The sequence below is a fragment of the Meriones unguiculatus genome, chromosome 10, assembly GCF_030254825.1.
Source record: "Meriones unguiculatus strain TT.TT164.6M chromosome 10, Bangor_MerUng_6.1, whole genome shotgun sequence".
NCBI classification, from domain to species: Eukaryota; Metazoa; Chordata; class Mammalia; order Rodentia; family Muridae; genus Meriones; species Meriones unguiculatus.
Genome location: NC_083358.1, coordinates 98,409,453 through 98,553,631, shown reverse-complemented (window position 1 = coordinate 98,553,631; position 144,179 = coordinate 98,409,453). Strand labels below are relative to the sequence as shown.

General features: G+C 40.5%; 1 protein-coding gene and 1 long non-coding RNA gene across 3 annotated transcripts; both read left to right on the top strand.

Moving 5' to 3' along the window:
* Positions 1 to 48,166: 48,166 nt before the first annotated feature.
* LOC132657065 (uncharacterized) lies at positions 48,167 to 103,279 on the top strand. 2 transcript variants are annotated; one of them, XR_009594909.1, is made up of 4 exons: positions 48,167 to 48,225; positions 96,399 to 96,459; positions 97,370 to 97,449; positions 102,383 to 103,279. It is a non-coding gene; the product is annotated as an uncharacterized LOC132657065 (long non-coding RNA). The 2 variants fall into 2 exon arrangements; XR_009594908.1 differs by lacking the exon at positions 102,383 to 103,279 and adding an exon at positions 98,045 to 98,980.
* Positions 103,280 to 133,956: 30,677 nt separating this feature from the next.
* On the top strand, positions 133,957 to 134,874 carry LOC110565511 (succinate dehydrogenase [ubiquinone] iron-sulfur subunit, mitochondrial). Its single transcript, XM_021663199.2, has one exon. The coding sequence runs from the start codon at positions 133,957 to 133,959 to the stop codon at positions 134,803 to 134,805; it is 849 nt and encodes a 282-aa protein (XP_021518874.1). The 3' UTR covers positions 134,806 to 134,874.
* Positions 134,875 to 144,179: the final 9,305 nt, after the last annotated feature.

The window sequence follows — 144,179 nt, the reverse complement described above, 5'->3', positions numbered from 1 at the left end:
TCCTTGTAGAGTTGTTTTGGGTTCCACAGCCCCTTGACTCACCAATTCGGAGTTTCAGTTCCTCTGAATACAGTGTGCACTGGTCGCCACCATCTTGGATCCCCCCTAAAATAGACTTTCAACCAAAATTAATCAAAAGAGATGGAGAGGGACACTTCATTCTCATCAAAAGAAAAATCCACCAGGAGAGCATCACAATCCTGAACATCTATGCACCAAACACAAGGGCTCCTGCGTTTGTCAAAGAAACATTATTAAAGCTTAAATCACACATTGATCCCAACACCTTAATAGTGGGAGACTTTAACACCCCATTCTTGCCAACTGAAAATCACTGAGACAGAAGATAAACAGAGAAATAATGACAATTATACAGGTCTTAAATCAAGTGAACCTAATAGATGTCTACAGAAACTTTCACCCAAACACAAAAGAGTATACCTTCTTCCCAGAACCTCATGGAAAGTTCTCCAAAATTGACCATAGTTGGGCACAAAGCAAGCTTCAACAGATAGAAGAAGATTTAAATAGCCCCTTGTATACTATCAGAGCACCATGGTATAAAGCTAGACCTCAACAATAAAAGAAATAACAAAAAAGCCTACAACCACATGGAAATTGAAGAACTTGCTACTCAATGACACCTGGCTCAGGGAGGAAAGAAAGAAAGAAATTAAAGACTTCCTAGAACTTAATGAAAATGAAGGTACAACTAATCCTAACTTATGGGACACAATGAAAGCTGTGCTAAGAAAGTTCACAGCACTAAGTGCCTTCATATAGAAATTCAAGGCATCTCATACAAACAACTTAATGGCACATCTGAAAGCACTAGAAAAAAAAAAGCAGACACAGCCAAGAGGAGTATACTGCTGGAAATAATCAAACACAGGGCTGAAATCAATACATTAGAAACAAAGAAAACAAAGAATCAACAAAACCAAGAGAAGGATCTTTGAGAAAAGCAACAAAATAGACAAACCCTTAGCCAAATTAACTAAAAAGCAGAGGGACACTGTCCAAATCAACAAAATCAGAAATAAAAAGACACTGAGGAAATCCCAGGAATCATTAGGTCCTATTTCAAAAGCCTATATGCAACAAAATTTGAAAATGTAAATGAAATGTACAATTTTCATAATAGATTCTATTAATCAACACTGAATCAAGATCAGGTAAATGTAGATGCTGAGACTTATGGGCAACCTTTGGGCAGAGTGCAGGGACTCTTAGGAAAAAAGTGGGAAAAATAACATCTGGAGAGGACAGGAACTCCACAAGGAGAGCAACAGAACCAAAAAATCTGAGCACAGGGGTCTTTCCTGAGACTGCTATTCCAATGAAGGACTATTCATGGAGATAACCTAAGACCCCTGCACAGATGTAGCCCATGGCAATTCAGTATCCAAGTGGGTTCCATTGTAATAGGAACAGGGACTGTCTCTGACATGAACTGATTGGCCTGCTCTTTAATTACCTCCCCCTGAGGGGGAAGCAGCATTACCAGGCCACAGAAGAAGACAATGCAGCCACTCCTGATGAGACCTAATTGACTAGGATCAGAAGGAAGGAAAAGAAGTCCTCCCCTATCAGTGGACTTGGGGAGGGGCATGCATGCAGAGGGTGGAGGAAGGGAGGGATTGGGATGGGAGGAGGGAGAAAACCACAGGGGGGATACAAAGTGAATAAAGTGTAATTAATAAAGAAAAAAATCAGGTAAATAAATTAAATAGTCCTATAATGCCATTAAAAATCTCCCATCCAAAAAAAGCCCACAGCCAGATGGTTTCAGCACAGAATTCTACCAGACCTTCAGAGAAGAGCTAACACCAATACTCTTCAAACTTTTCCACAAATAGAAACAGAAGGAACATTACTGGCCTTCTTCTATGAGGCCACAGTCACATTGATACCTAAACCTCACAAAGACCCTACAAAGAAAGAGAACTTCAATCTTGCTTACGAACGTTGATGCAAAAATACTCAATAAAATACTTACAAGCTGAATCCAAGAACACATTAACGATATTATCCACCACGACCAAGTAAGCGTCATCCCAGGCATGCAGGGGTGGTCCAACATTTGGAAATCCATCAATGTAGTCCACCATATAAACATACTGAAGAAAAGCCACATGATTATCTCGTTAGGTGCTGCAAAAGCATTTGACAAAATTCAACCTGTACATGTTTAAAGTTGTGGAGAGATCAGGGATATAAGGCACATACATAAACAGAGTAAAAACAATATATAGCAAGCCTATAGCCAACATCAAGCTAAACAGAGAGAAACTTAAATCCCACTGAAATCAGAGACAAGGGGAGGCTGCCCACTCTTCTCCTTATCTCATCAACATAGTACTTGAAGTCCTAGCTAGAGCAATAAGACAACTAAAGGAGATAAAAGGGATACAAATTGGAAAGAAAGAAGTCAAAGTATCACTATTAGCAGATGAGATGATAAAGTACATGAGTGACACCAAAAATTCAACCAGCCTTCAGCTGATAAACACCTTCAGCAAAATGGCTGGATACAAAATTAACTAAAAAAATAAAATCAGTATCCCTTCTGTATATGAAAGACAAAAGGGTAAGAATGAAATTAGCGAAACTACACCCTTCACAATAGCATAGTGTGACTCTAACCAAGCAAATAAAAGACCTGTTTCTTCAAGTCTCTGAAGAAAGAAATTGAAGAAGATATCAGAAGATGGAAAGCTCTCCCACATTCATGGATTGGTAGGATTAACATAGTGAAAATGGCCATCCTTCCAAAAGCAATCTACAGATTCAACGCAATTCCCATCAAAATGCCAACACAATTCTTTACAGAACTTGAAAGAACAATTCTCAATTTCATATGGGGTAAAAAAAAAAACAGAAATATTAAAACAATCTTGTGCAACAACACATTCTTTGGAGGTATCTCCATTTCTGATATCAAGCTATACTACAGAGTAGTAGTACTAAGAATTGCATGGTATTGACATAGAAACACAATGATGGATCAATGGAGCTGAATAGAAGACCCAGAAATAGACCCACACACAGACAGATTCAAAGAAGCCAAAACTATACAAAGGAAAAAAAAAAGACAGCAACTGCAAAAAATGTTGTTGGTATAACTAGATGTCTACATGTAGAAAATGCAAATAGATCCATATTTATCACCCTGCACAAAACTAAAATCCAAGTGGATTAAAAACCTCAACATAAAACCAGACACACTAAATCTGTTAGAAGAAAAAGTGGGGATAACCCCTGAATTCATTGGTACAGGAGACAACTTCCTGAACAGAACACAAACAGGCTCTAAGAACAATAATAAATGGGACCTCATGAAACTGAAAAGCTTCTATAAAGCAAAGGACACCGTCAGAACAAAACAACAGCCTACAGATTGGGAAAGGATTTTCACCAACCCTATATCTGATCGAGGGCTAATATCCAGAACATATAAAGGACTCGAGAAATTAAAAAGCAACAAAATAATCCAATTAAAAAATGGGGGTACATAGATAAACAGAATTCTCAATAGAGGAATATCAAATGGCAGAGAAAAATTTAAAGAAATGCTCAACGTCTTTAGTCATCAGAGAAATACAAATCAAAACGACCCTAAGATTTCACCTTACACCCATCAGAATGGCTACAATAAAAAACTCAAGTGACAATACATGCTGGAGAGAATGTGGAGAAAGAGGAAACTTACTCCATTGCTGGTGGGAATGTAAACTTGTACAACCACTTTGAAAATCAATCTGGCTCTTTCTCAGACAATTAGGAATAGTGCTTCCTCAAGATCCAGCTATACCACTCCTAGGTATATATCCAAAAGATGCTCAAGTACACAACAAGGATATTTGTTCAATGATATTCATAACAGCTTTATTCCTAATAGCCAGAATCTGGAAACAACAATCAATTGAGGAATGGATACAGAAATATTGGTACATTTACACACTAGAATACTACTCAGCAATTAAAAACAAGGAAATCATGAAAGTTTCAGACAAGTGGTGGAAACTGAGTGAGGTATCTCAGAAGCAGAAAGATAAACATGGTATATACTTCACTTATAAGTAGATACTAGACCTATAATATAGGACAAACATATTAAAATCTATACACCCAAGGAAGCTGGGCAAGAAGGAGGACCATGGGTAAGATGCTCAATCCTCACTCAGAAAGGCAAAATGGATGGACATCGGAAGATGGAAAAAGCAGGAAACAGGACAGGAGTCTACCACAGAGGTACTCTGAAAAGCTCTACCCAACAGGGTATCAAAGCAGATAATGAGACTCATAGCCAAACATTGGGCAAAGTGCATGGAATCTTATGAAAGAAAGGGGGGATAGAAAGACCTGGAGGGGACAGGAACTCCATAAGGAGAGCAACAGGACTAAAAAATCTGGGTCCAGGGTTTTTTTCTGAGACTGATACAACAACCAAGGACCATTGATGGAGATAACCTAAAACTCCTGAACGGATATAGCCCATTGCAGCTCAGTCTCCAAGTGGGTTCTATAGTAAGAAGAACAGGGACTGTCTCTGACATGAAGTCAATGGCTTTGCTTTTTGATCACCTCTCTCTTAGGGGGAAGCAGCCTTACCAGGCCACAAAGGAAGACAATGCAGACAATCCTGATGAGACCTGATAGGCTAAGGTCAGTGGGAAGGAAAGGAGGACCGCCCCTATCAATGAACTTGGAGAGGGGAATGGGAGGAAATGAGGAAGGGAGGATGGGATTGGGAGGAAATGAGGGAGGAGGCTACAACTGGCATACAAAGTGATTAAACTGTAATTAGTAAACTTGTACAACCAATATAGAAATCAATCTGGCACTTTCTCAGACAACTAGGAATAGCGCTTCCTCAAGATCCAGCTATACCACTCCTAGACATATATCCAAAAGAGGCTCAAGTACACAATAAGGACATTTGCTCAACCATGTTTGTAGCAGCTTTATTTGTAAGAGCCAGAAGCTGGAAACAGCCCAAATGCCCCTCAACTCAAGAATGGATGCAGAAATTGTGGTACATCTACACAATGGAGTATTACTCAGCAATGAAAAATAAAGAAATCATGAAAGTTGCAGGTAAACAGTGGGACCTGGAAACGATCATCCTGAGTGAGATATCCCAGAAGCAGAAAGACACACACAGTATATACTCACTCATATAGACATATAACATAGGATAAACCTACTAAAATATGTACATCTAAAGAAACTAATCAAGAGAGAGGACCCTGACTAAAATGCTCAATCCCCATCCTGAACGGCAAAGAGGAAGGACATCAGAAGAAGAAGAAAACAGGAAAAAAGCTAGAAACCCGCCACAGAGGGCCTCTGAAAGGCTCTGCCCTGCAGACTATCAAAGCAGATGCTGAGACTTATGGCCAACTGTTGGGCAGTGTGCATGGAATCTTATGTAAGAAGTGGGAAATAGTAAGAGCTGGAGAGGACAGGAACCACACAAGGAGAGCAACAGAATCAGAAATTTGAACACAGGGGTCTTCCCAGAGACTCATACTTCAACTAAGTACCATGAATGGAGCTGACCTAGAGCCCCTGCACAGATGTAGCCTATGGCAGTTTAGTATCCAAGTGGGTTCCATATAAATGGGAAGAGGGACTGCCTCTGACATAATCTAATTGGCCTGCTCTTTGATCACCTCCCCCTGAGGGGGGAAGCAGCCTTACCAGGCCACAGAAGATGACAGTGCAGCCACTCCTGATGAGATCTGATAGACTAAGATCAGAAGGAAGGAGAGGAGGACCTCCACTATCAGTGAACATGGGGAGGAGCATGCGTGAAGACGGGGGTGGGATGGAGAGGAGAAGAGGGAGGGGCTTATGGGGAATACAAAGTGAATAAAGTGTAATTAATAAAAGAAGAAATATAGGAAGAACATTAGTAGTAAAGGACACAACATTATAAAAAAAAAAAACTAATTCATTCATATTAATGATCAGCCAGAGGGTTAATTAGCTTTAAGCCACCTACATCAGTGATGTTTGTTACTAGATGATAGAAATTTAATAAAAAGTATATTAGCCTAAAAAATTAATTAAAAAATCTCAATGGATGATGCATGCTGGAGAGGATGTAGAGATAGGGGAAACTCCCCGCCCCCCCGCCCCTCTGTTGCTGGTGGGAATGTAACCTGGTACAACCACTTTGGAAATCAATCTGGCTTTTTCTCAGAAAATTAAGAATAGTGCTCAAGATCCAAGCACACAACTCCTAGGCATATACCCAAAAGATGCCCCATCATTCAATAAGAACATTTGATCAACCATGTTCATAGCAACTTTATTTGTAATAGCCAGAATCTGGAAACAACCCAGATGTCCCTCAGTGGAGGAATGAATACAGAAAGTGTGGTACCTTTACACAATGGAATACTACTCAGCAATTAAAAACAAGGAAATCATGAAATTTGCAGGCAAATGGTGGGAACTAGAAAAGATCATCCTGAGTGAGGTAACCCAGAAGCAGAAAGACACAAATGATATATATTCAGTTATAAGTGGATATTAGCCATATAATATAGGATAAACATACTATAATAAATAGTCCTAAAGAAGCTAAACAACAAGGAGGACCCTAGGTAAGATGCTTAATCCTCATTCAGAAGGGCAAACAGGATAGACATCAGAAGTAGGAGAAGACAAAGAACAGGACAGGAGCCTTCCACAGAGGACGTCTGAAAAACTGTACCCCACTCCTAAGATGTTGAAGGAGATAGTGAGACTCATAGCCAAACTTTGGGTAGAGTGTCAGAATCCTTATGGAAGAAGAGGGAGATAGAAAGACCTGGATGGGGCTGGAGCTGCACATAGAGAACAATAAAGCCAAAATACCTGGGACCAGAGAGGCCTGCCGAGACCAATACTCCAACCAAGGACTATGCATGGAGAGGACCTAGACCCCCTGTTCAAAGGAAGCCCATTGGCTACTCAGTTTCCAAGTGAGTTCTCTAGTAAGGGGTACAGGGACTATCTGACAGCTGCTGGCTCTTTGATCACTTTCCCTTTTCATAGTTTTTTACTTATTTGGAGTTAAGTTTTCTGCAAGGGTGATAAGTATGGATATATTTTCTTTCTTATACATTTAGCCACTTAGTTTCACCAGCACCATTTGTTGGAGATGCTGTCTTTTCCCAGTGTGTAAAACCATAAATTCCATAAAACCTTCAAAATTTGTCCTGATTACAAGTGTAGGGATTAAGATGAAGCAGAAATTTAGGGAATGGCAAACCAATAACTGCCCAACTGGGGACCCATTCCATGGGAAAGAGTCAACCCCTGATGCTATTAATGAAAGTCTGCTATGCTTGCAGACAGGACTCTAGCATAACTCTCTTCAGAGAGGTACCATCCAGCAGCTGGTGGAGACAGGTGCACAGCCAAACAATAGGATGAGCTCGAGGGGTCTTGTAGAAGAATGAGAGGAAGGATAGAGGGAGCAGGGGGGGATCAAGGATACCACAAGAAGACCTACAATATAAACTAACTTGTATCCATGAGGGCTCACAGAGACTGAAGCAACATGAGTATGCATGGGATGAACCTAGACCCCCTACACATATGTAGCAGATGTTCAGCCTGGTCAACATGTGGGTCCTCCAACAATGGGAGTAGGGGCTGTCTCTGACTCTGTTACCTGCCTTTTGGATTGCTTTCCCCTAGCTGGGCTGCCTTGTCAGGCCTCAACGGGAGAAGATACATTTAGTCCCATTGAGACTTGAGATGACAGGGTACGTTGGTACACTTTGGGGGCCTCCCCTTCTCTGAGAAGAAAGCAAGGAGGAGAATGGGAGAGGGGCATGAGGGTGGGATTGAGAGGAGAGGAGGGAGGGGGCTAAGATCAGGCTGTGGTACATTTACACAATGGAATACTACTCAAATAATAAAAATCATGAAATTTGCAGGCAAATGAATGGAACTAGAAAATATTACCTAGTGAGGTAATCTAGACCCAAAAAGATACACACAGCATGATGTGCTCACTTATCAGTGGATATTAGCCATATAATACAGGATAACCAGGCTACAATCCACAGATTCAAAGATCCCAAGTAACAAGGATGGTCCAAAGGTGGATGCTTGAACCTCACTCAGAAAAAATAAAATAAAGTGAACAGCTGAAGTAAATGGGAGCAGGGAACTGGGTGGAAGAGGGATAGAGAGGGGAACAGGGGTGGGAATCAGAGTTGAGGATGGGGGAAGGCTAGAAGAGAAAATGCATTTTTTTTTTCTTTAGACCAGTGTTATTTGGTTTTTCCCTAGATCCCTGGGTTATCTAGTCTCAGATTCTTGGTCACCCACGTGGTGTCAAGTAGTCATTCCATATCACAGAGTGGGCCTTTTGTCAACTCTGTTGTCTGTTGATTACTTCCATAAGCTTTGGACCACCACTGCCACGGCGTATCTGCAGGAAGTTCACATTGTAGATAAAGGGTTTGTTCCTGGCTTGGTTTATGGTAGCCTACAGAATATCTTCCTGTGCCACTGATGCCAGAAGGCTCTATATAGGCACCAGCTCAACATCTCCTTGTAAGTAAGCATTGCCTTCAGCAATAGGAACTTGCTGTCAATTTGTGGAGAGCTACCTATAGTCTTGTGTTGCTTGAAAGTTCCTGTGGGGGCCCTTCCGCCAACTACTCAGTTAGATGTAACCCAGTCCCGGTACTGGAAGCTTTATGTTTTTTTCTTCTCTCCTTTTACCCTACTTGTCCTTTGCCCATATACTATAACTTCTTGTTTAGTGTTTATGGGATTCCTGAGTGTGCAAATGAGTATGTCTCTGTTTCTTGTGACTGGGCTGTTTTCCTTCTGTTTGTTTTGTCCAATTGTTTTGTTGTTTTTGTTTTATCTTATGGTATGATATGATATGATATGATACGATATGATATGATGATGCATGGTTTTTCAGTAAAAGCCTATTTGTTTTCTAATGAAAGATAGAAAGGGGGTAGATTCAGATGTGATGAGTAGTGGAGAGGACCTTGGAGGAATAGAGGGGGGAGGAAACATAATCAGGATATATTGTGTGAGAAAAAAGATCTATTTTCAGTATAAGGGAAAATGCCTGTTGAAATATATAAGTATAAGTAAGTAAATTTTGGAACTGAATATGATAAACTATTATTCACGTATTTTTGAAATAGGTTTAAAGTCATGATAAAATATACACATCCTAGTATAGGAGAGATATGTGCAAAAATGACATTTCATGTTTTAGAATGGTGTCAAATGTTTGAAAATAGAGAGAAAACTAGAAGATGAATATGGTCATTAGTCATTCCTGTTTGGAGGTGATGAGTAACTCCTTTAGTCATAACCAGAAGATAAGACTTCTCTTGAAGAATAGCTCCATAACGTATTTTCAGTATTTATAGGATAGACACCAAAGTGGAAAGATTTGCTCTATTATATCCAAAAGAATGTCAGGCATGGGCTCCTTGTGTGGTGTGGGTCTAAAATTGAACCAGTTATTGGTTGACCACTCACACGAGTTCTGCATCACCTTTACCCCACCAAATTTCACAACCATGAAAAGTTGTAGGTCTAAGGTTTTGTGACTGGGTTGCTGTCCCAATCCCTCCGATGGAAAGAACACAGCACTTGCCAGTATCTGCTCCTGTAGCAAGAAGCTTTGATGCTGAATGTGAGATTCATTTATGCTGCCACAGGTAATGAAAGCAATTTTTTATTAAATTTTTATTTTTTATATTAATTTCAGCTTATTCACTTTGTATTCTAGCTGTAACCTCCTCTCTCCTTCCCTCCCAATCCCGTCCTCCTTCCCCCATCTCCTGCTATTCCTATCTCCAGTCCACTGATAGGAAAGGTTCTCCTTCCCTTCCATCTGACCCTCGCTTATCAGGTCTCATCATGACTAGCTACATGGTCCTCCTCTGTGGCCTGACAAGGCTGCTACCCCCTCAGAAAAGGGGTGGTCAAAGAGCCCGCCACTGAGTTCATGTCAGAGACAGTCCCTGCTTCCATTACTAGAGATCCCACTTGGATATTGAGATGTCATGGGCTACATCTCTGCAGGGGTTCTAGGTTATATCCATGAATGGTCCTTGGTTGGAGTATCAGTCTCAGAAAAGACCCCTTAGCCCAGATTTTTTCATTCTGTTGTTCTGTTTATGGAGCTCCTCTCCTCTCCAGGTCTTACTATCTCCCCCTACTTTCATAAGATTCCCTGCACTCTGCCCAAAGTTTGTTCATGAGCCTCAGTATCTGCTTTGATAAACTGCTGGGTAGAGTCTTTAGAGACACTCTGTGGTAGGCTCCTGTCCTGTTTCCTGTTTTCTCCTTCTTCAACTGCCCATCCCATTTGTCTTTCTGAGTGAGGATTCATCATCTTACCCAGAGTCCTCATCTTGCCCAGCTTCCTTAGGTGTACAGATTTTAGTATGTTTATCTATATTATAGGTCTAGTATCTACTTATAAGTAAGAATATACCATATGTGTCTTTCTGCTTCTGGGATACCTCACTCAGGATGATCTTTTCTAGTTCCCACCAATGGCTGGCAAATTTCATGATTTCCTTGTTTTTAATTGCTGAGCAGTATTCCATTGTGTAAATGTACCACAAATTCTGTATCCATTCCTCCATGAGGGACATCTAGGTTGTTTCCAGGTTCTGGTTAGTAGGAATAAAGCTGCTGCAAACATGCTTGAACAAATGTCCTAGTTGTGTTTTTGGGGATCTTTTGGATATATGCCTACGAGTGGTATATCTGGATCTTGAGGAAGTGCTATTCCTAATTGTCTGAGAAAGCACCAGATTGATTTCCAAAGTGGTTCAGAGATTTACATTCCCACCAGCAAAGGAGAAGCGTTCACCTTTCTGACATCCTCTCCAGCACTTGAGTTTTTGATCTTAGCAATTCTGATGCCTGTTTTGTCACTTATGTTATTGATCTTGTCCATTCTGATGGGTGTAAGGTGAAATCCCAAGGATGTTTCAATTTGCATTTCCCTGAGGACTAAGGACATTGAGCATTTCTTTAAGTGTTTTTCTGCCATTCTATATTCCTCTACAGAGAATTCTCTGTTTAGTGCCATACCTCATTTTTTAATTGGATTACTTGATTTGTTGCTTTTTAATTCTTGAGTTCTTTATATATTCTGGCTATTTGCCCTCTGTCAGATACAGGGTTGGGGAAGATCCTTTCCAAGTCTGTAGATTGTCGTTTTGTTCTAACAACACTGTCCTTTGCATCACAGAAGATTTTCAGTTTCGTGAGATTCCATTTATTGGTTGTTGATCTTAGAGCCTTGGCTGTTGGTATTCTGTTCAGAAAGTTGTCTCCTGTGAGTTCTAGTCTCTTCGCCATTTTTTCTTCTAAACAATTTAGCATGTCTGGTTTTATGTTGAAGTCTTTGAAGACTTCAGTTTTGTGCAGGGTGATAAATATGGACCTATTTGCATTTTTTTTAATTTTTATTTAACTTTTATTAATTACACTTTATTCATTTTGTATCCCCCATAAGCCCCTCCCTCATCCCCTCCCAGTCCCACCCTCCCCCCTTTCTGCATGCATTCCCCTCCCCAAGTCCACTGATAGGGGAGGTCCTCCTCTCCTTCTTTCTGATCTTAGTCTATCAGTTCTCATCAGAAGTGGCTGCATTGTCAGGGTTCTAGGTTATCTCCATGAATAGTCCTTGGTTGGAGTATGAGTCTCTGGGAAGTTCCCTGTGTTCAAATTTTCTGGTTCTGTTGCTCTCCTTGTGGAGTTCCTGTCCTCTCCAGCTCTTACTATTTCCCACTTCTTACATAAAATTCCATTCACTCTGCCCGTCAGTTGGCCATCATGCATTTTTCTACATGTAGACATCCAGTTAGTCCAGCACTATTTATGGAAGATGCTGTCTTTTTTTCTGTTGAATGGTTTTGGCTTTTTTTGTCAAAAATCAAGTATTCCTAGGTGTGTGGATTTATTTCTGGGTCTTCTATTCAGTTCCATTGATCCACCATTCTGTTTCTATGCCAATACCATGCAGTTTTTATTACTATTGCTCTGTAGTACAGCTTGAGATCAGGGATGGAGATACCTCCAGACAATCTGTTGTACAGGATCGTTTTGGCAATCCTGGGTTTTTTTCTTTTCCATATGAAGTTGAGAATTGTTCTTTCAAGGTCTGTAAAGAATTGTGTTTGCATTTTGATGGGAATTGCATTGAATCTGTAGATTGCTTTTGGCAGGATGACCATTTTCACTCTGTTAATCCTACCAATCCATGAGCATGGGGAGATCTTCCCATATTCTGATATCTTCAATTTCTTTCTCATAGACTTGAAGTTTTTTCAAACAGGTCTTTCACTCACTTGGTTAGAGTCACACCAAGGTACTTTATGTTATCAGTGGCTATTGTGAAGGGTGTTGTTTCCATGATTTCTTTTTCGGCCCTTTTGTCTTTGGTATAGAGGAGGGCTTCTGGTTTTTTGTTTGTTTGTTTGTTTGTTTGTTGTTTGTTTTTTGAGTTGATTTTGTATCCAGCCACTTTGCTGAAGGTGTTTATCAGCTGTAGGAGTGGAGGTCTCTGGTTGAATTTTTGGGGTCACTCATGTATACTATCATGTATACTACCATCTATGAATAGTGATATTTTAACTTCTTCCTTTCTATTTGTATCCTCTTGATCTCCATTAGTTGTCTTATTGCTCTAGCTAGAACTTCAAGTACTATGTTGAAGAGATATGGAGACAGTGAGCAGCCTTTGCCTTGTCCCTGATTTCAGGGGGATTGATTTAATTGTCTCTCCATTAAGTTTGATGTTGGCTATAAGCTTGCTGTATGTTGCCTTTACAATGTTTAGGTATGTGCCTTGTATCCCGTGATCTCTCCAAGACTTTAAACATGGATGGGTGATGGATTTTGTCAAATGCTTTTTTGGCATCTAAGGAGATGATCATGTGGTTTTTCTACTTCAGTTTGTTTATATGGTGGATTACATCGATGGATTTCCATATATTGAACCACCCTTGCATGCCTGAGATAAAGCCTACTTAGTCATGGTAGAGGATATCTTTTATGTGTTCTTGGATTCGGTTTGTAAGTATTTTATTGAGTATTTTTGCATCAATATTCATAAGAGAGATAGCTCTGAAGTTCTTTTTGTTGGGTCTTTGTGAGGTTTAGGTACCAAGGTGACTGTGGCTTCATAGAATGAGTTTGATAATATTGCTTCTGTTTCTATTTTGTGGAATAATTGGAAGAGAATTGGAGTTAGCAGTTCTTTGAAGGTCTGCTAGAATTCTGCACTGAAACCATCTGGCTCTGGGATTTTTTTGGAAGGGAGACTTTTGATGACTGCTTCTATTTCCATGGGGATATAGGACAATTCAATCTTTCTACCTGATCTTGATTTACAAGAAAATTGTCCATTTCAATTAGATTTTTAAATTTTGTGGCATTTAGGCTTTTGTAGTAAGACCTAGTAATTGTTTGGATTTCCTCAGTCTCTGTTGTTATGGCTCCCTTTTCATTTCTGATTTTGCTGATTTGGACAGTTTCTCTCTGCCTTTTAGTTAGTTTGGCAGTTGGGCTAAGGGCTTGTCTATCTTGTTTTTCTCAAAGAACCAGCTCTTGGTCTTGGTTTTGAATTTTTTTTATTTGTTTCTAATATTGATTTCTGACCTGAGCTTGAATATTTCCAGCCATCTACTCCTCTTGGGTGTGTCTGCTTCTTTTCCCCGCCCCCCCCCCCCAGCGCTGAGATCATATCTTTGATATGTTGAAGATATGTTCTTATCTTGGAAGAACAGACATTTGTTCAAGTCTATCTTAGTCAATATTCTATTGCCACAAAGAGACAGCACGACCATGGCAACTCTTATAAAAGAAAGTATTTAATTGAGGGCCTTCTTGCAGTTTCAGAGGTTCATTTCATTACTATCATGACAAGAAGCATGCAGGCAGACATGGTGCTGGAGAAGTACTGAGAGGGACATCCTGATCTGCTGTCCAAGAGAAATTCAGATTGAAGCGGGATTTTTGAAACCTCAAAGCCCACTTCTTGTGACAGACTGCCTGTGTCTGTTAATCCTTTCAAACAGTGCAACTCTCTGGCTATGGAGTATTCAAATCTATGTGTCTGTGGATGCCACTCTCATTCAATCCACCACATTTCACTTCCTGGCCTCTTTAGGCTTGTAACCATATCAAAAATGCATTTATTCCAACTTAAAAAATCACCATAGCCTATCACATCTCAACAGTTTAAAAGTTCAAAGTCTCTTTTGAGATTTAGGCAATCTCTTAATTGTAACTTCTATAAAATCAAAATGAAAAAAAATTATATTTCCAACATACAATAACACAGAAGATACATTACCATTCCAAAAGGGAGAAAAGTAAGCACAGTGAGGAAATACTGAACCAAAGCAAGACCAATAACCAGTAGGGCAAACTCCAAATTCTTCATCTCCGTGTCTGGTGTCAAACTGCTCTTCAGATCTCCAGTTTTCTTTCAGCTTTGTTGACTGGAACACAGTTCTCTCAGTTGGGCTGGTTCTACACCCTCTTATCACCTCTCCTTGGCAAGTATCACACGAATCTGGCATCTCCAACATCTTAGAGTCTCTAACAAAAACATGGCTTCATTTTCACAGCATCACACAATGGTCTCTCTGGACTTCCATGTAGGGACACCCCTGATACATGCCTGACCTCAGCAGTTTTCCTTAGCCAACCCCTTTCTTGTATTCTTGACTACAGTCAGAACCACATGGCAGAAGCTACAAAGTTCTACTACTTGCTAGGGCTGGAACTTGTCCCCATGTTCAATTAAATTTGTATCAGCTTTCTGTTGATGGTTTTCTTCACTGATTAAGCTTTTCTTTCTTTCTTTCTTTCTTTATCTATTTATTTATTTATTTATTTATCTATTATTTATTTATTTATTTATTCACTCTACATCCCTATCTCAGCCCCCTCCTTTCTTTCCTCCTAGTCCTACCCTCACAGCCTTTTCCTCCTTTTCACCCTCCCCTTCTCAAAAAAAGAAGAGCCCCCCCCACACACACACACACACACACACCAACCTACCCCAGCACATCAAGTGGCATCAGGATTAAGTGCATCCTCTTTCACTGAGGCCTGACAAGGCAACCCACCTAGCAGAAAGTGATCCAGAAACAGGCAACCAAGTCCCTATCAGAGACAGGCCCTGTTCCACTTGCTAGGAGACCGCACTTGAAGACAAAGCTGCCCATCAGTTACATATGTATCCATGGCCTAGGTACAGCCCGTGTATGCTCTTTTGTTGGTGATTCAGTCTCTGTGAAACCCCATGGTCCTCTATTAGTTGAATCTGTTGGTCTTCTTGTAAAGTTCTTGTCCTCTGCAGGTCTCTTTATCCTTCCCCCAACTCTTCCACAAGACTCCCCGAGTTATGCTTAATGTTTGGCTGAGGGTCTCTGCATCTGTTTTGATCTACTGCTGTGTGGAGCTTCTCAGAGGACAGTTATGCAAGCATAGCAAAGTACTGTTAATAGTGTGAGAGGTGGGTCTCAAGTTGGGCCAGTCATTGTTTCTTTCTTTCCTCAATCTCTACTGGATCTTTATCCCTGCACATTTTTTAGGCAGGGTAAATTTGGGGTTGAAAGTTTTGTGGGGTGTCAGTATCCCCCTCCCTTCACTGGAAGTCCTGCCTGGCAATAGGAGGTAGCCTCTTCAGTCTCCATATTCCCTGCTGTTAGGACTCTCAGCTAGAGTCACTTCCATATTTTCCCCAGAGCCTATCCTGTTGTAGATTTCCAGCTTGACCCTGAGATCCCCCCTCATCAGTTCCCTTCTCTCTCCCAGCCCTCTTACCTCCCATACCCACTCTTCGCTACCTGATCATCACTCTCCTTCCCCTGCCCACCTCATTTCCCATCCAGTTCTTTCTATTCGTCCACTTCTTGTGCCTATTTTATTTGCCCTTCTGAGAGAGATTCAAGTATCCTCCCTCAGGTCCTTAGCTTAGCTTCCTTGGGTCTGTAGAATGTAAAATGGTTATCTTATCCCATATGGCTAATATCCATTTATAACTGAGGACATACCATGTATGTCTCTCTGGGTCTGGGTTACTTCATTCAGGATGATCTTTTCTAGTTCTATCTATTTGCCTGCGAATTTCATAATTTCCTTGTTTTTAATAGCCGAGTAATATTCTATTGTATAAATGTACCACTCTTTATCCATTCTTCAGTTGAGGGACATCTAGATTGTTTCCAGGTTTTGGCTATTACGAATAAAGCTGTTATGAACAGCATTATTGAGCTGGTATCTTTATTGGTATGCTGGAGTATCTTTTCGGTATATGCCCAGGAGTGGTATAGCTTGATCTTGAGGTAGAACTATTCCCAGTTTTCTGAGAAACCTCTAAATTGGTTTCCAAAGAGGTTGTACAAATTTGCACTCCCACTAGAAATGGAAGAGTATTCCCCTTGCTCCATAAGCTTTTCTTTAATTCTTTAATTTCTTTTTACAATTTGCAAGATAGACTGAGCGAAGTCTTGCCTTGAGATCACCAGTTCCTTTATTTTATTTAGCATAAGGCTTTTCTTTAAACTTTTTTATCTTTTTCAGCACGGGACTCCATTACACTTCCTGCTGCTCCATTTCTCCTCCAAACTGTACATTTTGTATTTTTCCTTGTTGAGCTTGCTTCTTTTCATTTATAGAGATACATAAATGTGACCACTAACAACAACACAACAAAGTCAATAATACCAAGTTATTGGTTATCTCCATGCATGGTCCTTGGTTGGAACAGCAGTCTCAGAAAAGACTCCTGGGCCCAGATTTTTTGATTCTGTTGGTCTTCTTGTAGAGCTCCTGTCCCCTCCAGGTCTTTCTGTCTCCTCCTTCTTTCATAAGATTCCCTACACTCTGCCCAAAGTTTGGCTATGAGTCTCAGCATCTGCTTTGATACCCTGCTGAGTAGAGTCTTTCCGAGGCCCTCTGTGGTAAACTACTCTCCTATTCCCTGTTCTCTTCCTCTTCCAATGTTTATCCTGTTTGCCTTTCTGAATGAGGATTGAGCATCTTACCAGAACCCCTGACAGATGTAGCCCATGGCAGCTCAGTCTGCAAGCGAGTACCTAGTAAGGGGAACAGGGGCTGTCTCTGACATGAACTCAGTGGCTAGCTCTTTGATCACCTTCCCCTGAGGAGGGGAAGGCAGCCTTACAAGACCACAGAGGAAGACAATGCAGACAGTCCTGATGAGACCTGATAGGCTCATCAAATGGAAGGGGAAAAGGACCTCTCTTATCAGTGAACTTGGGGAGGGGCATGGGAGGAGAAGAGAAAAGGAGAATGGGATTGGGAGGGGTTAGGAGGGAGTGGCAGCTAGGATACAAAGTTAATAAATTGTAATATGTTTTAAAAATTTAAAAAAACTTAATAATAGTTTATCTTGAAATCTCTTCTGCCAATACAATTAATCCAAAACTCTTAAATTTAGCTTCAGGCAGAGTTTTAGAACAAGGATGTAAAGCACTCACATTCTTTGACAAAATATCAAAAGAATGATCTCTGCATCATTTACTAATACCCTTCTCCTCTGAAACCTTTTGAGCTGAGTCCTCATAGCCCACATTGTTCTAGGCACCACGGTATTCTGCATTCCTACTAGTCTGGTCCATTAAGCTCAGCTTAAACCATTCAACTGATTTTCTAACCCAAAGTTTACATTCCACCAACAGGCAGCATGGTCAGGCTTGTCACAACAATACCCAACTTTGGGCCTCAACTTCTGTCTTAGTCAGTGTTCCATAGTGGTGAAAAGACATCATTACCAAGGCAACTCTATTTTAAAAAATAAAGCATTTAACTGAGGGCTTCATTAAAGTTTCAGAGGTTTGGTCCATATCATCATGGCAGAAAGCATGGTGACACACAGGGACAAATAGTGCTGAAAAAAGTAGCTGGGAGCTATATCCTGATCTTATGGCCGAAAGGCTCTGGGCTTAGAATGAGCTTTTTGAAACCTCAAAGCCCACCCCCAATAACAAACTTCCTTCAACAGGCCACACCTCCTAATCTTTCAAATAGTGCCATTCACTCTGCCCTCTGCAGTACTCACAGTTTGTCTTCCAGGATCCAGCTGACTCCACTCCACTGAGGCTGCTGTTCTTGGTGGTCATTCCACAATACTGGCATCTGCAAAATGCTGGGATCTCCTACTGCAACTGGGCTGCACTTTCACTAATAGCCCCTCATTGGCTCTCTTCATGGTGCCAAGCCTCAACTTCTCTGCATGACTCCTTCAGTCCTGGGGCTTCAATTGACCCTGAGGCTGCACCTTCATTAATGGCCTCTCCTGGCCTCTCAGAGTTCCACACCTCAGGTTCTCTCCATGACCTGTTCATGCTTTCAGACCAGTACCAACTTGATGACTCTTACACATTACCAAGTCCAGCTGCCAGCACAAGGTACAATCTTGGCTACCTCTAGAAGATAGCTTTTCTGTGGTCTCAGGAAACACTTCTCAGAAGATTTCACATCAGTGGTGCTGTTCTCTTTGTTTGTTTGTTTTGCCAGTTGTTATTTTTAGATATATTTTTATTATGAAGTTACTTACCTTACATCCTAATTGCATCTACTCCTTCCTCCTCTCCTCCCAGTCCCTCTTTCTTACCTCCTCTTCTCCTGCCTCCTTTCTCCTCAGAAATGGGGAAGCCACTCATGGATATCAACCAGCTTTGCTGTATCAAGTTGCAATAATACTAGGAGCATCTTCTCCTATTGAGGCTAGATGAGGCAGCTCAGTTAGGTGAAAGTATCACAAAGGCAAGCAACCAACTCAGAGACAGTTCCTGCTCCTTCTTTTAGGAGTCCCACATGAAGACCCAACTTCACAACGTTACATATGTGCAGAGGGCGTAGGTCTGTCCCATGTATGCTTTCTGGTTGGCTGTTCAGTCTCTATGAGCCTTTATTGGTTCAGGTTAGTTGATTCTGTGGGTTTCTTGTGGTATCTTTGACTCTTCTTGTTCCTTCAATTTTTCCTCCCCCTCTTCCACAGGATTCCCCAGGCTCCACCTAATGTTTGGCTGTGGGTCTCTGTATCTGTTTCCATCAGTTGCTTGGTGAAGCCTTTCTGATTACAATTATGCTATGTTCCTGTCTGCAAATATAGCAGAATATCATTAATAGTGTCAGAGGTGGGCTTCCTTTCATGGCATGGGTCTCAAGCTGGGCCAGGCACTGCTTAACCATTCTTTCTATTTCAGCTCCAACTTTTACCCCTGTACGTCTTGTAGGCAGGACAAATTGTGGATGAAGGTTTTGTGGCTGGGTTGGTGTGCCAATCTGTCTATTGGAAGTCTTGCCTGGTTATAGGAGATGGTCATTTCAGGCTCCATATCCCTTATTGCTACGAGTCTTAGATAGTGCTGCCCTCATAGATTCCTGGGAGTTTCCATAGTTCTAGGTTTCTAGCTTGTTCAAGAGATGCCCCATTCCAGTTGTCTCTCCTAGTATTCTATTTCTCTGTCACCCCCTTAGCTGATCCCTCCTGTTTCCATTCCCATTCCTGCCCTACTCAGTCCCTTCTGTCCTTCCACCCTCAATGTCTAATTTATTTCCCCTTCTCAGTGAGATTCAAAGATTCCCCCACCTTGTTACTTAGCTTCTTTGGGTCTGTGAACTGTAGAATAGTTATCCTGTACTTTATAAATAATATCCACTTGTAAGTGATTTCATACCATGTTTGTCCTCTTTCTGAGTCTGGGTTACCTCACTTAGGATATTTTCTAGTTCCATCCATTTGCTGTAAATTTTATTATGTCATTGTTTTTAATAGCTGAGTAATACTTCATTGTGTAAATGTACCACATTTTCTTTATCCATTCTTCATTTAAGGGACATGGAGGTTGTTTCTAGTTTTTGCCTATTACAAATACTATCTTCCCAATAATAAAATTCACAACTAATGAGAAGGTTCTGTGTTCAAGGCATGTGCAACACCCACTCCTAATGAAAACTAAAAGAAGGAATTGTTATACACACGTTCATAGATGAGAAATGGAAGCTAAGAAGTTGTGAACTGAACCAGGCACACTATTCAAAAGAAACTATGCTACCATTTTAGCCCAGATCAGTCTGATTTTGACCCAATTCTTAAGCTGCTTTCACGGGATTTAAATGAGGGCTCCCCTATTCTAAGGAATACAGGTGAAGGGGTGTGGGAGGGAGGATGGGACTGGAAGGAGAGGAAGGAGCCTATGACTGAGATATGAATTTAATTAACTAATAAAAAATGAAAAGAAAAAAAAAATGCTGCTGTGAATGTAGTTGAGCAAATGTCCTTGTGGTGTGGTGGAGCATCTTTTGGGTAAATGCCCAGGAGTAGTATAACTGGGTTTTAAGGTAGAACTATTCCCAATTTTCTGAGAAACCACAAAATTGATTTCCAAAGTGGTTTACAAGCTTGCACTCCCACCATCAATGGAACAGTGTTCCCATTGCCCCACATCCTTGCCAGCATGTGCTGTCACTTTGGTTTGATGGAATCTCAGACTCATTTTGATTTGCATTTCCCTGATGATTAAGGATGTTGAACATTTCTTTAAATGCTTCCTAGCCATTAGAGATTCCTCTGTTGAGAATTCTCTGTTTAGATCTGGACCCCATTTTTATTGGGTCATTTGGTTTATTGATGTCTAATTTCTCAAGTTCTTTATATACCTTGGATATCAGCCCTCTGTCAGATGTGGAGGTGGTGAAGATTTTTTTCCTATTCTATAGGACTTCATTTTCCAGCTCACAACCCCACAGCACCCTTACCACTCAACAGCTCTTCCAGTCCAGAGTTCCAAAGTTCTACATTTAGTCCCCAATAGTATGGTTACTGCAATACCCCACTTCTGGTACCAGCTTGTTTTTCTTAGGGTTTCTGTTGTTGTGATGAAACACTGTGGCCAAAAAACAAGTTGTGGAGAAAAGGGTTTATTCAGTTTACACTTACACTTCTCTGTTCATCACTGAAGGACAGGAACTCAAACGGAGCAGAAAGCTGGAAGCAGGAGCTGATGCAGAGGCCATGAAGGATACTACTTACTGGATCGCTTTATATGGCTTGCTCAGCCTGCTTTCTTATAGAACCCATGACAACCATCCCAGAATTGCTGCCATCCAATGTCGGCAGGGCTGACCCCCATTGTTTACTTATTGAGAACATACATTACAGCTGAATCTCATGGAGGCATTTTCTCAACAAAGGCTCCTTCCTCTCTGATTCTAGATTATGTCAAAATCAGGCAGTACAATATCCAACTAAAGCTGAGATAATTGATATTGGAGCCTTTTTAAGGGAAATTACATAGTGGCCACCTTTCTTTCTATGGTACAGGGTAGACTACCTCCTTGATAAATTGGGGTCTAGCCTCACAGTATGGGAATGCTCCCTAACTACAGACTATATTACAATCTCTGAAAGTATCATATATGGGTCAAGATCCTATGTAGGTTTTGATGGCTACTAATAGCCTTTGTTGCAGGTAGTAAAGCATGCAACTAAGACGGAACTGTCTGCCCATAATGAACTTAACCTGTTAAAGGAAACAATTTTAATAACAAAGACACATGTGGATGTTATCTATCCTCCACATCAGCCTTTGATTTGGAAAGTAAAGTGGGTAAAAGGAGGTATGGAGGTACTGGGTTGGTGTTTATTATGACTGGTGGAATTCAAGGACAAACGAGCATGAGTGATATCCAAAGCCCTATCTGGAATGAACAATAAAGAGATGAAACACATGGGAAGAATCAGATAATGAGGAAGATGAAAAAAAAAATGGTAGAAGTGATAAAAGATGTCCATCAGGTCTAGCCTTTGAGAAGGAAAAAAGAAAAATCAATGATTTAGCATATTAGCATGTAAACAATGGCCTTCTACAGGAAACTATGATAACATGGACTTGTCTTATATGACTGCTTAAATTGGGAGCTAACAGTTAAGCAAGGAATGAAAGCCTGTTATAGCCTGGTTCATGAGGCTTTGGGACATGGGCTAATGGAATCAGCTGGAGTGCCACAAAGCAGAGAAAATAAATAATCCTTGAGGTAAAGGTTCCATACACTGATGTGCTATTTGATTATAGTCATCCATCAGTCCCATAAATATCAGAACAATAGAGGGAGGACAGATATAAGTAAAGGATTTTATAATGAGAGAGGCAGTATTTGATGTCCACTTCCCTGGCATGGATAGGACTGTGTTCACGGGATCTAAGAAAGAAATTTAAATATCTACCTTGGAACTAGTATGGAGTTTTACTGACTTTGCTGAGCTCTGTGTTGGGACATGGGCCTTACAGAGCCTGAGAGTCCCTTGAAGATCTGACTTTAACTAGCATGTAATGGGTTCATATTGTGTTAAAGTAATCAAGAGAAGTAAAAGATGAGCAAAGCAGACAAGGGGTTTCCATTCAGACCACTTGAAGGTAAAGGTGGCAATATTTGTGTTGGGTCAGGATTCCTAAGGCAAAAATGAACAGCAAGCGAAGCGAATTGCTATTGAGCTTTAAGAAGGCTTTGGAGCCTAAACAACAATTGAAAGCAGATATAAGTGACAAAATAGGGCATAAGCTTGTCCTAAGAGGAGCCAGTCACCCACCCCGAGTCCACCCCTGGAGTGTGCAGCATGTCTATACTCTGTGTGGTGGTTAAGAATGGCACCCATAGACTCATATGTTTGAATGCATAATCATTAGGGAGTGGCACAACTTAAGAAGTATTAGGAGGTGTGGTTTTATTGGAATAAGTGTAGCTTTGTTGGAGGAACTGTGTCACTGGGTGTGGGCTTTGAAGTTTCAACAGCCCAAGCCAAGCCCAGTGTCACTTTTTCTTCCTGCTGCCTACAGATCCAGATGTAGAACTTTCAGCTACTTCTCTTAACCATGATGATCATGGAATAAATAAACTTCTGAAACTGTAAGCAAGCCCCAATTAAATACTTTCTTTTCTAAGAGTTTCCTTGGACATAGTTTTTCTTCACAGAAATAGAACACTCACTAAGACCCTCTGGGTGAATCTGTTTGCCTATCTCTGTCCCATTTCTCCAGCAGGTAGAAACATAAGAGCCAGACAAGGTCCTGCTAACAAGCAAATTCTGCTGTGGCATAGTGGCCCAAATCTCAGCCATATAAAGTAGGATTGCATAATCAGATATCTATGGCATCCCCTCCAAGGCCAGGAAAAATTACGGAAGAGGGAGAGCAAAGAATGCAAGAGCTAGAGAAAGGTGTGAAATGTTGTATAACCATTTGATCCAAATTGAGATATTTCCTCTTGGAAGGAAAGCAGAAAATCCAACGAATCTAAACTAAACAAGACTCAGGATGTTTCCAAAGCTTACGGGATTTGTGAGGTCCCTTCTCCAAGTTATAAAAACAGCAAACAGTTACTAAGAAAAAGACACTCTCCCATCAGCCAAGTTGCCTGCAGGTTATGCTGGAGCCCCAAGGAAAGCTATAGCTTTTGTGACTCATCACCTATGCTGTGGTAGGCTTTCTAGTGATGCAGTTGTGCTTGATTCCCTCATGCTCCTATAAGTCATTATTATAAAATAGTAATGGCTCATTATTTTAGACTTGTGTGGAATATGTACATTGGTCTGTCACTGCTGCCCTATATTGAAGGAATAAATGTTTGTTTATATCTCCAGACTAAGTCATACAAAGTACAAGTGCTCTAGTAATGATGTTACATAATGCTGTTCTAAAGAGGCCAGACAATTTAGGCTATATTTTATAATATTGTGAAAATAAAAGGTCCACCTGAAAGGTCTCTCTCCTAAGGTAGGTTGGATAGTTATAATTCACAAAGATAAAATAATCTAGAAATATAAAATCAAAGAATAAATCTATAATGGACTATACATCTTTTCACCCATCTTTCATTGAGAAGTTTATGCTAAATAAGCTCAGAGGATTAGAACAATACAAAGGGCCAGTGTAGGCTTGGATTTTTCACCAAACCTACTTTATTTAGGATTCTTAAGCACCTTTACCTCCCTTCTAACCCCCTGCCTCCTCAACCTTAGTTAGGAGATTAGTAGGTGAAAGGGCTGTAGACCTCTTTGTGTACTTCCTGCTGATTAGGATTGAAGGGTCTTTAGGGGGTTACTGAACTCACTCGTCAGGATAACTGCAGTCCAGTCCAAAGGTCAACACCAAGCAGCAACAAAAAGTCAGCAAAAGCCACAAGACTCAATTGGATTTCCCCAAGAAGGTCTCTGGAACATTTCTCTCTGCAAAGTCAAGTGTCGAAGCACCAAGATCAGTGCAGCGATGTTGAGCCAAAAAGTGATGTCTCAATGTATGTAGGCCTCTATATATCTCCTTTCTTCAGAATCCACCCATGGATGTTCTCAGCTGGCCAAAGTCACACCCCTCACATGAGAGAGCAAAACATCAAGCACCCTATCACAAGCCAACCTCCAGCAAAACATCACGTGCCCAGCTTGCAGGAAAACATCACATGACAAAACTGATTCTTCAAGGACACCAGACACTTCAGACCAAATGTATTTATGCCACCTTTAATCTAAGGTGTCACTCCTGAATTTATTTCTTGACTTCCCATTATGCCAGAAAAAATAAGCACAGAACTTTAAGGGTATTTAAGGAGTTTCTCTAACTCACCAGTTATTAAACTCTTGAAAATTTATGAGTGATCATTATTGTAAAACACAGCTCTCTTCCAAACACTCTATGAGCTGAACTGAGTGTTTCATATTTTATTTCCTACCTACTATTCAGGACACCTTGTGGATATAAAGATTTCTGAGATTTCTGATACATACCTGTCTTTCTTGTCTGCTCTGATGGAAAGGGTGTCCCTATCTCTCAGTGGCTCTGTCTCTTCAGGTTACAGAGTAATTTTTTGCAAAGTAATGCAGGCTTGGGAATACATGGGCAAGATGTATTCAATGGCAGATACTGACTGTTATCAGTGGCCTAATAGCAGAGAATTGATAGAGCAGTGATTAGCAGCATGGACCTGGAGACTGAGGAGGGGATACCAAGTCTATCACATTATTATTCATAAGACTCAATCAGTGACTTGATCTACTAAACCTCAGATGCTTTATATGAAAGATGAAAACAATTGTGGCTACCTTGCAGAGCCTACTGCATACGTTAAATGACTTGATGTATATAAAACACGTAACAGAGTCCCTGTTAGGTACTAAGTGCTTAAAATTGAGGCATTGCCAAAATAGAAACTCAAAGATGTAGCAACTGGCTAAATACATGAGGAAAAAAAAAGAGATAAGTCAGAAATTGAGCAAGATGATGGTGAGCAGATGGAGTGAGTCGGAAAACTGTGCAGAGCATCTTTACCCTGACATCACCAACCTTGTAACAGGCCAGTAAGAAGTCATCTTTCTCTCAAATGGCTGTGAATATCAAATACTTAAACAACAACAACAAAAAATGGCCACATTACATTCTATTCTCCTAGAAGTTATTGGCTGCAGTGACTGATACATTCCTGGGAAACTGGGTATCTCAGTTTCTTCACCTCCTCTGAGGCCAGCATTACTCTTCAGAGTGAGTACCAGGAATCATGGGACCTACAACCATGTGTCAGAGTTTTATGCTCCTGGGATGCTTATTTGAAATACAAATAACAACCGTCAAGCCTGAGAAGAAAAAGTTCTGATCTAAAACAGTTTCATCGTTCATGCTCCCCAGGGGCCCATATTCTTGTAACTTAAAGAAGCTGTCCACAGAGAGTTAGAATCTTTTGAAACTCACTGGTGAGCAGGGGAGGAAGTGAATCCTTGATCTTTGGGCCATTTCTCATTAAAACCAGATAAGTCTAAGCAAATCTATATTCCCCTGATATCTAACACTCTAAGCTTTTAATGATGTCCCTTAGGCTTTCAGGCCAATTTAAACAAAAAGAAAATTATGAAATTTTTAAGCAGTGGTTCATGGAACTGATGATTAATTATATAATCACACACACACCCTTACCAGCATAGCCAGCATAGTCCAAAATTATCCACTGTTAAGAGCTCTTATCTCAATTCCTTTTCCTTGTTCATACCAGGCTGTCCTATGCTGGAAAATAGAGATAAAAAAAAAAAAAAAAAAAACCAACACCTCTATTTTTGTGCTTCCTTCACCAGCCTTCACACTCTAATTTACAAGCAAGCATGGGGTAAGAAGGCTACAGAAGATGCCCAAGCCATACCTCTAATGAGAAGAAAGGCTTCTTCCATGCAAGAGTTCTTCACCAGCACAGCATGTCTAAGTTTTGAGATGCCTTCTCCATGATGTTTTCCCCCTTCAATGACTCTATGATTGCTACAGCATCTCCAATAACAAATAAACACAAATACAGAAATGAAGAGCCAGGGTTTCTCCACAGCCTGCATTAAGGAGCAAAATCTGCTGGAATTCCACCAGAAGACAACTCCTTGTGTCTTAGGCAAGACTAGACCTGCCTATCTCATCTATATAGTTTTGGCACTTGACTCGTCACACTGATGAACTGCATCGATGAATCACATTGGCTTATTCAATGCCAAAACATCAGAACATGCCACTTTTGAGGGTTTTTTCAACAATCATATTTTGTTGTTGAGAACTTAATATATGATCTATTAATGTATTAAGCATATGCTTTGATCAAATTCACCCCTCATACCCTCTCCTCCAAATTTTTACCTTCTGCCACTAATTTTCCCAATCAACTTCATGTGTTCTTTTTTTTTTAACTTACTGAGTCCACTTAATGTCTATAAGCATCAGTATAGGACCATTTACTGGAGCATGGATAGGGCTCTCAGTGACAGCATCTCTGAAGAAAACTAACTCTCTCAACAACCATTGTTGTTGAGAAAAGCAAAGAGCAAATAGCTCTTCACCTACTGCTGGGATTTTGTGAACCCTTCTCCAAACCTACTTTGGAGTTTTTGTCAGACAGCCACTATCTTCTTGATATACAATTCTACCACAAACCTTATGTTTCTATAGTTTAAGTATTTTTCATCTTTAAAAAAATTACCACTAACGCTTTAGGTCCTTCAAGTTTTTTCACCTCTTACTGCCATTGTACATATGGTTTGATAATTATATTCAGCAATTTTCTGTTTGACCTCCCCTTATCCTGAAAACCTAATGTTTTCCTCTAATTTTTAATTTCTTAATTTTCCAGCTGAAAGATTATGTGTCACTCTTCAGAATCCTGAACTCTATTTTTTTCACATAGCTCACCTATAACATCAGATTACTATGCATTAATTTATTAAACTTTTGGATCTCTAACTTTATCTTAATATTTTTCCTTAAGTGGGCTTATTGTTTAACATTCCACCTTATTTTCACTAGTCAGCAGCTCTTTTCTCTCTCTTAACTTTTTAAAACCCGTGAGTTTTGGATAAGTGGAAGCAGCTGCGTTTCTTCGCTGCCAAGTACTCCATAGCTTGGGTATTCAAATCATCCCCTGGCCCAGAAATTTCTGAATTGATAGGCATTTGGGTTGTCTGGGGTATTATAAATAAAACTTCTATAAATATTTGCACTTAGGTGTGGACTTATATTTTCACTTCTCATGAGCAGATTACAAATGGGGTTTTGAGTTATATGACTAAATACATGACTCACATAGTTAAAGAAAATTTTAAACATATTTTAGGCAAAAAAAAAAAATCTGTGGAAATTTTCAGTTATGGTCCTGGAAAATCTTCTCTCAGGTCTAAGATTTCTTAGTTTCAGTCTTCATTTATAATATGGTGATAGTATTCTCCTTTATTACCTTAATCATATAATTTATAGCGTGGGTAAATAAACTGCTATTGAGGTAAGATACGTAAGAAATAGTTCATCCTTTCTGAAGTGATTAGCCTAACCCACTTAAAAAAAAAAAAAGTTACATACAAATAATATAACTTCGACTCTCTATCTCCATCTGGTGGTGTAATGGAAAATTTTGGAAACAGTCTTCTAAATATTACGTAATCCATTTAAAGGTGGAATTTCACACACTACACTCCACAGTTACTTATTAATGGTTTGAACAAGTTCAGAATGTTATATGTAAGTTTCTTTCTTCTTTTATTAATGTCTTTCAATATTGAGGCATTCTGTATGTGTAAAAGGTACTTCATGCTATACTAGGTCATGATCAGCAAGGAGAAAATGGCTCCTCCTGGGGCTTTCTGGAAAAGGAATGACATTTTCTGCATGAATTCCCAGAAAGTATAGATATAGGGCCATATATATAAGCTCAAAACATTATAATATTATGTTTGATACATTCTTTGCTTTTGTAACCTTATGTTATTCTAGCTAAATGTCTTCAAGACCCAGGACTAACAGACAGCTGATGAGAATATATTCAAATAAGGAGATGGTTTTAAAATACCATAGGATTAAGAGGAAAGGATAGAATGTAACATGGATGTCACTCTACAACATATTCCAGGGCAATAGACTATGAGGTTTTGGCCACTCAGTAAGTGGTGGTGTGCTCCAAGATCCATTCAATTGTTTATTTACTAAGGATTTATTGAATATCTCTATGTAGATCTGAAGTTTAGTGGCTGGTTGGGTGAGTTAATTTATGTTATGGCTGGTAGTAACACCCATTAGTCTAGCTTTGTGCACATGATTCATTTGGAAAGATGTAAAAGAAATGACTTCAGACTTCCCTGGGTGATATCACTGCACTAAGCAGGCAATCCTTGTCAACAGTTTCTGTCCTCTCTTCTCTGTCTCCCTATTCCTCTCCCTCCACCCCCTCCTGGGTCCTGTACTAACAAACCTGCAGATCAAACTGCTCACTGGTTTAGTGCCATGTGGAGGATGTTAAGCTCTGTTTGATGATGATTTTAAGGAAAGACATGAGTTTGAGGTCTGTAATGACCTATGGAGGAGAAGGAGGAGGAGGAGAACAAGAACAACAAGAAAAAGAACAAGAAGAACAAGAACAAGAGGAGGAGGAGAAAGAAGAAGAAAAGAAGAGGAAGAAGAAGACTGAAGACCAATTTGTGCTGCCCATGTACTCACTGGAGCATGGTCAAACTCCCAGTGGCCAGCCTCTTAAAGAAACTGAGTCCTTTCCTCCACCAAAAGCCATCATTTGTGGAGAGCTACGCTTCATCATTCTTATCATGATTTTATTTATTTATTTATTTATTTATTTATTTATTATTATTACACTTTATTCACTTTGTATCCCCCCATAAGCCCCTCCCTCCTCCCCTCCCAATCCCATCCTCCCTCCCCATTCTTCATGCATACCTCTCCCCAAGTCCACTGATAGGGGAGGTCCTCCTCTCCTTCCATCTGATCTTAGTCTATCAGATCACATCTGGAGTGGCTGTATTATCATCTTCTGTGGCCTGGTAAGACTGCTCTCCCCTCAGGGGGAGGTCCTTATCATGATTTTTAAGAGGTCTCTTCAAGGTCTCTCTTTCTAGGCTGTTTCTTTGAGGGGTGGGCAGTGGTTGTTCACAAAAGCCTTCTTTTTTCTCTTTTTCAACTGTGAGTCTTCAGTTATCGATACCACTGCAAAAGTATCTTCCTTGCCAGTGTCAGCATATGCCACAGACCACCATAATCTCCAGTGGCAGCACAGACCACAGACATCAACAAAGCTGTAGAATGAGCCATGGACTCCATCATAGCCCTTGGAAGCAGCATAAGCTAAGGACATCAACATGGCCTCCATGGAAACTTCGGTCACTAGCAGCACTATAGTGCCAGCCTATGAACATCAACATGGTCTCAGGTGGCAGCACAGGCCACGCACATCAACAGATGCCAGATACTTTACATTCTCTTGTCTGTGCCTCTTTGTTTTTCATAATTTCACATCTGCTTACTGCATCCTGTGTCTCTTTAGATTTTTTCACTAATTCTCTTTTCATTTGTATTAGTCTGTTAACCCACCTACTAGATTTTAAAGATTGGTCTACCATGTTTTCTTTTCTTAATTCTTTTAGTAGTATTTTATTTTTTCCTTGAAAATTTCATATATGTATGCAGTATGTCTTGATCATTTCTGTCCCCTTAATACTCCCCAGGACCAGCAATACATTTTCCTCCCATCTTCACACTAATTTTTTTTTTATCTGACCATTCAGTATGGGATAACCAGTTAATGTGTTCCTCCCTGAGTGGAGAAGATTGGAAAGCCTGGTTTCTTACCTGGTGTTTAAAGAACAATTATTAACAAGTGAAAACATTCTCTTTTTTACTTTTCTACATTGTAAGTATGTTTAGACTTACTTATGTAAGACATGTTTACTTTATAAATTTTGTTATGTTAAAAGTTAGACTATGCTCATACAAGTCTAGTAAGCCAGAGTTAGTACACAGAAGTATAGGACTTCCTAAATTTTATTGGACAAACCAAGACTAAAGAAAATCACTTTGTTCAGCTCCTGACACCTACAATTATAATTCCACAATTTTAGGCTCATGAACAACCTCTATTAAATGGCAGAGAAATAGTGACACAATATTTTGGTTACTGCCTATTAGGGATACTCTTTCAACACCATGGATAAATTATATCACTTACAAATACAGCTTAAATTTTACAAACAAAAATCCCTCACCCAGGCTCTAAATCTCCTACATAGCCTATTGCTTTAATTCTAAGAAGAATATCAAAATTCATTCATGGACAAAACAGATGACTGGAGATACCAAGGCAATGATGAGATTAGGTAGGTGCAAATAGACTTCCATCAGAGAATCATCCTCACTATGCGTCTAGTTGCATAAAATTCTCAGATAAAAAAGGTATCAAGGCCAATGGTTTGTCTATTGTAGAGTATAGCTTACGAATGGGTCGGGAAATATGTCTAATGTATTTCTTCAATGTTTTTTTTTATTTGTGGTAATATATAGCTATTGTGTTTTGTTGCAGTATTTTTTTTCAAACAAATTTTATTCCAGTTCATTCTCCTCTTTGTCCTTCCTCCTCTAACTCCTCCCTCCCTTTTATCTTCCAGCTTCCATGCCACATGTGTCATGTGTCCTCACTTCCCTCCCTTACCCAAGCTTTCTCATCACTTCTTGTTCTCCTGTGCTGGCATCTTGGTCTAGTTTCACGCCTATACCCACTCTCACAGCCCCTCATTTACTTACATATAATAGTTTCAATTTTACTACTTTTATTTTCTGTTGCTGTGATTAAACACCCTGACAAAAGCAGCTAAGGAAGAAAAGAATTTATTCATCTTACATTTCCAGGTCACTATTTATTATTGAGAAAACTCAGGGAAGGAACTCAAGCAGGAACTGAAAACAGAAACGAAGGAAGAATACAGCTTGCTGGCTTGCTCTCTGGCTAATGCTCAGATAGCTTTCTCTAACAGGTCAGGCCCATCCAGCCTATGAATAGTTCCACCCACAGTAGTCAGGACTCACTACAGCAATTATCAATCAAGAAATCTCTTCCTTTTTTCTATTTATTTACTTATTTCAATTTATTCACTTTGTATCCTGGCTGTAGCCCCCTTCCTCATCTCCTCCCAGTCCCACCTACCCTTCTTCTTCTCACTTTATGCATCAGGCAGGGCTGGCTGCCTCATGATCCTCTGTGCCCTGGTAAGTCTACACCTCCCAGAGGGAGGTGATCAAAGAGCCAGCCATTGAGTTCATGTCAGAGATAGCCCCTGCAGCACTTACTAGGGAACCCACTTGGAAACTGAACAGTCTCTGGGCTTCCTTTGAACATAGGGTCTAGGTCTTCTACATGCATGGTCCTTGTTTGGAGTATCAGTCCCTGCCGGACCCCCCTGGGACCCAGGTTTTTTGGTGCTGTTGTTCTCCTTGTGGAGTTCTTGTCCCCTCCAGGTCTTTCTATCTCCCTCATCTTCCATAAGGTTTCCTGCACTCTGCCCAAAGTTTGGCTATGAGTCTCACTATCTCCTTCAATACCCTGATGGGTAGTCTTTCAGAGGCCCCCTGTGGAAGGCTCCTGTCCTGTTCCTTGTCTTCTCCTACTTTTGATGTCTATCTTGTTTGTCCTTCTGAATGAGGATTAAGCATCTTCTCTAGGGTCCTCCTTGTTGTTTAGCTTCTTTAGGACTATAGATAATAGTATGTTTATCCTATATTATATGTCTAATATCTACTTGTAAGTGAGTATATACCATGTGTGCATTTCCACTTCTGAGTTAACTCACTCAGGATGAATCTTTTCTACTTCCCACCATTTGCCTGCAAATTTCATGATTTCCTTGTTTTTAATTGCTGAGTAGTATTCCATTGTGTAAAAATACCACAATTTCTGTATCCATTCCTCAGTTGAGGGACATCTAGGTTGTTTCCACATTCTGGCTACTATGAATAACACTGCTATGAACAAAGTTGAGAAAATGTCTTTTGCATTTTCAAAAGACATTGCATATGGGCTTTTGAAGTAGGACCTAATGAGTCTTTGGATTTCCTCAATGTCTGTTGTTATATCCTCCTTCATTTCTGATTTTGTTGACTTGAACAGTGTCTCTCTGCCTTTTAGTTAGTTTGGCTAAGGGTTTGTCTATCTTGTTGATTTTCTCAAAGAACCATCTCTCTTCCTTGTTTTAAGGGAGCCAGTGGGAACAATCTTTTCCTATTTTAAGAGAGCTTAGTTCCAGTTTGGAACTCAGAAATCAGTGCTGAGATGAACTCACTTCTACACATCGAGCACCAGAGGGCAGAGCTGCATCACAGAAAAATCAAACCAGCAACATTGAGGGAAATGTCTACAGAGGCTGAATTCAGTTAAGTTTCCCTACCTGGGGTTGGGGGGATCCACAGGTTCATGTTTATATTCTCAGACATTGCTTCTACTGAAAGCCCTCACCCCAGAGCGTGACCCAAAATGTCTGAATGTGTTCAGGAATTTCTATCCCTATTGTTTAGACATTTCTGTTGCTTGGTGAGAAAAGGGAACGTGAGACAGGAGAGTGTACAAAAGGGTACAGAGAGACAGTGCTGGACTATCATCTGAACATCATCCCAGGCAAGGGAAGCATGTTAGTTCCTCTGGATATTGTGTCCATGGGCAATGAAGGAAGGGAAAATAAAACAAATTAACGTGAAAGGATTCGACTCTTCCTCTCTTGCTGCCAGATGATCCATTCTAGATACTCTGGAAAGCTCCAGTCCAAGGTGATCTTGATAGTAGCTTTGGGCCCCATACTTGAACTACTGCCCTACCCCATTGTACTCAAAACTCCTTCTGTTCCATACCACACCATACAGCAAACACAGGCATCTTCCAGAAGGTGACAACATACCTAGGCTGTGTCTGCACATTGTGTGCCAGACAGCTGGTCAAGATTCCCCATTGTCTTGAAACATGAGAAAAGAATCTATCAGCTGCACTTCTTTGGGAAACAGTATGTGTTACTGTGTCAGTCCATAAATGTAAACTGCCACACTTTAGCACTAAAGCTTCTATGACTGAGACAAGCTCATTTTAATGGTAAAGGACACTGTGTCACCTGGGCAGGTCCAGGAAAATCTTGGCAAGCAGATGACAGCTTTTCACTCAAAGGATTTCACAGAGATTTGGTCCCACAGTGAGAGTGGCCCAGAATGGATATTCTCAAACAGTTCTCCACCCAACATATTAATTATTCATAATGCCCTTAAATATTCTTCTATGATGAAATGTTAAGTGATATATTAAATATTCATCACGATGCACCTCGTGAAAAAGCCAAGGATAGAGAGGAGCAGAATAAATGTGGTTTCTGATTATATCTCTTTAATTCGAGATACTGCACACCCCCCAGAGGCTAGGACTCTATCCTATTCTAAAAGAAAGCCAGGAAAGCCAATTTGCAGCAGCCCTTCACATCCTGCCAAACTGTCTTCATAATCTTGGCAAAAAGTCTTTTCCTTTTTTTTTTAAATTGAGGTATAACTTATATGAATATATATATATATATATATATATATATATATATATATGCGCACCCACATAACCAACACCTACATCATGCAATAGAATACTTCTAGCAGCCCAGAAGTTTTCCTTATGCTTCTTCCAAGTCAATATCCATCCCACACACATAAGAAGTCATTATTATGACAAGAAGTTGTTTTTAAACCTAACTTACGTTCTTCCTGCTGTCATTGCTTTGACTTCTCATCATTTTAAATTTGAAGCAGGGCCAAGTAGACATCACTGACCATTGATTTCAAGTTGGCTAGAGTTTGGAGACAGAAAACAGGAGGCTCCAGGGGCTGTTCAGGAAATGATGGTTGGGCCTGAATGTAGAACATCTTAGAGGAAAGGTGGGATAAGAGATCTGAAGATCTGTGGGGTGTTTTGTAAGTGGAGGTTACAGGACTGGAGAGGTGAAAGTGAAGGAAAAGTGAAGTCCGGTACTGCTTCTAGGTTTTGACTAAGGCATCTTGGAGGATGCAACCAATCGCATAGGTGTCAGACAAGCAGTAGGAAGGCAGGGTGAGGTCAGGCGCTCAGATGGGACTGGCTCCCTCAGACGCATGGGAGGTATCCAAGTCATTTTAGACAAAAAGCACTGGCATGATCTTAAAGCAAAGGGCAGCCTGGGCTCACCCAGAGTAGACAGAGTAGGAGACAAGACCCAATACAGCCATGTGATTATTCCTGGAGATGTTCACTCTTGCTATCAATATGTTCTAGCAACTGGGAAGAGGAAAATTAATACTGTGTAATATGTGATTCAGCCTTGAGAGTTAAGAAATTTACTTTCAGTTTGGAAGAGTTGTTTTCAAAGGTTCAGGATTCTCACATGATGATAAAGGGGGCATCTGATTCTCCCTTATGTATCTATGTACCTGTGGTCCCCACCCTGATATCAGTAGTGTGCATGTATGTGTGTGTGTGTGTGTCTGTGTGTGTTTAACAACAATAATTTTAAAAGAGGTCAAGAAGGGAATGTGGAGAACACAGGAGAGGGAAAAGGAGAGGTGAAAATAATGTAAATGCAGAACTCATGCATAAAATTCTTAAATTTTTAAGATAAAAACTTAATAGTTATAAGTGGTTATTATATTGGGCAGAGCAATTCAAGGCCTTTAACCTCACTGATGGCAGGTGGCGTTGTCACACTGAATTGATCACGGAACTGTAGCTCCTGACACAGTGATATGGGTTGGGCATGCAGGAAATGTTTGCTGGAGACCTCTGCAGAATAAAAGAATCACCAAGTAAGTTGAGCTATGAATAAATAAGTTAATTCATCTTCAGGAAATGTTTTAAATGGAGCTAGCTGCGTTCGGGGAGGAAGGGGGCTTTTGGCAACAGTTAAGTGAGAACAGAAGCAAGTACAATTTGCATCACACTTGCCTTTCCACTTCCTCCAGCCTCAGAAAAGCAGCTTCCTCTTTGCAAGTATTTGTTTACCTAAGCCTCCCAGTGAGGAAGACTCTCCGTGCTGGAAGTAAAATGCCAGGAAAACAGAAACGATTTTCAGGAGGCTCCAGGGACAGAAAGATTTCCTTTACGCACGTTTCACAACAACTCCTGCTCCCAGATTTCTTGACTAAATTCAGTGGCTGTGCCACAAATGCCCATCTTAGCTTGTATCACTCCTTCTCATTTTAATTCTAAGAAGCACCCCCTATCTAGAACAAGGTTTGGTCCTAGGTTCACATCTTCTAAACACAGATTGTGAAAAGTGTCTGAGACATTTCCGGAGAGAGTGTATAACACAAAAGGCAAGCCTCTCTCCCACCCTGGAAATCCTAAATGAAGCACTTGTCCCGGTAACATGAACATGCTGGGCTTACCATCCCACCCCCACCCCCCATGTTCATATTTAGCTGCATGTTACTGTAATCATTTCACTTCTGTTTTCAATTATGGGCTGGATGTTATCATACAAAACACACATAGCAAAAACCTTTAGCTTTTGCTTAATAATATTAAACAAATATTAAAGGAATCACATAAAGATGACTTTGCTACTAATAAGACTATAACCCCATGGTACAGCTATCACCATCTCAAAAAATGTTCAGCCTCTGACCTGGTAACCACTCATCTAGTTTCTTTATCATAGATTTGATAACTGTGTACTTTAGGTGACTCTTGTAAGTAAAATTATAAAATATCTGCCCTTTTGTGACTGAGAGGCATGAGTTTGGTTAAGGAAGTTCTTTTGAGATCCAGTCTAGGGAAGGGCTCAGAGTACACTGTCAGCAAGTGCATACGTTGGTGAGGGCTGGAGGAGACCAAGAGGGACACCATAGCATCCACCTCAGGCTCCCAACAGGAAACTTACTATAATAAGGGGAAGGCATCTAAGTCGCACAATCTACCTAATGGTCATTAGTCCTATGGAGGAGGGTATTAAAATTACAGGGGGAGAAAACATAAGTCCCCTGTCTTTCTAACAAGTACATAGTTTGAGAAGAAGTTCTCACCATTCCAGTATATCTCTGCCACCTCAAAGCAGCAAATCACTGGTAGAAACCAATATAAGGGTATATACAATTTTTATAAGGACCTTTTAAGATGTTATGTCTTTTTCGTTGTTGTTGTTCTTTTTTATTATTAATTACACTTTATTCACTTTGTATCCCCCCATAAGCCCCTCCCTCCTCCCCTCCCAATCCCACTCTCCCTCCCCCTTCTTCACACATTCCCCTCCCCAAGTCCACTGATAAGGGAGGTCCTCCTCTCCTTCCTTCTGATCTTAGTCTATCAGATCACATCAGGAGTGGCTGCACTGTCATCTTCTGTGGCCTGGTAAGGCTGCTCCCCCCTCAGGGGGAGGTAATCAAAGAGCAGGCCAATCAGATTACGTCAGAGGCAGTCCCTCTTCCCATTACTATGGAACCCACTTGGACACTGAACTGCCATGGGCTACATCTGTGCAGGGGTTCTAGGTTATCTCCATGAATGGTCCTTGGTTGGAGTATGAGTCTCTGGGATATTCCCTGTGTTCAAATTTCTGGTGCTCTCCTTGTGTGGTTCCCATCCTCTCCAGCTCTTACTATTTCCCACTTCTTACATCAGATTCCATGCACTCTGCCCAACAGTTGGCCATAAGTCTCAGAGTCTGCTTTGATAGTCTGCAGGGCAGAGTCTTTCAGAGGCCCTCTGTGGCAGGTTCCTAGGTTGTTTCCTGTTTTCTTCTTCTTCTGATGTCCAACCTCTTTGCCTTTCAGCATGGGGATTGAGCATTTTAGTCAGGGTTCTCTCTCTTGATTAGTTTCTTTAGATGTACAGTTTTTAGTAGGTTTATCCTATGTTATATGTATATATGAGTGAGTATATACCGTGTGTGTCTTTCTGCTTCTGGGACAGCTCACTCAGGATGATCCTTTCCAGGTCCCACCATTTACCTGCAAATTTCATGATTTCCTTATTTTTCATTGCAGAGTAATACTCCATTGTGTAGATGTACCACAATTTCTGCATCCATTCTTCAGTTGAGGGGTATCTGGGCTGTTTCCAGCTTCTGGCTATTACAAATAAAGCTGTTACAAACATGGTTGAGCAAATGTCCTTATTGTGCCTCTTTTGGATATATGCCTAGGAGTGGTATGGCTGTATCTTGAGGAAGCGCTATTCCTAGCGCTTGTTGTCTGAGAAAGCACCCAATGGATTTCCAGAGTGGTTGTACAAGTTTACATTCCCACCAGCAATGGAGGAGGGTTCCCCTTTCTCCATAACCTCTCCAGCATGTGTTGTCACTTGATTTTTCATCTTGGCCATTCTGATGGGTGTAAGGTAAAATCTCAGAGTTGTTTTGATTTGCATCTCCCTAATGGCTAAAGAGGTTGAGCATTTCTTTAAGTGTTTCTCTGCCATTCGATATTCCTCTACAGAGAATTCTCTGTTTAGCTCTGTTCCCCATCTTTTAATTGGATTACTTGGTTTGCTGCTTTTCAGCTTCTTTAGTTCTTTATATATACTAGATATGAGTCCTCTGTCAGATAAAGGGTTGTTGAAGATTCTTTCCCAATCTGTAGGCAGTCGCTTTGTTTTGATGACGGTGTCCTTTGATTTACAGAAGCTTTTCAGTTTCATGAGGTCCCATTTATTGGTTGTTGCTCTTATGGCCTGTGCTGTTGGTGTTCTATTCAGGAAGTTGTCTCTTGTGCCAATGAGTTCTAGGGTATTCCCCACTTATTTTTCTAACCCAATTTAATGTGTCTGGTTTTATGTTGAGGTCTTTGATCCACTTGGACCTTAGTTTTGTGCAGGGTCATCAGTATGGATCTATTTGCATTTTTCTACATGTAGACATCCAGTTAGACCAGCACCATTTGTTGAAGATGCTATCTTTTCTCCATTGTATGGTTTTGGCATCTTTGTCAAAGATCAGGTATCCATAAGTGTGTGGGTTTATTTCTGGGTCCTCTGTTCAGTTCCATTGATCCACCATTCTGTTTCTATGCCAGTACCATGCAGTTTTTATAACTGTTGCTCTATAGTACAGCTTAAGATCAGGGATGGAGATATCTCCAGAAAATCTTTTATTGTAGAGGATTGTTTTAGCAATTCTGGGTTTCTTGTTATTCCATATGAAGTTGAGAATTTTTCTTTCCAGGTCTGTAAAAAATTGTGTTGGTAATTTGATGGGAATTGCATTTTTAATGGAGATCCCACAAAAACTAATCAAATGTGCTCTGTTTCCACAATTCCCATGCAGCAATAGTTTTGTGGGGGTTTAAGACTATATTGTTTTATACACCTCTTCAAAAAGTAATTCAAAATTATGAGTAAAAAATTAACATATTTCCTCCATGGCCATCGAAGAAGCTCTTTCAGTTTCAAGAAGGGACACTTCCTGCAAGGAGGAACTTGAGCCTGAAGTTCCCCTCATTAGCTATTAAATCACCTTCTTCCTTTAAGGAGTATGAATGAATTCTTTCTTGGACAAGATCACAAAAAGTCTTATTTCCAGACAAGTAGACATACCTGTACATTTTGGAGGAATACCATTTCCAGAAACAGGAATGTGTTCTGGCATATCAGGACTATAAGTTCTTACTGTGACCAAAGAATAAACGGTACCCCTATAAAATTACTATCAGTGGTACTAACAAGTAATGATTATTTAACCAAATTTATAGCCCTATTTCTAAGTATATGAATTTACACAGAATTCTCATATATACACACTCACTGTTATAACTCAGTCTTATTACCATTTTAAAGAAAAGGGATTTGGGTACAGAGAGTTTAACACTGCTAGAGTCTCACAGGCAAAAAGAAACACAATCAGGATGCAAAGCTAGACCATGATTATAGTGGGTTTTGTCCAGTGACAGCCATCCCTAAATCACACACACACACACACACACACACACCATACCATATGTTATAAGAAGACTAGGAGAAGCATGCGTCCTCACTCAAAAGCGTGTCCATTTATAATTCTACAGAAGGACTCTATAGATCAAATTTCCTGAGGGTTTTAAGTCCTCTGCTGAAGGATTATGGAAGTGAGGAATTGGCTGGTTTGATTTTTGAGACAATCTCTCTATGAAGCCCATGCTGACTTCAAACTACTAATTCTCCTGCTTTTGCCTTCCAAAAGCCTGGGTTACATTCATGTTCCATCATGCTAAAGAGTTTTAAATGGCTGTGTAGGGCAAGAATAAAAAGAATAAGAAAAAGAAGAAGAAGAAGAAGAAGAAGAAGAAGAAGAAGAAGAAAACTGAAGCCATTAAAAGAGTATGCTAAAAGGCAAAGCAGTTCTTGCAGTACTTGTTCTAAATTTTTCATAAAGTGTGCTTTAAGAGGCCAGTTTTATTTCTCCTAAATTAACATGCCTTTTGCTTTAGAATTTTCTTTTATCGTGGGTTTAGCATTTATTTCTGTGACTGTCAGGAAACAAAAAAGTAAAACTTGATAAGAATTATGGTTGATGAGTCACTCTTATCTCAGTCAACTTCTGCTGTGCAATACAGAGAACAGAATTCCCTGTTTCTGGCCTTGAGTCATTTCTCAGACAAGATGTAGATGCTCTGTCTGCTCAGACATGTGTCCTCTTTCTGATGTTAATCCTTATTTATTCTCCAGGCTCAAAACCTTCTCTGTGATATAAACACCAAAATGACTGCCAGTGATTCTAAAGAGTCCTTCTTTCAAGATTTTAGAGAAGAGATAGATTCCCATGGACAGTTGTTTTATAGATATGTTTACTGATCTAAATGGGAAGATAACTACTGCCAAACTCACTTTGCTCTGAACACAATGTCTGAAATGTTAGAATGTGGGGTAAATCCCAGATCATTACTCATGTTATCTCATTTCAATATACTGTATATTGTGAGCAGCCATTATTTACTTTTGTCTGAGCAGAAAGTATGTATTTCTCCATACTTACCTTTGTGTGGCTTTTCCAGAGCCTGCGTGTGCTCATGTTTGTTAAGGGGAGGGTTGGGGAACTGGCAATGGATGAATGTTTTAGGCTTTGCTAGTTATATTTGAGCCACTCCATCAACGAATCTTTGCAATCTTAGATGCCTCAAAGGAGACATTTGTCCTCCTCTCTCCTCTGAAAAGATTGCCATTACCTTAAAATCATTTTATGCATATTATGGTCTAGCAAATATAAGGCTTACTCTCCTGGTGCCTTGCTTCACTGAGAAAGTCATGTATAACAGAAATCAGAAAAGGCCACCCAGGAATTTTTGAAATTCATTATTATAGACTTCTCATTGACTGAAAAAAATCTCAAAGCCACAGTAGAAAACTGAAGTGTGTCATTTATATTATACATGGACAGAATCTAGTTACGAGAAAATATGTGTGAGCTTGACATTGACCCCAGAATGCAGACATTTCTGCAGAACACACCTTTCGCTAAGAACTGGAGAAGTTTGGATATGATTTTGATGGACACAACTGAACCATCAAAGAGAAAGATATAAAGAGGGATGTGTTTAGAATATTTGAGATTATAAACAAATACCTTGATTACATTAGTGTGATACCTACACATTCCCTCTAAAAGTAAAACAATACAAAATCATATTTTATTAGTTTTAGATGTCAAAATGATGCTAAACATCACAGAAATGCAAATCAAACACACAATGGGATTCCACATCACAGTCAGTATGAAGGCCATTATAAAAAGCAAAACAGAAAATCACAAGTAATGATGCAATGAACAGCCAGCCAGGGAGGAAGACCAAAAGTAAGTGAAGAATGTGCTTAAAAGCCAAGAAAATGACCCATCAACTATGGTAGATGCTTCTAAAAGCAAAAGTGAACATTAACCATTGGATCTGAAGACAATTGATTACAAGTGAAATTGGGGAAAAAACTTTTTGGATAAACTTCCTGGGGCAGAGTATGTCCAGCATCTCACAAGACTAGTAATCACAGTTCATATGACTCTGCTAACATCAGGTCCAGGATTCGACCTCCAGGATTACAGGGATAGCAAGCAATGTGAGGAATGAATATGAGCCTTCACTGCTCAGAACATTGTCCAAACTGTCCTTACATCCTTGATGTCTTCTGTGGGCAAAACTTCTGGGATACTCTACTGTGAAGAGTATCGTAAATCATAAACCTGCTGTAGTTCATTTGTCTGAAATGCCATGTTGTGGCAGTAAAATCTAGGTCAATTTATATACAGAGAAAGTCTCACCATTTGTTTTAGCCACCAAGGCCTCCATTTAGATTGCTAGGCCAGGCTAATAATGAAGGGCAGAATTCATTTGGGGAGGACTCACTTCTAGCATCTTGATCACCAATGACCAATGCTTGATTGATTCACTGACGTTCATCTCCATTCGTTATTCACTCATTCACTCATTCACAGTTCATCATTCATAACACTTACTGAGTACAGGCATGCAAGTTAGGCCTATGTAGATCCATAAGCCATGATTCAAAGTCACAGAGCTGGGGGGCCTGAAAACAAGTGAAAGTTGTGCAGTGGGAAAGAAGAATGCCAGGAAGGAGTTAGGAAAAATGGAATCAAGGAGGGACCAGGAATAAATGGGGGAGAAGGAAACAGCTACAGGTGTGCTCACAGCTTGCCTCAAGCTGAAAGAAAGAGCTTGAGTTCTCCAAATGGGAAGAGAGAGAAGGTAGCTGAAACAGAGCCCACAAAGGCAAGGAACTACAAGGGTTTGGAGAGTCAGAACAGAACAATAAGAGGTTTTCACGAGCCAAGCCTGCCCAGGTAATGATAGTGATTGTTAGGGGAAGTCACAGTATTGGCTAACATTTACTTACTTGGTTGAGTTAACGACACTTGCTAGACACCTGCCTGCCGTGTGCCAGGCTCTTTGTTTATAAAGGACATTGTCTTGTGTTGTTTAAGTGCAACTATCTTATTCTATGCTTACCAAGGCCCTGAGACAGCTCCTATGAATAGACTCTGCATTTCTGCAGTGTGTGCCAGACCCGCTGAGTGGGAATTGCAAAGGAGGAGACTGGGCAGTGATTTTGAATGATTTCGTGGCCTCTGTCTGCATAGACACAGCAGATCACAGAGGACAATCCAAGATACTGGAGGACTCCTAAATGAAGGTTTTTTCCATGCACTGTGAGTCCCTCCCTACTCACGCCACCATCCACCCTAACCCTTTTGAATCTGGAGTCATAGAGAGTATTTTTCTCTCATTGGATACTACTGAGCAAACCTCGGGGAGTGGAAAGCAAGGGATGTTGGGGTAATCTTTTTGTGCACCGTATAAAGGTGTCTCTGTATATTCAACTGTTAATTCTGTACCAGAAGATAGCTGAGTACTGTTCAGACTTTGCTATTCTTATTCTTATGGTCAGCACCAGTGTGATAGTTTGTCAGCAATCTTCTTCCCTTACCTTTTGATTGGCTTAATAAAGATCTGATGGCCAATATCTAGACAGGAGAGAAAAGGTTGGACCTCTAGTTTAAGAGAGGGTCTTTGGGAGAAGAATGAGACATGGGGTGGGGTGGGGGATTCTCCAGCTTGACATGGAGAGGGACTGGGAAGAAAGGAAAAGAGAGAAAATGCGTTAGAGAGGATGTGAAGAAATTGGAGCATTTTCTCTGTTGATGGAGGTGTAAAATGGTGTAGATGCTATGGAAAACAGAACAGCATATCCTCAAAAAAAATTAAAAATAGAATTACCATATGATCCATCTATTTTTGAGCATATACTCAGAATAACCAGAAATCAGAGACTCAAGCAGACACTTGTATTTGGATGTTCATAGCAGTATTATTCATAGTACCCAGAAGGTGGGTGGAGTCCACGTGTCTTCATCCCAGAGCATTGGAAATTCACAAGTGTCAATAGCCAGAAGGTAGGAGTGACCCACCATCCTATTGAGGCTGAGTGCCCCTTTACTTTTTTCTCTGGTAATTTGTTATAGATGTGGTCAATGACACTGAGTCCTTGACCAGCCAACTGGTGGCCTTATTGACCCTCCGAAATGCTTCTTCTGTAGTGGGGAACTGTGGCTACTCTGTAGTTCTTCCTTTGACCCATCTTTCAGCTGATTCAGGGTGGCCTCCTTCCTATGTATGCATGGGAAGGCTACTCACATTCCTAAAAGGATATTCATCTTGCCCTCAGGCTTATGTCCAACTGATGCAGAAAATTCTTCTCAGGGACAATGTCAACTAAGCAGAATAATGAAGAAAGAGCAGAAATTTGCCAAGACAACCGAGGCATTTCAGGAGAAGAAGAAATTGGCATAAGACATGAAATTTTGAAAGTGCTCAGAGACTTTGAAAAGAGCAAGTATTTTATTAATTTTCTTTCCTAAGACAGAATCTCTCTATGTAGCCAGGCTAGCTGTCTTGACTGTCTGTCTCTCTCTCTCTCCACCTCTCTCTGTCTCTCTGTTTCTCTCTCTGTCTCTCTGTCTCTCTGTCTCTCTGTCTCTCTGTCTCTCTCTCTCTCTCTCTCTCTCTCTCTCAAATCAGGCTGGCTTTGAATTCACAGAAATCTGCCTGCCTCTGCCCTGACTTCTGGGATTAAAGGTGTGGGCCACAACTGCCCAACTAGAGCAATTATTTTAACTGTGATTAAAACACAGAGGATCAGTTTGGTGGGCTCAGATCAAGCCTGCTGATATGTTTGGAGTACAGAATCCCTAAGTGCCTCGCTGGTTTCTTCCTTTGTAGTTCTCACATCCCTATCTTGGTGCCAAAGTGGAAGACTGGAGCAAAGAAAGAAATGAGAGCCAAAGACTCAATTTGGCTCTTACTGAAATTAGAGTATCCTGTTCATTTGGACACAAAATAAATTTCAGAGGCTGTCATGGACCAAACAAGACAAGATGATACATAGTTACATACATGCACATATATATGTATTTATATGTACATATATGTATGTGTGTATGTATTTATAAATGGATTTCTAAGTGGAGTGCTGAGAACAGTACATGGAGTACAGTTCAATCACGTATCACGTAACATTTAAGTCAATGATGGGTTGCATTTCTGCCAGTGCCCATATTATACTTAAACTGAAGTATTCCTTCCTCTAGTGATGTCATACTCATAGTGACGTCACACCGTAAGGTGATGCATCAGTCACCTGTTTGAGGTATTGCTGGTATGTCTAATTAGCATTACCGTGCTACCGATGATCTCATATAATTATTTACAGTATCCTTGTCAATTATAATAGATGACTGCTATTGGTTTCTATTTCTTCTACTGTATTTTTTTAGTCTTAGAGTATACTCCTTCTATTTGTGAAAAGAAAAGTGCACCAGCAAACAACATGCTGTATTATCCCACCAGCCTCATTCATCACACCTTGAGCATCATTTTCTCTTCTGTTTGACTTGATTGTGTCTTGTTTGTTCACTATAGACTCTAAGTGAACAGTATCTGCTGTTAATGTTGTCTGTAACAGACCTTGGCCTAGAAAACTAAAATTTAAAATGATTAGGGACCACAAAGCACAAAGTCAGTGATGGTTATTTCTTGCCAGGCATGCCCCATTTAGCTATGATCTTGAAGAAGAATTGCTAAGTGTCAGAAGCTGTGAAGTTGCTGAAGGCAAGGACACAAAAACAGCTCCAAGGGGACCCCATATCAGACGTGGAGTAACTTCTGATGACCTGAGTTGAAGGTGACATGCTGAGCTACATCAGCACGGAGATGAGCAAGGGCAATGGCAGAGTTTGTTTTCAATACTGGAAGAAAGGATGAGCCTGACTTCAATCCTACATGCTCTGCAATCAGGTGCCTTAAGTGATTCTGGACTCATTATTCTATGAGTTGGTGTTAAAACAGCTAAGAATTTTGGGAAACTCTAGATAAGCTGCTTATGAGAGGGAATGACTTTCAGGAGGAAATCTGTAACATGGTGAGACCTCCCAGTTGTGGGATTGATGCCTGAAAGGCTAGGTGTGCAACAGGCTACATGTGGAGGTTTGTGTAAATACTCTGTGATGTTCACCTACACACAAAATCACACAGGGTGCACTTCTCAGAACCTCATTCTTGCTACACAAAACCCAGTGGGAGCAGCTATTGAGCTGCTTTCTGGTTATTGTCAACTAGTCAACTCCATGAAACCAAATGGCAGCAAAGGACGCAGCATTCCCCTAGGACTGAGAGATGCCATGCAGAAATAACTAGGGGTTTTCATCACAGCCCCATGATCGAACAGAGACTGATCTCCATGGAAGGCCTTCTTCATGAAGTTCAGGTGAAACATGGACGGTGGTAAAACTAGCCCACAGTCCCTCCAGATTACTTCTCCTTCGAGACATTTGTTTCTTCTTGGGTTGAGACTCAAGATGTAGTTTCTGTTTGCTGAGATATCTTCCTGGATTAGGTGAAGAACTTTGCTTTCGGGTCTCCATTGTCTGTCTACACCAGGAGAAGAGCCTGACCATGCAGCTTGAGTCTGGCAGCTGGGAGGAGGCTGTTCTGTCTACTGTAGTCTCCTGGGGTTCCTCCTCTGTAGAGAATTTGCCTGTGATATTAAAAAAAAGACCCTAAAATCCAAGATCTATCTTTATGTCAAGAAAGTTTTCACCTGACCCCCTTTGAAATTTAAAAGAAAAGATTTCTTTCTCGGTACCATGGAAATAACTGATAGAATTTTGGAAACAAAATTAATTTTCAATGGCATAACCTTTTCTTTGGACGAATCTCAGATTAATTGCATGAGAATATTTCCAATATAGAATATTGAAAATGGCATCTTACTCCAGCAAATTTGTCACTAAATTTCACAAAAACAGCAGCAAAAGCGGGTTGTGAAGTTGGTGTCCTCAACCATCATCTTTAGATGAGGAAGCAGCTGTCAGAAACCAAACCCAAATCCTGTACCATTCCCCATTTACCAGCAAGTGGTGCTATTGTCTATCGTATGCCCTGAAACTTTTGTTTTTACTTCTATGGCACTTATTTCCTTTTTAGAGGATTTTGTTATCGTCCTTGTTGTGATTTTTGTTTTGTATCTTTTCTTTTTTATTTAGCAAAGTATTCTCTGTTTTCTCCTTTTTACCTGCCTGTCTCTTATAAGTTGCCAAATCTTAATGATTCTGTCTCAAATGTGTATCTCAAATCTTTCTTCTCCCTTCTTAATTTTAGATTTCTAAAACAAATATCAAACACATACATTTAAGAGGCTTGTAAAACATGATAAAATGTTTTTACAAATCTGTAGAGCAAACCCCTTTTCACAGCCCTGACATTTCCCCTAGGAATCAGAAATACTATGTAAGCCTGCAAATGAAAACCAACTTCAACTTGAAGATGAATGAAGCATAGTTTCTCCTTGAAACGCAAGGCTGAATCTAGGTTAATCCATCAAAGTTTAAAAATATCTTTAGCCAGGGTACATTTAATGCACTCCAGAAGACAAACTTCAGGCTGGAGAGATGGCTCGGTGATCAAGAGCACTGGCTGCTCTTCCAGAAGACCTGAGTTCAATTCCTGGCACCCACATGGCAGCTCACAACTGTCCGTAACTCCAGTTCCAGCAGATCTGACACCCTCATACATACACATGCAGGCAATTCACCAATGCACATAAAATAACATAAGAATAAATAAATCGTTTTTTTTTTTTAAAGATGAACTTCAGAACATCTGGATTAGCCTACAGTTGAATGAAATCATCTAACACAATCTATTTCATAACACAGTACTAAATAACTCGTGTATATGCACAGATGGGTATTTTGTAAGCCTGATGGCGTGTGAATACAGAAAACAAAATAGTCAAAAATATTGCTGTCATAGTACATGGTTGAGTACCCATCAACTGTGATGGGGAAAAGACAGGGAGTTTCAACTCATGGCTGCTGCCCAGCATCTCAAAAAATTGTACTATCAGTGGGCCAAGAAAAGATCAAGTTTAAAGTACAGCTTTTATTTAATAAACTAAGTCAAGATAGCAGCCTGGGATTGGAATTGTGCCCCTCCAAATCTTGCACTGTACAACACCCAACAGTCATCATAGATAGTAATATAGTCAGGGTGAAACCATTTTCAGTGCTTTTATTTATGTCAGCTAGCATTTGTCTTCATAATCTACACAATAAGCTTGTACAGCTTGATCAAGATTTTCCAATAAACTTTTGTGCTGATGTCCCAGTGTAAGACTACTTGATTTCCTCACATTCCCCACACTTTTCTTCTTTATCCTCTCTGTATAGTTACACTGTAATTTTTTTTCACACCAACAGTCAACATTTTTATTGTCAGGATCCATTGCAGAGTCCAGCAGAAGCATGCCGTCACTCTGATTGCTTCCTTCTGCAGCCTTAGGTCTCTAGCATCCTTACCACTGGCCTCTTTGTTTTTCCAATTCTTTTAATACTGTTTATCCATAATGGCTGGATAATTCTCACTTCCTCCAACAGCTTCAAATGAAGTTTCTGATCCTGCCATGAGTTTTCTTGAAGATGTACCTCCTCCATTTTTGAGATTCTTGCTCTGCAGATCAATTCTTTTCTGAATCAGTTACATAGCCACTGTCCTAATGGCCCCCTTCACACACACACGCACACTTAAACTAAGCCTGAGAATTCCTTTTTTCTCTCTTGATTTCATCCTGTCCTTTGTGGTTTTCGTGTCTTCTTTTGTCTTGTTCAGTAGAACACGTCTTAAGGTTTTTTTGAGACACTATACATTGGACTTTGCTGAAATTACTGTTTCTTTAAAATTTATCTGGGGCACCCATCAGTGGTTTGGCCAATCATATATAACCAAAAAAGGAAGTAATGTTTCTTTGTAATACTGAAAATCGTTCTCTGCTAATGTCTGATTTCCACAGGAGGTGTGGACTACTAATAGTGTAAGTAGCCTTTCTTTTGCCTTTGGAACATGTTTTTATTTTCTTTATCCCTGGTGCATTGAAATTTCATGAAGGCGTGTCTTGATGCAGCCATTTAATGTTACATTTTGAGGGAATGCTTTTGGGATTTTAATCTAAATATCCATGGTTTGGGTTTTTCTAAAAGGCCATCAGGAACGGGGAGATGGCTAAACAGGTAAAGCAGTCTGTAGTGTAAGCATAAAGACCAGATCCCCAGAACCCGTATAAGAAGTTGGGTGGACATGCTGCCCGCCCCCGCCCCCCCCCCCCCCCCCCCGTGTAACTCTAGGAGAGATGGGATTCTGAAACTAAGCTAGACAGGTAGCCCAGTCAGGGAGTCCTGAGCTTAACTGAGAAGTCTTTCCTCAAATGAATAAGGTGGAGAGCAATCGCAGAAGACAACTGACATCAATGTTGAGACCCCACACCCACGTGTACACATGCGCACTAATGTACCAACAAATACACATATATGCACTAATGTGTAACTTATTCACATACATATGTGAAAGCTTTATCCAATATTTCTTTGATAATTCTGTTTTATCTTCTTCCTATGCTTCCTCTTCCGGACTTTATATTAACTGGTATTGAAATCTTCCAGCATAAGCATCTTTTTTTCATTATTCATATCTTTGAATTCTGTTCTCAGTGAAATTTTTTGTGCTTCTTTAAATTTGTCAATTTTAGTTATACTAGGATTTATATATATGAGTATATTTTAATTTGGCATGTTCCTTTTTAAACATTTTTGTGTCTGGAGATGTTAATGTTTTCTATCAAGGAAGTGTCTGCTGGTTCTTTTGGAGTCTTTTATCTCAACTTTTTACATTTTACATTATTTATTATTGTGTGTGTATGCATGTGTGTGGCACATTCATACAGAAGTCTGGAGTTGCTTCTCTTCTTCCATGATGTATTCTGGGGATCAAACTCATGATGTCCTGGACTTTCCTGGCAAGAACTTTTACCTACTGAGCCATTTTGCTGGCCCTTATTCTTTTATGTTGTAAGCTTTTCTAGAATATTTAGCTTCCTTGCTTTTAACCTATTTTTTTTTTTTATGAATGAGACACTGAAAGACTGAGATGAGGCCCCCAGTGATTGGGTGGGGCTTAATGACTTTCTACAGTCTGACTTACTCAAATCCAACTTAAGATTAACAACCTCACTGAATTTTGTGTGACTGAGCATGTGTATTTTTTTCCTCTACAGAAAGGTTGCTGAACCTCCCAGAAATGCTCTAACCTCTTGTGTTAGGTTTAAGAGCACAAGCAAATGTCCTAGAGACACAGAAAGGGTATCCAATGCCTCCTAACTCTTTTCTTATAATCCATCCTTCACTTCTAGCCAGGTGTAACCCTTCCCCAAGTCAAGAACCCTCAGTGACCACCCACACTAGCAGAACTGGATCCTTTCCACTTTGGTTCAAACTATCTTTTCCTATCTTATTTACCTCTCTATTCATAAATTATTTTGCAATAAGAACCTACAGAAAAGTTATCATATGTCAGGATCATATTAAGTTTTCATGAATACAAGGGTGAAAAAGCATCTGCACATTAGAAACCTCAGTCTTCCATTAAATCTTGTGGAATGAATGGATGACTGATACCTGAATGACAGCTACTCCCTCTACCTGGCATTAGCTTCCCATACCCAGGCCTGTCTGCTAAATTTCTACTCATTTATAGTCAATCTCTCGCCTCAAATCTTCTTTACATCCATGATGAAATTAGTCATCTCCATCTCCCCCATTCCCTTAGTCACCCTCTTTATGCTGGTATCTAAATACTGAATCTAGAGCACTTTGACTCTGCCTAAAGGTAGGTCTCCTTCACCTGACAGAGAACTCCTTAGTGGCATAGGCATAAAGCAAGAACCCAATAAAAATGTGCTTAAAGTAAGTTTTCCTGTTACAGAATTCAAGCAAGAAATGTTCATTTGGTTATGTAAGTGAGACTGAATTGCTTTATTCTTTCTCTTGACATTCAAACATTTATTAACCTACTTCGGGCAAGGCCCTGTGCCATATGCTGCAGTGACAAAGATGAGAAAGGCACAGACATGTCCTGAAATGGCTCACAGTCTAACAAGCAAGGTAGAGCAGTGCGAACAATACAAAAGCAGGTGTTTGGCCATTAGCTATACTGGGGCCAGGGTGGCAAAAAATTTAGAATCCTGTCTGGACAAAGAAAGTAAGGTGCTATGCCTTGACAGAAAGAGGTGCTGCTATCCAGCTAAGATGTGAAGGCTGAAGGAAAGAAAAGGCTCTCCTCCACCCCCCGCAAAAAAAAAAAAAAGAATCAAAAGGAAAACTTAATGGATGTTAGTTTTATTTTTGCCTTTATTGGAGGAGAAAGCTCAGAAAAATATTCAAATACTTATTTTTCCAATATTCAAATATTTATTGCAGATCTATGGTACTAGGCTAAGTAGATAGTTTTAATGTGGATTGCCTAAAAAGGTAGATAAAGGAACAGAACATTTCAAATTGGAAAAGGATTTTATGTAAAATTGCAATAATGCAGTCCAGATACATTTTAATGGCCTCTAAATTCAAAGAAAAGGCTTAGAGAAGAAGGCATATAGATAACGTATCCATTAGTCAGTTTCTCTGGAGCACCCACTGTCCCAGGAAACATTTGGCAGGAATTGCACTGCAATCAGTTCCTGGTTAGATTTTCTGATGAGAGTCGGAAATGCTATTATTCTGAATTGTTGATTAAAGGAAGATTCACATGCTTTACATACCAGATGTGCAGGAGGTGAGGCCAGCTGCCTATACTGAATGACGAGGGGCCTGATTTATATTCTCTCTCAGAAGCAGGGCTGTGTGCTTCTCTAAGTGGCTATGCAAGGAGTGTGTTGGGGAGGAGAGGATGTTGTGTGTGCATGTGTGTATCACACATGCTTTTAATACTTACTACACGCCGGGCACCAATCAAGACACTGCATAGCATCTGCTTTGGGTTTTGTATTATGTAGATGCCTAGAGAGACATGTATTTTTTTTTTTATGCTATAGCACCTATTTTGACTTAATTATTTTATCAGGGATGATGCCGGCCAGTTCTCACTGGAAAAGCGATAGTCACCTTGGAAAGATAAAGACTTTCTGTTTAGGGAAGAGTTATCTGAGTAGCCTCTATGTTTATGTCAAATGAAAGACAAGCCAGTGTTTTACTCCTGAGGAATGTTATGTAACAGCACCTGCCTTGTGCGTGGCCATGTGTTTTCTTCTAATTTCTTTGAGTTTCTGGAGCTCAGAAGCAGAAAGAAATGAAGCAATTTTGAATCTTGCCAAAAAAGCTCCGGGAAGCAAAGAAGTGAGAACCAACTCCTTGAGGTTCGGCTTTATTAGGACTTCTTTGAAAATATGTTCCTTCAACTTAAAGGGCCACTCCACAAAACAAGCTTATAGGTCCTAGATGGTGGCAATCATATAGAAGGTGCCTGATTAATATTTGCCAAATGACTTTTAGTCCTTAATTCCTCAGTCTACGCCTCTGCTTCCCAATTTGCTTATTAAAGTGTAATTATTCCTTTTTTAATTAATTCTCCCTTCACTAATCTTTATAAAATAACTATGGAAAAGCTTGAACAGATGTCAGTCTCTTCATCTGTTTGCACTGAATTGAAAATTTCTCAAACAATGTCCTCAAATAGAAAACAATATGTCTTTTCATAATAACCAAATAATGTAAAAATCCAGTCTTCTGTTATTTATGCCAAGTAGTTTAATAATCCAAACAAAAGGAATAGATGTTAGGATGATATTTTTAGAACTTCAATATTGGGATCATATCTACCATCTGTAGGTCCTATTTCTGATTTTAGTATTAGGTATATTTACAGTAATCTATGATGAATTTGTCGTTTTAGGATGGCATGATATTTCTAACAGTATGTAAACTAAAGTTTTTAGTTGTGGACTTGGCTGAATTTGAGCCAGAGTATTTTGTAATAAATGTACCATCATTGATTTGAGAGGGTTTGGTCATTTCTATAAACCCAAGAAAAATTTAGACAGAATTGATTTTAGATTGTCAGTAAAGTGATCACCCATGATTTGAATGGAAATCAGTGTTGTTTGCGTTCAATTCATTATCAGCTATGTGCCAGGCATCATGATACCCGCAAGAAATATAAAGATGTGGCACATGATCCCTGCCCCTAAGAAGGCAATATCTTACCAGGAGACTAAGAGAATGACTACAATGCAGAGTCAGATCTAAGGGGCTGATCTTCATAGAATGGATGTAATGCTAGGCACTATAATAGATGACAGTAAAGGGTATTAATTTCCTATGTATAGATAGTTGCTTTTCAGAAGTATAAGGTAATTCATTCTATATTATTCTTTTTCTGTGTATGTATTTATTTTATTTATTTTTTCCTTATTTATTTATTTTTATTATAGTTTATTCACTTTGTATCCCAGCTGTAGCCCCCTCCCTCAACCCTTCCCAGTCCCACCCTCCCTCCCTCTTTGTCTCCCATGCCCCTCCCCAAATCCACTGATAGGTAACATTCTCCTCCCCTTCCATCTGACCCTAGCCTATCAGGTCTCATCAGGACTGGCTGCATTGTCTTCCTCTGTAGTTTAGTAAGGCTGTCTCCAACCACCCATCAGGAGAAGGTGATCAAAGAGCCAACCACTGAGTTCATGTCAGAGACAGCCCCTGTTCCCCTTACTAGGGTACCCATTTGGACACTGAGATGCCCTTGGCTACATCTGTGCAGGGGTTCTAGGTTATCTCCATCAATAGACCTTGGTTGGAGTATAAGTCTCAGAAAAGGCCCCTGTGCCCAGATTTTTTTTTATTCTGTTGCTCTCCTTGTGGAGCTCCATTCCCCTCAGATCTTTCTATTCCCCCTTCTTTCATAAGATGCCCTGCACTCTGCCCAAAGTTTGGCTATGAGTCTCAGTATCCCCTTAGATGCTCTGCTGGGAGGTCTTTAAGAAGCCCTCTGTGGTAGGCTCCTGGCCTATTCCCTGTTTTCTCCATCTTCAAATGTCTATCCCATTTGCCTTTCTGAATGAGGATTAAGCATCTTACCCAGGGTCCTCCTTGCTTAGCTTCTTTAGATGTTGAATTTGGTGAAAAGTTCTGTAGACATCTGTTAGGTCCCTTTGATTTAGGGCCTCTGTAAGTGTCATTATTTCCCTATTTAGTTTCTGTCTAGATGATCTGTTCCTTGGTGAGAGTGGAGTGTTGAAGTCTCTCACTATTAAGGTGTTTGGATCAATGTGTTATTTAAGCTTTAATAATGTTTTGTTTGCAAATGCAGGTGCTCTTGTATTTGGGGCATAAGATGTTCAGGATTGTGATGTCTTCGTAGTGGATTTTTCCTTTGATGAGAATGAAGTGTCCCTCCTCATCTTTTTTGATTAATTTTGGTTGAAAGTCTATTTTATTATATATTAGGAAGCCTACTCCAGCTTGTTTTCTGGGTCCGTTTGCTTGAAAAGCCTTTTTCCAGCCCTTTACTCTGAGGTAGTATTTATCTTTGTTGCAGAGATGTGTTTCTTGGATGCAGCAGAATGTTGGATCCTATTTCCACAACCATTCTGTTAGTTTGTTTCTTTTTTTTTATTTTTTTTTATCAGTTACATTTTATTAACTCTGTATCCCAGCCGTGTCCCGATCCCTCATTCCCTCCCAGTCCCTCCCTCCCTCCCTCCCTCATCTCCACCGTGCCCCTTTCCAAGTCCACTGATGGGGGGGACCTCCTCCCCATTCATCTGATCCTGTTTTATCAGGTATCTTCAGGACTGGCTGCAAAGCCCTCCTCTGTGGCCTAACAGGACTGCTCCTCCCTTCGGGGGTGGGGAGACCAAAGAGCCAGTCATTGAGTTCCTGTTAGAAATAGTCCCTGTTCCCCTCACTTTGGGAAACCAATTGGTTACTGAGCTACCACAGGCTACATCTGAGTGGAGGTTCTAGGTTATATCCATACATGGTCCTTGGTTGAATGTCAGTCTCAGAAAAGACCCTGTGCCCAGATATATTTGGTCCTTGTGGAAGTTTGTTTCTTTTTTATTGGAGAGTTGAGTCCTTTGATGTTGATAAATAATAGTGACCAATGAATGTTAGTTCCTTTTATTGTGGACATGGTGGTGATACTGTGTTTCTGTGCTTGTTTTCTTTTAATTTTTTGTTGTGAAGTTATCTAGGTCTTGTGTTTTCTTGGGTATAGCTGATTTCGTCAGATTGGAGTTTTCCTTCTAGTATCTGCTGTACAGTTGGGTTGAAGTGTAAATATTGCTTAAGTTTAGTTTTATCATGGAATATTTTGTTTTCTCCATCTATGTTGATTGAAAGCCTTGCTGGGTAGAGCAGTCTGGGTTGGCATCTGTGGTCACTTAGAGTCTACATGATATCTGCCCAGGCCCTTCTGGCTTTCACAGTTTCTGTTGAGAAGTCTGGTATGATTCCAATAGGTCTACCTTTATATGTTACTTGGCCTTTTCCCTTGCTGCTTTTAATATTTTTCTTTGTTCTGTAGATTTAGTGTTTTGGCTATTATGTGATGTGAGGTGTTTCTTTTCTGGTCTACTTGGTGTTTTGTAGAACTATTATATGCTTACAGACATCTTTTTCTTTAATTGAGAACATCTATTATTTTGTTGAAAATATTTTCTAGACCTTGGAGACTGGAATCTTCTTTTTCATCTACTCCTACTATTCTTAGGTTTTTTCTTTTCATGGTGTCCTTGATTTCTTGGATGTTTTGTGTCAGGACCTTTTCTGATTTTATGTCTTTTTTCAGAGATGTACTGATTTTTTTTCAATTGTGTCTTCAGTGCCCAAGATTCTCTCCTCCATATCTTGAATTCTGTCTGTGATGCTTACCTCTGTGGTTTCTGATCTCTTTTTCTCTGTGTGTATTTCCTTTATTGATTATAATTCTGTTTTCATGTCTTGTACCATTTCCTTCATCTGTTTGTATTTGGATTCCTGTCTCTCCATGATGAGATATGTTTGTTTCCCCTCTCTATGCCTCTCTATGTGCCTCTATTTGTTTGGGTGTATTTGCCTGTATTGCTTTGAGAGCTTTGTTCATTTCCTCTTTATGTGCCTCTACTAACTGGATAAGCATAGGTTTGAGACCATTTTTCTGTGTGTCCAATTAATTAAAATATCCGTTGATTTTGGGGTTTGCTGGTGAAGCCATAATGTCCTGATTTTTGCTGGATGTGTTCTTATGCCGGACTCTAGCCATCTGATGATCCATAAACATCACTGTTTGTTCCTGGAGTCTGTACTTCAGACTGGGTCCAACTGTTACTGGAGTCTGGAGAATTCTTCAGGAAGTTGAGAGAGGTCCACTGGTTTGAGAGTGGATGTTGGTGTTTCAGCTCTAACTATGGGTAGAAGGTCATAGGCACATGTGCACAAGCATGGGAGCGTGTGTGGAAATGTGCCTTGAAGGACCAGATGCTAGATGGTCTAGATGCCTGGAAGGGTGGAGCATAAGTACAGGTGGGAGTGCTGGTACAGTTCAAGGGCACAGTGCACATGCACTGGTGGCCTGAAGGCCTCAGTGGCCCACAGGCCTGCCGTGCTGTCCTCCAGGCATTCAGATCTGTTTGGATTGCACCATCTTGGCTCCAGGAATTGTTTACCTGGACTCCACTGGGAAATCCACAGAACAGGGACTTCAATGTTGAGAACACTGTCCCAGGGATCCCTGGGTTGCCCACAGTGGGGGTGGAAATGTGAGGTCCCAATGTCTGGCTGCTAGCATAGAGACACCTGGATCTGGGGCTCTGCACGCATTCACTTGAAAGCACACTCACTTGATTGCAGGCCTGTGTGGAAGGCACAGGGGTCTCCCAGTTTCTCTACTCTCAGATTTGGGCCACAGGGGCAAATGAAAGTGTAGGAGATTTGTCAGTGGAGTCCAGTGTTTGGATTCCGAGCAGGGAGGTCCATACTTGGGGCCACCTTTGCCGTTTCAGTCACCAGACTGGGAGGCTCGTACCATCGCAGCCTCTGCTGTCTCAGTCACTGGCGGGGATGCTCTTGCCTGGGGCAAAGAGAGCAGGGAGTCATACGTTCACCACGCCGGCAGACCGCGGGTTCTCCGGGTCCACAGGTGGCCTGGATCCAAACTGTCCCAGCTCACCAGTTGTCCACTCTCACCCAGAAAGTCTCAGTGTCCCTGTTCTGGTTTCAGCCACCCCTCCACTCACCAGTTTCGAGTTTCAGATTCTCTGCCCCCCAGATAATGGGTGCCCTGGTCGCTGCCATCTTGAAGCCCCTCTATATTATTCTTAATCCACTTGATGTCTCTGTTAATATTATGTATGTGGTTATATTTAGAACAATAATATTTGGCTTGAAAACAAGCTTCAGAAAGAAGTGGTGAACCTCAGTCTTATCTAAAGCACCTTTCTGAAGGACTTAGATAAACAGTGAGGGGGGAGGGGACAATTAATGTCCAATAATTTTTTACTTCTTGGTTAAGATATAAGTAAAATTTCTTCTCTATTTGTTTCACAGACTATTGAAAATATTCTAAATTTATTTATAATAAATTATCTTAGCTATATTTTCCTATTTGGGGTCTTTGTAAGAGTTACTGATGAAAAAAAAACAACTCTCTGACCAAATACAGTAGACATTATGCTATTCTGTCAGGCAACTCTTCTACACTATTATGGTAAGCAAGAGATGTCTAAAAAGCATGAAGTACAGGTAGTGTTTTCATTTTGCTGATATTATGACTTTTTAAGTATGTTCCAGGAACACTGTGCTAATCTTTTTGCCTGTATTGTACCAATTATGCTCAGAACAATTTATGAAAAAGCTATATAGCCACTAAAATAGAAGGTTTTTGTGGAGAGATTCTTCTCTCCCCTGACTTTTTCCCTCCTCCATAGTGCAGAACAGAACCTGGTGTTACACCACTGCTCATAACATTTGTGGACCAAATCAAAGGATGCTCAAAATGTCCAGATGTCAAAATCACACAACTAACAAGGGATATCTTGGGACTCCAAATTAGACATGCCTGGTTTCAGTGCCTCCATTTCTAACCCCTGAGCTCTATTGTCTGCCCAATCTTGAAGTTTCATTTCAGCCAGCTGTGAACGTACAAAAGATCAAAAGGTCCAGTATTCCTAGAGGCACAGAGTGAAAACTGCCCCAGCTATTCTTTTTAAGAGGCTAGAATATGAGTTGAGGATCAGTCCTGCTGCAAAAGAGACCAGAGGTTAATTAGTCTATAGATTCCATCAAACTTGGAGACTTTGAAGATACACTGAAAAAGCTAAAGATATCTGCACTTAAATGGTATTGAGATTTAGTAAGCGCTAAGAACTTTTGTGCTGTTTTAAGAGCTGTGAACATAACTGTTATTTATACAGAATATACTAATGCTTATAACTCTAAAGTCCTAAAAGAAAATGATAGCAAAGCTTTAGTACTGTTTTAAATAAGAAGACCAATGTCAAGACCCAACTGCTTGACTCATTTCAGATACAATAATTTCAATAACATAATGAGCTTCTTTCTTATCTTCTTATTTTAATTCAGTAAAGATACTGAAAAATACTTTTTCAGTTCTAAGATGAGTGCTTTACACATCTTTTTTTATTAATTACAGTTTATTCACTTTGTATCCCCCGATAAGCCCCTCCCTCCTCCCCTCCCAGTCCCACCATCCCTCCCCTTTCTTCATGCATGCCCCTCCCCAAGTCCACTGATAGGGGAGGTCCTCCTCTCCTTCTTCTGATCTTAGTCTATCAGATCACATCAGGAGTGTCCACATTGTCATCTTCTGTGGCCTGGTACACATCTTAACTTGTTTAACCTTAACCTGTGAGATATACTGTGCTATGTATTTGTACTTTGAACATAATTGATATCAGTCTCTCGATAATCTGTTCATCTATTATTTTATAAGAAAAAGAAGCAAAAATATCTTGGTAATTGGCCACCATCACCTAGCTCCTATGTACAGAGGTTGGATTAAATCCAATATGATTTTAGATCTTTGTTCCCAGTCTGTAGGAACTAGAAAAGGGAGTGGTGTAGTCAGCCCTGGCAACATAAAAAAAAAAAATCAGGCAAACAAACAACAACAGATAACAAGACAGATCTCACATCAAAGGAGGTAAGAGACAGTTTTATTCTGAAGTCAAGCATTAGTTACCATGGCTCAGAACACAAATTTAGGTTACCACAAATTCCATGTTCTAATGAGATGATTCCCATGAAGTATTCTTAGTAACAGAACAAAGAATGTCATAGAATGACGGTTTTTTTTAACACAATGGTGGGTACATCAAGTAGGCAGATAACAGCAAAATGGAGACTCCTCTACTATAGACTTCAAATGTTATCTGATGGCATCCTTAGCTTTTCAGTTTGTAGAAGTCAACAAACTCAAAGTCTGTTCATGCATTCCAAAAGTACTTACAATGACATTAGGTCATATACGCAAATGGACAATAAAGGAATATTCAACATGGATGAAGATAGTACAAGATAATTAGATTCTGATCCTCAAGCATTCCAACTTCTCTACAACCACAAAATTTCTAGCCAGTCAACCAGACTTTGAAGAATGTTCAATGCAAAGTATGGTATCTTCTTGGAAAGGCAATTCACCAAACTCCTATGCCTTCTGGAAACCTTAAGCAGCTCTCTATATGAAGGGAGTGTGGCACTCTTTACAATTTTGTAAATTACATATTCTTTAAATTTGTAACACTTTGGAACATTGTAGCTTCAAATACTTCAAATCTCTTCATTAGAACAAGAAGAAAGCATAAAATTAGTGATCCAAGCTCGCTCCCAATTTGATAAGATGAAATCAAAGGGCAAATTAAATTCAAAGTAAACAGAAGAGAATCAGCATAAGGAACCAATGGCCTAAAAATAGTCAGATAAAAATCAATGCAAATATTGATTATTTGATAATATTAATTAAATTGATTAATCCTCATCACCACCTGTATTGATTGGCAAGGTCAAACAATATGACTAGAAATTTTTTTTTCTACTTTTATAAAGCGTGTACTAGTGTTCTTTAATAGTGGCTGACTTTGATGATCTGCTCCAGACTAATAGAATTTGGTGGATGTGGCATTTATTTACTTCTAAACTATATCAGAGTGGGGAAATTAACTTCCACCTGGTTCTCTTGAGATTCCTGCCCTGGAGGAAGACAGTTGCTGAGCTGTCAACCCCCAGTTAGCATTAACAACCAACCTTGTGAGAAAGTCATGCGTCCTGTCTAGAGACATATGGCTAAACCTCAATGACAGCTGAATACAGCTGCATTGAAGATTCCAGTGTTTCAGTTGAGTTATTGTAAAACTCAGTGGTTTTCATCATTAAGTTTAATTTTTTAGGTGACAATAGCAATTTGAATATTAATAAAGAATTACAGGAGTAAAAATTAAATTTCTAATCTCAGAAAAGAATGAAAGTTTATTTTATATGCAGCCACTTTGCTGAAGATGTGTATCAGCTGAAGGTTCCTTCCTTCCTTGGTTGAATTTTTGGGGTCACTCATGTATCCTATCATATCATCTGCGAATAGTGATATTTTGATTTCTTCCTTTCCAATTTGTATCCCATTGATCTCCTTTAGTTGTCTTGTTGCTCTAGCTAGGACTTCAACTCCTATGTTGAAGAGATATGGAGAGAGTGGGCAGCATTGCCTTCTTCCTGATTTCAGTGGGATTGATTTAAGTTTCTCTCCATTTAGTTTGATGTTAACTATAGCTCAAATATATAACAAGGACATTTCATCAACCATGTTCGTATCAGCTTTATTCATAATATCCAGAATCTGGAAACAACCCAGATGTTCCTCAACAGAGGAATGGATACAGAAATTGTGATACATTTACACAATGGAATACTACTCAGCAATTAAAAACAAGGAATTCACTAAATTTTCAGGCAAATTGTGCGAACTAAAAAAGATCATCCTGAGTGGGGTGTCCCAGAAACAGAAAGACACACATGGAATACATTCACTTATAAGTGGATATTAGACACATAATATAGGATAAACATACTAAAATCTGTACACGTAAAGGAGCTAAGCAAGAAGGAGGACTCTGGGTAAGATCCTCACTCAGAAAGGCAAAAAGGATGGACATCGGGAGAGGGAGAAAACAAGGAACAGGACAGGAGCCTACCACAGAGGAACTCTGAAAGACTCTACCCAGCAGGGTATCAAAACATGCTGAGACTCAACCAAATTTTAGGCAGAGTGCCAGGAATCTTATGAAAGAAGGAGGAGATGAAAGACCTGGAGGGATCAGGAACTCCACAAGGAGAGCAACAGAACAAAAGAGAAATCTGGGCCCAGGGGTCTTTTCTGAGACTAATACTCCAACCAAGGACCAAGCATGGAGATAACTTAGAACCCCTGCACAGATGTAGCCCAGGGCATCTCAGTGTCCAAGTGGGTACCCTAGTAAGGGGAACAGGTACTGTCTCTAACATAAATTTAGTGGCTGGCTCTTTGATCACCTCCTCCTGAGGGGGGAGCAGCCTTACCAGGCCACAGAGGAAGACAATGCAGCCAGTCCTAATGAGACCTGATAGGCTGGGGTAAGATGGAAGGGGAAAAGGACCTTGATCAGTGGACTTGGGGAGGAACATGGAAGGAGAAGAAGGAGGGCAGATGGGGCTGGGAAGGTACAAAGGAGGGGGCTACAGCTGGGATACAAAGTGAATAAATTGTGATTAATACAAAATAAAGAATTTTTTATAAAAGAAAGAATGAGAGGACATCACTATACATATTACATATGTGAAGGGAGAAATGAAGCAATATAATAAATAAAATCATGCTAGTATGTTTGGCAACTTACATGGACAAATTACTAAAATATGTGCAACATTAAAAAATTCCTCATAGCTACAAATCTACATGACAAGTGAGATAACTCAAATCTATATTTGAAAATCTTCCCATGAAGAAAACACTAGTCCCAAACAGTTCAATGGTAAATTAATCAAATAGTTAGGCAAAAGTGATACTAATATTTCATAAACTTAGAAAAATGGAGATTAGAAATATCTTCCAAAGTCATTATAGGATGCAAGCACAAACCTGCTGTTGAATAAGTCTCTCTCTCTCTCTCTCTCTCTCTCTCTCTGTGTGTGTGTGTGTGTGTGTGTGTGTGTGTGTGTGTAAAGACTGCATCTAGAAATAGGTTATTTCTTTTGTTGTTGGCTTTGAGGCCCTTTTTAGGCCCCCATGTTTCAACCAGAGCTCTTGGTTATCCACCAGAACTTGGTGGTAAGAACCTGTAGCTGAACATAGCACATATACTTGAGTCATAGAACACGGTGAAATTAAGCTGCTGGCAATCTGGAAGGTTCATTGGTTAGAGCTCAAAGATGCTACATACACTTCTAGAGAAGACAAGCAGTCATCAGTCTTACTTAGCAATCAACCCTGTGAACTCTAGTGATCACTGGCCTTGCAGGACATGCAACTAGAAGAAGAGTGACACAAGCATCATGGGAGTAACCAATTACTTTCTGATTGGCTTTAAGTTCCATGCCACAAGATAAAACTCAGACCTGACACCATTATCAAGCCAAGAATATATGGCTAAACAGGTCATAGTCCCTACGAAAGAACCGCTACTATTACTCTGATGAATAGACATAGTATTAAACTGACTCCTAAATACTTATTGTCTGTAGATTAATGCATCTCTCAACCCTCATCAGAGAAGTTTATATTCTATTTGTAGGGAAGGGTGACTATCATAGAGACCTAAACTGTCCAAGGTTTTTCAAATAAATATATGTATTAATAAATATTTAATAAATATATATTATATTTAATAAATACATATTAAATAAATATGTATCCATGTGATTTAAAAACTGTTAGAGCATGATATTGGCCAACCCTTTTTAAAAAATCCCTTGGGAACTTAATCTCCCAAAGATAAGATGACTGTAATATAAATTGCCAACTTGCCAAGTTAATACAATTTCTGATCAACCTAGGAGACACCTCTTTGGGTGTCTGTGTGGGAATTTTCAGAAATAAATGAGTCAGGAGGAAAAGACTTTCCCTCAAAGTAAAAGGTATCTTCCAGCAAGTGCCCCAGATAGATAATGCAATGTTAAATGAATTAATCACAAGAATGTAGGGTCATTTTCAACATTTGAATGCAAATAAAGTTCATTATATAAAGTCAACTGAGTTGCTATAAAGTAGACATGAGCAACTGGAATAAAAGGTTTTTTTAATATCACTTATTAAAAGATTAACCGTTTAGAACTCTAATGAAAAGTGCCTATTCTGAGAACTATAAAACATTGCCAAAGAAAATGAAAAGACTTAAAAAAAATTGGAACACATATGTTCATGAATTGCAAGACCTGTTATTATTAAGATATCCATTCTTCCCAAAGAGTCTTCAAGGTTCAATACAAAAACAATCAAAATATCTGTGTGCGTGTGTTTTTTTTTAACGAAAGATAGGCTTACTTTATGATTTTCATGGGGAATTTTACAAATTAGAATTATTAAAACAGTCTTTTTGTGGGCAGTAGTGTTTGTGTTCCTCTTTCTGTCTCTGTCTGCCTGTCTGTGTGCGTGCGTGCATGTGTCTCAACCATAAGACAACCTCAGACATACTTTTTTCTCAGGTTCCATCCACGTTGTTTTATGAGACAGTCTCAGAGAATAGATTCCTATCACCTCATCATAACAGGCTTTAGTAATTCTTATGAAAAAATTACTCCCATTTTCCCCATATCTTGGTGACTATAATAACGTTTAAACACTTAAAGAAATGTTCAACGTCCTTAGTCATCAGGGAGATGCAAATCAAAACAGCCCTGAGATTTCACCTTACACACATCAGAATGGCTAAGATCAAAAACTCAAGTGACAACACATGCTGGAGAGATTGTGGAGAAAGGGGAACCCTCCTGCATTGCTGGTGGGAATGTAAACTTGTACAACCACTTTGGAAATCAATCTGACACTTTCTCAGACAATTAGGAATAGCACTTCCTCAAGATACAGCTATACCCCTCCTAGGCATATATCCAAAAGATGCTCAAGAACACAACTAGGACATTTGTTCAACCATGTTCATAGCAACTTTATTCGTAACAGCTAGAATCTGGAAACAACCCAGATGTCCCACAATGGAGGAATGGATACCAAAATTGTGGTACATTTACACAATGGAATACTCAGAAATTAAAAACAAGGAAATCATGAAATTTGCAGGCCAAGGTGGAAACTAGAAAAGATCATCCTGAGTGAGGTATCCCAGAAGCAGAAAGACACACATGGTATATACTCACTTATAAGTGGATATTACACATATAATATAATATAAACATACTAAAATCTGTACCTTTCATTTGGAAATTTCATTAGCTACTTAAGAAATGAGGAGAAAATACTTGTCACTTATTCTTTTCCTACTGAACATTCACAGTTTTCAGGCCACTAAAACCAGCTTTTCTATTGAATCTTAGAACGGAAAAAAGCTGCTTTCATCTATTTCTCTTGCTTGTCAGGAACACCTCTGACATGAAGCTAAAGAAGCTAAGCAAGAAGGAGGACCTGGGGTAAGATGATCAATCCTCATTTAGAGAGACAAATGGGATGGACATTGGAAGTAGGAGAAAACAAGAAACAGGACAGGAGCCTGCCACAGAGGGCCTCTGAAAGACTTCACCTAGCAGTGTATCAAAGCACATGCTGAGACTCATAACCAAGCTTTTGACAGAGTGCAGGGAATCTTATGAAAGAAGGGAGAGATAGTTAAACCTGGAGAGGACAGGACCTCCACAAGGAGAGCAATAGAACCAAAATATCTAAGCCCAGGGGTCTTTTCTGAGACCGATACTCCAAACTAGGACCATTCCTGGATATAACCTAGATAACCTAGAACCCCTGCTCAGATATAGCCCATGGCAGCTCATTCTCCAAGTGTGTACCCTAGTAAGGGGAATAGGGACTGTCTCTGACATGAACTCAGTGGCTGGCTCTTTGACGTCCCCCTCCCCCCCCCCGCCCTAGAGAGGAACAGTCTTGCCAGGCCACAGAGGAAGACAATACAGCCAGTCCTGATGAGACCTGATAGGCTAGGGTCAGATGAAGGGGAAGAGAGCCTTCCCTATCAGTGGACTTGGAGAGGGGCATGGGAGGAGGTGAGGGAGCAAGGGTGGTTTTGAGAGGGAATGAGGGAGGGGGCTACAGCTGGGATACAAAACATAATTAATATAAAAAATAAAAATGTAATTAAAAAATAACATTTAAACATCATTTGTGTCTGGTTTTCCTGCTTCTCTTTACTTTCACATATGTTTTGTGTTACATCATGCCCGTACCTGTGGCTCTTCTTAAAAACCGTACTGATTACAGGATGCCTGGGCTCTGAAATATTTTTTTTAAAGAATTTTTACTTCAACGAATCCCCATAAGCTTACATATGAAGTTGGTGTTGATTTCTGTTAGCATCTCCTATACAGAAACTGCAGCAAATTTAGGTTGCTTGTTGAGGCCACACACTATGGAACTTTTGGGGAAAAGGCACTCTATGAAGAAAAACCTATTTTCATTCACGGGTAATCTTTGGAAGTCTATAAAGGACATCAGGCATGGTGTTCCTCTGACAAGCAAGAGAAATGGATGAAAGTGGCTTTTTTCTGTTCTAAGATTCAATAGAAAAGCTGGTTTTAGTGGCCTGAAAACTGAATGTTCACTAGGAAAAGAATAAGTAACAAGTATTTTCTCCTCATTTCTTAAGTAGCTAATGAAATTTCCAAATGATAAGAACCTACAGTGGGAAGCAGTTTGTGTCCTCTACACTTGACTGCTAACAGTGTATGCTAGAGGTGCTGGGCTCCTTCTACTGATAGAATCAAATAAATTTTACTTCCTCTCAAAAACAAAAAAAAAAAAAACTCATATTCTGCCTCATATTCTAACTTAGTAGGTCTAGGGCAGGGCCTGAGATTTTGTGAGTTTGTTGTTTTGCTGGAGTTTGGGTATTTGTTTTTTCTGTTTTGTTTGTTTGTTTTCAGACAGAGTATCACTGTGTAACTCTGGATGGCCTGGAACCCACTATGTAAAATAGGCTGGCTTCAAACTCACAGAGATCCTTCTGCTTCAGTCTACTGAATGTTGGCACTAAGGGTGCTTGGATCTAAGATTCTGCATTTTTTTGTTTCTAAATTTTATTTTATTTTTATTAAGTACAATTTATTCACTCTGTAGCCCAACTGTAACCCCCTTCCAATCCTACCCTCACTTCCTCTTCTTCTCCTATGTCCCTCCCCCAGTCCAATGATAGGGGAGGTTCTCCTCCCTTTCCATCTGACCCTAGTCTATCTGGTCTCATCAGGACTGGCTTCATTGTCTTTCCCTGTGGACTGGTTAGGCTGCTTCCCCTTGAAGGGGAGGTGATCAAAGAGCCAGCCCCTGAGTTCATGTCAGAGACAGTCCCTGTTTTCATTACTAGGGAACCCTCTTAGACATTGACCTGCCATGGGTTACATCTGTGTAGGGGTTCTAGGTTATCTCCATGCATGATCCTTGTTTGGAGTATCAGTCTCACAAAAGACCCCTGAGCCCATAAACTTTAGAACTGTTGCTCTCCTTGTGGAGCTCCTGCTCCCTCCAGGTATTTCTATCTCTCCCTACTTTCATAAGATTCCCTGAATTCTGCTCAATGTTTGGCTATGAGTCTCAGCATATGTTTTGATACCCTGCTGGGTAGAGTCTTTCAGAGGCCCTCTGTGGTAGGCTCCTGTCCTATTCCCTGTTTTCTCCCTCTTCTGTTGTCTACCTCATTTGCATTTCTGAAGGAAGATTGAGCATCTTATCCAGGGACCTCCTTCTTGCTTAGCTTCTTTAGGTGTACAGATTTTAGTATGTTTGTCCTTTATTATGTGTCTAATATCCACTTATAAGTGAGTATATACCATGTGTGTCTTTCTGTTTCTGGGATACCTCAGTCAGGATGACTTTTCTAGATCCCACCATTTGCCTGCAAATTTCATGGTTTCCTTGTTTTAACTGCTGAATAGTATTCCATTGTGTAAATGTACCAATATTTCTGTATCCATTCCTCAACTGAGGGACATCTGTTTTTTTTGTTTTGTTTTGTTTTGTTTTTTCCAGCTTCTGGCTGTTACAAGTAAAGTTGTTATGAACATTGTTGAGCAAATGTCCTTGCTGTGTACTTGAGCATCTTTTGGATATATGCCTAGGAGTGGTATAGCTAGATCTTGAGGTAGCACTATTCTTAATTGTCTGAGAAAGCACCAGATTCCAAAGTGGTTGTACAAGTTTACATTCCCACCAGCAATGGAGTAAGGTTCCTCTTTCTCCACTTCCTCTCCAGCATGTATTGTCACTTGAGTCTTTGATCTTAGCCATTCTGATGGGTGTAAGCTGAAATCTCAGGGCTGTTTTGACTTGCATTTCCCTGATGACTAAGGATGTTGAACATTTCTTTAAGTGTTTCTTTGTCATTTGCTGTTCCTTTATTGAGAATTCTCTGTTTAGCTCTCTACCCCATTTTTAATTAGATTACAGCTGATAAACACCTTCAGCCAAATGGCTGGATACAAAATCAACTCAAAAAAATCAGTAGCCCTTCTGAATACAAAAAACAAATGGGCTGAGAGAGAAATTAGGGAAACAACACCCTTCATAATAACCACAAATGACATAAAGTACCTTGGTGTAACTCTAACCAAACAAGTCAAAGACTTGTATGAAAAAAACTTTCAGGCTCTGAAGAAAGAAATAGAAGATGGTATCAGAAGATGGAAAGATCTCCCATGCTCATGACTTGGCACGATTAACATAGTAAAAATGGCCATCTTACCAAAAGCAATCTACAGATTCAATGCAATTCCCATCAAATTACCAACACAATTCTTTACAGACCTTAAAAGAAAAATTCTCAACTTCATATGGAATAACAAGAAAACCAGAACTGCTAAAACAATCCTTTAAAATAAAAATTCTTCTGAAGGTATCTCCATATCTGATCTCAAGCTGTACTATTTAGAGCAACAGTAATAAAAACTGCATGGTACTGGCATAGAAGCCGACTGGTGGATCTACGGAATTGAATAAACAACCCAGACATAAACCCACACACCTACAGATACTTGATTTTTTGACAAAGAAGCCAAAACCTTACAATGGAAAAAAAGACAGCATCTACAACAAATGGTGCTGGTCTAGCTGGATATCTACATGTAGAAAACTGCAAATAGATCCATATTTATCACCCTGCACAAAACTAAAGTCCAAGTGGATCAAAGACCTCAACATAAAACCAGACACACTAAACCTGTTAGAAAAAAAGTGGGGAATACCCTTGAATTCATTGGCACAGGAGACAACTTCCTGAACAGAACACCAAGAGCACAAGCTCTATGATCAACAATCAATAAATGGGACCTCATGAAACTGAAAAGCTTCTGTAAAGCAAAGGACACTGTTGTCAGAACAAAATAACAGCCTACAGACTGGGAAAGGATCTTCACCAACCCTATATCTGAAAGAGGTCTAATACCCAGAATATATAAAGAACTCAAGAAGTTAAACAGCAACAAATCAAGTAATCCAATTAAAAAATGGGGAACAAAGCTAAACAGAAAATTTTCTGTAAAGGAATATAGAATGGCAGAATCTTCCTCAAGATTCAGCTATGCCCCTCCTAGGCATATATCCAAAAGATGCTCAAGTACACAAGAACATTTGTTCAACCATGTTCATAGCAGCTTTATTTGTACTAGCTAAACCTGTAAACGACCCAAATGTCCCTCAGTTGAGGAATGGATACAGAAATATTGGTACATTTACACATGGAATACTACTCAGCAATTAAAAACAAGGAAATCATGAAATTTGCAGGCAAATGGTGGGATCTAGAAAATATCATCCTTACTGAGGTATCTCAGAAGCAGAAAGACACACACAGTATATACTCACTTATAAAATCTGTGTACCTAAAGAAGCTAAGCAAGAAGGAGGACCCTGGGTAAGATGATCAATCCTCACTCACAAAGACAAATGGGATGGACATTGGAAGAAGGAGAAAGCAGGGAACAGGACAGAGGCCTACCACAGAGGGCCTCTGAAAGACTCTCTTCAGCAAGATATCAAAGCAGATGCTGAGACTCTTAACCAAACTTTGGTCAGAGTGCAGGGAATCCTATGAAAGAAGGGGGAGATAGTGGGACCTGGAGAGGACCATAGCTCCACAAGGAGAGCAACAGAACCAAAATATCTGGGCCCAGAGGTCTTTTCTGAGACTGATACTCCAACCAAGGTCTATTCGTGCATATAACCTAGAACCCCTACACAGATGTAGCCCATGGCAGGTCAGTCTCCAAGTGGTACCCTGGTAAGGAGAACAGGGACTGTCTCTGACATGAACTCAATGGTAGGCTCTTTGACCACCATCACCCGATTGGGGAGCAGCATTAACAGGCCACAGAAGAAGACAATGCAATGCAGCCAGTTCTGATGAGACCTGATAAGATCAGATGGAAGGGTCAGGTGGAAGGGGAGAAGGACCTCCCATATCAATGGACTTGGAGAAGATGAAGGAGGGAGGGTGGAATTGGGATGGAATGAGGAAGGGGGCTACAGCTCAGATACAAAGTGAATAAACTCTAATTAATATAAAAAAATAAAAATTTTAATTTAAAAAAAGAATACCCTTTTTGATGTGCTATCAGCACAATGAATATTATTTTCCTTTACTTGAATAAGTTAGCACAAGATATGGCATCAGAGAAAGCTGAAGAAAAAAAAAGCAACTATGAATCTCTTCCCTATCTCCTGTCCGGCCCTTCTGCTTCTCACGACTTGTAACAAATGGCTGTGTTTCTGAAGAGCTATACACACCCACCCACGGTGACGCCTGTCTTCTAAAGATGTGTCAGAGGGGAGGAAAGGCAGGATTACTCATGTGGTCATGATTTTCTGTGTCCCACATGCACTAGGAATGACTGAGTCCTGAGGAGACCTCTCAGTGTATCTTTTAGAACTCCACACTAACGCAATATAAAACACCACCAGCAATAAACAAGAATGTAGGTATGATGGCAGAGTTTTCTCAGTGCTTATAGGTGAAAATAGGAAGTGTTCCTTTTATCTATCTAGTTCTTAGATGAACTCAGAGTAATCTCGCATTCTCAAAGGGCTCCTAGCTCAGCAAGCCATTTCCTTCCTTCTCTCATCTTCCAGGTTATCTTCTCTCAGTGATGTTATTGTTTTAATTCAACAAACCATTGTTGAGCATTCATTAGCCAGGCTTTGTGTAATCATTGTTCAATACCAAGAATAAAAAGCTCATTTCTTATGCTAGCAGAGACAGACATGCAAAGAAAAAAAAAGAAAAGAAAGAAAAAGAAAAAAAGAAAGAAATTATGATCTACAGGAAAAGGATACATACCGTGTAGTTATTACATGCCAAACTGCACAGTCTTTTTCAAACTGCCTTAATATAGGAAAGCACAAAGTGCTTGATTCTGCCAGGAAGGAAGTTATTTCTTCCAAGCCATTTCATATGAACTCAGCCTTGAGAAAGGAGTGGAGTTTGTGAACAGGAAAAGCACAGGTCTTCTGTGAGTTCTGGTCAGGAAGAAGACCGCTTATGCAATGGCATCAGATGATATGATGTGCATGGGTCTTTGAGTGGCTCTGGGTGAAAAGAGTCTGAATTGCACTGGGACGAGGAGCTTTCCTTCCCAGCTGCAGCCTTTACAAGTTGCTGCAGTCTTTGTGTGCATTGTCTTACTTGATCTGAGCAGCCTGTCATTCCCTTCTCAGCCAGAGCACTAATTACCTGTCAGCTAAAATGAGGGAGGCTTTGGACACACCTAAGAAGGGCTAGAAGGGATGTTAATCAAACCCATTCTGAGAGAGTGATTAAAATTCCCAGTGTGTTCTACAAGCCTTCTGCTTCTCCTGAATTTTCAATGCAATTATTATCTTGTTCTTTGGGAGCAGTCAGTCCTCTAGAGAGGCATCCTGAGCAGCCCTGACATTTCAGAATCAGAGCATGAGCTCCCAGCTGGCTGAGGGGCCTAACAGCTACCTCTGCATCTCCAACAGGGACCTGGCTGCTGCCCTGTGGTGGCCTCTGCTTTAGACCTGGGTTTCCTGCATTTCTCTGCTGGAACTCTCATCACCACTGTTTGTAGCACAGGCCCACATGGGCTCTGAGTCCCTTGACTACAGAAATGAGAGCCAAGGAATGTAGAATGCTCAGGAACAGATGTTTAAACATAATACTTTCCAAACTTCTGTGTGCATTTGATGCCCTGCAGAGGCTTGTTAAGAATGCAGGTGGCCACTTCCTAATTGTAAATAATCAGATTCAGGGACTCTAAAGCCAGCTCTGAGACCCTAAACACACACACACACACACACACACACACACACACCTCTCCCTCTCTCTCTTTTGTGGTGAGGGAGAAGAAAGGGTCTCATTCTGTAACACAGACTCGCCAGGAATGCATCTTGTGCACCTGAGTGCACCTTAGCACTCAGGACAATCCTCCTGTCTTATGTGGCATTATAGATGTAAGCCTCCATGTCTGACTGAAAATCCACTTAAAAAAAAGTCAATATTTTAAGAACAGAAACCAAGAATTTGGGTTTTGAAATCTCTGTGATCAGAGCATCCTCTCACAGAGACTGAGCTCATCGGTTTCTGATGAGACAAAAAGAAGTTGAAGGGCACAGACGAAACTCCATAAAGCAACTCAAGACACATCAGTGGTATTTGTGTCTGTGCTTCCAGTCCTATTTGAGGTGACACACCCACAAAAGTTCTACTTTTCCGTGAGACACTGGGACCTCTGCCCCACCCCTTGCCAACTCTGGGAACTACGCAGTCCCAAAGCTGAGTTGTTTTCTGCATGATTCCAGGGTCACTACCCTCCCTGAAGCAGCCTCTCTCACCCTCTCCCAGATGCCTGAGCAAAGAAATCTTTGAAAACCACTTTCAGCCTGGCTGATAATGTAGTTCTTCAAAAAGTGTCACCAGGATGAAAAACAGCTCAAAATGGTGAGGCCTTCTTATTTCACCAGCACAGCCGGTAGGAAATTTCTGCCAAAGAAGATCAAACTTCTTGGGAATGTTTTGAAAAGCTGATGGAAACAGAGGCCCCTGTCACACTCTGTCATGCTCCGCCCCAGCTTGTGGGAAAGCTGTTTTGGAACGGGGTTCCAGTCAGAGGCTCACAGAATTGATGCCTCCTACTGCACTGCCATCCCCTCTACAGGCTGAAAGCTGCATCTTCTTGTTTCTAAGTCAAAAGGGAAAGGCTAGAGAAACATCCAGGCTCTCCCTAAAATAACTGTAGCAGCTTGAAGATGCTGTCTTAAAAAGATGGCTCCCAAAGAATCCCCTGTCCATCCTGCCAGAAGCCTGTGCTGCGCAATGTTTAATTTCCTCCATGGTTCCCTGGCTCCTGTGCAGTGGTCCAGGTGCCCTCTGTCTGTGGGAAGCTGAGCCATCTGTCAGGCATCTCTCTCCTGCTCCCTAGGCTTCCTTTTCATCTACACATCTTGATTAGCAGATGACAGTTCTGCTCTGATGTTTGCTTTACCTTTGATAGATTCTCAGATTAAAAATAAAAGAAGAAGAAGACGAAGACAAGGGACGCTTTCTCCTCCAACTCAGATATACTTGGTTCTCTTTCCAATCTGCCAAGGAAAGGAACTGGTAGGTATTTGGAAAAGAAGGAAATAATGAGTAGTTAAGGTCAGGTCTTCCTTGCCTTCTATAATACAGAAAGTTATTTATTTCTCCAAGTATCACCAGGCTGACACCAGGCTGACACCAGGCTGACAGGGGATTTATCCTGTAGCTCAAAGCAAATACTGAAGCTGGAAGGGATGTTGTTTTCTTGGAAACAAAAAGAGCAAATTGACTCACATGGCCATCTTTAATCCCCCAATCTTACCCTATTTCACCTCTTATCCCCACTCTTTGTCTTTCTGGAATTTAGACAAGATCTCAGGGGATAAAATAAGATGCAGGATTCAGAGATGAGAACCACAGTGAGGAACAGGAGTGGGAAGGTACACATCCATCTACAGATCACTCAGCCAAACAAACCACTTAGAGCCTCAACACTAGGATCCCTTCCCTCGATGAGTCAGTCTCACGCAGAAGGAAAGTGTAATGCAGTAAGAGCCAGAAAGCTGAACCATCCTCACTCCCTACTCCCTTTTCTCACATTCTATATTCAAACCATCATTACTCTCATGGAGTCTGATTCCTAAGGATCTGCCAAACCCACCTGTTTCCCTCAGTCCCGTGGCTTAGAGCTCCTCATGCCATTCACTTTTGCCTGAATGAATGTAGTAATAGACTGCAATCGGACTATCTGCTCCTTCCATTCTACTCACCACAAAGTAGCTTTAGAGGCCGTTCATGTTATTTCTGTGATAAACACCTTTCAAAGTAGGCATTCCCCCCCGCCCCCGTGTTAGCCCTGCCTTTCTGTTCAAATCCCAAGGCCATGAATGATATGCTTCCTGTTTGCCTCTCCAGCTATAACCCTATGATTTCTTGTCTTAAATAAGAAACTACACATATATTTTATAAAACTATACTTTTCATTTATGAGCTACTTTGCATGTTTTCTCTGTCATTTCCAATCATCCTTGATGCATACCTGAACTTTAAATTTCAACTAAAATTTTGCTTCCTCTAAACCACCTTTTCTAACCCTCCAAACAGTGGATCCTGGATTCTCCTCCTACCTCAAAGCATTTATACGTGCTACTTCTGGTTTATATGGTCAAATATTGCAGTACATGGCAACTAAGAGAGTTATCTTATCCTGGCCTTGGGTCAGAGAACAAAGGATACTCATAGGAATTTTTTGTTTGCTTGTTTTTGCTCAAGCAACAGAGATTTATTTTCTCATAATTAAGCAGATCAGAAGGCCAAGAAGATCCAAGGTATCAAGCTTTCTTTCTCCTATATCTCTGTCTTTAACTACCATATTTTTATGTAATCTTCTACTATATGTAAAAATCTCTTAATATCTCTCAGTATATTCAAATTTCACGTTTTCAAGAACTTTAATTGATATAATTGTTATATCAATTATATGTACTCATGGCATGTGGTACAATATAAGTCAGCACAGGATGTAGCAGTCAAATCGTGGTAAATAAAATATATCCTATCACCTGAAATAGTTTTCATTTCTTCATGTTGTAATATACAACAGTCTCCCTTCTAGCTATTTAATGTACTAGATTGTTGTTATTAATAGTCCTCATGCTCTATGTACAAAACTAGAAGTCAATCTTCCCAACTTATTTTAGTATTTTTAAGACAGGGCCTCAACTTTGTATCCTGGGCTAGCCTGAAACTCACTATATAGATGAAGCCAGCCTCAAACTCAAAGGGATCTACCTGCATCTGTCTTCTGAATGCTGAGGTTAAAGGTATATGCCACCATACCTTGCACACACACACATATTGTCTGATATATATGTTATATATCTATATATATTATATTGGCTAATATTTTTCTGTCTATCCCCTTCATATATCAACCTCTTTTAATAACTATCTTTTTACTATCTACTTCTGTGATAATAATTATTTTTACTTTCATGTGTGAGTGAGAATCTATGGTATTTCTCTTTCTCTACCTTATTCAAAAAAGATTTTTTTAGGTAAATAAATGCCTGTGTCTTTCTTCTTTTCATACTTAATGCTTAAAATGCAAGTGTAGTGTACTTTTGTCTAATAACCATGAAATTGCTCTTTTTAGTTCAAGATGCTTAGGTTAAACTAGTATCTGTTCCTTTTTCTTCCTTTAATCTGCAAACTCTACCTGTCATGGCTCTTTCTCATTGCATTTTGGTAGAAATGCAATGTATTTCTTGAGCTATACCTAGTCCAATTCAATCTCCTGAAAGTGATATATATATTATATATATATATAATTATATATTATATATATATATAATATCTCAAAACTACAGCATTCTTGTCTATAGCACTTGCTTGGCTGTCAGTAAAGTGTTTTCTTCTGATAAATCTCCCCTTGTCTTAAGCAGTCCTAAGCATGACTCAACATTTCATAGCTTTACAGCACATCTTCCAGGAATATGCGAAAGTCCCATTAGGACTAAGCCATTTTGGAGCCCTGTTATAGTTCACCTATAACAGGAAATTTTGTCATTAAATAGTAATATTAACTACACTGTATAACTTAGGTCTGTTTACTTTTGGTTAGTGATGGAGCCCACCACAGTTGTCTTAAATATAAGAATGACCAAGATAATAACTAAGATTTTGAAGAATGTATAAGCTGAAAGGGCATTAAGGCAAGGAATGAGGCTTATCTCCAGTAAATGGTACTCAGCAAAAGCAAGCTGACGGAGTCAGTTGTTTTTGTTAGTACCCATGGAAGAAAAAGCATATCTGTTACTGGGGGTGAGATGGTTCTTATCAGAAAAGCTCATTTAAAGGTCTCCAATCTCCACAGATTTCAGTAGAACAGATAAGACATATCAGACTTATTTCAACAGTGCCTTGCTAGCTACCAAGTAATGGAAGGAACCCTGGGTTTAGAAGTCGAAGGATTTAAATTAATTTTTCAAGAGAAGCTATAAATTATTGTTTTGTGGGCTAAACATTTAATGTTTCTCAGCCCCACTTTTATTGCATTTTTAAAAATACTCCACTGCTTGGTGCAATTACTGATATCCATGATGCAGTGATCAAAGCACTGAAAAAGATAACACTTCAGAAGAGTTGAAAGAAAAACAAGAATATGAAACTTTAATATTGGTATCTGAGATCCACTAGGTAATGTTTTGGCCTTTGTCTTCCTATCCCACATGCCACTCTCATCCTGGAGACAGGGCAATGATTAATTAACCATTTGATGGAGTTTGATGCTATGCATATCACAAGTCCATGTACTTTCTTATGAAGAAGAAACACGATAGAGAAAAATTAAATCCTCCTGAGTTAATAGTCTTGGCTATTCTTTTTTTTTCCAAAGATAAAAACAAGTATTTTATTTAATATTCTGGTAAAGTCAAACTTTCTAGAACCCATTTTAGATGCCACTCATTTATCCCATTTAATTTGTTAACATATTTTAGAAGTAAAAATAACACGAAATGAGTTTTACTAGAAGAATGCATTTTGTTCTAGATTCTTGAAACATGTAATCAAGAGCTAATATTTATTTTTATTTACAAAGAATCCGTTGAACATCCACTATATGCTAGTGTTTTATTAAATGTTGATATAAATGAAAAAGCTTTGCAATGACTTAATTATGTAGTAAGGACAGTCCATAAGCATGGCAACCTAATGTCTTTAAACATAAATCACAGCTAAAATACCATGGCAGCCATAGTGCAAGAAAGAGAAAGTAGCACATCTTTCTTATATCAACAGCACAGTGTTCATATTTGTACTTTTAATACTAGGTGATAAGGCCTATTTTTGAACTATGTACATGCTTGTACATGCTTTGTTAGGACACAGAGGGCCTTGAAGTTCTAGAGACTGACTTCCCAAGACAGTCTTGGATATCTATGCCAACAGGCACACATCTTGTGCATTCTAGCACTTATCACTCCATTCCCTATGAAAATAGAGTGAAGCATTGTTTCTCACCATTACTCTAAGGAGTTGCTGCCCTGTAAAGGGACAATAGGCACATTCAGGTGAAACCACTTGGTGTTTCTTTCAGCACCAAGGACAGAGATACCAGAGACACTTGACTATGGTTTGGGAACTGAATCCAGGTCTGCACCTTGTGGTTTCTTCTGCTGTTTACTGGAAGTCATCCATGAAGTCTTGGATCTCACTTTGATGAAATGTGGTCTCACTGGCCTGAATCCTGAGCTGTAGAAACTGCCTACATCTCAGTGGTCCATGACAATATTAGCACTGACATTCCTGTCCAACTACTGCCCATCTGCCTGGTCCTATACCTACTGTTTAAAACCCATCTGTCCACATCAAAAATTGCCTTTCCGTGCCATAGTTTATTATTTTCTGTTCTACTTACAAATCACATTTCCGAGGCTAATCCATGTGAATCCTATCAACACAATAGAACTCAATTCATCCCGGAAGCCAAGGAAAAGATTAGATACCTGGATTATAGCTTGAGCGGAACTGACTAGGTGAGAGATAATCAGGTCAACAAAAAAAGATGAGGGGGAGAACACAGGTTCAGTAAGCACTCTTCCGTGAGGAAGTTTATGGTAGATTTAAAGCTATATGAAGACTGGATCTCAATCTTTTCACTATCCTGTTTCAAGTATTTGGTAGTTAGTAGCCATCCTTTAAGTCATTGTGTGTTTCTATGACATCTATGGAATTTTGTTTTACTTGAATTAACTTGTGGTTTAATAGGTAAAACAGAGTCAAGAGTCTCCAAGTTTGGAAATGTACAGTATATATGCTCAGGGTTGGGATATGAGACAAGCAAGAATGCAAATAAATGGGGGAAACACCAACTAAAATCAGGCAAATTCCTGCAGAGAGCAGACTAAGCTCTGAATGAGTGAAGTCCTGAGAGAATATGTACTATTGATGTGGGTACGGTCATGTCAAAGACTTAAGGTCTTGGATCCATGAGAAACTTTAAAGCCATTTTCTCCTTATGGGCCAGTCTCAGGAGAGATGGCAAAGCTTTTCTTGGGGTTTGAATGCAACTGTAGCTTCCTCATCCTCCCTTGGATGTTTACAGCCTGAAGCTGTTCACCTATAGAGACTTCCCACTAGCCACCCCTCTTCCTGTGTTGTACATAATAAACATTCTGAGAGTCTGGGGCAGCCCACTCCACCTTTTTCTCCATTTTCTCTGCACACGTGTCTATGTGCCTTCATTCCCTTGCCATCCCTAGTCAGAGTTTCAGTACCCAAGCTATGCAGGTCATGGTAAACCCCCAACCTATGACTTGGCAAAAGTTAGTCTCTAGTCTCTAATATATTTTAAATGGTGGATTACAGAAGACAAATCATTCCCTATTTGCTATATTCCAAAAGGAACTCATTAAATTCTTGGCCTCCAGACCAATAAAGCCAGTAAGTTTTCTCTGGCTGTCATTCTATTCCTGCTCTGGGTTAACTTGGATTTTACAAGCGATAAAAGAGTATCTGGCTTAGCTACCTCATCCTGCCTCAGAACTGATCCTTGTTGTTTTGATCCTTGAACCTGCTTCCTAGCGTAATCTAGAAGCCAAGAGGCTTTTGCATTCTGCTTCTGATTCTGCCAATGCTTGATGTTCCCTTTTAGCATGCAGATGCTGTACTTATCCCGCCTGCCTGTCTCTCACCATTTCCTAGGGACTCTAGGAACTACAGAAGACATTTTCTATTTACGTTTCATGACATGTAACCTCTATATCCTGCCCCCATGATTCCTTCTGCCTAGGGAAGACTCTTCCAATTTCCAAAGCTTGACATGTTGCATCTAAAGCCTCTTGAATAAAGCCTTGAAGCTTCCCAGCTCTCCCTGCCATGGCTCTCGACAGCCTCCTTCTCTACACTCCCTGAGTATAGTGGTTTTCAACCATAACAGTACACCAGAACTATGTGAGGATAACACTGAAACATCAGTGCCTGGACTCAACCCCAAACACTTATATATGCATTTTTTTTCATGGCTGTCAGTCTGTTATTGAAGTTTTCTAGATAGTTTTCATGTGAAGCCATGGCTAAGGACATTAACTTTCCTTAATACTCTTTATTTTATATCAATTGTATGGAGTCATGTAGAGGTCAAATGACAAGTTGTAGGAATTAAGAAATTGGTTCTCTTCTACTATGTTGATCCCTGAAATAAAAACTCAGGTCAATAGGCTCAGTGGCAAACACTTTTACCTGCTAAGCCATCTTGCTGGTCCTATTTTTTAGCTTTGTTTCTTTTGTAGTGTTTGATTGACATCGATTTATAAATTCGTTGAAAGCAGAGGGCTGTCCATAATATCATGATTCAGTGACTAACCCAAAAGGTAGTAGGTAGTTCTTAATGATCAAATGTTAGGTTGAATTTTACTGGATTGAATTTGTCACCACTAGAAGAAAAAAAATATTTGGGCACTGTTTATTGGCTGCAACTAATCAGAAAGAAAGATCAAGAGAGAGGGAGAGAGAGAGAATAGCCATAAGTTTTCCTCCTTTCATTCTCATAGAAAATATGAGATTTGGGAGCTATTCTGCCTGTCTGTCTGCTCACTTATACATATTCCTTGCTTATTTCCAAAAGGAGGGAAAGCTAATGTGATATGATGAACACCTGATACAAAGTGGAACACATCTTAGCATGGACAGAATCACTTTATCTTTAAAGGACATTCTGATAACACACACCTTTTCCCCTTTTTCTTTCCTCCCCTTTCTGCACCTGAGGAAATAAAGTTTCATAAAAGCACCATATTGACTTAATAGGACTTAGGATGGGGGGTATTTATTAATTGTTTTGGTTGGTTGGTTTTGGTTTGGGGTTTTGTTTTTGCAAAAATAAGAGCATTCATCTACATTTCCCAGGTATTCCCCAGCTCTAGAATTCAAGAATTTTGATTGCAGATTAAAAAAAAAAAAACTGTCTCTGACATGAACTGATTGTTCTTTGATCACCAATCCCTGAGGGGGGAGCAGCCTTACCAGGCCACAGAGGAAGACAACGCAGCCACTCTTGATGAGACCTAATAGACTAGGATCAGAAGGAAGGAAAGGAAGACCTCCCCTATCAGTGGACTTGGGAAGGGGCATGCGTGGAGAAGGGGAAGGGAGGGTGGGATTAGGAGGGGGAGAAGGGAGGGAGCTACAGGGGGGATAAAAAGTAAATTAAGTGAATTAATAAAAATTTTAAAAATATGAGATGAAAAAGTTTAAATAAAATGAAAACAAAAGTATAAAAAAAGAACAACCCTCAAGTTTGACTGTAGAAATAAATAAATAAATAAATAAGTAGATAAATAAATAAATAAACAAACAAATAAATAAATGAATAAAGTTCTTCACCTTTGTTCTAGCCTTGCGGTGTTTTGTTTTGTTTTGATTTGATTTTGATTTTTATTTTCTAATATTAATTACAGTTTATTCACTTTGTATTCCAGCTGTAGCCCCCTCCCAATCTCATCCTCCTTTCCTCATCTCCTCCCATGCCCCTCTCCAAGTCCACTGATAGGGGAGGTAGAATCTCTCAGAGGCCCTCTGTGGTAGGCTCCTGTCCTGTTCCCTGTTATCTCCCTCTTCCAATGTCTATCGCATTTGCCTTGCTGAATGAGGATTGCTTACCCAGGCTCCTCCTTCTTGCTTAGATTCTTTAGGTATACAGATTTTAGTAATTTTATCCTATATTAAATATCTAATATCCACTTATAAGTGAGTGTATACCATGTGTGTCTTTCTGCTTCTGGGATACCTCACTCAGGATGATCTTTTCTAGATCCCACCATTTGCCTGCAAATTTTATGATTTACTTGTTTTTAATTGCTGAGTAGTATTCCGTTGTGTAAGTGTACCACAATTTCTGTATCCATTCCTCACTTGAGAGCTGCGTTGTTTCCAGATTCTGGATATTATGAATAAAGCTTCTATGAACATGGCTGAGCAAATATCCTTGTTGTATACTTGAGCATATTTTGGACATATGCCTAGGAGTAGTATGGCTGTATCTAAGTTTCTGAGAAAATGCCAGATTGATTTCCAAAGTGGTTGTACAAGTTTACATTCCCACCAGCAATGGAGGAGGGTTCCCCTTTCTCCACAATCTCTCCAGCATGTGTTGTCACTTGAGTTTTTGATCTTAGCTATTCTGATGGGTGGCAGGTGAAATCTCAGGGTTGTTTTGATTTGCATTTCCCTGATGAGTAAGGATGTTGAGCATTTCTTTAAGTGTTTCTCTGCCATTCAATATTCCTCTATAGAGAATTCTCTGATTAGCTGTGTACCCTATTAGATTGTTTGATTTGTTGCTTTTTTTAACTTCTTAGTGTTTCGTGTGCAAATGCAGTGCACAAACACAGACACACACACACACACACACGCATACTGTTATCACCACCACCACACCATTTTCTTGAGCCTATGAGATGTCAGAGGTGTGAAAGAAGATAGGACTTCAGCAGAGTTATTCTGGTGTCACCCACAGGGCATGTGAGTTTGAAAACAAAGTAGGTGAGACGGAAACCTAGCCTACATCCTGCATCTGCTGTAAGCCTAGACAAGCAGAGATCGTCCATCTCCCACCAATTACATAACCTATCAGAGAGTTTGGGCATCACCAGCTAAGACCTCTTTTTATTATCTGACACTAGATCTACCTTCTAAACAGAAATGTAAAATTGTAACAATAAGTCAATTCAGGACTACAAAAGCCTCAAACATCTTTAGCAACCAAAATGCTTAACACACTTTTTCTTTTGTGGTATTATTTCCTAACCATGCATAAACTTTCTTTTTCCACGTATTTTGTCATATTATTTATGCTAGTCAAGTGTGACCTTCATTGGAAATTATCTTGTCTTCTTTAGATTTTTATCAACTCTAGAATGGCAGGGGCTATTCTTTTTTTTCTGCACGTATACCTGTTTACCACATCACATAGTACAGGAATGTGGGTCTACTAGTTTCCTATGGGTGTCATAGCAGGCTGCCATAACACAATACTGAAACTAGACAGCTTGGAGTAATGGAAATCTCTTACCTTACGGTTCTGCAGGCTGCAAGTCTGAACCACAGCTTTGACAGGGCCCTGCTAGCACAGAAAGTGCTAGGGAAGAATCACTTTGAGTGCTCCTGGTTTGATAATCCCAAACATCCCTTGGCTTTAGTTATCTCACTTTGATGACGCTCCATCTGCACGTGAGCATTCTCTCTGAGTCGTCATGCCATCTTTTTCCTATGTGCGTCCCTTTCTGTGTCCATGCCCATTATTATGAGGACAGCAGTCATGCTGTGCTAGTACCTACCCTGATGACCTCGTTTGGATGTGATTACCTCTGTAAGCTATAAAGATCCTATTTTCAGAAAAGATCACAGATACTGAAATAGCGTAACACATAACATATAAAGACTCTTCATTTATTTTATAGCAGTATAGAAATTATTCAAGTGTCTTAATTAGTGGACTGAATAATGATCCAAAGTTCTTTCCTTCTACACACCAGTAAAAAAAAAAAAAAAAAAAAAAAGATACAGTGGTAACCTGTCTCAACCACTTCTTGCTCTCTCCTAAGATGTGAGACGTGCGGCCACCCGACTTTACTCACCATCACCACCTCTACACAGGCTCCAGGCCAAAGAATTTACTGGGAATATCTTTTTTTCTGCTCAGCTTTCTTGGTAAAAAAAAAAAAGTTTCTTATGCTGAGTACAACTTTCCCAAATTATCATCTAAAAAGTCAGGCAGAACGTGTCTTGGGTTATGCAGGGGCCCTTCAGATATCTCAAGGATGTGATGGCAGTCATGTGTCTAATGTGTGAGATCAGCACAAGGGACACGTGTGAGAGCCTGTGCAGAATCCTTCAGAAGAGTCACATACTGCCTTTGAATGTGGCCGGGGCCTGAAGAGTTACATTTCCTCCTTGCTTAATCATGTAAATTTAACAAGTGTGTATCATGAACAGCTCACGCACTTAGCACTTAGATCTCAGTAAATATGTCTTAGGTGATTCCTGTATCTTATTTGATACTCGAAGTCTGGGAAATACTTTTACTGATAAGAAAAATAAAATTCTAAAACATAGCCTTAGCCATAGGTTTGTTGGTTGCAGATTCCAGGCTAAGTTGTGTTTTAGAATTTCATTTCAAGTGTGCTTTCCATTATTATTGTCATAGTTTTTCAAAATCACGACTTGTAACCTTCATTCGGAGGATTAGTTCATCATAGCACAAACCAAGAATCCAGCCCTGTCACACCTTTTGTTTTGTCCATGATACACTAATAAAGAGTTCAATCAAGACTCAGGCACATTGCACATTGCCTAATTTGATGACTCTTAGCATCTGGAAACTTAATATAGTAGAGCTGCTTTGCAGTGATACAAGCATTTCTACTCTGTCTACTTCTGCATTATACTTTCATTTTTAATTTTATAAGTCAGCATCATAAAGTTAAAAGTTTAAGTTCTTCAAGTGTATATATGAAATCTGAATTATAAATAATTATAATCATTGGGTTTTTAAAAATACAGTAAATACTATATTAAATGCCTCCCAAATAGAAATTAATCCAACCTTTACAACGGTCCTCTGAAATAGGTTATTATTATTATTATTATTATTATTATTATTAATACTAAAATTATGAAAAAATTGAGAATTGAATGATGCCACTCTAGTTGGTGGCATGAACCTGGGAGAGTGAGGCCTAAAATCTCATGCAATAGCCAACTTTATTAAGAACATCAGGCAATTTATACTCTGAGGGTTAAGAATAGTTAACTGAGTTAGGTGTACAATGACAAGGATAAGCTTTATATGACAAAAACATGTTTTTCCCTAGAGGCACATAAACAAATAACAATAGACAGCTGTAATAAATAATCTTAAGTACCCTCACTCCTAACTACTATGCCTGGGAGGGGCACAAAAGCACATTCAATGAACTGCCAGTATTATGGAGAAATGGAGATTATAATACTTTTGTCTTGTTTACTTTGAGTTTTCTCACAGTCTCAGAAATCTCCTCACCTATTATTATTCACAGATATGTTCCAACAATCAGAGAGTCAAACAAATGCTCATTTATTAGGTTATAATATATCAGAATAACATTTACCAGTTTTAAAAAGAAAGAGATATAATTATGTACTAACAGAAAGATACACAAGATATTGTAATGATAAAAGAACAGACTGGATGATAACAAGACAGCAATTAGCAGGGTATGACCATTGGCTTGTTGTTTTAAACTATTCTTGTGGATACATAAACAAATGTCTACTCACCAAAGTAAGGGCATATAAACCACTACTGGAATATTTCCAAAATTTTGGGTAAAGGGTTACATATAGGAGCAGAAAGGACTCAAAGACAGCTTCTTCACCAAAAAGCCACCCTAGATTAGGTGACAACACAGGAAAGCTGAAAACCTGGAGTACATTGCACAGCCTTCAGGCAGTTCAAGGGGCTGGGGTGTTTTCTTTCCATGTATCTCAGTTGGTCTGAGCTTTTTTTCAGACAGCTCAGCTGATCTCTGTGTCTCAACAAGCTTTCTCTTTTTTTCTTTTTTATTTCATTTTTATTTATTTATTATTTATTTCCTGCCAACCCCACCCTCACTCCTTCTTCTCCCCCTATGCCCCTCCCCAAGTCCACTGATAAGGGAGTTTCTACTCCCCTACTATCTGACCCTAGCCTATCAAATCTCATCAGGACTGGTTGCATGCTCTTCCTCTGTGGCCTGAAAAGGCTGCTCCCCCCAGGAGGAGGTGACAAAATAGCTGGACACTGAGTCCATGTCAGAGACAGCCCTTGCTCCCCTTAGTAGGGAACCCACTTGGAGACTGAGCTGCCTATGGGCTACATCAGAGCAGGGCATCTATGTCCTCTCCATGCTTGATCTAACAAGCTCCTTTCAAGATAGAAGATTTGGGTCTGGGAAGAAACACTCAAAACATGGGAAATTTTTTTATAATATCCATTTTTAAAAACCACAGGCATGTAGAGGAATTTTAATTCAGAACATGGCTGTTCTGGCAAGAGATCACACTCAAAGATCTTCTAGGTCTGTGTGATCTGGCTGGAATAAAAACATACCCTTATTCCAGGAGACAGAGGTGAGCAGATCTCTGAGGTCAAGGCCAGCCTGGTATAAAGCAAGTTCCAGGTTAAGAAGAGCTTAGGTTCAGGCGTGGTGGTATATAACTTTAATCCCAAACAATGAAGGTAAAGTTAGATTGTAGAAGGAAGCACCCATGTTTGAAAATGAAGAACTGAGTGGTAGAAAAGGTTATGAATCAGAGAAAGATTTGATGGACTAGAATACACCCTTCTCTCATGAAAGGTGAAGTTACATAAACAACACAGACAATGAGAGAGACAAAGAAGATGCAGTTTTACTGGGAAAGTTTTACAGAAAGAGACTGAATTGGAGAAAAGGCTAGACACATTTTGAAGATAGAGTGAGCCAGAGGATGAGAAGGAGCTAAAAGATTAGAAAAGATTATTGGAGTTAGTTTGATGCCAAGAAGAACAACTCATGGGCTGAGATAAAAGGCAGATTGAATAAGTCAGCTGGGAGAGGAGTTTGAGTCAGAACAGCTGAGTTGAACCAACCAGGTTTGAGCTCAGAAAGAACAATAAAGGGTGAACTTATTAAGAAGTCTCAGAGGCTGAAAATGTTCTAGGCCTAGGTTAGATTGTACAGAGGCTCGAAGCTTCCAGAACTAGGCCTAGGTTAGCTGACAGAGGAAGTAATCCTGATAGACAACAATTGAAACTGGCAAATAAAAGTTCATTTACATAGGCAGAACATTATAATAGTTCATCTTTCTTGTCAGCTTGATTGGATTTGTAATCACCTAAGAGATGCACCTCTACATACGTGTCTTAGACAGTGTTTCTTGAGTTTAAATTAGAAAGTAGACCCACCCTGACTGTAGGCTACTTAATCTCATGGGGCTGAGGTCCTGAACTGAATAAAAAAGTAAACCAGAGAAAATATGAGTTCAAGAATTCATCTCTCTCTCTCTGTCTCCTCAGTCTAGATGAACTGTGACCACCACCATCATTTTCCTGACTGTGAGCTAAGCAAGATAACCCTTTCCTCACTGAAGTTGCTTCTTGTCAAGTACTGGGTTAAAGCAATGAGACAGGCAATTAATGGAAATACATACAGAGAGGTTCTTTCTCTCCTAGGGGTGAGAGATTAGGAAATTTTTGCAGGAAACAACTTACTTTTCATGTTAACTACATTTCTGTGATTTAATTTTTTTTCTTTTAAACAGACACAGAACTAGCAAATATGGTATTATCTAAAACCTGAATTCTTAATCAAAACACTGAGTTGGTACATGCCATTAAATCACAACATTGGTTGCCTTCTTTTTCTGATTTCAGTCTCTTTCTTCTCCACAGAAGAAGTCATAGATTAATGCCTTTGCATTATGACTGATCTAGGACAAGCAGGATCCAAGAGAAGGTGATGTGCTCATCCAGAAGTGTGCAATGTGCAAAGTGTTCAAAGAGTCGGTATAACCAGAGCTCTAAAGACTACATAAACTTCAGTCTTCGTTCTTTTCCCAATACAGGGAGAGATTTTAAGGGGAAAGAAAATTAGTGAAAGCAGGTCAGGTGCCTTTGGGTCATTTAACATAACAATTTAGCCTCAAGGAAGAGGATTCTCTCCTGAACTAAAAATGTATAAATGCCACTGAAAAATTCATAGGTCAAGATTTCCATCTGCATCGAGTCTCCCCCAGGCCTTCTGTGGGTAAAAATAAATGTGTCTAGTTTCCCCTATGAGGAGGGGCCTGCAGCTGCATCGGTGGTCTACCCAGAACAGCTCTTCCACAACCCTCGCAGAGGAAGTTAGAAAGTGCTCAAGTTGGCTGAACCCTATCATTCTCAGCTCAAAGTATACTTCATGGACAAAAAAGTTTACATTGTATAGGACAGGATTCAGAACAAAGTCTGGCCTGCCATGGTCTCCATCTACTTTCATTAGCATCTGGAACAGCAGCTTTGAGCAACTGCAACAGAAACCATGTTGTTACTCGTCATCCTAGGGATCTTTTCTCAATTCAGGACAGAAATTACACACACACACACACACACACACCTTTAAAGAGCCAAATAACAAATATTTTCAGCATTTTACTCTGTAATGAGGCAGAATACAAAAGGCTGGGTTTCCAACTGCATTTTCTGTGTTTAGCGAAAAGTGGGTTTTTGCAGGATGAACATCCTAAGCTAGCTTGCATGTGCTGCCTGATCCCTTTTAAATCAGGAAAGCAATTTTTCTTCAGTTTATGCATGCACAGGATGCCCAGCTCTGGTTGCTATATGAGCTTCTCAGAGTGGCGATAGTGACTATCATCTCTTGCGATCTGGCCACAAGATCTGGCATGGATACACAAAGCACTGGGCTGTGCATTGCCCATGTGCCAGAGCTGGGGATCAGAAGGGTACATACAAAAGTCCCAAGCCAGGCACCACAGTTGCCAGGCTGCCTAAGCAAGCCTCCTATATGAAGTTTACCCCTTACTTTCTTAGGGAGTCACTCTATTGGTTACCTACCTTGTGCTGGAGCATATACCCCAATATAGCCCCAATTTAGAGTGTGTGTGTGTGTGTGTGTGTGTGTGTGTGTGTGTGTGTACTCCTGGTTTAAGAGCTCACTAGAAATGTAGAACTGAAGTCCCTCTCAGGCACCTAGGAAACTTGTGAACAGCTTGATATTTGAAAAGCAGTAACACTGCTCTGGAGGTCCCTAGGTCTTCTCTGCCTCCACACATCCTTAGGAGGCACTGAACCTAAAAAAGGATGTCCTAAGACATTAGGACCCTTGTGGTACCCTAGAGCCAAAAAGGAGGGGAATGTATTTGTCAATAAATGCCTGGGGATAGCAACTGATCAAAGTTTCTCAGGACTTTAAGGGTGACCTGACTTTTAAGAATGTTTCAGATGATCAAACTGCCAAAGATGCAGGCAATGTCACTGACCCCACAGTTCATGCTTTTCCTTAGCACCATGGCTGTTCTCTGCTTTAGGAAGAGGTTCCATGCCACCTTCCAGAGGCTGATAGAAGCTCTTGAGGTGGATCAAGGAGTATCCAGGATGAAGGGTGTAAACAATTTTCAGCCTTACAGGATATGGGAGAGAAAGACTTAGAACTGGGCCCATGCAATGACTTGATGTGCCCAGGAAATAAACATGCTTGAGACCACTGTCTTTTCCTGCCTTCACTGGCACCTTTGCACACTACCATTGGCTCTATAGGGCTCGTATAGCTAAGCCTCACATAGAAAAGAAAGAATAGAGTCCTAAGTGTTCAGGGTTCACCTGAGTGGCTTCCTTAAGTGGTTATCACCTTGGCAGCCAAGCTGCCAATGCCCACTCAAGATTGGGCATTCTTTGTCCTGCCCAGAAGCCCAGGGCTTCTGAGTAAAATGGAGCCTTTAACTAAGATAAGTTTATTTCTCAGAAAGAATCAAATCTAGTTTGAAAACCTAGAAGGTATGTAGTCAGGTAAGATTCCTCTATTGCTTCATTTGCCCAGACTCCTGCCTCTGAGACAGAGGCTGCGTCCTAACCCCCATCATTCACAATCTTATTTCTGCAGTTTTCAGGTGTCCAGCTCAGGCCTGGCTCTCCATGGGTATGAGGTGTTCTTTTTCCTTGTAGCATTTCATCCCTGCCCCCACCCCTACTGGACCTAGAATCAGTCCCCTACTGGCTCATCATGCCTCAGAGATGCTTCCACTGGAGACCAGATTCTACTCCAAAAGAACAGAGAAGCCTGCATAAAGGTTGCGTTGGGGTCTTCAATAAGATGTGATCTCTTCTTCCATGCCTATTTCCAAATCAAGTCTTAGAAATTCACCTTGCTCTGTGTATCTATTTTCTGGTGTTGGCCCAGTCCAGGGTGGGTGTATCAGGATTCTTTTCCAAAGGCCCTGGATGGATGTCCTTTAATAATGTGGAGAGGCACACAGATCCAAGATGAGTTTATCACAGAAATGGCCATTTTCTTTTCTTTCTTTTTTTTTCCAGACACTGCAAGAGTAAAAACCCAGATATCCATAGCCTCCTTGTGTCCCAGGTCTCTGGCACCTGCTGTTCATTTGTGAGTTGGGATCAGGTCACTTAACTTTCCCCTACTCTTCTGTGGCCTCTGAGCAATTTTCCTAACTCTGGAAAATTGTTTCGGTCAGCTTTTATATGGGCTCAGCTATGAGCCCTTTGCAAATTACTTGCAATAAATGTTCCTGTGCTGGCATTTTGCTTCCACTCGACCATTTCTGTGGCCTTCTGCCTCTTTCTGAGTAATTTTTTAGCCCCATGTTCCTACATTAACTGTTCTCATATAATGTTCTCCTTGCCCTTGGATACCCTGTACATCTTCCTCCATCCACTCAGATGGGACCTAGAAGACTAACTGTCGGCATGCCCAACTACTAGTAAAGCCTAACAGAACCCAATGGGAAGCTGCTAGGATGCAGAACCAGGAGAGAATAGTCCAGATCTCTTTCTCTTACTCAAAGCATCTTTTACATTTAATTTATAGACAACAAAAAACACCTGAGTTAAAGGGCTAGATTTACATCTGTTTTGGTTTGGGGTTTTTTGTTTTGTTTGTTTGTTTGTTTGTTTGTTTGAGCCTAGGAATCTTAAATTATCCTCTTCAAATATTTTCTCTGGGTGGTGTCATGGAATAGTAGTATCTTTTTGTAGGGTTATTATGAGATGAACCCGGATGTGCATAAAACGTATTACAGTACCTGTTCCATAATAAATCTTTAAAGAAGTGGGGCTTCTTTTGAGATTCCTTCTCTTGAATTTATTCTCCCTGGTGACTAGGACCCTTGGATCTATTTACTCTAGGATACTCAATCTTCATTTTTGGATTGGCTCCCCAGGTAAGGTTAGAAAGTGGAGAACAAAGAAGATTTGAGGAGCAAAAAGTGATGAGCAAGCAATGATACTAAGAGCACTCATTTATTGAAGGCTGTAATTCATCTTCATAGCAACTCCACAGCTAGAAGGTTGCTGATGGTGAGGTTCTGCCAACAGGGTAAGTTGCTCCAAATTACATGGCAGGCCTTTAATTTGAGCACAGCTTTGAACACAGCCAGACCTGGAAGTCCGCATCTATTATTATTATTATTATTATTCATCCTAATAATATGAGATTAGTTTATTATACTGGGGCTTGGAAGAGGACTTGGTAAGCATGGGAGACAAAATATAAGTAAGAATGGAAAGTACAGGAGACTTTGGAACAAGGAAGAGTAGAAGAAAGTGAGAAGTCCAGAGCCACAGATAGGCAAGAAGGGGTTACATGGGTACTTACCCTCACAGGCAGGTTCACATTCACATCTAGCCTCCCCAGCCTAGCTACTAGCTACTGGGATGTGGTGGTCCAGGGACCCTGATACGCTGACAGTACTGAGAAATGAAATATACATACATAAAAACATGGGTGACTCTTTTTGTGCTCTCTTACAAGCGGGTGAAAGAAAAAGAAGCAGACCATTCTTGAATGAATGAGGACGACATGGAGAGGGCGAACTCAAGCAGGCACCTTAGGACAGTCAGATGAAAGTGTCAGATATGAAGACTTCCCACTTACCCTGCCTGTCTGTTAAGAGATGTTCTAGACAGTTTTGTACTGGCTGATTTCTCTCTCATTTTCTGCCTGGAAACACTTCTGACAGCCTAGAAGTGTGCCATGCCAAGGCCAAGATAGGAAGAAAATAGATAGCCATGTAGTCAGCTTTCTAAACACAGACTAGACCAGTGGTTCTCAACCTTCCTAATGCTGTGACCCTTTAATACAGTTCCTCATGATAACCTCCAACCATAAAATTAGTTTCATTGCTACTTCATAACTGTAATTTTGCTACTGTTATGAATTGTGATGTAAACATCAGATATGCAGGATATCTGATATGCGACCCTTGAAAAAGGTCATTGGACTCCCGAAGGGTCACAACCCACAAGTTGAGAACTCCTGCCCTAGACATAAGAGTTCATGGAGACCACACCCTCATGGCTAAAGTAGTCAATGGAAGGGACTTTTAAAGTATGCAGTAGACACATACACTAGGACCCTGGCAGTTTGTTATCATCACTGATATCAAATCCAATTGCTGCCTCATGCTCTAGAATTCCTCTGAGATACTTAGGACTCTGTTGGTATAATGTTCTTTTGGAATGTATACACCCTACCCTTGTTCATTCAAATGCTGATTTCTCTCCCCCACTATCTGGACATTGTTCATTCAAATGCTGATTTCTCTCCCCCACTATCTGGACATTTCAATCTGGACATTGCATTGTGATGTTTATTCTAAGCATCACCGGTGTCAAGTTTGTGTAAACATGCCACCATTTGTTCTCTAAAATGTCAATTAAAACAATGTTGAGCAATGGAGAGAATAGGTGGGACATCGGGACATCCTGGTTCAGAGTGGGAAGAGAGGAAGGAAGAGGAGGACAGGAAGGAGTGGGAGGCAGAGAGGAGGAGGAGAAGCTGCAGGAGGAGAGCTGGAACAGAGAGGCTGGAGGAGAGGTCTTGGAAGCACGTGGAGAGATGGACTGGACCTAAGATATCACTAAAAGCAAGCATAATGGGTAAAGTCTGAATGGTAGGAACTATGTGGGCTTGGAGGTTTAGGATGGAATAACTCTTGCCCAGCATTGTGATCTAAGTTAATTAAATAAATCCCAGTCTCTGTGTGGTGATTTGGTTATACAGCTGTTTAGGATTAAATGCAGCTTTACTAAAGATATATCAATATATCAATAAATATTAACGACTAATACAACAGGACTCCAGAGCCTTCTCCTAGAGGCGGCCTATGACTACTTCCTATCTTCTACTTGTTTGTTTTAGATTATGACCCATGCTGACAAAATGGAGGGTGATCAAGTGAGTGGATACTTCTGTACTTTGAAGCAGTAATGAAAATGGAAGGGGAAAGCTGGAGATGTGGTTTGGCTGTAGAGCATCTGTCTGGCATGCATGGCACCCTAGGTTCAAGCCCAGGTACTGCCATAAAAAGAAAAGAAAAGAAAGATGAGAAAGAGCTGGGGTAGGGTGGAAAGAAATGGGGGAAGAGAGGAAGGGAGAGGGATGGGTATCCTGTCAAGATGATCTCAGGGAATCTTAAGTCATGGAGCTCCAGGTAGCCTTGCAGGAAGTGAGGCCTTAGTTCTCATGATCTCAGCATATGACTCTAGCCTTGGTGTCAGAACTGTCTCACTACTGGATGGTAGCTTTCCATTCAAATATACTTCAGGGGCACTGCTTTCCCAGTTGTAAGCCTACCCTGCCACCTCTTTGCCCAGAGCCCTAGTATCTTTTAAGGTACCTTGTTCTCTTGACCAACCTAGCTCTGACCCTGGAAAATCAGAGGGTAATAACCCAGTTCTCCACCTCCTCACCTCTCATCCATTTCCCTCAGTTATGTTTCCACAAATGAGCAGACAAAAGATGGCTGATTTAGGGATTATATTTGTGAATACGTTTCTGGTATCGACAGAACTCATGAGCCAATGCTGAGCTAACTGGTTGTCTAGTGTCTGGGATATAGCTGCCTTAAGAGGAAAAGGGGAAAAAGAAGCAAATTCTGACTGAGAGTCATAACTCCTCTCAGATGCCCTCAAACATGTTCATATTCAAAAATAGTTCATGATCCACTCTTTTGAGGCTTTGCCTCCATTACGCTTCAAAGAAAGACTTCCGAGATGATAGCTAACGCTGTCTGAGATGCTCCAGAGATAACCACAAGCAGTCTCACTCCAGAGGGCCACACAGCAGCTGAATAAAAGACTTACAAAGAATTATTTAGGGATAGAAAGGAACCAAAATAAAAAGCAGCCATCTCTCTATAACCTACCCATCTGTCTACACAGTGTGAGCTTTCCATGACTGTGGCTGAGTCCTGAAGAGTCAGGATGAAAGGGAGGGAGGAGGTATCTAAAGAATAATTGTGGGAAGGTTTGGAGAATCATATGAAGTTGAACCTTATTAAGGATTTGGGCTTTGAAATAAAGAGGTGTGGCTTCAAATAAATCCTGGCTATGCCACTTTTAAATTGTGTGATGTTGGGATTATTATCTTATGTCAGTAAGCTTTCATTTCCTCACTGATGAAATGATCAGTCACATTTTTTATATGGCTGGTTGGCATTATGCCAGCAGTGACTATATAGTGCTATTATTATCTGAGAAATTAAATTTGCTCTGAATCCCATGCCATAAAAAATCATGCAATCAAAGAGCATTTAAGAAGGCTCTGAGCTGACTGGGATATCTTCTCTCTGCTTGTTGGTTTTAGTAGTGCCAGAAGATGCCACACAGGCAACTGGGAGAGAGAAAGGCATCAATGGTCATAATCAGCATGGACCCTGAACACTATAATATGAATCTGCCAAGCAAGATGTGGTTTCTTATTTTTTTAAAAAAAGTAGCATGACTATTATAGCCATAACCAATTGCTTTCTGATTGGACTTGAAGCCTGCTCCACAGAAGGAAATTAATGTTTAGTACTATAACCTAACCAAAATCCCAGGGCTTGGAAGGTCATAGTCCCCAGAAAAGAAGCTAGTATTGTTTTACTAAATGGTCATGCTGTCAAACAGCTTTTTAAATATTTACAGGGACAGGAAGAATATAAGATCAGGAGGATGTGGATAAGTGTTTTGATATGTCTTCTGGCAGGACATAGCCATTGCACTCATGAACTCAGCAACTGCAGTGATCTTCACAAGATCTCCATAAAATCAAGCCAACCAAAAACCCAGCATGCATATGGTAGTGGCTCACAAAACCCCAACCCTAACTGAGAAGCTAATAGCAGTTTGATGTCTTCTGGGAAAGGTAAAGTCATGTTTCTTTGGGGTGGCCATTGATAAGTTGCTTGTGCTCTATTGAATTGTCCCAAACTTTCTTTTTCTTCTTTTTAAAGAAGATGAGTTTAGAGACAGATGCACTAGAGCAAGGGCTGGGGATTGTATGGGGAAAGGAGGGGTGTATATATAATAAAATAAATTGTTTACATGTATAGAGCTCTCAGAGAATAAACAAAAATAGTATAATTTTTTAAAGGTTTTGAATGGACTTTGGTAAACTTCAGAGGAGCTAAACCAGATGTGACAAACTTCATGAAGCAGTATTTCAGGATTCCCTGTTTTCTCAGCTAACCACTCTGCTGTCACCACAGGAGCCCTAAGGAAGCAAGAACAGACTATTTTCCTCTTTGGTATCCAACATGAAGTCATATATCTAACTTCAAATCTCCAATTAACCTTAATCACCTTTTAGTAAAATGGATCTTCCAGAGATGACTTCTGTCCCCAGCTAAACACAGAACATACTGCCCGTGCACTGGGTGAGACACTAAATGCAAGAGCACTTCAAACAAGATAAGGCCAGTGTATAAATAAAGCATTCCTGGGGAGCAGGAGTTTGGTGGCTGGAAGAGATGAAGAGCTGGTTCTTGATCTCTTAGCCTCTGTGAGAAGAGTGTTCAGATCTGTTTCTGAGAAGAGACAGAGAACATTGAGTATACCTCCTCTCTTCTATCTTCTTCAAAACTTGCTCAGAGTCAAAGACAGTATGTTACACCACCCTAGACCAATGGCATGTACACTTCTGTTTTTGTTGCTGTTGTTGTGGTTGGTGGGGGCATTATATCTACCTGTTTACTTTGTGAAAATTGGTTGATAAATGATCAAAGATGGAAGTAGCAAACTGGGAATGTCTTTGAATGCACAGTGTATTGATCACTGAACTGTGTCTTACTTTAGTGTGCGCACAGCCTGAGACCAAAGGAGAGTAGACCCAGAGACCTAACATCAGGAACACTGTTCTGCAGAGGAGAAATGGTGAGGCGGCCCTGGAGAAAGATGGGCACTCAGTTGTCTCCCTCTCCACACTACTCATTCTTTTCCCTCTCTTAACCTAATATATTCTCCTTTTCCTTATGCTTCTTATCCAATTTCCTAACCAGTTGCTTTGATGTTTTCTTCTAAATATGCCTCAAAGCTCACTAGGCAACTGAGCATTCTCCCTACGGACTGAGTGAGCATTCAGCTGACATTTCTCAGTACCTTCAGTACTCTCTGAAGACTTCCATCCTCCTCACACTGGAACCCAGAGAACAGGCATCTGCCTACAGCAAACACAGACTTGGCTCTGCAGATTCAGCCACCGGGGATGCCTGTGTAAGGCAGAAGAAAGGAGAAACCGCCTGCTAGATCTTAACTAATTAATGAACAGTGTGGCCAAGCAGGAGAAATGGAGACCTGAAAAGAAAATCATAACAAAAACTAAATCACTTTGTTTTTACATGCAGTTTATATATAGTCCTCTATGTTTCTCATGTTTCTTGTCTATCGTGTTCTTATTTTTTTTTACTAGTTTCCTACACCTGCCATAACAAAATACTACAAATTTAGTAGCTTAGGTCAACACAAATTTATTCTCTTATGGTTCCAGAAACTGGAAGTTTAAAATCAAGCTACCACTTGGACCATGCTTCCCCTAAACAGTCTGGAAAAGAGCCTTTTGCACTTCTTTTTGGTTTCTAGAGGCTTCCAGAAGCCAATTCAATTCTTTGTCATATGTCTACATTATTCTATTTTCTGTCAATGCATGGCCTTTTGCCCTGTATGTAAACCCTGTGTCATTTCCTCTTCTAGTCATCAGTCCTTGGGCTTGGAGCTCACTGATTCAGTATACTTATCATAGCTAATTTCTATCTTTAAGTACTCTCTTTCTAGCTGAGGTCATATTCTGATGTTGGGGTGGACATATATCTATGAAAACATCATTCATTCCAGCACCGTACTATTTTGACAAGGTTCATCTCCTGTGTAGGCCCTCTTAGGCAAATATTCACCTGTCATCTTGGGTTCTTCTTCCTCGATTTTGCTGCAATTTCTCATCTTTCTCAATCCTACTCAAATGGCCTTACACAATATCTTTTGTATCTATACACAGTATATTTTGTATTTAGCTTTGTAGCTTTTAAGTTGATTTCTCCCAGAATTGGGCCTTAATATGAACATCTGACTACAAGCCCTTATTTGGAAGACATTCCCTAGAAGCACCAGGATAGGGGTGGGAAAAAAGGAAAGTCCGGAGGTTGGAATTGTTATAATGTGGGATAGACTCAGTTTCACTGGGAGCATCTAGAAGACTATGTGTATAAGAAAAGGTCAGGAAGTTGAGATATTTATCTCCCAACCCCATCTGTCATTAGCTAACTGGACTTCTCCTGGGAGCGTGAACTCCACTTATCTCAAACTTGTGCTTTGGACAGATGGAGCACAGTGCCCTGCAACCAAAGAAACCTGTAAGACCAAGGGAATCATAGGTGATGCTCAGGAAACAAGTGTCAAAGGAAAAAGTCTACAAACACTGATGGTACATGCTGAACACGGTATGACAAACTCTTTACAGAGCTTACCAGGTTCCTCTTGGTAGGTACTCACTCAGTATACACATGTTGAATTGCATTGCTTTAGTCATTTGAATAAAGAAGGTAGCTCATTCATGCACTATCATGGTCTGTACACTGTGATAGGACTTGTAGAGGCCAGCCTTATATAATTTGGGGCTTGGTATAAAAATCATTGCCTTAGCAAACACCTACTGTGCTGGTTAGTACTTTTGTCCATTTGATACAAGCTAAAGTTATCTGGGAAGAGGGAATCTCACTTGAGAAGATGCCTTCATCAGATTGGCTACAGGCAGCTCTGTGGGACATTTTCTTGATTAACAATTGGTAGGGGAGGGCCCAGCTCACTGTGGGCGGTTCTACTTCTGGTCAGGTGGTCATGTATTGGATTATAAAGCACAAGCTGTGGAAGCAAGCAGGTAAGCAGTGCTCCTCCACGGTTTCTGCCTCAGTTCTTGCCTCCGTTCCTGCCTTTCTTGAGCCCTTCCTTGTCCTCCCTCAATGATGGGCAATCTTCTGAACATGAAAGTCAAATAAACCCTTTCCTCCCCAAGCTCATTTTTGTCAGTGTTTTATCACAGCAATAGAAAAGCAGGCTAGACCAGCCATTGATCCTGCTCTTCACGCATTACAATCACCCAACAATCCTGACTCCTTCCTCAAAACTGACCAGCTTCAACTCTTCAGTTTTCCCCCCCAAAAAAAAATTCCAATCATTTACTGGTGTCTGTACAGGATTTCCACCAATGGGAAAGTTAACATGGAGAACCTGAGGCCCAGAATTGAGTGAGGACCAAGGAAAATACTGATACTACTGACAAAGACCATTTCTATCCATCTTCCCGTACTCCATTACCATCCAGGCTACCCAGAACTGCTCTTCTCAGTACATGTCCTGTACCAGAAACACTCACACTCATCTCCCCTCCCCCCTTAACATAAACAGTTCTCTTGAGGTCTCAAATTTGGTTTCTTTCTTTCTTTTGTCATTTTAGGGCAAGCTGACACAGGGAAGACAATTGCAAAGCAGGCCCTTCCCAGTAGCCAAGCTGTCTGGTAAGCTACATTCCCCAAGGTCAGGCTTGTCAGACATCAGCACAGACTCTGGGTCTACAGATCTTGCCTCATGTCAAAGCCCTGCTTCTTTCTCTGCATGCTGAGAAGGTCCCTGTCTCTCTGTCTCCCTAGGTCCCTTGATGTGAGCTTTTAATATTCATCTCCTTCTCTTTCTCTCCATGTGAATTAAAAGAGCAACTTACAAGGCAAACAGGAGGAAAATAACAGATTGCTGCTGCTCACTAAAGCTTCGGCTCAATAGAGTCTGATAAAGGCTGGAGACTGGCCCCCTCCCTGTTGAGGAAAGGGGAGCTGGGGGCACCATAATTACAGTACCTTGAATGTGTTTGTGAGCACAGAGGATTTTGCAGATGGAGATACATTTTTCTTTCTGAAGCTTCACTATCTACTGGAACCCAAGCTCAGGCTTATCTCTCTCATTTCCTGACACATAATCTTAGAAAATTCATTTCAAATTCCGGGTTTCATTTGGTTTCCCTACCTAAAAATGGGACAGGAGGGCAGTAATCACTTTCTAAATTAACTGTAACACTAAATAAGCAAGTAAATATGAATACATTTTAGAATAATTCTCTCTCTCTCACACACACACACACACACAATTTAAATCTGCTAATCAACATTTTAGAACCTTAAATCCGACACTCTCCTCAGATCACAGGTCCTGCTTCAGCTACCTCCCTGGTTCTTTTCTCCCCATTAAAGTCAAACCTCATGGAAAGTCTATATTTGTTACATTCATTTCTTCACCTCCCACACCCACTCCTCAACGCTCAGCTTCTGCCACCTCACTCCCCTGTAACACCTCTCACATGACCAACAGCACCGTTGCTCATTCTAACTAATATAGCTTTAGCTGTCATCTAATCTGACCTTTTTCTTTCTCCAGAACACTGTCCTTTGAGCATAACCACCTTCATTGTCATCCTCACTGGAAGCATTTGTGACTACTCAGGAGATACATTCAAGGTAGGGCTGGTTTGTTTGTTTTTTTTTATTTGTTTGTTTGTTTTGTTTTGTTTTGGGCATTGACATTGCCTCACAGAAGGAAGGGGGGAGACACATCAGACCCTCACCTGAGAGCTCCATCACTCCCCTGTACCTCTCCTGCTATCTGTATGTAAGGTGTGATGGAACATGTGAGAGGTTAACTGTAGAGGGGTTCTCATTATACAACTATTAAGGTGTCACCCATGCTTGCTGTGTGACCTTCTGGTACTTTGAAGTCATCCATACTCCTCTAAGGAGCACTTCATGGGTACTCCATGGGCAATCCCAGTAAACTGATCAGTTCATCAAGTTGGACTGTGGTGGAATCGTGATTTCAGTCTGTCACCAGTGCCCTATCCAAAGAAAGTAGACTTCGTTCATGTCTCCTGAGAAGACTTCAGGAAACACACTGGCTGTTCTCAGCTGCTTTACCCAATCCTCTGGCCTTAACATCTAAATGTCACTGCCTCCAGACATTTCTCTTACATTTCTGGTTAAGCCTGCTTGGGCAGCTGCCTCCATTTCTCATTAACTTCAGTTTTGCAAACCCTAATCTTATCATTGGTTTGTCTAGGATCTATGGAGCCTATTTATTTCTTCAAAACTTCCTCTTCTATCTGCCATCTACAACTCCGTTCATATTTATCATCAGAATCTGACTCATCTGCCCAGCTTTTAGGAACTTCGTAGTAACATCCTCCTGCAGGCTGCCATCCCTACTTCTTTGCCTGAATGCCACCTCCAGAGGGTTGGGCTTACAGGCACATTGGGGTGGACCGCTCTCCTGAGCACCTTTTGAGTAGGTCAGAGTATCGTGGGGAAGCACACCAAAGCTACAAGCTGGGGTGAGAAAGCACCCGGGAGCAAACAGCAGCATCATGTCCTCTGAGATCTCAGTCACTGATGGAGAACGGGGCAGGACTACAGGAGGCAGCAAGACCATCTCCACAGTGTATAATGTCAACATTAAATGAAAACATGAATGCAGAATCACTGAACTCTTACAGAGTCACTGACATTACAGGTTCTGCCAAGCTGACTCCTCCTCCACCAGCCTGTGCTCTCTGATGTTAAGTGCCATTCCTTGGAGCTGAAGTCAGACAGGAAGAACATTTGAGGCAGAGGAAGAAGCATGAGGAAAAACAATAATCATGGAACATGGAGTGGTCCCTGGATAACGGAAGCAGAAATGTTAGGTCTAATGGAGTGTGTGAGAGCTGCCAGAGGGAAGACACAGTTTTCTCTGGGTTGTCATTCCCTCAACTCCTCACTAGCAGCCATTAATACCAACATCGTAGTCTGGTGAGCCCATGAGTATCTGACCAAGACTCACCTTTCTCAGTTCATCGGTGATTCCCTTGTTCCTTCTCCTTGGGGGTCATAGGACTGTCTTTTCACTCTAATCACACACACACACACACACACACACACAGGCACACATTCCACTAGAGCTGCTTACAGAATGGCAAAATTAAAATGGATAGCTCCGTGTTCAAAGACCACCAAAAAAAAAAAAGCCTGCTTTTAGAGATTACTAAAATATGAAACTTTTTCTTTCTTCCAAGTCTCTCTTTTGACTAAACATGATGGCTTTTATTTGACATTTGATGCCATGCTAAGGAAAAGCAGAAATGTAATTATTATTGTGAATTTTCATTCGTATCTATACTGTGTAATGTCATCATTAAATAAAAATATAAATACTGAACTTATATGAAGAATCACTGACACTACAGTTTGTATTTTTGAGCTTATATATGCATCTAAATATCATTCTTAGTAGAATAAAGGGATGGTGTGAAGGAGCGCTACACAAATATAACAACACTTTTCACTCTATTATTGCTAATGTGTGCATCTACCAGTACTGATGAGCATGGAAGAGCTAAAAGGCGAGCTATGAGGTGTGCCGTTTTTCCTCTTCTTTCTTTGTTGCTTTTTTCAGTGTAGGTGGTTGGTGAATATACAGAAATAATGTATAAGAGAGCACTCCTTCCTCGTTTGTTTTTTCTTAGCACGCTGTTACCTTCTTTCTGTGTGAATGTAGTTGTGGTTTGAATGGAAATGACAGCCTCTGGAACTGTAATTAACATCTTTGATTACTTGGTTAGACATGCAGCATGCTGATTCCTGTGTGTGCTGTGTCATCAATTTCCACACATGGCAATCTCACCAGCATTCTGTTTGCAGATGTTGCCAATGCTGCATGCAACCAGGACATCCAAGATCAGCTCCCAAGAGTGCCTTGTCCTTCCCTCTCCCTGGGCTTTACTATTGGTTCTCATTCACCAGCTCTTTATCCTCAGTTTGCAGTGCAAACTTCTGCACGTAAACCTGGGCTACTTCTAACATCCCTCTCCCAGAAGCTAGATCTCCATTTGGTTCTAAATTCCTGATTTGGGAATTTTTCCTTGGGGTCAATGTGAGGCACCCTATCATCTGAAGAAGTCTTCTCTTTCAGATACCACTACCTCCTTTTAGTCAGGGCTGGAAGACTTAGCCATAAAGGTCTGTGTTCATCAGAAAATAAAACACATACTCCATATACAGCACATACTCATACCATATCATACACACACACACACACACACACACATATATATATATATATTCTTTATACACCACATGCCACACATACACACACACTACATGTGCTTCTCATTACATGTCATTACTATCATTACATATCATTAACCATACACATACTCAACACCATACACATAAACACATACCACACATACAATTCTCATACAGTTCTCATACACACCATACAGACCCACGATATAAACATTCTATATACCATAAGCACCAAATATACACACCCATATCCTATATACACCCCCCCAACACATACACAAGCCACCATTTTATTGTCCTCCCACTCTTGTTGCTTTATTAACACTGTGCCTTTAAAGAATGATCATATTTCCAAAATCAGAAACAGTTTACATCTTATTTCCTTCAATTTTGGACAGTTCTTCATATTGGCTAGCCTTTCACTTCACAGAATCTTTTCCTTGGGCTTCCTTTATGCTGAACTTTTCTTGAACCCTCATTTCTATAAATATGCAGTTCGGTGTATCTTTTCTTCTATGTGTATGGCTGGAGAATTCCCTCAGAACACAAACATTCAACATCAGCATTCTCCTTTCTTAATTCACCTCCCTCCCAGCCCTCGACTGACACCCCAAAGTCTGCATCTCCCAGTCTGACACCTTCCCAAAGGAAGTCTGTTAGCACCATTGTTGAGCAGTTTTCCTTTCAGTGTCTATTTCCTGATCTTGGAAATGGGCTAGATGATCTCAGGTTATGCCCCCAATTTAAATAACGTGTCTCCTTACAAACTCATTCTTCTTTCTAGTTAACCTAACCCCTCTGAAGCTAACCCAACTTGAAAAGAGAGATATTCATATGAGCTCAGTTTCATGGCTCCTTCTATACCTTTATTAAGGGGGATATAATTTATTTCATGCTGTGACCCACAGTCTTTTATCTTGTATCCTTGGTAGGCTTTTTTACTCAGTTACTTCTTCTCCTAACAATGGCAGGGCATCTCAGGTCACAGTACACACTACAATTCCTGGTAAGCAACTTACAGGGATATCAATCAATTCTTGTTGACGACAGCTTAAGCAGTAAGTCTATGTTTATACATTTGTTCATAACCGCCTTTGTGTTTTGGCTCCATAAGAATTAGCTGACTTACTCAGTTCCAGTGTTCAAAAGACTTAATTCTTTCTTGGTGTGTGCCAAATGTCAGGCTACTAAGTTCTTTCTGTAACTACATCTTTTTAAACCTAGAAACACTCTTCTGTTGCTTCTTGGCTTTATTATTTTTGTTTTTGAACAAAATCTCACTAAATAGCCCAAGTTTGCCTTGTACTCAGGATCCTCCTGCATCAGCCTCCTAGTCCTGGTATTACAACTCTGTGCCACTGGGCCTGGCCAGAAATACCACTAATTCCCACCACCACTCCTCAGAGTCTGATTCTGAAGTTTCTTTGTGGGACACTACATTTTCCTAAGCCGTAACTCAGTTCAACCTCCTTTTGCTTACCAGAATCCAAACAATAGCTAAAGTACAACTCTCCTTGTCTATGGGGTTGACAAATTGGCAAACCTTTCTGATCATAAATCACGGGGACATCTCGGCTTTTTATTTAATAATCACAAAACATTTTCTGCCTAGAGGGTAATAAAAGACAGCATTTTATTTGCAGGTGGGGAAGCTATTTGTTTTCAAAATCAGCCAGATTGATTTCAATTATGAGTCGTCCAAGCTCGTCCCATTTTTTGTTTTTGTTTTGTTTTGTTTTGTTTTGTTTTGTTTTCTTCATCCTCTGTTCACTCATTCAGCCAGTCTTGTGATGACCTTCTTCCTGACTTTTTTTTTTCCATTCTTGATTCTATCTGGACTGTCATCATGGTCCCCTAACTCATCTCTGATCTGCTGTTTGTCTCTAGTCTTTTGCATGACCACTGAACAGATCACTGTAACAAAGTCTCCCCTGGGTTGTCTCCCCTGAGTTGTCTCCTGGGTGTCCCACCTTACTCTAATATCTTTAGTGGTTAAATACAAAGTATCCAGGACCCAGTAGAATTAGTAGGGACAGAGAAAAGTGGTAAGAATGTAATGAGAACAAAATTAAACAAAGCAGGCATCAAATTTAATTCCACCACTTGCTAGGTGGGTACATACAGAATACATCAATTCTTAAAGTCTCATCTTTCTTTGGAATAGGAATAATGATGTACAGCCCCAGGATTGAAGAGACGATGAAGTAGAACAATACAATAAAGTGCCCATGCTTTAGCACACCATGATTCTAACACATCTTTCTAGAATTAAACCAGCACCAGGTCTCCTTATCAGCTACCCTCTTCATGCTCTTGTCCTGACCCTAAATTTCAGCATGCCACATATGAAGAGATGCTTGGAGTGGACCCACCTCATCTCTGTCACCAGAACGGAGGCCTTGGAGAAGATGGAGTCTGCAAACTTCTTTGATAAATATATTGAATCACAAACTGGGCATTCAACAAATACATAAACAAAGGTTTTTTGCTTTTGTGGTATCATTGTTGAAATATATTTAGGACACTCTGCTTTGGAAATTGTCTTTCTAAGATTGATGTTAGGATATTTCTGCCTTGTGGGTACCTCTGGACTACCTGGATTTAGGAAGCAGAGGTATGAATTAGACTGAGAATAAGAGTATTAGCCTGGGATAAACCACTGACTTTTACATGCTGTTCTGTCTTTTGCCTGATTTCTGAGCCTTTCTCTACTCTGTTACCCACCAAAATGAGCAGCACCTTGTTCTCTGTCCTCACAACATTCAGAAAACACCACCCATCATTTGGGAAGAAAATTCTATGCCCTACAAGATCCATGGAATGGCAGCAATTCCTTCTATCCATGTCCCATGTGCCTTTCTGACAGAGAAAGTGTGGTTAGGGAAAATTGATTGTTGTTGCATATCAATGTCCTCAGAACTGGAACATTCCATGCTGGGGTGGGGGGTATCTTGTTCGGACTCAGTAAGTAACCAAAACATACAAGGCTCAGCATGCAAACAACACAAGTTTCAAGAAGTTCCTGAAACATTGTTTCCCAAGTTATATAAGCAAGGTCCAGTGAGGAGAAGAGACAACCTGATCAGATGAACTGCTTGCAACTTATGTGGAGAGCTCCAGGGATGCAGCTGTCCGGATCTGGTACCCAGGTTGGGGTGGGTTTTTCTGTGATGGAGCTGCCTCTGAGTCCCATGCTCCTAGAAGTAACCCCACACCCATACTTTTATAATCAATCCCAATAAAGATACTGGTTCATCAAGTTGGACTTTGGTGGAGTTGTTCTTATGGTCCATTTTCTGTACCCAGTCTGAAGTGAGTAGTTGGGTAATCTCCTTACCAAAGGTCAAAGGTTATGATTGCTTCCACTAAATATGTATCTTCAAGTCTGTTCCTACTTGTTGAGAAGGAAGGCCCAATCGGGAAACTGACATCCTTTCCACCATGTTAAGAGAGATGATGACAAGAGTTGATGTTACAGAAGTCAAAGAACAAAAGGGAAGACGTATTTAGATAAATAACTCCAGGATTCTCCTCTCAGTCCTAGAGCTGGAAAGGAGGAGAAAGAGAAACCTGGTGCTTTAACCCCAGCAAGGTGGCCAGACCTGGGCAGAGGTGGTCCAGTGGTGAGGCTCAGAAAAGACATGCAAAATCTCCCAGAGATGTTGCTAACAGGAGTAGCTAACACAGATACTCCTGGTTTGACCCTGTTCTCTTTGCCTCTCATTTCCTGACAGCTCTATTCAATTGTCAGAGAGCAAAAAATCCCTGAAAATGTCACATAGAGCAGCATGGGAAAAGGATATTCAACAATGAACAACAGTGCCCATGTAGAGAGCTGTTGCCGTCACCCCCAAAAGACCCCTAAACCTACCCCCATTAAACAATGTGGCTTTGAAAGGTGCTTTCTGTTCAAATTCATCGTTAAAAGCCCTTGCTCTCCTTCCCACCTGTCCTGTTTAAGTTCTTGCACAGAGACTATGCCTGGAGCCATCCATGTCATTCCAGCACTCCAGAACCGGCCCATGAGGTAAAGAAGATGCCAATCGCCTGGATTCTGTGATTTGACCTTCTCTATAGACCTCTTCTGGCTAGGCCACCACACCTTGGCTCAGACAAGTTTTGAAAATTCCATTGCCACATGAAGCTGCTTGTGGCCAATTGGCCATTTTTCATGCCACTCTTGAAGGTCACAAAAGTTAGAGATTTTCAATTCCAAACAGTCTGGGTGCCAGAATGGGGGAGCTGCCAGGAAATGACAAGTGGTAGTCACAGCCTCCAGGGCAAGGCACATCCCAGCTACGGTGATTAATGGGTTTGGCCTCCTTCAGTTGGCACCAACCTGTCAGGCCTTGATAAAGAGCTCACCAAACACTATGAACCAGAATAGAAAGAATAGGAAGGGTTTCATTTCCATCTGAAACACGGGGCTGGAGAGTGACCTGAACAGACAAGGGGAGCAGGGAGCCATAAATGAATCATACACCTCTGTGTCCTTCCCGCTAGCTCCCCTGAGATTTCTCTTCTCCATGAAGTAATCAATGCGGTTCACCTCAGCAAAAGGAAACCCCACGAGGAACAAATCTGTCCTGCATTCATGGAGAACAGATTTAATTTAGCATCCAGGAGGTGACTCAGCAGAGAATATATTGCAGAGGCACTGGAAGTCAGAAATAAAATTGGGGTATGTTTCTGAGACCATAGGAACCATTTAGTTTGGGGGATATCAAAAGTCAGCAGGGAACTTAGAGTGGATTTCTGAGACCAAGGGAGACATTTAGTGGGAAGGGGGGTTTCATGTGTCTATGTATGTATGTGGAGGCCAGAGAGATCAACATAGGATTTCTTTTTCGCTTTTTTGTTTGTTTGTTGTTTGTTTTTTGAGACAGGGTTTCTCTGTGTTACCTTAGATGTCCTGGACTCACTTTGTAGACCAGGCTGGCTCAAACTCACTTAAAACCACTGCATTCAGTTGGTGCTGTTGGTATGTGCATGGGCATAGTGTCATCCATTAGAGCTTGGGCAACACATCCAGGACTGTATCTCTAAAGAAACGTGGCATTCCCTTCCCCAGCAACTATCAACTGGCAATAGCTGCTCAGCCAGGAGGAGTCTAATAGCATGAGCCATTAGTATTGCTATTTGACTGGTTTGGTCTTATGCAGGTCTTCTGTGTGCAGTCACAGTGGCTGTGAGTTCATCTGTGCAAAAGGCCTGTCGTGCCCAAAAAATACTGTTTTACAGCAGTCCTCTAAGACCTCTGGCTCTTGCAATCATTCCTCCCCTTCTTCTTCAGTGATCTCTGAGCTGGAGTTGGAGTGTGTAATGTAGATTTCCCGATCTAGGCTGAGCACTCCACCATCTCTTGTTCTCTACAGTTTCCTTTATTGCGGCTCTCTAGGGAGTATCTGTGCTTCTGTGCATTCCATATTGATCATCTTAAATTCCGAAAGCTCTCCAGAGATGACCTTTTCAAGCCTTCACACCCTCTGCCTTTGCCTTTCACCTTGAGACTTGAGCCATGCCAATGCCTGGGACTGGCCTCACTGTTTAACAAGGAGAGGTTCTGGCCAGGTGAGGTGCTGGATTTACTCCTTTCAGGATTAGAACAAGAATTCTTTTTGGAGCAACATAGCGACCAGGCCAGAGGATTGAAGAAAACTTGGAAGTGGTTTCTCGCACTGCCTCTGGGTAGAATGGACTCCAGTGAAAAGAAAGGGCGCCCGCCTGCCGTCTACCACCAGGGCAACAGCTCCTCCTTCCCCCTTCATCGGAAATGTCGTGAACTGATGATTGTATTTCTAACTAAGCTGAGATTTTTAGGAAGTATTTTAATCTTACAGAGAGAGAAGAACCCAAATAGATTAAAGCCCAAATCCCACAAGAGGAAACAGGGGAGGCTCAAAGAGTGCTTAGGGGTTATGGCACAGCTGTCCTCGGGTAAGAGAAAGGACTGCTTTGGAAACTAGAATTGATAGGTCTTCTTTTGGATTTTTTTTTCACTGAATGAACCACCGTGTGGATTTAGGGTATTCAGGAAAAGAGAGACTGATCTAGGATTGTGTTGGAGAAAGGAGCTAGTGCCAGCCAAAGAGCTAATACCAACTGATGCAGCAGCGCTGGTCTTACCACACACTCACCATGTAGCCTCAGGAAAGTCTCTTCTCTCTCTTGTTTGGTTTTTGTTTTTGTTTTTTTCATTTACTTATTTTTGGTCCCTTCTCTCTTTATGCCTCAATTTTCCCCCTTTTACTGTATCACCTTAATTATAACAGCATCTACCTTAAAGGTTGATGTGAAAACAAAAGTAGAGTTTGTGTTTCTATAAAATACAGAAGAGTAGTAGCCAGCAGAGAAAGAGCACTCAATAAAAGTCGACTTCCATTGGTATCGCAGATGAATTATTGGCTATCATTTTTTTAAAGCTGCACATTAGATATAATGGGCTGGTTAGTAATTTCTCTTCAGTGCCATGGCTTATGAGGAATTTGTAATTAGATGAATTAATGATCACACAAATTATAATTCAGGATTTCCTGCAGTAATTTGGCCCAGACATAAGATGAACCACAGAGAGAGAGAGAGAGGCTGGCTCATTCATCATTTCTCTAGTAAGTCCCCATGGTGAAAGGGAATCATTCTCTAAGAAATTAAATAAACAAGGGAATTATTTTCAAATGGCAGTGCCCAGGCTATTTTTCAATCCCAGCTTCAAGTGACGCACATTATTTCGTCTTGAGCTAAAGAAAAGAAACATCTTAGGGGAAAAAAAAACAGTGGGAAGTGGCAGAGTACAGACATCTCAAGACTCACAGTGAGCAAGTGCCATAGGGTCAGCAGCCAGATCCACTCCGTAGCTAGGCTATCACCAGAAGTGGCCTTTCGCTGTGAGAGCTCACGGCCCAGCCTATAAGGAAAGCTCACTTGTCCCAGATAAGATAATCCGAATACTCCTCTGTTCCAAGATGGCAGCTGAGTGCATTCACCCCCTTCCCAAGGTCAGAGACCATAACTTTAATTTCTCTCTATGTCTTGCATTGAAATGGTGACATTAGCAACTCTCAGGTGAGCCCACAGATGCATAATGTCTTGCCTGTGAACCCAGAATGTGACCCTGAGGCTCATGGGTATGCATATTGCCTTTGCCTAGCTTCTACTACACATGCAGCAGCCATGTAAAGTTGCTCTGTTGGATGGGTGGATAGGCATTTTGGTGAGTGAACCCATGGATAGGTGGATTTATGGAGCGGTCATAAGAGGCAATACAGAATTTATCCCTAAAATCTCTCCTACCTGTGATCTGGACTCAGTTAATGGCACCTCCAAGACAAGTCTCTTCCTTTTCCAGACATACTTTTAATGATCAAAACAATCCTCCAACTTAGAGTACCCTTGGCTGGAATCTTCACCATGGCTCACCTGTGCCAGAGTAGTGGCACGCAGAACAATAAAATCTCACCTAACATCATCTGTGCATCCTGAGTGCAAACTCGGAACTGCAGACCCATATAGCAGTAATGGGTCCTTCAAACTAGCTGCTCTTGAGATCTTCCCTCTTCTGCACAACTGCAAAACTCACAGAACCTTTATGAAGATATTTCCCCTTTGCTTATTTGAAACAAAACAATTACTTCCACATTCCTTCAAGCTAATCTTCAAAAACAGAGTACTAAAAGGCCAAACGGAAACAGGACCATTGGGACCCAGATTCCTTGGCTGGAGCCAGCTGCACAGACAGATAGCCTGACAGGAGAAGAACTGTAGTCTTCCTGTTGAAAAACGAGTGCTCCTCCCAATCCCCTGACCTCCAGCATCAGCAGTTGCTGCTTTTGGCTAAGAAGAAGGGGTAATCCACTCCCCAACCCTAGCTTATGAGAAATAAGCATTTGGTCCATCCACCAGACTAGGGCCTTGATAAACAAGCCCCTATCTTACATTGGAAATTCACTAGCTGAAGAATCACAGCTTTGAGTCAGCTCCATTTCCCAGGGCTGTGCAGTGTTGCTCCTGATTAAATCCTAGCATCTGAGCACAATCTCTTTCCTCCCCAATGAAAGGGATGGAGTGGGGGAGGGGAGACCAACAATGTAATTTGCTGTATTACTATTCTCTGCATTTTTCCAGGAGTGGATTACATACTGAGCACGGTGAGAAACTCATCCTCCCATAATCAGGGGGGAACCTGGGCTCTGTAGCCTGAGGATGTGATGAAAGGAAGAAAAAGGCCCTTGGCTGACAGGCACTGAGCTTGTGAGAAGGAAGCAAGCTCTCCCCTCTCAGATGTGATAGTAAATGAGTCCCAAGCTTCAGACAGGGGTATGAAGCAACAGAGCTGTACCAGCGAGGACGGAAGCCTTTTCAATCTTTTAAATAAAGTTAGGAGTGATGACACTGTTTATTAAGTACCTGCAGTGAATCAGGCACCGTGTTAAATCCTTCACAAGCATTATTTAATTGTGAGCTGCTATTAATCATAAAATAAGACCACATTCATTGTTTTAAAAGTAATATCAATGAGCAAAATAGGAAAATAAATCCCTTGTAATTCCATCTCCCAAAGATAATCAGCATTAACACTCAAGCATTTATACCATGCAATAACTCTAGGAAATATAGGTATTAATATGCATTTTGTAATTGAGCCTAGAGACGTTGTGGATCTACTAGATAAAAGCTATTGCCCCAGTAGAGTCATGACTAGAAATCAGGTTCTTTCATTTGCTGAATATTAATGAAGGAAACATGTTAACACTGTTCATAGAGATAGGACTAGGTGACACCGTCATAAATAATAGGCAGATAGGATTTTTCTCACCACAAACCTTCAATATAGAAGCAGAGACCATTAGTGCACTGATAAAAGATTTCTGAAATCAGAATTAGGAAAGTAGTAATTTAGTATGGATCAGAAATCAAGTGTGGGGAGAACAGGAATGGGGAGTGAGAGAGAAGTTGGGGCATCTCTAGACATGCTGGAGACCTGAGATGGGGTAGGCTCCTTGGAAGATATAATGGTGACCCTAGCTGAGACTCCTAGCAGCAGGGGATACTGAGACTGAAGTGGCCACATCCTGTACCCATACAGGACGTCCAGTGGAGGGAGGGGAACACCAACCCACCCACAAAACCTTCAACCCAAAATTTGTCCTGCCTACAAAATGTACAGGGATAAAAGGTGAAACAGAGATGGAGGGAATGGCCAACCAATGACTGGCCCAACCTGTGACTCACCCCATGGGAAAGACCTAACCTTGAGACTATTAATGACACTCTGCTATTGCAGACAGGAATCTAGCATAACTGTCATCTGAGAGGCTTCCTCCGAAAGATAATGGAAACAGATGCAGAGAGCAACAGCCAAACACAAGATGGAACTCAGGGAGCCTTGTGGAAGAGTTAGGGAAAGGATTGAGGAAGCTAGAGGGGTCAAGGACACCACAAGAAGACTTACATAGCCAACTAACCTGGGCCCACGGTGGCTTATAGAGATTGAACCACTAACCAACATGCATGAGCTCGTCCTAGGCCCCCTACACATAGGAAGCTGATGGGCCACTTGTGTTGCCTCCCTGTGGATTTCATTTCCCTAGCAGGGCTTCCTTGTCCCATCTCAGTGAAAGAGAAGGCACTTAATTTTAATGTGATTTGATGTGCCAGGGTGGGTTGTTACCCTGGGTCAGGAATGGTATGGAGCAAGTGGGTGGGAGGATGAAACTGAAAAGGGAGGAGGGAGTGGGGTTGTGGTTGGGATATAAAATGAACAAATAGGTAAATTAATGAAAAAAAACAAGGAATCACTAAAATAATGGGGGGGGGGTGAATAATAATTTCACTTACCAAACATGACCTAAGTGATAATGACTGTTGGATCTATTGCCATTACTTTTATTTAGTTTCTTGGTTTGTTTGTTTGTTTTTTAATCTATTTTATTGTGGTGGTAGGAAATAAACCCACACTTTTACATCACAAGAGGCGACTAGTCTTCCTCTAAGCTATGCCCCAGCCCCTGTTGTCCTTTTATTACAGCTGAAAAAACTTTCACATGACCACACAGCCAGGAAGTGGTGAAGCCTGAGATAAAGAGCGAGGCGCTCAGGCTCCTCATACCACAACCATGACTCTCCTCTGCCTGTGTTTTGAGTTGAAGCCTGGATGACCAGGCACCATACCCAGATAGATCCAGTGTTCACACACAGGAGAGTGAGTTGGCAAAACCATGTAGTGGAGATACGTTCTGCCTGTCAAGATCAGAAAAAAAGTGCCAGTGGGGAGACTCAAGCCGGATCAGGTAGAGTCTGGGAGCCATGCAGAAAGGTCTTTGGATTTCAGGTGTAGTAGAAGGAAACTGTATATTTTCAGCAGAGAGTAACAACTGGATTTTCACTTTAAAGAGATTTCTTTGTTACTAAGTAAAGATCTGAGAGCAGGGGAGCCAGTCAGAGAGAACTCTCCCTGGGTCAGTTAAGGGTCCATATTGTAGGAAGAGACTCACAATAAGAGATCAAAAATGGCTGGTGCAAGTTGTAATTTTTCCAATTAAAGTATACTGCATTAGACAAAAACATTTTTGTAAAAACTCCTGCTCAAGAAGGGGAAACACCTTCCCATAGCAAGGGGAACAGGGACTATTTCTGACAGGAACTCAATGGTAGGCTCTTTGACCTCCCCACCCCCCAAGGGAGGAGCAGTCCTGCTAGGCCGCAGAGGAGGACTTTGCAGCCAGTCCTGAAGATACCTGATAAAACAGAGTCAGATGAAAGGGGAGGAGGTCCTCCCCAACCAATGGACTTGGAAAGGGGCAGGGAGAAGATGAGGGAGGGAAAGAGGGAGAGAGGGATGGAGGGAGGGAATGAGGGAACGGGATACAGCTGGGATACAGAGTTAATAAAATGTAACTAATAGGGTTGAGTGGGAGTCCTGCACACACACATGTGCACACATACACACACACAATAATAATAATAATAATAATAATAATAATAATAATAATAATAACAGAACAAAGTCCTTTCCAAGTCATAAGCTGGAGTCAAGGAAGGGATCTGCCACACAGGCACAGAAAATATCAATATCTCATCACTGATGTTCCCCAGGTTGTTTTTTAAGCATTTTCTGCATATTCGTGGAAGAATCACAACAATGCTGAGGGGAAGGTGCTAGCATTCACCCTATTTTAAGTAGTGAGACAGACCTACTCATGGCCACATATCTGATCAACGGTGAAGCTGAGCTTTCAACTCCAGCAGGCTGACTGTAGACCATAACTATTATCGACTCTGTTGACCTGCTTTTGAAAGATGTCCGCTAATCCCACCAGCAGCGCAGAGAGAGGCCAGATGGTCAGGGAGCATGCACAGAGTGTTGGCAGCAATGGTGTGCCATTATTTTCTAACAAGAATGATTTCATTACAAAGAAAACTAATACATGGGCAGTCCTCTCAGGGCTGGGTTTCACAAACTCCCATCTGGGAAACCAGAGCTCAGCCCATCGACCCCACATTCAGTCAGAACAGAGGGTAGGGCTGGGGGACTGCTTTTAAATAGGTACCATGTGTGGACAATTCAGTTTGGTTGACTTGAATTTATAAAGAAATCTCCAAATAAATTGATCAATGGCTGCAGATGATGACCGTTATAACTCAGAACATCACTTTGAACTAAACTGTGACCTTACCAGGAAAAGTATTCTTAACCTCTCTTACATGGGGAAGATATTTCTACCAAAATAAGGATTCGAAGTAGAAGTAAGATCTCAGTAAATGGTAAGGATGCTCCCAAGGACCACATTTTGGACAAGCATGCTTAGCAACAGCTGTCTTCCTTTGTATCTGCTTGCCTTATTACCAGCGAAAGTCTTCATATTGATGAGGTGCTAGATGAGATGTTAATGAGATACTCTAAATGTACATCTCTCCAGCCTATGCTGGGGAGATAACCAGAGGAGAGAGTACATGTTGGGGTAATTTCTTTCCTCCAGGAAACTGAGAGTTTAACCAGAGAAGTAATGCTTTCACCATTGCAGTTAAAAGAATTTGGATTCATGCTAGGGGTGTTTTTAAAAGAATGAGGAATTTAACATACTGCGGGGCTGAGCCAGCAGAAATTCTTGGAGGAGATGGCACTTTTAAAGAATATATGGGGACCTAGGGAGATTTATGATAGAACACCTTGACTGGTACGAAAAGTGGTTATGAACTGGATTGTGTCCCCCAACAATTTTCATGTTTTGAAGCCCTGACGTATTTTGAATGTGAAATATCCCCTACAGGCTGATGTGTTGAAATACTCGATCCCCAGCAGGTGGCACAGTCACAATGTTATGGAACTTTGGGATATGATGTTACAAGCCCCCCAAAATTGGTACAACTGATTAAGTACCATTCAGGTGTCGGAACCTAGCATGTTGGCAGCAACACCTGCCAAAGCAAAGACCAGATCCGTCAAAGTCGATTGTTCTGGGAAAGTCCCTAAATGTACTAGCCTTGTTTTTTGGCTTTAGGTAGTTCTACTCTGGCTAACTGTTCTTGCTACTTGATTTGTGTCAACCCAGGATGTAGGTTTTGTGCTTAAAAGCTTACCCTAAGATAGGCTCAGAAATGCAGTCCGATCCCAAACACTCAGGGTAGTCACTGGATAGCTTATAGATTTTCTTTTGGCTTGATCATGTGTCTGAGTGGTTTTCTCTGATGGATGTCTCACAGCAGGGGTGCCTAGCTGGTGAACATAGAAATGGGTCACTTAGGAGATTCTTTGAAAGCTTATCCACATCTGGCTTCTGTCTGTATCTCCACGTTCTGACTCACCAAGAACTAAGGCATCCTGGCTGTGCGCTCCAGCCACCATGACTCTGTTGTACCTTCTCCATGCATTAACTGGACCTAGGTCCCCAATAAATATGTAGTTGATGGGCAGTGTGGTCTTCATGAGGGTTCCCTAGCAATTGCAGAGAGGGCTGTCTTTGACATGGACTTTGTTGCCTGGTTTTGGATCACTTTCTGCTAGCTGGGCTGCCTTGTGGGACCTCAGGGGGAAAGGATGCACTTAGTCCTGATGTGACTTGATGTGCTGTGGTGGGTTGATGGGGGCTCCGCTTTTCTGAGGAGAAGGGGAGGAGGGAAAAGAGAAAGAGGGTGAGAGGGTGGGACTGAGAGGAGAGGAGGAAGAGGGCTGCTATAAGGATGTAAAGTGAACAAGTAACTAAATTCAATTTTAAAAAACAGAAAATAAATTGTGTAATAATAATAAAACAAAAAAAGAGCAGAAAGAAGGAGAGGAGGACCTCCCCTATCAGGGGACTTGGGGAGAGGCATGCATGCAGAAAGGGGGGAGGGTGGGACTGGGAGGGGAGGAGGAAGGGGCTTATGGGGGGATACAAAAGGAATAAAGTGTAATTAATAAAAGTTAAATAAATTTTTTTTAAAAAAATGGGTTCTTCTATGCTAAATTCCTAAAAATTCCTAAAATTTTATTAAACTAACTCAATGCCCAGACTTAAATAACATTAAAGGATGACATATGACATCCATCTGTTACCTAATATAATGTATTAAGTAATATTTAAATATGCATATAACACCTTGTGCCCATGGGAAACTGGCAAAATTGGTTTTGCCATATACATCAGACTCAAGAGCAGTGTTTATTAAGGACTGATGCGCACGTGCAGTAACTGACAACTACTGCTTCTTCTACCGGGATGTTTACAAACTGAGACTGCTCACCTACAGAAGTCTCCCACCAAAGCTGGCTAACTCCCTGTTACATCCCTGAAAAACAGGCTGAGGCTCCAGCTTGCTGTTAGTTAAGAGGTTCCTTCCACCAGGGTAAGCACACCCACCCGATCCCAGATTTTCTATATGTGTGTCTGTGTGTCTGTCCTTTCTTCAGTTCCCTCAGGGTTCAAGGATCCAAGCCACAGTCATGGTAACCAGGTTGACAGAGATGTTCTTTGATTAGGGTCCAGTCTATTGCTGATGAAACTGAGTTTCAAAGAGGTTATAGCTTACATAAGCACAACTGGGACTCACATTCTGCTCTTCTAAGAACTAATCTAATGTTCCTTTTGCTGTACCGTGTTGTCTTTCTAATGGCTTTACAAAGTTATTATGTAATAATTCTGCTATGCAACAATAAAAGAAACCTCTGTGTTTCCTGCTGAGTTGCCAATGAGGACATTTTATGTCAGTGATCAGAGTCCTTGGCTCTAAAAATCAATAGGAACTCCACACCAAGAGCAGGTCTAAGTCTCTTAAAAATTGATATTTTCTCTTATTAGACATAACCTTATGAGTTAAGGCATTTAATTGTTTTGTTTTTCAGGAAGCACAGAAATCGAGTTCAAATTTAATTATAATAATAATCTAATTCCTGGTCCAATTGCAATCTTCTCTCCTACACTATTTATTTACTTATTTACTTACTTACGTACTTACTTTCTTATTTGCTCATTTTTGGTTTTTCAAGACAGAATTTCTGTGTGTCACCTTGGCTGTCCTGGACTCACTTGGTAGACCAGGCTGGCCTGGAACTCAAAGAGATCCGCCTGCTTCTGTCTGAATTCTGGGATTAAAGGCATGAGCTACCATGCCCAGCTTCCTACACTATTTTTTAATCTCCATTTTCACTTTAATTAATTGTACATGTGGATACGGAGTTTTGATTGTTACCTCTTTATAAATAGCCATGGTAGGAAATATAGGCAATAAGCAATAACTAGCACTAATTAAATGCTTATCATACACCAGGAATCAGCTTTGCAGTTTACATACAGTAATTCATTTCCTCTGATCAAAATCAAAACCTCACATTGCCAGAGAAGCCACATGTTACAATATGTAATACTAGACTCAGTACTGTGAACTGTGAAAGAAAGGTGTGCATCTTCTCCCCACTCTCCTTCATCTCACTCTATAGCCTCTCACCTCAATTAGTTCTACGCTTTAAGCTTGGAATCTCCACTTCCACCCTTTCCCTTTTCTTCTTGAGACATAAGTTAGATTATCTCATTCTTCCACCCTAAACCCTGAGACTATTCCTATCTCATTCACACTAAAAGCCAAAGTCTTATCAAAAAAACAAAAAACATGAGGCCCTACAAGATCTATCGTCATCCATGATCCCCCTCTTCCTCTCTGCCCTCCGGTCACACTGGCCTATTCCAGCATCTTTTGTACTCTCAATCATTATGGTTTTTTTGTTGTTGTTTGTCTGTCTGTCTGTTTGTTTGTTTGTTTGTTTTGCATGGCTGGCACATATTCTTTCAGATATCTGTGTGGCTCCCTTCTTAGCCATCTTCAGGGGTCAAACACCGCCACCTCTAAGAGGGTGTACTAATCCTCTTGTGAGCCTCTCCCTTGGCTCCCTGTTCATTTATCCTGAGCACATTCAATTAATATGCTGTTTGGTTTATTTACGTGTGGCTTATCTTGACTGTCTTGACCCACAATAAAGAGTTGAATGACAGTAATTTTATGTCTGATTCCTTGTTACATTCAAATCTACTAAAATAGTGTTTCACATACGGCAGGAAAGTGAGTGTGTGTGTGTGTGTGTGTGTTGGTGCATATGAGTGTGAATGCACATGAATGTGTTTATACATGCATGTGGAGGCCAGAGAACAATCTTAGATATTGTTACTCAGATGCCATCCATCTTTATTTTGAGATATTGTCATTGTCTTGAAAGTTGACAAGCAGGCTAGGCTGGCTGGCCAGCTAGCCCTAAATATCCAACTGTCTCCACTTCCACTACGCTGCAATTATGAGTACCTGCCACCATGCCCTGCAATTGTCACATGAGTTCTAGGGATAAAACTTAGGTCCTCATGATTGCAAAGCAAGAACTTTACCCCTGTGCCATCCCTGCATCTCCACTACGTGTTTTCTGAATTCATAAGGGAATGTGAATAGAAGAGACATATTAAGCTATAGACATATTTTTTCAAGTATATCATTTATTAACATATGAAAAAGGTCTAAAATAATGTATGATGACTATTAAGCTGGTTTGCCAAAACTCCTTATCACATGATGTATTAAAACTAGAGCAAGTTCTGTTGCTCCTGTCACCTCTAGGACTTTCTATCTCCCCCTTCTTTCATAAGATTCCCTGCACACTGCCCTAAGTTTGGCTGAGTCTCAGCATCTGCTTTAATACCCTACTGGGTAGTGTCTTTCAGAGGCCCTCTGTGGTAGGCTCCTGTTCTGTTCCCTGTTTTCTCTCTTCCAAGGTCTATCCGTTTGCCTTTCTGAATGAGGATTGAACGACTTACCCAGGGTCCTCCTTATTGCTTAGCTTCTTTAGGCTGTGGTAAAGGGTGGGCTGTGTCTGTGACCTATACCCCAGCTTTTGGACAAGTACACCCTAGGCATTTGAGAAAAGTTGGCTCACTGTATCGTTCACATGGCCCCTTGGCCTGCACCTCAGTAGCTGCACTTGAGAAGATGAAGAGCAGAAGTCAAATGTTTTTTCCATCCTTGGGAGACTGGTGAAATTTCAAACAACACATTTTCCCAGCTTTGCTTAGGGCTGGCAGCTCTCAAAATTTTAGGAGGTGACACTCCTTGGAGAGCACTGACACACAAAGTCAGCATCGTGATAGAATGCTTCTCCGAAAGATTTTCAGAAGACTAGACAAGGATAAGTAGCAGTGCCGTGGCTGATAGGCTGCACTTGGGTCAATCATACCTGACACACTCATTTCAGAACTCCCGGAAATAGCAGAGATACCATGAGAAAATGTGCAGCAGCTGAGTGGGGTTGAGTTTCATATGACATCATGGAATTTAGATTTAAAAGGAACTTGAGAATCGTTTCAGTCAGCTAAGCATTCATTCCATCCAGAAGTGTCTTTGATTTTCATAGAGCAAAAACACATGACTACAGCATAATTTGGTCTCCCTTCTCTCACCACTGTAAAGTAGGTTGTTATGAGCCCTCTTTATCCCCCACCACAGAGCTCTCAGTACCGGTTTTGTCTCCTCACCAACTTCCAGGCTCTTGGCTGGAGGTAAAGCCTTTGTTCCTCTCCACTTAGTGTGTTCCTCGCTGTTGACGCTCCTGCCAAGTATCGTCTTGTAGTTTTAATTGCTAGTCTTAGCATGGGGCGGCTCTCCTTCTCTTTTAGAAGGAAAAAGCATTCATTTAATTTCTAACCCAATTAAACCATGAGCTCATGTTCTATGAGCCAGGGAGATGGGCTCCAGAGACACGAGCAGAATAGAAATTGCTAATGTTAACATGATTCCCCCTTCCCCATCCAGGAATGACTAATGAGGGGTGAGATTATCTGTGCTCCAATAGCTTTCTTCAATTAATTAATCAGCAGGTACACATTCAAAGTCAAGCTTTGCATGATGCTGCAGGCTACTGCCATTCGTGGGAACTCCGGGGCAATAGCTCAGGTTCCAGAAGAGTTGTGAAGGCCAACAGGCCCCGACGCTGACCTCCATTCACAAGTTTCTGACCTTGGGAAATTCCATTTCACTTCAAAGACAGTGATGAAGCCTTGGAATTAGCAGAAGAGGGTAGAAACTCTTACCTGGTCTACCCCTAATAAAAACAGAAGGGGAACCTACATCATCTCTGAAGTGTGACCAGCAGAAACAGACACAGGCCACAGAGGCCATTATGGTAGCAGAGGGCACTGGGCTTCATAGGAAAGATGGGCCCTGTTCAGTGCATGTGAGGTGTAAAGGCTTAAGCCACTCTCTGTGGTCTATGGTCTTTAGTTATCTTTTCTATAAAAACAAGATGGCTGTGCTAGAGGACCTCAAGTGCTCCTGGGGTGTTGGACCAGTGAGTGGCCTCTAGGCATTTGTGGGCCTCTAGGCATTTCTCTCATCTGCCTCCCACCACCACTTTCTGGCCACACAAAGCATCATCATCAGAGAAACATTTCTCTTAGTGTACTGTCAGATAGGATATGAGGGGTTTTGTTTGTTTGTTTGTTTGTTTGTTTTGTTTTTTGTTTTGGAACCAAGAAATTGGGGCTCCAGGCTTCTGACCTGAATTAAGCACAGGGACACTGATCTGCAGCATGACACAGGCTAGAAGAGAATGGGGCATGAGCTCCGAGAAAACTAGAAACATCTAGACTTGATGGGATTAGAAAAATTGGAGAAAATTCTTCGAATCGGGCTTATCAACATTGAAATCTCCAACCAGACTCCTTATTCCTTGGCCAGAAATCGACAAGGAATTGGGCTGAAATAAAAAGAAACGTCCACAGCAGGGTAACAACATAAAGGATGAAAAAATGTCTCTTGTTAGAAAAACCAAGTTTTCCCAGAAGATAGACCATGAGATCCTTGAATAACGTGAGGGTCATGGTGCTTTTGCACAACACATTAAAGGGTTAAGGTCTCTCCCTCTCTCTCTCTCTCTCTCTCTCTCTCTCCCTCTGTCTCTCCCTGTTTCTCTCCTTCTCTACACAGTAGGTGTGCTGTGGATCAAATATATTCTTGAAACAAATAGTGGAAGAAACAATATCCCCTTGTGGACCTTATTTCTAGCATACCGTTCCCAAATTATCTACTGTAAGTGTGCTGGTAAAGAAAATCTTATGAAGAGAGTTGTTGAATGGGAAAAGGAAAACAATCTTGGATGTAGAAGTCTTGCCTATCATGCACAAGGTCTTTGGGCTGGATCCCCAGCAGACACACACACATTTTTTTTCTTTACTACTGGATGATTCCATATTATAGAAATTTATCAACTGGATTGGAATAATGAGAAAGGAGTTCATTAACTGCCCCCAGTTTATTTTCTGTTGCTGTGGTAAAATCAAAAAGTTTATTTCATCTTCTACGTCCAGTTAGTAGTCCATCGTTGATGGAAGCCAGGACCAGAACCCAAAGCAGAAACCAGGAGGCAGAGACTGCAGCAGGGACCATGGGGGAGTCTTTTTACTGGCTTTCTCAGCCACCTTACTTAACACAGCCCAGGTAGCCCAGGCCTACCTGCCTAGGTACGGTTCCACCCACAATGGTCTGGGCCCTTCCTCATAAACTAGCAATTAAGAAAATAGCTCAAATTTGAGGGTTGGAGAGATGATGCATAGGCTAAGAGCATTTACTGCTCTGGCAGGGGATCCTGGTTTGGTCCCTAACACCCACATTGTGGTTTACAAGCATTCATAACTCCAGTTCCAGGGAAGCCAATGCCCTCTTCTAGTCCCCTCAGGCACGAGGCACACACTCAGTTCACTTACATATATGCAGACAAAATACGTATTGAAAAAAAGAAAAGAAAAGAAAATGTCTCAATTTCAGGGCCACAGGCCAGTCTGATGGAGCCATTTCTTCAACTGAGGTTCCCACTTCCCGGGTGAGTAGTTTGTGTCAAGTTGACAAAAACTGACCAACACAATAACTACCTAGATTAGCAAGGAAATGTAAAACTTATCCATATGGGACAAGTGCTCCATTCGCTGAAATTATATTTTAGTATTTTTTTCCTGAGACATCTTTGCAAGTTCACTTTTCTATGATCGAAACAAACAAGTCCATCTTGAACATTTGCCCCTTCTTCTGAAGAGCCTCCTGAGGAAGGGGGTCTTGGAATATTGTATAAAGGTCATTTGTTCTGTATTGCCGCCAGCCAGCCTGAAATACTGAGAAGCAAATGCTCTCGATCGATCAGTTTCCATGGTGTGGAAGGCTTATCTTCTCATAGCTGTGTGGGACAAAAACAAGTAACTGATTTCTTTTCTGAGTAAACCAAGGTCCAGCTGCAAAACCTGTCTCAGGAAAGAGTCTGATTAAGTTCCATGTTTTGTCTAGTAGTCTTTGGCGCACGCAAAGACCATGCTCTGGGTTTTGCTTTCTCTCCCAATAATGAAGAGAGAGAGCTGTCCACGTGTGTACAGATGATAATGATACAACACTGTGACAATGTATTGCTGAGTCAGGATCTTTTAGTCACGATTTGCCAAAAACAAAATTTTCCTGAAAACATTAACTTACTTTCTTCTATGCCTGCTCCCCACACTAAGCCTCCTCCTCATTGCAGGTGGCTGAATTTCATTTCCTGGATGTCTAGGGATGACAGGGTGGCTGAGAACATGGCAGTTTTATGTATTGAAAAAAAATTTGTCATTGTGCCTTTTTTTGAAGGATCAGAGTTTAAAAGGTTAGAAAAAGAGGAGAGAATCAAAGAAGCCTTTCTCTTTAGATTACACACATCAGAGGGATGATATAAATATTCCAAGTGGAAGATGGCAACAGCATGCTTAGGACACTAAAACAATGATGATGGATATCCAAGCACCTTTAAGAAGACAGAGTAAAGAAAATATATTTCCAGAATTACATTCCATACAGTCCACTGGGATTAAGAGAAGCCCCGCCCATCCCAATTTCAACCTGCCTTCTGAGATATGGGCCTGTCTAACTGTGGTCAGTACAGTAGCCATCTTACATCACCTCTATCCGACATTTAGAGCAAACAGAAAGCTGATAGCAGTTTGGGAACACCACTCTTTCAACCTCAAAAGAATATGTAAGAATGGGATTTGGAGATACTCATTATAACATAATATTCTTATAATAATCCTCAGCTTCTCCTTCTCCTACTCTGTGGCTCTGAAGGCCTCCTCTTCCAGATGGCAGAACTTCAAGGTGAGGTGGATGACAAACAAGAATCTAACTGTGACATGAAAAAATGCACTTTTACTGTGTTAAGTCACCAATACATTGGGCGGTCAGCATCAGTAACTTCAGTCCTTTCCCTTTCCATGCTTTGGTGTTTCAGGAGATTCGTACTACTTTCATTAGGTATACTGTTATAATTGTTCCTTTATGAAGTAATTTATGTCATCCCATGTGTGTGAAGTTTTAGAAAGCATGTCATATGTGGGAATGAATCATAGCTCTCACAGTTTCAGGCCTCCATAGACTATCTTGGGCCACATCCAGAGTAAATGCAGCCATTGTGGTTACTTTGCTGGACACTGAATTTTATAACTTAGTTACCTTGTATGGCCAAAACTCTGGACCTCCTGATCACAATTCCACTCCTCTCACCCCTAGCCCCTGGCAATCACCTTCCAGCTGTCTGTCTCTATAATTTCAGCATCTGCATGCCAAGCCACAACTACAGTAATGTATGCAAATTTTCAACAGGAGCAAATGAATTTTCAAATGGAATCTTAAATATGGCCTTAGAGGTTAAATTATTTAATTACATGTTAATAAATAAATGATAGTTTAAAAAATCTAATGCCTACTTTGTAGTCAGGTTATTCAGGTTATTTTATAGTATAGAAGAGTGCGAGTTCCTTAAATATTTTAGATATTAACCAACTGTCCAATGTTTTGTAAATATTTTCTTTCACTTCAATTCACTGTATGGATTGTTTTCTTTGCTATGAAGAAGAGTATCCACATGTTGCAATCCTATTTGTCCAAAGTTACTTTGTTATCTTTGCAGTTGGTGACCCATCTAAAAAGCCATTTCCCAAACTAAGGCAACAAAGAACTTGCCTTATGTTTTCTTCTAATAGTTTTACAGCTTTGTGTCTTATTTTCTTGTCTTGAACCCATGCTGAGTTGCATTTTGTTCATGGCATCAGATAAAGTCCATTTTTAGTTTTCCCAATAGCATTTCAAAAAAAGCTCTGTCCCTACCCAATTTGATGTTCTTGACAGTTTTCAGGTGCCATTTGACAACGGGTGTATGGTTTTCTGTCTGTGTGCCTGATTTTAGGACAATTTTGTGCTGTCTTGAGTACTGTAGCTTTGTGGTATATTTTGAACTGCAGAAGTATGATACTTCCAACCCTTTAATTTTTCCTTGTTGTTAAAGATTACTTTAGCTATTGTAGCTCTTTTGTGAGCTCATTTTTTTTTAGAATTACTTCTTCTGATTCTATAATAAATTATGTGGTAAGTGTAATTCTTCCAATAGGAAAGGACTTGTTTTCATCATAGAAGCAACTCTTTCCATTATGTTTTTTTAGTATCTTCTTTTTCACTTCAGTGATTATCATGTACCTTTCATCTATTGGTCAAGCATTTGCTGTTTAAAGCAATGTAGATACGCCTGCTTTCTACATGACGATGGCTCAAATCTTGAAGCTATAAGACCACATTTATTTATATCAGCTACTGGATTTGTTTATGCATTATATCATTCTGAAGAAGATTAAAGATGACAAAAAAAATGAAATATACTGTTCCAAATATAGCTGACAATTTTGAATATGAAATATACCTCAGAGTTTCCTGGCAGCCAAGACTAAGAAGAAAATGGGACAGTTGTATACAACTCTACATATCAGGAAAATGAAGCATTTGTATACACACATACACACAAACACACACACACAAAAAAAAATAATAAAATAAAATAAAAATGTTTCTGTATTCTTTGCATCTTCATCTTACTTTTTCTAATAGCATTTGGCTTATTACTGACTTCCCTAGGCTGCCATAAGCAGAAGCCATAAGCAGAAGCAACACAAGCCTTAACATATGGTTTGCCAAGAACAAATTTTTGCAAGAGTGAGTTGGACTAAAAGCTAATTCTTGAATTTTTGTGGAGCAAGAATGTGCAATGTTTTACATATATTATCTATAGTGCTCACAGTGTCCCTGAGAAATGATATAAATATTTCCATTTCACAAGTGAATAAACTAAGAAAATTAAGTAACTTTCCTGACATCACAAATTTATTCCAACGCCAGGCCTCTCTGGATCCAAATCTTGCATTCCTCCATTAGTCAACAGCCAATCTCGACCAAAGATATTATATAATATCTAAAGGTGCCTTGCTGGAAACTAGGGGCATATTGAGTCAGACGAGAATATCTCTGAATGTTTTGCATCTGGCATTTTCTTAAAAACCAACACCGGGAACTGTTTTCATCTTCTCCCTGCATCTTAAGGAATCACAGGCGCACATGTGATGCGGGGGTGGTTTTGTTTTGTACACTGCAGCAATTACTCATTTTGGGGGGTACGCTCTCAATACAAACTGGCTGTGGCTCCACCAGGCCTTGTCGGATGCAGGTGCATTAAATCACACTTGAGTTGGTGACTAACTGTTCAGTAGAGGGATTTACATCTCAAAAAAAAAATGTATGGAAAATGTATTAAAAGCTATGAAACGTGTCAGGGGTTGGGAAGGCTTTCTCCCTGTTGATTAGAGGGCTCTCTCAAACCAAGCCCTTCCACTCCATTTCCAGAGCTACTCACTAAGGCCAGACCCTTGTTATCTCCTCCTTATAATGGATGATAGCTTCCTAACCATCTGCCCTGCCTCAGGCCTCAGACCTCTCACTCTAATCTCTTCCATTCTTACAGCCTCACCCAGTGCAGTCCTTAAAAGTGATTATATCAGTCACTTTCCCTGTCAATTTCCCTTGCTCCAACGATCAACTTAAAAAACTTTTAACAAGGCACACCAGGCATTTTACTATCTGCCACTAATTTGTCACTCCAGTCAATTTTCCCATCCAGTCGCTCTTCTCTTCCTCATCTCAATATTCCACACAGTGGCTTTTCATATAGCCTGATTATAGGTTGCTCGTTCTTCTTAGAAATACCCCCCTTTCCTTTCTCCTCTCATTCTTTAAGATTTTGGCTAAAAGTTGCCTCTCCAGCAAGGTATGCCTGACTCTCCCTATCAAATTAGTTGCTTGCTCTTCTGATATGTCACTGTTCTATAGCTAATAAATCACCCATGATTTGCTCTCTTTGTGATATTCCTAATTACTTCTTTTTCTTATTTTTTTAATTATTTCTATTATACAGTAATACATTGTTCAAATGTGTATCTTTGAAGTCTGACAAAGAAAGTCCTCATCAACTATTTCTCAGATAAATGTTTTCATTATTGTTGCTGATTAACACAATCAGGAGTAGATAGATGAAAACTTCAAAACTAAAATGAAGATGGCCTCCTAAGATAAGGCATGATAACAACCACCTGTATCCCCAGCACTGGGGAGGCTGAAGCAGGAGGATCACCACAAACAAGTTTGGGACTAATCTGGAATGCATAGTGAATTTCAAAGCCAGTCTGAGTTATGTGGAGAGCTCCTACCTCAATTAGACCCATATAATGTGGTAATGCATGGTAGTCATTATTCAGAAATAACAACACCAAAACTATATCTGAAGGTGACCTAAAATATAATTATGGTGACCCAGATATAACCTTAGAACAAATCATTGTTGATTGAAGCTTTTCTAATACTGTGCTTCTTTTTTCTGATAAACTTAGCATATGAATTATGATTTAAAACAGACAGTTAGGTAAAAAGAAAAAATTAAAATCATTCATGCTGCAACCATCCAGAAAAAATTACTCTTGTTATTTGATGTTAGTTCTTTCACACACAAGAAAGTACACCATTTTTTTTAAATTTAACAGTGCATTTTAAGTATTGTCTGTGTATTAAGTTTTAGCCTAAACCGTGACTATGTTTCACTTTGTTGTGCCCGTGTGCAATAATAAACTGATATATTTCTATTTGGGGACATCATAGTTGCTACTAATTTTTTATATATTCTACCAGCTGCCAGGTAATTTGTGCCAAAAGGCCCTCCTAAAAGACTGTACTAATTTCCCATTAACTAGCCATCTATAAGAGTATCTATTTCTATTTCTCTTACTAACTCTGGGCATTTTAGATTGTGATTTTTAAGAAGGGAAATATAAAGGTAATCTACTGCATTTTATTGCTTTAAAACTATCTTGTTTCAGGATGCCAGTGAGAGTTACATCATTAGCAATGAATGCAACCAAAGATAAAAAATGTGCTGCTTCATCTGAATCTATGAACTCGAGTTATTCGCTTTGTACTGTGCATGACTTCTTGTGATGAGGATGGATACATCCTATTTATGATGTTTAATGGCCTGACTCTCAGAATCATCTACCTCTCCCTCCTGTGAGTCGCTACTTTCCCGGCCATATTTGACCTCTTTATGGTTTTGAAACAGCCTCTCCACAAAGGCACCTGTAGCAAAGGCTGAGTTTCCAGCTTGGTGCTACTGGAAGGCAGTAAAGCCTTTGGGAGGTGGGGCAGCTGGGATATCTTCAGGTGAGTGGGGCATGCTCTCAAATAGAATTATGGTCTTTCTCCATCACTTCTTAATAGTGACGAGAGCAATTGGGCTACTGCCACTGTGTGCTACCTTGACACAGGCCCCCAAATAAACCTCTTTATGGGTCAATGTGTTCTGGAATTCTGTTTCAATAATGGGAAACTCACTTACATGGGCATTTGAGGAATGCAGAACTTCCAGCTAATGATGGCCAGATGTTCAATGTAGTTCTTACTATTAATTGTCGCTCAGATCCATAATAGGTCATTTGGGATAGTGTGCTAATGAGTTTATCCCCAGGAAACTTACTGCCTCTGGCAAAGGATTTCCAAGACTAAAATTAGATGGTTCCCAAAATTAGCATCTAATCATTACCTGCCTGGGTGTTCATTTTTCTGGGTGGTTATTTTAGTGAACTTCTCAAACCCATCCCTGGAATTTTTTATTTGGGAGGCCTGAGATTTTTTTTTTTTTTTTTACTCAGAAACTTACAAATTTTCCCTTTTTGGGATCCCATAGCTGATGCTAGCGTATGGTAAAAACTGAGAAACAGACTAGTATCTTCATCCCCCAGAGGATGAAGAATCCACAGGCTTGCTTCAAACACTGTCATTTGTTTATTACTTTTTAACCTTAAACAGCAAGTGGTAAACCTGAAGATATGAAAGCTAAAGCAACAGATCTTTACTATGTTGCAGATCACCTTATTCTATCTTCACATTCCCATGAGTCCTAAGACTCATTTTCCCCACCTGGAAAATAACTGAGCTAATATGAAGCACTTACAGAACAGTAATGGTTGTGAGTGTGGTATCAGTTTATTGGAGCTTTCCTCTTCGCTACAACTCCAGCCTTGCTGTTTTGCGAGGCCGTATAAAGAAAATGTAGAGTTAAATGTCCTAGTGTACTTTTCAGTGAGCCTCATCTAGATGTTTACTTTTCAAAGCACTTGTATGAGCTGGGGAAACACTGTGTATGTCTTAAAATCTATTACTGGAAAAAAAATCCCATCTCTCCAGAAATTCTCTTCCTCTGTTTTGCTCTGTGAGTACTGAGAAAGCTACTGTCAACCATATAGCCAGACTGCTTCTACAGTGGGCCAACTATGGCATCAATTCTGAGAATGAGAGATGATTTCAGAATCTCTGGACTCTATCAAAACCAGCTGCACTCTACTGAAAACGGGAACATCCCGGTCAAAACCCACTACCCAGCCCCAACTCCTTCAAGCACTTGTAATTTCAGAAATATATGCAGACAGAAATTGAGAGTAAATCCCTGGGATCATGGCTTAATCAGAAAAATGACCTTTGGACTGTTGAAAAGATGGGAATTTCAAAAAGTAGAGCAAAGCCTCATGCATTGATTGAGCACCATGGAACAGATTTATCAAAGTAATGCAGGCAAGATGGTGTGCAGATGTGTTCTCAGGCCATGGCCATCCTTGGGGAGGTAGTGGGCCTCACTTGTCTTGTCCATATGAACACCAGCTCTTTGGGATGACATGGAATTATGAATATATTACCCATCCCAAAGGCACTGTCCCCTGAGCATATGACTGTCAGCTGAGATTACTTACAAAAGACCCTGAGTAAAGCCCAGTTTGTTCATGTTCCCCCACGGAAAGAGAGGATGGGAAGGGTTATCTAATCCTCACCTGAGATCCTAGCCACTCTCTCCTGTGCCCACCTCTTTTGCCAAAACTACCCCCAGCTTTATGTAATTCTGTCCCAACTCTCAGTAAGTGCTAGGGTGTATAGGTGGTGGAAGGCCAATTGAAGATGGCTGTAGGGAAATCATTAACCATGCTGAGGTGAGTTTGTTTTCTTTAGCAATGTACCTTTTAGGGCGTTCCCACACTTCTGTGATTCCAATAAATCCATTGGCTCATTGGTTCACTGAGTGAAATAATTACTTGGGGATGTTGTTGGTGGCCTATCTAGGATGAATAGACAAAGTTAATCCACTGGGCAGGGGGGAGATCCTGGGATATTAATCCAGTGTACACTCACACACTATAGGAAACAGAGCATATGGAGACATGGGGACGGTGACTCAACCTCCTGTCCTGTGCAACTCTTTCACCTCCTATATCATCTGAACAGAGCAGACCTGACACAAAGCCTATTTCATGCTCACTTTTGATTCTGTGCTCAGTCCTAACAATCTCAGCAAAGGATCTGCGCATGTGTATGTGGTGCACGCGTGTGTGTGTGTGGAGGCCAGAGGTCAAGGTCAGGTGCATTCTTCGATCATTACCCGCCTACACTTTTGAGACAGGGTCTTTCACCAAAACTGGAGCCTACCAACTCATCCAGCAAAGCTCCATGGATCTACCCATCTCTACCTTTCCTGAGCTGGGATTCCAGGTCCACAACACCACACACAGCTTTTACGTGGGTTCTAAACTCAGATCTTTACGCTTATGTAGCAAGCACCCACTAAGCCATCTCCTCGCCCCAGAAGGTACTAAAGATGAGTTGGCCAAATGGAATGTGCATCCTTATCACAAGGGATACTCCCAAGCACCACCTGTGAGGGTAAGCCATGTTTGCAGGAAGCTCAATACACTGCCCTCTCAGCTACCTACACAAGCAGCATCAGTGAATGTCAGAAAGCTGACTCTTCATCCACTCCTAAGTCCCTCCTTTGTCTTCACATCAGCCAAATTATATATTATATAATATGTATATATGAGAAGGCAAGGGATGATCAGAGTAAAGCCTTCGGGGGGTAGGGGGGGGAATGAGCAAATAGAGCTGAGCTGAGCTATGTTTGCTTTCACAGGTAAGGGAGAAATACCAGTGAAGAATTTGCTCCCAGTAAGCAGAGATGGAGTGTGCTGCTGGGCACTGTCAGTGGTTCGGGGCGGATGTAAGCAGACTTCCAAAACCCAGATCAATTTGAGTTTGCTTTCCTGTTTTCAATAACAAAGAAAATGTGGTTGGTCTGTTTTATCTCTCTCTTTCTGAACACAGCATTAGCTGGCTTCCTCCACAATAAGCCCCCAAATAGAATGAATGCCTGAGAGGTGGGAGCAGAGAGGACAAGCCCAAAAGCAAAATTAGAACCAAGTCCTAGGAGGCAGCAGAATCCTGGATTCTTCACAAAATCTGTTCTCCAAATCTGGCTCTCAAAGCACTGCTCTTTTGTTAAACTGGCAGCAGTTGCCACTAAGAGCCTCAACTGTAGCTCACACTTGTCAATCTAGGTCCCCAGCAATAAATTAGTCTTTGAAAAGTATTTGTTGCTCCTTCTACCCATCATTGGACATTCCCCCGTCCTCTCTAGCTTCTCTTCTTCCTCTCCTTTCTCTACTGGTCACGTTTTGTTTTTCAACCAGGCCACAAGCTAACCAACAGGGAAACAAGGCCAGGCAAACGTTGCCTTTATTTCACAACTGACAGGAATAGATCAGCCGATCTCAGCCATTCTCTTCATTTGGTCCTCTATGATGGGATTCCTGATGTTCAAAACAGTCTCTAAGCATCAAATCGTCTTCCTTGTTCTTCTCTTGATGGGATGCTTGTCAGCAGCCAGCATCTTTTAGGGAGGTGCTCTCAGGTGGAATGAGGTGCTAGCCCCTGTTCCTGCCATTTCCATGGATCTCCAAAGCAGAGGGAATTAGCTGTGAATGAATTTCTTTAGTTCGGCAGTCCTGGATGCTCAGCAGACAAGAATGCTAACAGGAAAGTAACCAAGACCAGCATAGAGGGAATGAACAAAATGATGGGTAAGGTACTTATTTACTGACCCGAATTGAATTAAATGGACTCTGAGGCAAATATTGATACATAACTGCTTCTTTCCTGTGACCAGATCATCCGTTCTAGTAAGAACAAATGCTGAACACCAATGTTTGACTTCCAGCAAAACTAGATAATCATGTTTAGAGCATGTCAGATTAAATGTATGTCGGGTACTGTGTTAGATCAGTAGTATTTAATTTAATTCATATTTAATCCAATTTAAACCATTTATTGTCACTCTTATCACAAATCAGGAGACTGAAGGCTCAGAGAACTTTAGGAACACAGAGACCTAGAATTCAAACATGTGTCTTTGCACTAAAGTGTTCTTTCTATGTCACCAAATCTCCTCTAGAATTTACCTGCACATAATTCACACATTTTACACTATAACAGCTTGAAATTAAAGTCAACTTAAGGAATAATCTGTAAACAAAACAGTAGCAAGGACATAAGTATTTAATAAAAGGAGCGCATATTTTATTCCATTGTATTAGGCAAACCTATGAATATGAAAGCCCCTACTTTTTGTTTTAAGCAAGTCATATTACTTAGTGAAATTTAAGAGTATGTTATGATAATTAACAACTTTTACAAATATTTATAGTTCCAGTGTATTTATGATGAAAAGTAATTTAAAATAAAAAATTAGTCAGTTAAAAGCTTTTAAGACAAAGATGATTTTAAAACTACCTGGTAAATTTGATATTTAAAAACACAATATATAAGTGGAGTGATACTGTTGCGAACTAAAATTTGCATATATGAGGATGAACTAATAGTGTTGTAGTAAAAAGATGTCCTGAGAATGTTAAAGATATTAATAAGAGGAATATGCTGAGCACATGTAAATTGAGGTTTAAAACTCATATTATCATATTGAGCCCTTCAGAGTTTAAATATCCTTAAATGCAGAGAAGCAGTTGTGGGATTCTTGCAGAGGAAAGGGAGCCAACCTTAACTAAAGATCATCAAACTGATGCTTTGAGATTCATCAGATGCTAACATAGCATTAGGAAAAGGTTGTACTAGAAATTTAAAAACTATAAATATATCTGAACAACAATACACAAACATTAGAACGACTTAAGAATCTGAACAAAGTAATTATTTACCAATATTATTTATAAATTTATCAAAGAGTATATTACATATATATTACAAGATAAAAAGCATTACTAATGTGTGCTATGTGTACATATATCCATGTGAGTATATACAGACAGTTATAAACTAAGATTGTGTGAAGTGCTTCAGTAATTGATGTATTATCTATTTCCACTTTTACATATTAAACTACTAATTTAAGAATTTTACTAAACCAGCCTTACTGAAAAGGTCGGTTTTCCTGTTCATAGGCTATAACCATAACCTATATCAAAAAATAAATATCCATAAAAGCTATCATTATAATTTTTAAGTGGAAAACTACATACAATTGCCAATCTGTCTAGTTGCTCACCTTTTAGAAGTAATAAGCATTGCATCTTAATTAATCCATACTTTGCTTAATAATTCATTTATGAGGCTGGGAAGATTCGTCTGTGGTTAAAGCACATGCCATGCAAGCAGCAAGTGTGAGGACCAAAGTTCGGATCTCCTAAAGGATGTGGACACCCACCTATAATGCCAGTGTTAGGAAGGCCGAAACAGGATACCCTCAGAACATGATGGCTAGTTCATATAACCATAAGGGTGACCTATAGGCTCAAGTGAAAGGCCCTGCCTCAATACATAAGGAAAGCAATCCAAGAAGACTCCCAGCATCCACCTCAGCCCTTCACTTCCACATACACTAACGTACACTTGTGCAGACATATGCAAACAGGCACAGACCCAGACATGCCACGTACACATGAAAATGATAGCAATGCTTTTCTTATTCCATTTGTAGTATAAATTACCTTTTGAAATTAACTACCCACACACTCCATGTTATTTTAACATATTCTTTTTAGCGCTTTGTAGATATATAACAGACATACAAATTGGCCCTCATCTAACTAGCCAAATTATTTCTGATGTCCTTTCTTCCAAACAGAAGTTGCCAATAGTCTGTTTTTGGAATGGGAGACAACGTTTGAGAAAACGCGTTAGATAAACATAGCAATTTTCAGGAGTTGAACATATTCATTGTGGATGTTGCTATTCTTAGCATTCATTATCTTAATACTTTCAAGCTGTCCAGGTCTATGCTTGTAAGAAATTGCAGTATTTGTTTGGGATTTCGAAAAGCTCTTGTGCATCCTTAAAACAGCACACAGAACTTGAATGATACTGAGCTTTAAGCCCTGTGTAAGCAATCAGAATCATTGTGATATTAATTGGCTGTCCATCTCTGAAGTTTATTGCCATTCGGGAGACGGAGAAAAGAAATTATCTAAGTTAGACCATAAGAATAAAAGAAATCACCACTTGGTAATATTACTTCATTATCCAAATAATGATAGGCTTGATTAAAAAAATATTTCTTCTTTGGCCCACTCACATCCTAATCTAAATACTGTTCTTAACAATCTGAGTCTTCATCAAGACTTGGGAAATATACACGCACCAGTTAATGTCGTAGCTCAGAGCAAACCATCCCCACTACAGGTTTCTGTGCTATTAGTCTTCCAGACGGTAGATGAGGTAAAGCAGCCCCCAGGAGTTGCAAAGTCATGCAACACCCACCTCCCTCTTTCTCCTATTTCTTCTTGTTCCCCCAGAAGGATATTTTCATATCTATTGTCGTGGGCCCACAAACCTCTGAATCTTGCATTTCCAATAAGCTGTGCCTCAGAGACAGTATTGCAAATCAATTAGATACATTTCATATTTCAAATTAAATTACCTGATTTTCAACGTCTTCTGTTTTTGAAGGATGACACATTCATCTTCACGGTTCCTCAACAGAAATTTGGCTGACTGGGGCTGCTCTGGCTCTAAGTAACTGATGCTTAGCAGGAAGGATGCTTCCCAACTCTACTCTACATTTAATGGGACTTTTGTGGATTTTGCTGCATTAAACAAATACGAAAAGTTCCATAGGTGTATCCAAATTAGTGAATATCTCCTCAAGCTTTGGGAAGAGAATAGAGGAGTTCAGCTGTAGAAAGATGACTAGAAATACACTCCGATTTGTCTTTATGATATCTTCCTGTTGAAATGTATGCTAACAGTTCTGTTCAAGTGTGAAAGAAGCATAATTTTGCATGTTACATGCTTTCTCGGAAATATCAGAGATCTGGGACATAATGCAGAAAATGAATATGTAGAAATGTGAGAAAAGTATATAAATGCTTGCAGAACATAACCAAGATTCTATTCAGACATTAAAAATATATATATGTTCAATTTTACCTATGTGGTTAATGCCGTGGTTAATCAAGGTGAATAATTCATTAAATGTAAATTTTATATATCTGGAGAAATTCCTACTATGCAGAAAACTCCAAACAAATAAAACAACCATGAAAAGCATGGCCCCGTCCACATAAACTAAATGGAGAGATTATAATTGCCAACTATTTCAGAATCTTCTAAATGTGTTGCTTTATTGAATCAACTGAACAGTAAAAAAAGAAGCAGGTAAAGTAAATGTACTATATTTCAGGTCCATGCAAACAATTTTCTATTGCCATGTTTACTATCCTATCAAAATAATCTCAGAAGACTCCATTTATAAGACTTCATTGGCATACAGTAAAAATTTCAATTTTTATCCTTTATGTTATAAGGATTCAGTAAACTTAGTGAAAAGGAGCAGCCCAATATTCTAGCCATCCTTGGTCCTTCCTTCGGCTTGAGTACATATCACTACAAAGAGTGAGCAAGCCATTTGCTTATTAGCTTCTCAATATCCAGGCTTGATAATGTTACTGCACTATTTACGAAATACTGAAGTACTCAGATGCACTTAAAACATTCTCAGTTTACATATTTTAATGCAAGCATCTGGACTATGCTTTTTAGTTGTCACCTTTGACCATACTCTTCCGACTGAGGTAGGCCCAGAACCCTTCAGCGTTGAGGCTAATTGAGTTTCAACCCATTTATTTAGAAATCAACTTTTAAATGGAATGTCAGGAGTACTTACAGATGTATTATCTTCCCAAACTATGCAGCCAGCATTATGAGGTCATCAGGAGGCACTTACACCCATTAACAACATGCAGTATTTCAGCACATCTGGCTCATTTAGCTCTTACACATTGACATTTAAGGATGGGATCCCTCTTAGATTTGTCAGTTTTGTTCTGCTAGGGTCGAGCAGGCAATGTTCCTATACCTAGTTCTGAGTCCTGAAGCCTGCTAGAGTTCAACCCTCTTCTCAGCATGATGGCATAAGAAGAAGACCACACACAACCACGCTGTGAGAGCATCCGTTCATACCCACACTGGGATTAGCATAGCAAAAGAAATCAAGGTAGCTTGGCATTATCTAAGCAATGAGAAATGGTTTGGGGGAAAGATTTAGACTGCAATTGCTGACTCAAGTAGCAAAGAGAAGTCTGGCAGGGGCTTAAGGGAGGTATTCTAGTTCTGATTGTCTGTGTGGTTGTTTAAGCAGCTTTGTGAGAATGTCATATATGAGTACTGTATTGACATTTTTTTCACCTTCCCCCTTCCAACTCTTCCCATAATTCCCTCTCAAATTCATGACCTCTTCTTTGTTACATATTTGTGTACACACCCACATGCGCGCGCACATGCACACACACACACACACACACACACACACACACTCCTTAGTCCATTTAGTGCTGTTCATTTGTGTATTTGTTGAAAGCTGACCAGTCGGAATTGCATAATCTATCTGGGAGTTCGTTTCTGGGGAAGACTGATTCTCTGACTTTTGGGAGTCATTAATTGCCTGTAGCTCTTCTTCTAGAGGTCGTTTTTGTGAGATTTCCCCCATCCACATTTTGATATCATCCGGTGCTAACACTGTACCAATCTTGTTTAGGCGACTACATTAAGATTTGTCATCTCTACTGGAGTCTCATTAAATATAAAAACCACACATCAGGCAGACTTCAGGGTGAGAAGCCCGCTTCCCACCGCGGTGTTTGACGGGATGCCGGGGGGGGGGGGGGTGTAGAGGGTGGCCTGACGTCAGGAGGCAAGATGGTGGTGGCGGTTGGGCTCTTCTTGAGACGCGGCTTCCCGGCTACCGCTCTCAGCAGAGTCAGCCTTCAGTTCCAGGCCTGCCGAGGGGCACTGACGGGAGCTGCTGCAGCTCCCCGAGTCAAACAATTTGCCATTTACCGATGGGATCCGGACAAGACTGGAGACAAACCCCGAATGCAGACTTACGAGGTTGATCTGAATAAGTGTGGACCTATGGTGTTGGATGCTTTAATCAAGATCAAGAATGAAATTGATTCCAGTCTGACTTTCCGAAGATCATGCAGAGAAGGGATCTGTGGCTCTTGTGCCATGAACATCAATGGAGGCAACACTCTAGCATGCACACGCAGGATCGACACGGACCTCGGCAAAGTGTCAAAAATTTACCCTCTTCCGCACATGTATGTGATCAAGGATCTAGTCCCTGATCTGAGTAACTTCTCTGCACAGTACAAATCCATCGAGCCTTATCTGAAGAAGAAGGACGAGTCTCAGGAGGGCAAGCAGCAGTATCTGCAGTCCATCGAGGACCGCAAGAAGCTGGATGGATTGTATGAATGTATCCTGTGCGCCTGCTGCAGCACCAGCTGCCCCAGCTACTGGTGGAGCGGAGACAAGTACCTGGGGCCTGCGGTTCTCATGCAGGCCTATCGCTGGATGGTCGACTCCAGAGACGACTTCACAGAGGAGCGCCTGGCCAAGCTGCAGGACCCCTTCTCTCTCTACCGCTGCCACACTATCATGAACTGTACGAAGACCTGCCCCAAGGGTCTGAACCCAGGGAAAGCGATTGCCGAAATCAAGAAGATGATGGCGACCTACAAGGAAAAGAGGGCGTTGGCTTAACCCTCTCCGTGCAGAATGTGGCTGTCAGTTCTGACTTGAGTCCCTTCAGGCTCCTCGATTCTCCATGAATACAGCATGTATAATAAACATTTTAAGAAATTTAAAACACACACACACACACACAAGTGTGGGTCCCATGCCCGTGGAGAGCTCTCCACACAAAAGAGACTCAGTGGTGCTTTTGTAGTCTTACTGTCTCATGAAACTTCATTTTAGTATTTTTTTTCACATATTGCTCTTTTGCTTGAATATTTTAGGTTTCAGTTTTATGGTTTTGTAGGGGCTGCCTGTGGGTTTGCTGGTTGATTTGTGGGTTTTTGGTTGGTTGGTTTTTAAAGAGAAAGAGAAAGGAAGGGCCACGGAGTTGAGTATGTAGGGATGTGGGAGAAGCTGAGAACTATCAGAAAACATTGTACGAAAACAACTTTTTCCAATCAAAAATATTTCATGGGCCCTGTTCCCCTGTCATATACTATCTTCCCTCAGATATCTTGGTCTTCTGGCTTTTGTGCAACCTCCCTGAGACTTAGAGTTTGTGTTGTAAGTTTTTCTATTGGGGATGAAAACCCCACATTATGTCCTCTATGACCACCTACAGGTTTTTTGTTGTTGTTGTTGTTGTCGTCGTTATCATTGTTGTTGTTTTCCTGTAATGGTCTCCACCTGCTCCAGAAAAAAAAAAAAAAGCTTCTTGGATGAGGTAAGCTATATTTATTTGTGGACATAAGAATGGATATTTAAAATGCAGTTGGAAGTTATACTGGTTTTAGAAAGTGGCAGTAGTAGTTCTATTCTATTCTAGAACCCATAACCTCCAGTAGCTATGGGTACTTAGCTAGATTTACTGTACTGTTCAGGAATTTCCTCTTGCTGAGCAGACTTTAAGTCAATAAGATGGCTGTTGGTTACTCCTAAGGTCTAAGTTCCACTATTTCACCCTTGTGTATATTTTTGCCACTCTGGCAATAGTTACAATTCGTAAGCATCACAGCTATATAAAACTATTTATTAATTTCTTTTTTTTTCTCTCTCTCTCTCTTTGTAGTTTTCACAGCACATTAGGATTCTAAGAGAGCGAGACTTCAGGGAAGGAAGCTTCTGGGTCAGTTTCTGCTCAGTGTCTCCAAGTCCTCTGTCCAAAGTGTGTGGTGGCTTCAACAATAGGCTCTTGCCTTCAAGTTCTGGGAGGCAACAAGGGCAAAGGAAATAGTCTACATTCTTTTGGGAATCTCTTGCACCTCTCTGACAAATGATGTGACACAGATTTCCCATGCCTGGCACTAGGATTTTGTTAGATAAGCTACCGCTCTGGGTGGGCACATCATCAGTGCAAATGGCAGAACACTGATACGTTATATATATATTTTAGTGATTATTAAGTCTTTCCCTATGACTTTTGCAATCAATCTTAGTGTACCCTATGCCTCCTCCTCCTCTTTTCCTCTGTTTTGTCCTCTTCTCCTCCTCCCAGATAAATCTTACCCCTGACTTTTCCATTTCCCCTTCCTAACACTCATGTCCTACCCTCCTCTCTAGAGCTCCTACTCCCTACCCTGTGGTCCTTTTTTCCTTTGTTGGTTTCTAAAGTCATTCCAGGTTATATACTCACATCTAAGGACTTGGAACTAGAATTCACAAACACGAAGCAGCTCTCTTTCTAGTCTGGGTTCTTGTCGCGCGCAGCCTTCGCCGATAAGGATGACGCGGCAACCGAAGATTTGTCCAGCAGAATCTTTATTATGAAGCTCTTGTAGGTAGATGGAGAAGGACCCCAAACCCCAAGCGCGCTCTGCTTAAATAGCCTGCAGGGCGGCGTGCTCGTCTGTGATTGGTGCTCCACACAATACCCAATTAGCATGTGTTCTCTGATAGGGAGAGCACTCAAATCCGTATTAGCATCATGTGGCGCATGCGCCGCTGTAAGGCGAGTTCTAGCAAGAAGAACCAGGAAGCAGGAAGCCAGCACCATCTCGTAATGGCGAATGCGGCTCCCGACATCTCCCCCTTTCTTAAAAATTACAAGCCAAGCCAAACGGTACACTATGAGATTTCCGATCAGCTCACTGACTCAACAGTATAAGCGATCAAGGAGGTTACATAGTATAAGAGACCCTTTGCACCTTGAACCCCGTGCAATGGGAACCTGAGCCCTGGGAGATGCAAAGGTCTGTTCAGAACAGCATCCCGGTGCAATGGGAACCTGTGCCCGTCAGGAGTGCCATGAGTTCTGACAGTGTCTCAACGGCTAAGCATGTTTAACCAAACTTGAGGGGAAGATCCCTGTTCGACAGCCAGCATAGCCTGAACGATGGCCACATTTTTTGCATGTTGTTGTCTTTTGAATTTGCGCCACGAGCTTTCGCGTGAGGCACTCCGGTACCCAGAATGGATTGTTTTCTTCCTGTGGAAAAACACAGACAGCTCCCCTGGATCTTATTAAAATAGGATCCGGTCCTTTCAGCGAGTTAGAAGTCTTAACCTTTCCTTTATCTTTACTCTGGCTCTTCTCCTCAAGCAGAGGCGCTGTCGCACCATACCCTGGCGCATAAGGCGGAGGAGGGTTTGGGCCATATCTTTCTGATTCATATTTGGCCGCTTCCTCATCTAATTCTGCTTGTTCAGCAGGATCAAGCCCTGCTTCCTCCTCAGAGTCAGATGACTCTTGCTGATCCTCTCCTTCGGAGGACGTCTCCTCCTCGGAAGAGGATGATATTGTATAATTCTTAAACTCAGTGAGGAGAGGATACAATTTAGGGTCCTCCTCACCTTTACTTACCCCTTTCTCAGAGGCAGGCAGCAGCTTTAAGTTTTTTGCTCGCTGTTCGAGCTCTTCTTTGCCCTTTTTTCAAGTTCAGCTAGCTTATCTTTACCTTTTACTTTCTTTTTTATTGGCTTTCTTTCCTGCTTAGCCTTTTTTCCCTTTTCAGCTTCTGATAGACTATCTTGGTGGTCTGATAATGCCCGTTGGCCTTCCTTGATTTTTTCCTTACATCTTTCATCCTTAATGCAAGATTTTAACAGTTTGTATAGTGGCCACACCCCTGGTTTCAGGGTCCCCTGTTCTTTCTCTCGTGTCAAATCTCCTCCTAATTTATCCCACGATCTTTTAGAAAGGGACCCAGAGACCACAAACCAGGGAGCTACTCGATCAACCTCCTTAAGAAAGTTCCGCAACACCCTGTCAGGGATCTTTAAGTCCTTTTGCTTCAGCAGCGCCTGAGCTGCTTCCAAAATCGGTTTAGTTGGTTGGTTACCCATAGCTCCTTTATCTACAGGAGAGAGCGCGGCGGCTCAGCTATCTACCTGAGTCTTATGGCCAATTATTCAAAATTGCAAAAAGGACAGATGCAAGTTTTATCCCGTTTCCCACAATTAAGACACAGACAACACAGTAAAACAAAAACGAAACTAACAACGAGAAACAGAATACACCAGACCACAGAAATCATACCTTGCTGAAAAGTGCTGCAGCTTTTCACTCTGCTGGCTTGAATCTTCCTCCGACGAGCAGTCGGGGGTCCTTCGAGTCGTTCCTCTGCCCGGGGTCGGCGGTTCCCGGGTTTCGGCACCACTTGTCGCGCGCAGCCTTCGCCGATAAGGATGACGCGGCAACCGAAGATTTGTCCAGCAGAATCTTTATTGTAGAGCTCTTGTAGGTAGATGGAGAAGGACCCCAAACCCCAAGCGCGCTCTGCTTAAATAGCCTGCAGGGCGGCGTGCTCGTCTGTGATTGGTGCTCCGCACAATACCCAATTAGCATGTGTTCTCTGATAGGGAGAGCACTCAAATCCGTATTAGCATCATGTGGCGCATCCGAGTTCTAGCAAGAAGAACCAGGAAGCAGGAAGCCAGCGCCATCTCGTAATGGCGAATGCGGCTCCCGACAGGTTCTCTCACTCAGTCTATTTTCCAGTTAGATCTATTTGCCTGCACATTTTATGATTTTATTTTTCTCTCTATAATGTATATGTTATGTGCCATATTTTCATTATCCATTCATTACATGAAGGACATTTAGGCTGTTTCCATTTCCAAGCTATTGAAATACAGCAGCAATGATCATGGCTACACAAGTGTCTTAAAAGTAGTCCTTTACATATGTTAAGGATTGGTATAGGTAGGTCATACGGGAAACTACTTTTAGCTTCCTGAGAGCTCTCCACAGTAATTTCCATGGTGTTTGTACTAGTTTGCAATTCTACCAACAGTGAGTGAGGATTTTCCTTTCCTCACATCCTTGCAAGCATTTGCTATCAGTTGTTTTCTTTATCTTAACCATCTCAAACTAGTTTTCATTTGAATTTCTCTATTTGCTAAGGATGTTGGAACTTTTTAAAATATTTCTTAGCCATTTTTATTTTTTCTTTAAAGAACTCTGTTTTGATCTCTAGCCCATTTTTAACTGGGTCATTTCTTTTCTTGACTTTGTTTTTTGAGCATATTCTGGATATTAATCCTTTATCAGATAGATGTATATTGCAAAAATTCTCACCCAAACTATGGGCTTTCCCTTTACTTGATGGATTGTTTTGCTCTACATAAGCCTTTTAATTTTATGAAGACAAGGTTGTAGATGTGGATCTAATTTTATTCTTCTTATGTGGACATCTAATTTCTCCAGCTCCAGTAATGTACAATGTTTTGTTACTGTTCCTTGCTCCAGTGCATGCATTTTGTGTACAGCTTCGTCAAATACAAGATGGCTGTAATTATGTGTACTCCAGTCTGGGTATTTTGTTTTGTTTCATTAATCCACATGTCTGTAGAAAAAGATCCAAATTAAAAAAAAAAATCAGAAGAAAAAAAGGGAAACATTAAAGCAGACACCAGAGAACTCAAAATATTATAAGACAATACATTAAAAACTTATACTCTGTTAAGTTAGAAATTTTAATGGGTGAGTTTCTATTTTTGTAAAGACCACCAAAGCTGAACCAAGAAGAGATCAACAATTTAAATACATCCATAACACAATTTAAATACATCCATAACAAAGAGATTAAAAGAGTAACAAAAAGCCAATTACAAGAAAACCCAGGCCAAGACAGATGCAAACCAGAGGTCTACCAGACTTTTAAAGAAGCTCTACAATAAATAATTCTTAAATTACTTTTAAAAACTAGAGATAAAATTTGAGGCAAGCTGGTATACATGGCTATTTCCAGAACACTTAAACCTACACAATAAAACCCTGTCTCAAAACAAAAACAGAAAAGAAACAGATGGAGCACTTCCAAACTCCTTTTGCAAAGCCAGTATTATTCTGTTGCCCAAACCAGGTAAACACAGAACAGAAAAAGAAAAATACAGGTTCATTTCTTGATGAACATAGATGTAAAATTCCTTAGTAAAATACTAAAAAAAAACCAAGTATGAGTATGTATCAAAAAAGATAATTCATCTAATTGTCTTTATTTTATAAATGCAGCGATACTTCAATATACGTAAGTCAATACATGTAATAAATCACATAAATGGACTTAACAAAAAAAATCACAGGATCCCAATAGACAGAAAAGGCCTTTAACAAAATCTAATAGGTTATCATGATTAAAGCCCTAGAGAGTTGGAATCTACTCTAGGAGGAGAGTACTACTCAACATTATAAGGTTATATACATGAAAAACCCACAGCCAACATCATCTCCATCAAAATCAGGAATGAGAAAGGTGTCCCCAGTATCCCCATTTCTTCTCAACATGGTAATAGAAGTGCTAGCTAGAGCAGTAAGATGAAAGAAAGAAATTAGAAAATTCAAATGGGAAAATAAGAAGTTAAAGTTAAATTGTCCCTATATGTACACAATATGTTATACAAAAGAGATCCCAAAAAGTCCACCAGAAAATTCCTAGACATTTTCAATATTTTTTAGCAAAGTGTATTTTCAAGATACAAAAATCAACGCACAAAAATTAGTTAACCTTATTCTGTACCAACAACAAACACTCTGAGAATGAGAAAGAGATCATGGAAACACTCCCATACACAACAGCTGCTAAGATAAGCAGATAGATAATTAGATAGACAGATAGATAATTAGATCGATCAATAGATAGATAGATAGATAGATAGATAGATAGACAGATAAAATGTCTAGGAATAGACCTAATCAAGGATGTGAAAGATCTCTACAATGAAACCTTCAAATCATTGCAGAAAGAGATTTGGGAAGATGCTAAATGATGGAAAGGCTCCACTTCCCCCCATGCTTACCAATTGGTAAAAAGAAAAATGACCATCTTGCCAAAAGCAATATACAAATTTGATACAGTCCCACATTCTTTCCAGAAATATAAAACAAAACCCTACATAAACCCGGATAGCCACAGCAATCCTGAACAGATTATATTTCAGAGCTATGGTAATAAAAACAGCTAGGTACTCTAGTTGTAAGGAAAGCAGGGAAAACATATGGGTAAAAAACTCAAGAGTAAGGAAGACAATAACTTGCTAGAAAATTCAGAAACCTTAGCCATACATTAGCATACCACAATTAGGGTTTTGTTGTGATTAGTTTTGAGGCTTTATTTTGTTTTGTTCAGTTTTGTTTTGTTTTGTTTTGTTTTGTTTTGTTTTGTTTTGCAGTACTGGCAATGGAATCTAGGTCCTCACACATGCTAGGCAAGTGTTCCACCATTTAATTATATCCCAGGCCTTTATTCAAAGTATTTTTCTTTTTGAGGCAGCATCTCCTGAAGTTGCCCAGGCTGGTCAAGAATTTGTGATATTCTTGCCCACCCATGCAGGGTGCTGGAATTACAAAAGTTTACGACCATATCTTGCTTTGATTTATGACGCACTTCATGCACTTTGATCTTGTTGAATACAGACCTTGATAGTTGAGCAAGGAAAAGCTGGCGCGCTCATTCCAGCAGGGGGAGCCTGTAGAGCCTCCAGAAGGACAGAATGTGGTCCTCTAGGGCCTGCTTCTCCCAGTGCTTGGATACAAGAGGATTTAATTGAGGACCCCAAAGGAGAGGGTGCTCAGGAAAATACATCACTGTATTAGTGCATTCCTGACAAATCAGAAAAGTGACTGTGGATGTGGCCAGGGAAGTCAGGCGGGCAGCATGGGCAGGCTGAGGATGAGTCCAGACAGGGCAGCTTCAGGACCTGCAGGCACAGGACAAGGCAGAGAGTGTGTCTCATTCATCTTAGATCCTCAGCATACAGCTACTTACAGGTATTGCAGAAGTAGAAGGGGGTAAAGCCTAATGGGGAAGGGAAACCACTTTAAAATAAATGAATTACAAAAAAAAAAATTGTGGTGTAAGTCAAGTCAGTTATCCAGAAATTAGCAACATTGAATAATACCCTGACCCCGCCACTAACTAAATTCTGAACTTTGAATATGAGTTACTTAATATCTTGAGATCATAATCACTCTGTCTATAAATTGAATAAGTAGAATAAATCTAAACAACGAAAAAGTTTACTTCAAGAAACGTTTTTGAATGTGGACTAACTACCAAGCACCAATTTTTAAAGCATCTGATAAGGTATTCTAACTAGGAATGCATGAATGTTGGTTGTTCAGCATGCTTTCTGGTTCATTTCATAAGCCCTAAGAATGGGTACCCATAGCCCACTTGTTAACCAAAATCAAGAGAGACCTACCAATACTGAGAGCCAGAAAAGACAATGGGTCTGCACCGCATCCACATTTTGCTGCCAGAAATGCAAAAGTCCTAACACCTGTAACCTTTCCATTACACTTGTGTTGTGTAAAAAAAAAATCATAACAAGCAAAGTTACAGAGCACCTACTGGATGCAAGGTGAGCAATTGAGTTTTCACATGTACAATCTCATTTAACCCTCACAGCATGTGGCTTAGACGTCCTCTTCATTTCACAGGTGAGAAATTGAAACTGAGAGAGGTAAAAGTGATTCCTCAAGGCTACTTTAATCCCAGGTAGCTTGAATCCAAGGCTCAAATCATTCCTTCCACACTACCCCATCAGCTTGTTGAAGATGGCATACTAGATAAACAAGCTCATCCTCAACATAAAAACATCTGGCAGAAAATCTACTCACGTGCATGTGAAGGCTAACATCCTTCTGGTGGGTTTCCAAATTCAGATGGAGTGTTACAGGGATGGAAAACCAACATAACATATTGTTTACACAGCTGATATGTGTGTGTCGGTTTATTCATTACATAGTTCACTTCAATAACTATGAAAGCAGTATGTCTCACTGTGAACTGGTGCTTCCCTCCCAGGTGTGTCTGCCAACCCCCACGATTTCCCATCGGGGATTCTAGAACTTTAGCTAGTAAGGCTACAGAAAGATGAGAATGATGAAATGAGGTGCAAAGAGGACAAATTCAGCTTGTGAACATGTTCCCAAGGAGGCTGCCAGCTCTTCACGACACATTCTCAAGAGGAAGAATGAAACCTGGGAAAAGTTCCTCTCAAGCCATTGGATGGTAGGAGGTGATGGGGATGTGCATGGCAAAGGCAATATTGCTAGGTGGATGGTGGAAGCTAGATAGCTCCAGTAGGCCCAACTAGCATAAATAAAGATGGCATACAGGGAAGGCTTCAGCTCCTGGAAGCTTACCAAATGCTAAAAAGAAAAATGGAATCTCAAGCAAGGCAGGTAGAATTCAAAATAAGGTTTCAATCTAAATAGAGAAATCTCACTAACAGCAAGCTGAGATGGTAGCTCAACTCTAGGGTGACGCAAGCCACAGTAAGAGTTCATAACCTCCTGAAGCTTTACGGATGGTGAGGAGTCCACTTCAGAAAGATTCGGGACCCACAGCCGGAGATGGCAGCAAGAAAAAAAAATATATTGTTTTCTAACAATCTCCTATAAGTTTGCTTAGAATGAGCTTTAGGACTGAAATGTCCCTAATCTGTAAAATAAAGGTGTTCAGTGCTTAAAGCTGCATCTGAGTCAGGGAAGGACACATCACAACATGCTTCTACTTTAGGTGCATCTGTTTTATAACCAAACAAATAATACTAGTCGCACTATTACCTTGGGTATGATGAAGTACCTCAAAGGATTATATTCATGCTTTGTGTCATTATAATAGTTGATATTAATTCATTATAGACTTTTATACACTTTCATTAATGTTATTGTCATTGAAATGCAATAAAAGTGTAATACATTTGTACCGACATATTCTTGAATTGCTTTGTCAACACCATTGCAAAACCAATGAAAAGGTAATAACACTGTAAGATTAAGTGTGGAGTTTAATAAAATAGGTTTCGGCTCTCACCAGACTAGTAATACCAAAAAAGAAAAAATAATAAAAACTTCAATCAAATTTGCCCTTGACTTTATGTTTCAACAGGTTCTCAGAAGTGTTTGCAAAAGCTTTTCAATTTCATGTTAACTTATGTTCAGGAGTTCACAT

What these genes read in the sequence shown, in the direction of transcription:
- LOC110565511 (XM_021663199.2), top strand. Translation starts at nt 133,957, where the DNA reads ATGGTGGTGGCGGTTGGGCTCTTCTTGAGACGCGGCTTCCCGGCTACC.